The sequence below is a fragment of the Dama dama genome, chromosome 12 (genome assembly GCF_033118175.1).
Source record: "Dama dama isolate Ldn47 chromosome 12, ASM3311817v1, whole genome shotgun sequence".
Taxonomy (NCBI): Eukaryota; Metazoa; Chordata; class Mammalia; order Artiodactyla; family Cervidae; genus Dama; species Dama dama.
This window is the reverse complement of record NC_083692.1, coordinates 63,471,003-63,611,184: the sequence shown is the minus strand read 5'-3', so window position 1 is coordinate 63,611,184 and position 140,182 is coordinate 63,471,003. Positions and strand designations below refer to the sequence as shown.

The window sequence follows — 140,182 nt, the reverse complement described above, 5'->3', positions numbered from 1 at the left end:
TTTCAGATTCCACATTGAATTAATCTGTAAGATTTTGCTATTGGACCAGTTCTGGTGTAGCTTCAAAGAGTAATATCCACAGTTATCTGAAAACACACTCCTTCTTTTTCCAACTATGTATCTGTTTGAGGCCAGAGCTTCTTCATATCTTTGAACAAAAACAACATGTTACAGTAGATTGAATGAAGAAATAGATATGAGAACCCAATTGTCTTCCCTTAAAAAGATTTGCAAAAATGCGAAACATCGCCACACTTTTTGTTTGTTTTGGAAAACCTGTTTTTCATTTATAAATGTTATTTATTTTAACATAGATTGGCAGTTTATTTTAGACAAATTGTTATTTGTAAATTTTACTCAGTTTTAGTTTCTAATACAGTATATATCAACAGATCAACATAAACAGAAAAATTTTGAGTTACCTAAATTTTAAAGAGTATAAAAATATCTTGAGTCCGCAATTTGAGAGCCACTGTCATAGAGGCATTCTTACTGACTTGGGATGGTATTGGCCCAACATATTATTGTGTGGAAAAACCAAGTTGCTAAAACAGTATGATTCTATCTTGGTAAGACAAATGCACCTAGATATTTAATGAATACTAATCACCAAAATATTAATCTTAGTTACCCTGAGTTGCAAAATTGTGGAAATTTTATTTTTCTACTTTGTGTATTTTCTTGTTTTTCTTACAATAAGTGTTTATTACTTGTTTAAAATTTAAATCTACTTCTTTTTTAAGTTAGAAAAATTACTGAATACCCAGCTAGCTAACTAGATAGTAGATATAGACACCCAATCTATCCAGATCACAAATCTCCCTTGCCAATGTCTTCCCTGATCTAACCCATTGTAGTGGGGTCTTTGCCTCTTCTTGGAGGAACTAGTAGCTCTACAGCTTTAATTTGTTAGTTCCTTAAGTGCAGGAACCAAGCTATATACATAGAAATGTCAACTACTATGTTAAAGATTTTGATGCATGTTAAAGTTTAACTCTCGGGATGTCCCTGGTGGTCCAGTGGCTAAGACTCTGTGCTCCCGATGCCAAGGGCCAGGGTTCGGTCCCTGGTCAGGGAACTAGATCCCACATGCCACAAATAAGAGTTTGCATACTGCAATTAAAGATCCTGTGTGCCACAACTAAGACCCAGTGCAGCCAAATAAATAAATATTCAAAAATTATATACACACTCTCAAAAGAATCCTATAATGTTGTTCCTGTTATCACCATTGTACAGTCAAAGAAATTAAAGCTTGAACAAGGGAGATTACTTGTTCAAACCTGAAATTGGTGAGTAACAAAATGTAGATTCAAAACCTAGGTCTGGGGACTTCCTTGGTGGTGCAGTGGGTAAGACTCTGCTTGCCAGTGCAGGGGACATGGGTTCAATCCTTGGTCCGGGAAGATTTCACATACTGAGAAGCAACTAACTAAGCTCATGAGCCACAACTGTAGCCTGCACACCTAGAGCCTGTGCTCCACAACGAGAAGCCACTGCAGAGAAGCCCGCATACCACAGTGAAGAGTAGCCCTGCTCTCCACAACTAGAGAAAGCCCTCACAAAGCAATGAAGATCCAGCACAGCCAAAAAAGAAAAAAAAGAGCCCCAAACCTAGATCTGACTGGCTTCAAAAATTGTAACTTTGAGCACTTCAGTCTCCTACCTCCTATTTAAGAAAGAGACAAAAAGAAGGGAAGAAAGAAAGAGGGCAGAATAAAGAAATGTAAGTCTCTTTTACCACTTTCTATGTTATAAATGTCTTCATTAGGTATCTGGCACACATTTAACATCCTTGTGCATGTATATTAGACATTTTAGAGGGCATAATAAATCACAAGTTATATAAACTTAGATTTATCATTGCCTTTTCTGATCTAGACAAAGGTATGATTTGGCCTAGTTTAGAATAGAATTATGAATTTCTTTGATTCTTATAGAGAAACATACTTCTTTTTTTAAATTAATGTCGGTTCACAGTAACTTTTGTGAGTAAATAAGCTACACAATCATTTTTCAGGTCCCATTTTACTGTTTGAAGTGTTATCAACAACTGATACTTTCTGGATTCTCCAGGATGACATAGTTGGGACAGCCATGCTCAGAATGGTTTTCCTTAGACTCCTCATTTATGGGTTGTACTAGAGGTTTTCAACCCTGGTTACACATTCAGTTCAGTTCAGTCACTCAGTCTTTGCAACCCCATGGACTGCAGGCTTTCCTGTCCATCACCAACTACTAGAGCTTACTCAAACTCATGTCCATTGAGTCAGTGATGCCATCCAACCATCTCATCCTCTGTTGTCCCCTTCTCCTCCTGCCTTCAATCTTGCCCAGCATCAGGGTCTTTTCCAGTGAGTCAGAAATGGTTACACCTTAGGATCTTCCTAATACCGGGCTTCATTCTAGTGATTTTGATTTAATTAGAAAGGGGTGAAACTGGAGTGTTCATTTTTTTAAACCTCTCCCAAGTGATCTTAATGAGCAATCAGGAACCCTAAGTTGATTCCATTATATATGTATGCATTTTTTTTAAACTTTAAACATTTTATTTTGTATTGGGGTATAGTAGATTAACAATGCTGTGGTAGTTGTTTCAGGTGAATAGCAAAGGGACTTAGCCATATATACACACGTATCCATTCTCTTCCAACCCCCCCCCTTCCATCCAGGCTGGCACAACATTGAGCAGAGTTCCATGTGCTATACAATAAGTCTTTGTTGCTTATCCATTTTAAATATAGCAGTGTGTACATGACCTTCCCAAAGTCCCTAACTATCCTTTTCCCCATAAGTTCATTTTATGAGTCTGTGAGTCTGTTTTGTGAGTAAGTTCATTTGTATCATTTTTTTTTAGATTTCAGTTACAAGGGATGTCATATGATATTTCTCCTTCTCTGTATGACTTCATTCAGTATGACACTCTCTAGGTCCATCCATGTTGCTGCAAATGGCATTATTTCATTCTTTTTAATGGCTGAGTAATATTCCATTGTATATATGTACCGCATCTTGTTTACCCATTCTTCTGTTCCCTGCTAGCTCAGAGGTAAAGAATCCTCCAGCAATGCAGGGCGATTCTGTTTTAATGATCTCGTTCTCTGGAATATTTTCTTATATAGAATGATAGTAGCATCTGCATAACTCCTCCTGCCTGATACAAACCCTTGCTATTCCTCATTGAGATTAGGGAAGAGCGGTCTTCCTAGTTGGTCTCCTTACTTCCTCTTTGCTCAAATTTGTATTCTTAAATATAAATTTGATCATGTGACTTACCTCAGTGTATTAGGCAACTGCTCTATAGGCTAAAGTCTAACCCTTAAGCATGACATTCAAAGCCCTTCTCAAACTGGCTTGAAATGATTTTTGCTAGTCTTGCTTCTTTGACACCACTCATCTTAAACTATCGAACTGTGTTTCCCACACACTATACAGTCTCATGCTTTCTGTGGTTTTGCATAGGTTAGCTCTTTGGCCTAGAGCTCCCACTTCCTTCACAACTCTTGCTATAAAGAGATTTTGGTTAATTCTTTAGGGATCAGCTTATATAAGACTCCATCTGAGACGTTTTCTGATTCTGTCATTCTCCAGCAGGCATAATTTTCCCTCTGTGTTTTCATTGCACTTTAAATGGCTCTGTGGCAGCACTTAGCATGTGAGAGTTATCTAGATGCCTGTTGACCCTGCTAGACTGTGAGATTCTTGAGAACAGGAATTCTGTCTCAGCTTTGTATTCATTAGCACACAGTGGCTGCCTGCCACTGTGGATGGTCATATCATGGATGGTCAAAACTTATGGAAAAATCTCAGAAAAGATGAAAATACTACATGATGCAAATTACTATGATTTATAAATAGTTCTTAAAATACAATCTTAAAAATCAACTCATATCCACCGACAGATGAATGGATAAAGAAGTTGTGGTACATATACACAATGAGGTATTACTCAAACATGAAAAGGAACGCATTTGAGTCAGTTCTGATGAAGTAGATGAACCTAAAGCCTATTATACAGAGTGAAGTAAGTCAGAAAGAGAAAGATAAATATCGTTTACTAATGCATATATATGGAATCTAGAAAAATGGTACTGAAGAATTTATTTGCAGGGCAGCAGTGGAGAAACAGACATAGAGAATAGACTTATGGACATGGGGAGAGGGGAGGAGGGGGTGAGATGTATGGAAAGAGTAACATGGGAACTTACATTACCATATGTAAAATAGACAATGGGAATTTGCTGTGTGTCTCAGGAAACTCAAACAGGGGCTCTGTATCAACCTGGAGGGGTGAGATGGGGAGGAGATGGGAGGGAGGTTCAAAAGGGAGGGGATATGTGTATACCTATGACTGATTCATGTTGAGGTTTGACAGAAAACAAAATTCTGTAAAGCAATTATCCTTCAATTAAAAAAAAAGTCAACTCATAGAACATGCTGTGGTCCCACAATAATTTCCAAATCCAGCTTAGAAACTACCACTTATTATATTTATTTCATCATTAAAGGCTTCTTTCTAGGAATCTTAGAGTTTTCAGCCTGAGACCTTCTTAAAATGCAAGTTATTGAGAAGGATGACTTCCTATCAGTTTACCTTTTGATAGGGCTCAGTTTAACTGATGCCTAAAATTCAAGTTCTATGAATGGTGTTAGAGGTTGGGTTTCAAAAGACACTAACTCTGAAGCAGAGATTAGTATACAGGTTTATTAGGGAGATCAACACCTGTAGGAAGGAGAAAGAATGGGAAAGAAACATGATTAGGCTGAGGGAGAAGCTGACCTGCAATGCAATTTGAATGCAGGCCTCAGCCAACTCTCTGGTGATTTCTGAAGCTGAACTCATTCTTCAGAGTCAGGACCAGGGTGAGTAGGCCTTTGTATCTTCACATTGATCAGTCATTAGATGTGGGCAGCCCTGGCAAGAGGAGTTGCCTTGAGCAAGGCAGGCCTCTTCAGCAGAGGCAAATACTCCCTTCCTGCTGAGGCATTGCAGCCAGCAGCACTGCTATCAGTGAGGGAAGTAAGTCCTTTGTTCTTGAAGGGGGATTTGGGTGGCACATCGTGGTGCCAACACAGGAATGGTGAGAAAGCACTGATAAAAGACAGCTAAAAATGCCCAAAGGCAAATCTCACCTTCTTCAGTTTAGCCTATGGCCTTGGGAAACTGTGTGACCATGGAGACTGTGGGAACTCTAAATGCCTGGGATTTGAATCCTGAGTTCACCACTTCCCTGGTGACTTAGTTGGCAAAGAATCTGCCTGCAATATAGGAGACCTGGGTTCAGTCCCTGGGTCAGGTAGATCCCCTGGAGAAGGAAATGGCAGCCCACTCCTGTATTCTTGCCTGGAGAATTCCATGGACAGAGGAGCCTGGTGGGCTATAGTCCACAGGGTCACGAGTCAGACACAAATGAATGACTAACACTTGGCACTTTTCACTCACCACTTCCAGCCTACAAAGAATTAAGCAAGTCTAATAGAGTCTCTGAGCCTCAATTTTCTTACCTATAACTGTGTTGAAAAAAATTTCCCTGTTTAGGTAGTTGCATGAATTAAATAAGAAAACATATATGACACTTTGCCACTATCGAATGCCATACAGATATATCATGTTACAAATGTTTGATTTGTGGATGAATTAAGAAACTAAGTATCTGTTTATCTGTTCAAAAACTAGCAGGTAACAGAGAGGTAGTACAACTCTTATATCGTTTCCTCTTTAGCTCTTGCTCTGTATGCTCCATTGATCCAAGAGGCTTCCAAGATATCTACCTTAAGGTTTTTTTTTTTAATACTATATTTTGATGCAGTAAATTCCTTCCCTAAGAATGCATGTGAATTTGGTAGTATTATCTTGGGCCGGAGGAATTGTAATTGAATTATATGTGAGCTATTTCTGTATTAATGTTTTATAGGGATATAATTTATGGCCTTTATATATGAAGTGCTAAAGATGGGAGCTGATGATCTCAGAACAGAAGGCAGCTTAGGCACTCAGGAGCAGAATGGCAGAGGACAGATACAGAGGAGCTTAAGCTTTTGAGAGATGTGGGAAATGACAAACCCGAGCTGCTGATGACTGAAAGGGCTTGGGCTGTGAACCCATGAGAAAATCCATTAACCTCAAATGTATTGACTCATGTACTCTTTAAAACAGTTTTGAGAAGCAAATTTTGCTATAGTTCTCATTTTAGAGATAACAGTGGGTCAAAGAGGTTATTAGATTTGCCTAGTCAATAAAAAGTGACAGAGCTGACTTCAACACAGATTTCTCTGAGGTTCTTAGCCACAAGACTATATTGCCTGAAAAGTGTGACTTCAGCCTGAAACCAATGGGTACTCCTGGAGAAGAGATTGTGACAAAGGAAGGGCAATAGTGGAAAATAACTCTGTGAATAAAGTAATTACAGAAAGGACAGTGACTTAAAAGACCTGGGTAGGTGGGGTGAATCATGTAGATAAAAAACCAGGGAGACCCAAAAAAGGCTGCACAGGATTTAAATGAATGTGTTATTTTTACCGAAAATTTTCTGAAACTGCTTTATTGTTTCAGTAAGGCTACAACTGAAGGTAGAGGATGAAAAAGATGAGAACACAATAATGTTTCTTTGGGTGGGGGGAGAAAAAGGAAGAGAGGAAGAATTGAGTGAAAGAAGTGGAGATGAGGCATGAAGAAAGCAAGGACTTGTGACCTGCATTGAAGGCAAATGGAGTTGGATAATAGAAGAGTCTAATGACCTTCCGGGCACAAGACAAAATAAGAAGGCAAAAGGAGAAGACAAGAAGGTGAAGTGAGCAGACGAGAGAAAGGAAAAGGGGGATGAATGAAAATTAGTGGAGATAGAGAAGATAAACTCTTAACAAACTCATAAAGACATAAAGTAGGATAGTGGCTATTAGTGGCTCAGGGGTAGGGAGGGAAGAAGGAGGAATTAATGTTTAATGGTTACACATTTTCAGTTTGGAATGCTGAAGAGTTCTGAAGAAGGAAGGAGGTGATGGTTACACAACAAAGTGAATGTATTCAATGCCACTGAATTGTACACTTAAACATTGTCCAGGTGTGAGCTCAGTCACTTAGTCATATCTTACTCTTTGTGTCCCCATGGCCTGTGGCCTGCCAGGCTTCTCTGCCCATGGAATTTTCTAGGCAGGAATACTGGGGTAGGGTGCCACTTCCTACTCCAGGGGTTCTTCCCGACCCAGGGATCGAACCCATGTCTCTTGTGTCTCCTGCATTGGCAGGCATATTCTTTATCACTGGCACCATCTGGAAAGCCCTTAAATATTGTTAAGGTGTGTAAAACAAGGAATGTTACCAACCATTCCAGTTTGACAAGGATTAAGTTGCAACCCACTGCAGTTTCCAACCCTGAAGGGAATTTAAAATGGAGAAAATAGGAAACATTCTGTGCTTTGGATATAAGGACACCTAGATAGTTAAGATGCATCTCTAAGGGAAGCTTTCAATGACCCCAGATTCTTGCATCTTCCCACATTTGGAAAAGCACTAAAATCACTCCCTTGAAATATCTGTTCTTTTTGATTAGCAGTGATCTTTTTATGACTGACTACATGTTTTTCACAGCAAAACATTCACATATATACTGACTACTTCCTTGCTTCTTCACAGCAGTTTCTTAGAGCTATCTGAGATGCTGTCTCTTGGGCTATGATTCTCAGTAATGTCTGTGAACAAAGCTGAAACTTACTGCTCTCAGGTTGTTTGAGTTTTTCAGTCAGCAGATATATAATGTGTTCAAGAGTCCTGGGTTTGATCCCAGGGTGGGAAAGATCCCATAGAGAAGAGAATGGCTACCCATTCCAGTATTCTTGCCTGGGAAATTCCATGGACAGAGGAGCCTAGTGGGCTATAAGTCCATGGGGTCACAAAGAGTTGGACATGACTGAGCAGTTATCACAGGTATTTATCACAATTTTGAAAACAATTAAAAAAATCTTTATAAACACAAACTTCTTTAGATTATACTACTTTAACTCTCTATGGGAATTGAAACCATGCCCCACAGTGACAGGAATAGACTAGTGTAGTTATAAAGGTAGTTGTAGAAGTCCCAGTAGGGGTCTATAGGTAGAGAGGGAAACCTAGGGAACTTCGGGAGACCACTCTAAGTTAATGATAGCTCAGGAAAGGTATTGGAACCTCATGGAGTGAAGCAGGCTTGACTTCACTTGAATCCATAAATAAAAGCATGAGATATATCTCAGGTCATTAGGTGAAAGAAAAAAATGTTACCACCCTTTTACTGATTTGAATCTGCATGATGATAGTCCTAGTTTGACCTCATAGGGTCAGACACCCTCATGCCCAATATGAAGGAGGAGTTAGTGATGTAAACCTGACGTCTATCTGAAGAATGAGGAAGAAGGCAGTCTTTTCCCCTGCCCTGCTTTCCTTTGATTGTAAAATTGTAGTGCTTGCCTGGAAAATCCCATGGGCAGAGGATCCTGGTAGGCTATAGTCCATGTGGTTGCAAAGAGTTGGACACGGCTGAGTGAGTTCACTTTCACTTTAGCTGGATAGAGCCTCTTGCCTGCCCACTTGCATCTCTTACAAGCTTCCTATATTAATAAATCTACTTCTTGCCATCACTTTGCCTCTTGCTAAAGTCCTTCTGCACTGGGAATCAAAGAACATGAGTCTCAGTAAGTCCAGACACGAGGTGAGTGATTCTAATTAAAAGACCATGGGTTCAAGTCCCAGTCTGGGTTTAGACTAGGTTTAGTCCCAGTCAGAGATGCACAGTTTCAACAGAGTTAACAGAAGTGGATAACTAATAAAAATTGTTGAGCTTGTCTTACAGAACAGCAGATGTGGTAACAGTTTGTTAAAACTGCTCTGCTTGTAAATGGCCTTCATTGATTAAAGTCTCTTTCTTGTTAATTGCACCCTCTCCTAGCTTCACACAGCCCAGTTATTTTACAGGAACTTGGAGTTAGCTCTTGCCCAGTGCAAGCTAGCCCTGGACTGGTTAGGTCCATTGACCTTTAAAACTCAGGGTGGGCAAGTATTGGATAAATAGCCTCTTGATATCAGTTCAGTTCAGTTCAGTTGCTCAGTCGTGTCCGACTCTCTGCGACCCCATGAACCACAGCACGCCAGGCCTCCCTGTCCATCACCAACTTCCACAGTCTATCCAAACCCATGTCCATCGAGTCGGTGATGTCATCCAACCATCTCATCCTCTGTCGTCCCCGTCTCCTCCTGCCCTCAATCTTTCCCAGCATCAGGGTCTTTTCAAATGAGTCAGCTCTTCACATGAGGTGGCCAAAGGATTGGAGTTTCAGCTTCAACATCAGTCCTTCCAATGAACACCCAGGACTGATCTCCTGTAGGATGGACCAGTTGGATCTTCTTGCAGTCCAAGGGACTCTCAAGAGTTCTCCAACACCACAGTTCAAAAGCATCAATTCTTCGGTGCTCAGCTTTCTTTACAGTCCAACTCTCACATCCATACATGATCACTGGAAAAACCATAGCCTTGACTAGAAGGACCTTTGTTGGCAAAATAATGTCTCTGCTTTTCAATATGCTGTCTAGGTTGGTCATAACTTTCCTTCCAAGGAGTAAGTGTCTTTTAATTTCATGGCTGCAATCACCATCTGAAGTGATTTTTGGAGCCCAGAATAATAAAGTCAGCCACTGTTTCCACTGTTTCCCCATCTATTCAGATGGCTGGAAAACTCCACCTTCCAGTCATGCAAAGCAGTTCCATTTTCAATATGCAGAAACATGTAACCCAGATGCAGCTGCACAGAATACATATTACCTCACCTTTTCCCCTACCTCCAACCACCTCTCCCCATGCTTGAGACCACCCTGCTAATCCCATAATATCACCACCCCCCCCCCCCCCCCGCCCCCCGCCCGCCTCCGCCTTTGTGAGGCAGATCTGAGACTTGTTCTCCCGTCTCCTCGCCTGGCTGCCTTGTGAACCAACTCTTTCTCAATCTAAACCTCAGAGGCTCAGTGTTTGGCTTACCGTGTGTCAAGCAAATGGATCTCACTGAGTAATAAGATGACTTCAAAGATCAATGACTTAATACAATTTCAGATTTTAAAATAAGGTTAGTTTAAGAAATAGTGATCTGATGATAAATTTTACAACTCATGTTTATGAATCACATAGTTCAACATGAGTATTGTTGACTGTGTATCTTGTATTGTGAAATACCCAAGTGATAAATTTTCCCTTTAGTTCTGGGAAATTTTGTTTTCATGGTGAATTGCTGCTGGCTAACTTTATGAGATTACAAGAAATCTAGCTTTCTCCTTTGGCTATCAGGAACTGAGAACTAACTTTTATACTAATTTGTAGTGATTAGCTGGTCAAATCAGTATGTCTCTGGAGAATTACCATCATTAAATAAATAAATTCCTGTTTCTTGTTAAAATTAATTAATTTTTAAAGAATGAAGCAAAGATGAATACTTTTAAGGATAAAAGGTACACTTCACAGAGAAGATAGACATCATAAGCCATTAGACACCTAACAACAAAGAAACAAAGATACATAAGGCAAAAATCAGAAGAAATGTAAGGGAAAAGAAAAAAATATATAATTGTAGTGAGACACATTAACATTTCTCTGAGAATATTATCAAGTGCAGAAAAAACAAGAATAGAAGCATCTAGAGTGATACCATTAATAATTTAAATATAATAGATTTCTACTTATATTAATCATATTCAACACAAATATATTTAAAATTTTGTATCTTATACGTTGTTATTAGATGTCCCTAGGACATTTAGAAAAACTGGTAAAAAGATAAACATTACTAAATTTTGAAATGTAGAATTCTTTTTTTTGGTGTGTGATTTAGTTACATATACACATATATTTGAAATTATTTTCCATTATAGGTTCTTACAAATATTGATTATAGTTCCCTGTGTTATACAGTAAACCTCTGTTGTTTGTTGCATATCAATTTTTTAAAAATTAGAAATCTAGCAGTCTCTTCATACTGAGTCAAACAAGTGAAGTAAAAATGTCATAAATTTTTGAGTTAGGCAAAATTTCTTAAGTTTGCTAAAATATATATATTATACATATTATATATGTGTATACAAAAGCTTTTCTACTATGATTGATAAAGGCTTAAGAAGGAACATCAAAAAGAAAAAAAAGAAATGGAGAAATTGGAACACATAAACTAAATGAAATGGGAGAACTGAGTATGAAATAGAAAAAGTGAAACAAAGTAGATAAAAGTAAAAATTCTCATATAGTCCAGTTGTTTTTAAACATGGCTGCTCATTAGAAACATATCTGGAGCTCTGGCCAAAAAAAAAAAAAAAAAAAAAAAAAACCTGGACATTACTATTTTTCAAAAAATTCCAAGATAATTTTGATATGCATCTGGATTTGAAAAAGTGATTGCAGGTTTTTCTATTAAATAGTAGTTTTGGTGATAATAGAATTCTATTATGTTTTTGTTGACCAATCATGATACAATGGTATTAAGTGAGTAATCGTTACATAATCACAATTGTAAAATATGTTTATCAGTTTTCACAATCAATAGACAAAACATAAAAGATAATTACAATTGCAAGCATAATGGGAACATGATTAACCTAACCATATAAAATAATCACATACAATTTGGGGGGTCAAGCAGAGTGATGTGGTGAGTGGCAGTGCATATGTGCACATGTTCAGTCTAAGTCAGTCTGTGTCTTATGATGGGCGCATTCAATCTATTTACATTTAAGGTAATATCAATATGTATAATCCTAGTGAAAGTGAAAGTGTTAGTCAATCAGTCGTGTCCGACTGTTTGCGACCCCATGGTCTGTCCATGGAAATTCTCTAGGCAAGAATACTGGAGTGGGTTGCTATTCCCTTCTCCAGACTATCTTTGCCACCCAGTGACTGAACCTGGGTCTCCCTTGCAGGCAGATTCTTTACCATCTGAGCTACCAGGGAAGCCCCCTGGTAATAATTTTATTACTGTTTTCTTAATTGTTTTGGGTTTATTTTCTGTAGTTCGATCTTTTCGTTTTCTTGTTTCCTGCGTAGAGAAGTTCCTTTAGCATTTGTTGTAAAGCTAGTTTGGTAGTGCTGGGTTCTCTTAACTTTTGCTTGTCTGGAAAGCTTTTGATTTCTCCAACAAATATGAAGGTGACTCTTGCTGGGTAGAGTATTCTTGGCTGTAGTTTCTTCCCTTTCATCACTTTAAATATATCATGCCATTCTCTTCTGGCTTGTAGAGTTTCTGCTGAGAAATCCGCTGGTAGCCTGATGGGAGTTTCCTTGTATGTTTTTTGTCATTTTCCCCTTATTGCTTTTAATATTTGATCTCTGTCTTTAATTTTTATCAGTTTGATTTCTATGTGTCTCGGTGTGTCCCTCCTTGGGTTTGTCCTGCTTGGGACTCTCTGTGCTTCCTGGACTTGGTCAACTATTTCCTTCCCCATGTTAGGGAACTTTTCAGCTATTATCTCTTCAGATATTTTTTCGGGTCCTTTCTCTCTCTCTTCTCCTTCTGGGGCCCCTAAAATGTGAATGTTTGTGTGTTTAATGTTGTCCCAGAGGTCTCTTAGGCTGTCTTCATTTCTTTTCATTCTTTTTTCTATATTCTGTTCTGCATCAGTGATTTCCATCATTCTGTCCTCCAGGTCGTTTATTCTTTTTTCTGCCTCAGTTATTCTGCTATTGATTCCTTCTAGTGTATTATTCATCTCTGTTTGTTTGTTCTTTACTTCTTCTAGGTCTTTGGTAAGCATTTCTTGCATCTTCTCAATCTTTGCCTCCATTCTTTTTCCAAGATCCCGAATCATCTTCACTATCTTTATTCTGAATTCTGTTTCTGGAAGGTTGCATATTTCCACCTCATTTAGTTGTTCTTCTGGGGTTTTACCTTGCCCCTTCATCTGGGACATAAATTTCTGCTTTTTCATGCTGATTAACTCTCTGTACTGTGGCTTCCATTTTAGTTGCTGTGGGACTGTGTTTCTTTTTGCTTCTTCTGTCTGCCCTCTGATGGAGGAGGCTAAGAGGCTTGTGTAAACTTCCTGATGGGAGGGACTGGTGGTGCAAAAAACTGGGTCTTGCTCTGGTGGGGAGGGCCTGGCTCAGTGAAGCTTTAATCCAATTGTCTCTGGATTTATTTAATCCAGAGGTTGCACTACAATCCTTGCCTGGTAGTTTTTTTGGCCTGAGGTGACCCAGCCCCCATGGTCGCCATGGTTGGGTTAATGGCAACCTCCAAGAGGGTTTATGCCAAGCATTCCCAGAATGCTGCTGCCAGTGCCCTTGTCCCTGTGGTGAACCTCTGCTGACCCACACCTCCACAGGAGACCCTCCAACACCAGCAGGTAGCTTTGGTTCAGTCTTTTGTGGAGTCACTGCTCCTTTCCTGAGTTTTGGTGGGCGCAAGGTTTTGTTTGTGCCCTCCAAGATTGGAGTCTCTCTTTCCCCAGTCCCGTGGAAGTCTTGTAATCGAATCCCGTGGGCCTTCAAGGTCAGATTCCCTGGGGATTCTTAGTCCCTTTGTTGGATCCCCAGGCTGGGAAGCCTGACATTGGGTTCAGAACCTTCATAACAGTGGAGAACTTCTTTGGTATTATTGCTATCCAGTTTGTGGGTCACCCACTTGGCGGGTATGGGATTTGATTTTATTGTTGTTGTGTCCCTTCTACCATCTTGTTGCAGCTTCTTTGTCTTTGTAGATGGGGGAGCTTTGGTAGGTTCCAGTGTCCTCCTGTTGATGGTAGTTCAACAGTTAGTTGTGATTTTGATGCTCTTGCAGGAGGATATGAGTGCACATCCTTCCACTCCACCATCTCCTAACTCTGTTCACTTTTGTTACTGAACAAATTTCATATTCACTGATGCACAGTGAGGCCAAGTAAATCGAAATATTGGGACTCAGAGCAGAGAAAGGATTTTTGCAGGGTCAAGCAAGGAGAATGGGTGACTCATGCTCAAAACCCCTGAACTCCCTGTTGGTTTGGGGGGAAGAGTTCTTATAGGCAAAATTTGGGATGAGGGCTGTAGGATGTGTGGGTTTCTTCTGATTGGTTGGTGGTGAAGTAACAGGGCAGTATTCCAGGAATCTTGAGCTCCCATCTGAATTTACCATCCTCCACCAGGGTGGGAGCCTTAGTTCCTAAAGAGGAACTCAAAGGTATTGTTATGTATATATTTCTTCATGAGGAACCACGACCTTGGAACTCAGGGGAAGTCAAGGAGGCTGAATGGAGCCTGTTTCCTAAAACAAGAAACAGACACAGGAGGCTATTGTACCCCAGAGGGCCCCATAAGGTCCTGCTCTGTTTCACTTCAAACACCTTGAGTGAAGCAGCTTCACTCAGTGTAATTCAGTACCTGAAATTCAAACTGCTGGCCTTTGTAACTTTAAACCATGTTTCTCTGCCCAAAATGTCCGTTCCTATCCATCACATAACTTCTTGTTGTATTCCATTTCTTGAAAATGATTTTCATATCCTTGAGGTCTTGTTGTTGTTGTTCAATCACCCAGTCGTGTCTGACTCTTTGCAACCCCATAGACTGTAAAACCTCTCCAAATGCATTTTTTTATTAGCTACATTGCCTGTATTTTAAATCAGATTATCTGAATCATGTCTTCTAAATTTGCTCTAAAGATGCCTATCTAGATGTTTTTCAGTAGAGCAGTGTTGTGAGTGTGTGGATGCTCAGTCATGTCTGACTCTTTGCAACCCCATGGACTGTAGCCCACCAGGCTCCTCTGTGCATGAGGTTTTCCAGGCAAAGAAAACCTGGAAGGGTTTTCATTTCCTACTAAACCCTTTCCTAAAAGGGTTACCATTTCCTACTCCAGGAGATCTTCCCTATCTAGGGATCAAACCCACGTCTCCTGTCTCCTGCATTGGCAGGCAGATTTTTACCACTGCACCACTTGGGAATCCCCTAAATTCTGTTAGTTAAAAGCCACACAGTCTATGGTATTCTGTTATAGCAGCTTGAATGGACTAAGACGTCCATGTTGTGTATGTGTATGCTCAGTTGTGTTCAACTCTTTGAGACCCCCATGGACTGTAGCCTGCCAGGCTTCTCTGTCCATGGGATTCTCCAGGCAAGAATAATGGAGTGGATTACTGTTTCCTTCTCCAGGGCATTTTCCTGACACAGGGATTGAACCTGCATCTCCTCTGTCTCCTGCATTGCAGGTTGATTCTTTACCACTGGGTACAGTGTTAGACAAAATCAGAAACTTTATTCATATATGTCTTAACACATACAGTATAGCCCTAGTTTTTTTTCATCACTAAAGTTCCAAATTTTAGCACTAACTTTTAACTGTATTCTTTAACTGTGTTCTTCCTTCAAATATCCAACTGAAACTGCGTAACTCAGATTGGGACTTGAACCCACATTCTTATGACTGAGATCACACTGATGATCTGAGTCCTGGTCTTAGGACTTAATGAAACTCAGCTTCTTGATGTCTCATGGCAGAAATAATTCAGTGAGAGACAAAGTAATAGGTAGAAATTGCTAGGCAGTCAGTGTAGGACTCTGAGACCTCATTCTTGTTTTCAATAAACATCTTGCTCCATTAACCTAAAGCTATACCCTTTGTCCCAAATTCCTGGAATGTGTCCTTGGTCTGATAAATTATCAGGACTCAGATCCAGGTAAAGGCAGTAATTAACTTCTATCCCATATACCTGAGGGAAAAACAACTAGTGATCATTAATCTTTAGCCCATATATCTGGTCCGTTGTAAAATGGCTGAAAGTGAAAGTGAACGTCACTCAGTCATGTCTGACTCTTTGCGACCCTATGGAGTATGCAGTCCATGGAATTCTCCAGGCCAGAATACTGGACTGGGTAGCCTTTCCCTTCTCCAGGGGATATTCCCAACCCAGGGATCAAACCCAGGTCTGCCACATTGCAGGCGGATTCTTTACCAGCTGAGCTACAAGAGAAGTCCAAGAATATTGGAGTGGGCAGCCTATTCCTTCTCCAGATGATCTTCCTGACCCAGGAATCAAACTGGGGTCTCCTGCATTGCAGGTGGATTCTTTACCAACTGAGCTATCAGGGAAGCCTATAAAATGGCTAGGGGGCGTAAAAAAGAGAGGCAACTAAATACGAGGATCAGGAGAAGCCATAAAGATGTTAAGCTAAACATTGTGACCTTTAAACTGATTGGTTAAAAATGATGTATTTTAAGCACAGGAGCCAACCAAAAATGTACAGATTAATACTGGTAAGGATATAAACTGCTGTAAATCTCACCTTTTGGGGTCTCTTTACCTGCCCTCAGTGTCTGTGCCGAGAGCTTTGTACTTTCCTTCTCTTTAATAAATCCTATTTGCTTACTACTGTGAGTGTTTGTGTGTTCGTGAAGTTCATTCTTTGGCTCCATGAATAAGAACTTGGATTCCTGTTTCAGTAGGTAAGAAATGGATTTATTTAGAGAGAAACACACTCCACAGACAGAATATAGGCCATCATAGAAGGCAAGGGCAGCACCAGGATATGGGGTTGCCAACTTTTATAGGGACAGGTAATTTCATAGATTAGTGAGTGGGAGGAGTATTCTAGCTATTTGGTTGAAGGGATGGGGATTTCCAGGAATTGGGCCACCACCTACTTTTTGATCTTTATAGTCAGCCTTAGTCATTGTGCCTGTGGGTGTGTCACTTAGCTTGTTGATGTGTTACGTTGAGCATATACTGAGGTTCAAGGTCTAGCAGAAGTTGACTCATTTGCCATCTTGGACCTCAGTTCAGTACAGTCACTCAGTCGTCTCTGACTCTTTTCGACCCCATGGACTGCAGCACGTCAGGCTTCGCTGTCCACCACCAACTCCCAGAGCTTACTCAAACTCATGTCCATAGAGTCAGTAACGCCATCCAACCATCTCATCCTCTATTGTCCCCTTCTCCTCATGCCTTCAATCTTTCCCAACATCAGGGTCTTTTCCATTCAGTCAGTTCTTCACATCAGGTGGCCAAAGTATTAGAGTTTCAGCTTCAGCATCAGTTCTTCCAATGAATATTCAGGACTAATTTCCTTTAGGATAGACTGGTTGGATCTCCTCGCAGTCCAAGGGACTCTCAAGAGTCTTCTCCAACACCACAGTTCAAAAGCATTAATTCTTCAGTGCTCAGCTTTATTTATAGTCCAACACTCATGAAAAGACCCTGATGCTGGGAAAGATTGAAGACGGGAGCAAGTGGGGATGACAGAAGATGAGATGGTTGGATAGCATCACCAACTCAATGGACATGAGTTTGAGTAAATCCTGGGAGTTGGTGATGGACAGGAAGGCCTAGCGTGCTGCGGTCCATGGGGTCGCAAAGAGCTGGACACAACTGAGTGACTGAACTGGACTGAACTGAACTCTCACATCCACACATGACTACTGGAAAAACCAAAGCTTTGACTAGATGGACCTTTGTTGGCAAAGTAATATCTCTGCTTTTTAATATGCTGTCTAGGTTGGTCATAGCTTTTCTTTCAAGGAGCAAGTGTCTTTTGATTTCATGCCTGCAGTCACCATGTGCAGTAATTTTGGAGCCCCCCCAAAATAAATTCTGTCACTGTTTCCACTGTTTCCCCATCTATTTGCCATGCACTGATGGGACCAGATGCCATGATCTTAGTTTTCTGAATGTTGAGCTTTAAGCCAATTTTTGCACTCTCCTCCTTCACTTTCATCAAGAGGCTAGTTCTTTGCTTTCTGTCAAAAAGGTGGTGTATTCTGCATATCTGAGGTTATTGATATTTCTCCCAGCAGTCTTGATTCCAGCTTATGTTTCCTCCTGTCCAGCATTTCTCATGATGTACTCTGCATATAAGTTAAATAAGCAGGGTGACAATATACAGCTTTGATGTACTCCTTTCCCAATTTGGAACCAGTCTGTTGTTCCATGTCCAGTTCTAACAGTTACTTCTTGTCCTGCATACAGATTTCTCAGGAGGCAGATCAGGTGGTTTGGTATTCCCATCTCTTTAAGAATTTCCCACAGTTTGCTGTGATCCACACAGTCAAAGGCTTTGGCGTAATCAACAAAGCAGAAATGGATGTTTTTCTGGAACTCTCTTGCTTTTTCAATGATCCAACGGATGTTGGCAATTTGATCTCTGGTTCCTCTGCCTTTTCTAAATCCAGTTTGAACATCTGGAATTTCATGGTTCAAGTACTATTGAAGCTTGGCTTGGAGAATTTTGAGCATTACTTTGCTGACATGTGAGATGAGTGCAATTGTGTGGTAGTTTGAGCATTCTTTGTCTTTGCCTTTCTTAGGGATTGGAATGAAAACTGACCTTTTCCAGTCCTGTGGCCACTGCTGAGTTTTCCACATTTGCTGGCATGTTGAGTGCAGCACTTTAACAGCATCTTTTAGGATCTCCTAAAAGATCTTGGATCTAGTTGTTTCTTATCAGTTTATGTCATGTCTTGTGGCTATGTCAATACTTGTAAAGTTTGTTTCTGCCACATCCCTCTTGTTTCACAATCAGTCAAATTGTGTAGTTTCTATCTTTACAGTCCTTCATTTCTAATCTCAGTGTCCCACTCTTTTTACATCAGGGCTTTGTAATTACCCACTACCTGGATGTCTTGGTCCCTTCCCCAGTGACTCAGCAGTAAAGAATTTGCCTGCAATGAGGTAGACACAGGAGACACAGTTTCCATCTCTGGGTTGGGAAGATCTCTGGGAGGAGGAAATGGCAACTCATTCCAGTATTCTTGCCTGGAAAATCCAATGGACAGAGGAGCCTGGCCAACTACAGTCCATGGAGTCAAAAAAGAGTTGGACATGACTTTGCACACACACACACACACACACACACACACACACACACACGCACGCACACACGCACACACCACAGATGTCTTTGTCCATTCAGGCTGCTATAACAGTATCACAGACTGAGTCGTTTTTAACTAACAAATTTATTTCTCACTGTTCTGTAGGGTGGAAATTTAAGATCAGGGTGCCAGCTTGGTCATGTTCTGGTGAAGACAGTCTTCCAGGTTGCAGACTGCTGACTTATTGCTGTGTCCTTAAACTTGGGTGGCCACAGTCTGCAGTGGCTTGAAGCAGGACTTTGGTTCCTCAGCAGGAATTGAAGTCAGGGTATGGCAGTGAGATCCCTGAATCCTCACCACTAGACCAGCAGAACCAGTGGCCAGTAACAAAGCCTTGGCCAGTAGGCTTTGTAGAAATGAATTTCCACAAAGAGATGGAAAGTAGTGAAGCAAAGTAATGTGTTTAGAGAGGAAAGAGTACATTTGGATAGACACACGTGAGTGGTCTCAAAGAGAGAGTCATGCCCTCCTGGTAGTTTGAATCACTTATATGGGGCATTTCTTCCCAGTTTCCTCTGGCCAATCATCTTGCTTTATCTGGGTTTGAGTCCATATTTGGTTTACCTCAGGGTCCTCCCATGTGTGGAGTTTCCCTGGTGGTTCAGTAGTAAAGAATCCACCTCCACTGTCAGAGATGGTTCAATCCCAGGGTTTGGAAGTTCCCCTGGAGAAGGAAATGGCAACCCACTCCAGTCTTCCTGCCTAGGAATCCCACACACAGAGGAGCCTGGTGAGCTACAGTCCATGGGGTTGTAAAAGAGTGAGACACTGCTTGGCGCCTAAGCAACAATGCCTAGCCCATAAGAAGTATTTTTAATTGTATTAAACGAAAGGCACACCACTGTTGTGGAGCATTATATAATCAAGCGCACATGAAATCAGGTTTAAGAAAAAAATTTTCTCACGAAGTATATGGATGAAATCTATAGGAAACTTACAGCGACGTTGTTGATAATCAGAAGGGACCAGAGGAAGCCACCTGCCACATTTGCACAACGATTTAAAAAGCGTCCTCATATAAACTTTGGTTCTCACAACAACCCTGCAAAGTACGCTCTAGAGGTATTATTAACTCTGGTTTACAAGGAAACCCACCACCTAGGTCAAGCGTGATTGACTAAGGCGGAGCCGGGACGCTCTCCTCCGCCTCCCTGACCTAGGATCCTTCCCTGCCGCGCCTAGGCAGCCGCGAGCGGCGCTGGGGGACTCGGTTTCCTTTTCTTCCCCTGTATCATATTTGCAACCCCATCCTGAAGCCCGCCAGCAGGTGCACGTCCAGGCGCAGGTGCGGGCGGCGGCCGACCAGCCCGGCGCCCTAGGCCGCGCGACCATAGAGTCCGGAAGTGCAGCCCCAGCTGTTCCCTGCGGGCGCCGCTCGGTCCCAGCCCCGGCCACGCACACGAGGGCCGCGCTCCGGCGGGCTGAATGGCCGCAGGGCTGGCCGTCAGGGTGGTCGCCGGACTGGCGGCCGCGGCCTTGGCGGCAGTGTTCTTGGAACACTACGGCCTGGCCGGCCGGTCTTCACCACTGCCCCAGCCCCGCAGTCCCCGGCGCCCGCACCCTGCGCCGGGCCCCGGAGCCGGCAACATCTTCTGGGGTCTGCAGGTGACGCATAGGGCGCCCAGGCTGGGGTGGTGGTGGTGGGGCGCATGGGGTTTCAGGGCGGGCACCAAGCGGCATGAGACGCCAGCAGGGTCCACGCGGGCGCGACCCGCTCCTGTCCCGGCCCAGTCTCTGCGCTGGGGGCGGAGTGGTGGTGCTGCTGCTGCTCGAGCTTGGTCCTCCCCTGGGGGATCGTGAGTGCTCTGAGTCTTTGCCTTTTTCTTCCGCCGGAGAGAGCCCCTGGGTCGTCTCGGTCTGTGCTGCCTCTTCCTGACGCAGATCTCTCTGTTCAATACCCGCTTTCTGCAGATATCCGACATTCACCTGAGCAGGTTTCGCGATCCAGGCAGAGCTGTAGACTTAGAGACGTTCTGTTCTGAAACTGTTGACATCATTCAACCAGCTCTCGTCCTAGCAACAGGTAGGGACGATTGCGTGCTGTCCTGTTGTCCTGTGGTTCCAATGGTAGAATGCAACCAGTGCTGCGACCTTTTAACTGAGGGACGTTAGGAAAACTCCAGCTGCAGCCTCAGGTGAGCCCTCCTCCTGTAGAGGAGATGGGATATTGTAATTTCCTTTGCCTGTGGATAACTGAGTCAAGATCCGGGCTAAGTGACTTGCCGTAGCAAGGTTTCGTCCTAGCGATAGAAGCAAGGCACGTGATTCTCATGTAAGTGTTCTGTCTGCTCTATCTGTATCTGTTTTGTCCTACTTCTAGATTTGAGAGAGAATTAAGGAAAGCCCTTTAACCAGGAATGAAAAGTTCTCATCCTTCTCCTCGTATTCTTGTTCCTTTCTTTTTTTTTTAATTAAACTTTTCCATTTTCTTTGCAGTATTAATCGATCTTATACCGGCAGTTGTTTGACGGACCCTTTTTTTTTTTTCACCCCTTCCTACTTCTGTGACTTGGTTCCCTGGAGTGTTCAAACCCCAAACCCTTTGCTTCCAACTGTGTTAACGAAGAAGCTAAAGGAGCGTCTATCCTGGCCCTTGGGGAATTCATCTTCCACCCACCTTACAGAAACATTTCTGCCGATATGATGAAGCCCTCATTTTATGGATGATCTCAATTTCAAATGCTTAATTTCCTAGAAATTTTCTATTTCATTTTCCAAGCTACACCTTCCAGATTTTCTTGCTGTAGAATTAATACTTTGTTAGATCACATTTCCTGATTTGGGGTTTGGAAAATTAGGTTGCCATAGATATTAGGCAACTGCCCAAAGTGTTGGCATTTATTGTTAAAGAGTTTTCATTTTATCAGAGTTTCAAGATGCATTTTTACGGCTCTCTTTAAAGGTGTAGTTTTCACAACCCATTTCCAATGTAACAGGAGGTCAACTAGGCACTTATTGACCTATAAGAAACAAAAAATTCATGCTGAGGATCTTGTTTTATTTTTTTTAGGCTGCACTATGTGGCATATGAGATCTTAGGTCTCCAAGCAGGAATGGAACCTGTGCCCCTCCATTGGGAGTGCGGAGTCTTAACCACTGAACTGCCAGGGAAGTCCCAAGACTCTTATTATTATTTTTTCTGAGAATCTTAATGTAGATGACTTGTTTGGATGCAGGTGGATTCATAGCGGTTGTCCTTAAACATGTTGAGTACTTTGAATATCTTTGCTTTTCAGTGTGCGTTAAAAAAAGGTTGAACCCCAGTCCAGCTTTACTTTGCATTGTGATTACCTTCTTTTGTACACCTACAGGAGACCTGACAGATGCCAAAACAAAGGATAATTTGGGATCCATGCAGCAAGAGGTAGAATGGCAAACTTACCAGAGTATTCTGAAGAAGACAAAAGTCATGGAAAAAACCAAGTGGCTTGATATCAAAGGAAATCATGGTAAGAGTGAAGTCCCACTTAGAGTTAAGACTAGATCTTTATAGGAGCCCAGATTCTCCAATTTAAATTGTAAGATTATAAAATGGGACATTGTAACATAAGTTTATATACACTGAAGACCACAACTAAGAAATACAACTGTAATATGTGATTTTAAAACTTCAGATGTCACTATTAGACCTTGAGGGGGAAGTTGGTATGGTTTCTTTCTTCTTTACATGGAAGAAAAGCATATAGCAAAATCCATGGAGGTGGATGTTTAAAAAGATATAATTTTGCTGAGTGAAAGAAGCCAAATCTGTAAGTCTATATACTGTATAATTTCATTTATATTATATTCAAGAAAAGGCAAAACTAGATAGAGAACAGATTGTGGTTGCCAAGGGTTGGAGATAAAGAGGCTGACTACAAAGAGCGATCGTGAAAAAATTTTGGGGGGTGAAGATACTGTTCTGTGTCTTGAGTGTGCTGGTAGATACATGACTGTGTGCTTGTCAATGTCTTTAGAACTGTACATCACAAAGATTGAATTTTGCTATATATATTTAAAAATTTAAGTGACAAGTATATCCACATATGTATAGAGAGAAATGGATAACCCCTTCCCAATTTTTTAGATTGTGATTGTTACGTTAATAAGAAAATGAACTATTTTCCAAGAGTCCTGATGGTAAATTTGTTTCAAAAAGGTTGACTTTCTTATTGGTTATTTAAGTATTTCATTCGTCTGCTTCATTTTACTATTCATTGCTGATGAATACCTATTTATATATTTTTTCAAAAGGTATATTTACAAATTCTATCTGGTGAAATACACAGCTATTAGTTAGATCAGAAAATGCTCTCTATAAAAACAGTTGATCCTTTGCTCACTGCAACTAGAGAAAGCCCATGTGCACAACAAAGAAGACCAGTGCAGCCAAAAGTAATGAACAAATATATCTTAAAAAAAAAAAACAAAAAAACCACAGTTGACCCTTGAACAATGTGGAAGTTAGGGGCACTAACTACCAGGCAGTTGAAAATTCGGGTATAATTTTGCAGTTGGCCCTCTGCATCTACAGATTCAACCAACTAAGGATCTGTAGTACTGTAATATGTATTTTAGAACAAAATTCACATGTAAGTGGATTTACATAGTTCAAATCTGTGTTGTTCAAGTGTCAACTATAGTTCTTACAAATCGGCTAGAAATTATAATTAAAGATATGATTCTGGCTTTCAACTTTCTCTGATATGTTTACATTCCCTTTTTTTTTTCCCCCTGATCTTAATTAGGGGTACTGGTCAAATTCTTTTGGAATAAAAAGCAAATCTGTGTATATTAAAGTTTTCCAAGCCAAACTACTGACGTTATTTTAAGTAACAGATATCAATTGGAGTTTTGTGATTAAATAATTTGGATAGTCTTTTGGAGTTCATAATCATTTAACTTGACTTGTATAGGCATAAATGCTTATGGTATACATATGTGTGTGTATGCATGTATACACACACACACACATATACATACATAAATCTTTATTAAGATTTAACTGTAACAGGGAGTTCCTTGGTGGTCTAATGGTTATGACTCAGTGCTTTCAGTTCTGTGGACTGAGTTCAATCCTTGGTCTGGAAACAGATCATGTAGGTCATGCCATGTGGCAAAAAACCCCCAAGATTTAACTATAACAGAGTTGTTCTCTTAAGCAAGAGGATTATATACATTATAATATTTCTTTTGGCCTAAATTGAATTTATAACTTATTCTCTTAAGTTTATTAGAAATGTAGTGGATTCTTGGAAGTCAAAACTGATAAACAATTTTAGCTATTGCAATCAAGTAATCAAGCTCTATGAAATTCTATTTCCAGATAAGTATTCTATGATGTCCTTACCCTTTTTGCTTACCATTATACAACTTCTTTATTACTGAGTCTTTTTTAAGATTTAGGAAGAGAGGGGCTTTGGCCCTATTATCAGTCATCTGCTGTTTAGAAGTCCTTGACGTGGATCTGTATATCAGCCATGAATCCAGTCCTTCTTGACTTCCAGAGTCACATGATTAAAATAGTAGCAACAGTGGTCCAGTCTTACAATATCAAATTGATTTATTCTCAGTAATGCATAATTCAAAGTACTTATTCTTCAGTATACCAGATGCCTTAAATAAGTTTCCAGATAATCTGAATTCTATTAAGTTATAAAGTTTTAAAAATTAAAATTAAATGCCAGTCTAATTAATTGGCATCTGTCATCTAAAGTGTTATTGAAAGAATTGTCATTTTTCTTCAGTCATTAACATGTTTGCATTTTTCTTTTTAATTTAGATGATGTTTGCTCTTTTCTTTTTAATTAGATGCATTCAACATTCCAAGTCTGGAGAGTGTTGAGAATTATTACAGGTACTGTAATGCACAGAAGATAGACAACAATATAGAGTTTGTGTTACAAAGAGGGTGCAGTCAATTCACTTAATGGGTGATAACATTTTTTAACAGAGAAAAGAACCTCTGGTAATTTAAAAATGGAGCCTTTTAGTTGTTTATCATTATTATTTTGGTGATTCATTTTTGTTTGCTTGCTTAGACCTCCCTTTATTCTTTTCATTTCATATAATTTGATGCTTTTTGTTGGCCAATGGTACTTTTATTATTTTATACAGACTTTTTTTTTTTTTTTGCTGTTGATATACAGCAAAAGTCATTTAGATCAGAGCTTGTCAATCAGAGTACTGTGGACTTTAAGAATACTAAGCTACTGATTCTCTTAGCCTCTGGGGTGGCTGAAGAGCCCAGTTGGTCACTTCTGGGTGCTTTGTCCAATATGTCATACAAATATTTTTAAATTTATGTGCATGAATATGAAAGAGGCAATGAATATGAAAGGATCTTTGAATCACAAAACCAATTTTCTAGTGTCAGTGTATTGGAATTCTTCTTTTGGCTGTAATTTCACTTTTTGTTCCTGTAGCTTTGTTCTACATTGTTTCAGTAGCTTTGTTCTACATTGTCAATTAGTCAAATAGCAAGTATTGAGTCTATCATTAGTTGGATAGTATGACAGAAACAAATATGCCCTCTATCTTCAAGTGAGTCTAGCTAAGGTAGATGAAAATTGTTTAGGAAATGGTTAGAAAAGAACATGAAGGAATGGCTGATGAAATGCTAGATTATTTGTTACACAGCACTATGAGAAATCAGAAAAGGCAGACATCAGCATGGGGTAGACATATAGCAGACTTTATTTTTCATTTTTGATTTTCATTGAGATATAATTGACATATAACATTATGTAAGCTTAAGGTGTGCAGTGTGTTAGTGTGATTCATTTATATATTGCAATACAATTATCACATAAGGTTAGCTAATATCTCTATCATTTCACATAGTTATTGTTTCTTTTTTGTGGAGTAAACTATTAAGATCTGGTCTGTTAACAACTTTGAAGTTTATAATACAGTCTTTTAAAATTATAATTACTACACTGTGCATTAGATCTATTTATCTACTAGTTGCAAGTTAAAAAAGACTTTGTGAAAGTAGTGAAAATTGTGTCCAGTCTTAAAACATGGGTAGCCTTTGGAGGAGTAAGAAATTCTGAGGGGGGTATATTTTAGGCAAAAGGATGAGTATAAACAGAGCTTTAAAAGCTAGAATGAAGTTTTGAGTGCAGTAAGAAAACTGTTACTATCAGAATAAAGGTTCATTTTGAAGGCTGATACAACATTGGATAGAGAGTGTAGAGCCAGTTCATGGTGGTGTCAAGTGATAAGCATAGAAATTTAGATGTGATGGGTAATAATCGTTTATAATCCAGTATAGGTTCCTAAGGAGATTAGCAACATAGGAAAATAGTATTTTATAAAGGGCAGATACATAACAAAATACAGATAGGGATAAAAAGAAAAAGGGAGAGATTGGAGTTGTATAGACCAAGTAGAAAAATCCTGCAGTAGTCTAACCATCATAAGGAAAAGGTTGGAAATGAGTAGAAGACCTGTCTGAACAAGGATCATGGATATGGGGATGGTGACATGAATTTGAGGATGTTAACTGGTAAACAGATAGAGTCACCATAACATGAAAGAGGGGGTTGTCCTCTTTTGTTAAAGTGGGAAAGCAGAAGGACAGAGATGAAAATCTCCCACTTATTAACTGTTTGTATCTTTGATGGTGATTATGGGAATGGGCTTAAGAGATATTTTCAAAGAATTAACAGGATTTAGGGGCTGATTAGTAATTGGGAAAAGTCAAATTATTAATCACTTTAAAGTTTCTTACCTTTATATTTTTGTTTCTAACCATTAAACTTTATCTGGATTTAATAAATGACACTTAGCTAGAGATACAGGCATTATGGAAGTATCATATGAAAGGAAGGAAAAAAAATGGAAGGAAAAAAATCTTGAGGTTAAATTGTGATCTCTAGAATGCCTCAGAGATGCCAAAATCCAGAATTCAAAGACTATTGTATATTTTAACCTCCACTTTCTAATACCTGAATTTTATTTTAGATAGTTGGATTTTAATATGTCAAAAATGTAGGAAAGGAAACAATACATATGAGATTATAAGATCTTGAAGAATAACTGTGGAAAAAAAGGCAGGAAAAATATCAGCACAAATTTTAATGAGGAAAATCCCTGAGATAGAAATTTTAAAAATATCAGGAAGAGAGGTAATAGAACCGATTGACTATTAATTGTAATATCTATGACGGTATATTTATGATATATTTGATAGTTGTTGCTTAAAAATAGCTTCCTGATGGCACATTAAATTTCAGAAATTTATTTGTATTTCTTTCACATGTACTCTTAGGTAAAATATCATATAAGACACTCAGATATTTTCTTATAATGTTCTGACATTTGAATAATAAAGGTCTGCTCCAAATATTGGAGAATGAAATGGCAACCCACTGCAGTATCCTTGCCTAGAGAATCCCATGGACAGAGAGGTCTGGTGGGCTGCTGTCCAAAGGGTCGCACAGAGTCAGACACGGCTGAAGCGACTTAGCATGCATGCATGCATTGGAGAAGGAAATGGCAACCCATTCCAGTATTCTTGCCTGGAGAGTCCCAGGGACAGAAGAGCCTGGTGGGCTGCCGTCTATGGGGTCGCAGAGTGGGGCACAACTGAAGCGACTTAGTAGCAGCAGCAGCAGCAGCAGCTCTAAATATAATCTCTACTTTCTTTCACATTTATTCAGCAAATACTCAATGAGTGCCAAGCCTGTACACTTTGTTACCCATCCTTTCTCCTTGCTCTTCAGTCTCCATCTTATTGGACACCTGAATACTGTTGATACTTAAGGTGATTGGGACTTTCTTTACTGGATGTGGACCCTGTGTATGTTTTCAATATATTTTTCGAAACTGAAAAAAGATTTACTGATTCTGACTGAACATTTTTCTCCTGGCTCAATAACTTCTTCTTTGCAAGGCTTTATTGTGACTTAAGCCTTTGCACTCCTGTTTTAAGAACTCAACACTTTTATATCTCACACACCAAGAATTCTGCTAGGTACTTAGGAGGCCCTCATTACAATATTTTTTGACTTACCAGGTGGTGCTCGTGGTAAAGAACCCGCCTGCCAATGCAGGAGACGTAAGAAATGAGGGTTTGATCCCTGGGTTGGGAAGATCCCCTGGAGAAGGGAATGGCACCCCACTCCAGTATCTTTGCCTGGAGAATCCATGGAGAGAGGAGCATGGCAGGCTACAGTCTGTTGGGTCTCAAAGAGTTAGACACAACTGAAGCCACTTAGCACACATGCACTATAATTTTTAATGATTGATAAGTACCATTTTCTTGGATTCTGATTTATCTCTTTTAAAATGTTTAGTGGACTGCTTAAGTTAGCCACCTACTTTTCTGCTTTGCTTGGTGACCTTGTGCTTGGTTACTAATGAATATGTTTGTCTGTATCTTTCCCTGGTGGCTCAGAGGTTAAAGCGCCTGCCTGCAATGCGGGAGACCTGAGTTTGATCCCTGGGTCGGGAAGATTCCCTGGAGAAAGAAATGGCAACCCACTCCAGTATTCTTGCCTGGAGAATCCCATGGACAGAGGAGCCTGGTGGGCTACAGTCCATGGGGTTGCAACGAGTCGGACACGACTGAGCGACTTCAATTTCACTTTCACTTGGAAACAATAGGAAAAAAAAATTTAATTGTTTTATCCATTGTGGGTCTGGTATCTAGTTTTGTTTATTTCTCTGTCAGATCATGGAAATTTCCTTTATAAAGGGAGTAAAGATATAGTGTGATAGTAGGGTAGGAATTTAAACTCATTCTGTCTTCTTATGATTGCACTAAAGCGTTCTTGTCTTGTATTTTTTTAGGAAGTATTCTGCTGTACGGAGGGATGGCTCTTTTCATTATGTCCACAGTACTCCCTTTGGCAACTATTCTTTCATCTCTTTGGATGCCACCCTTAATCCAGGGCCTAAGAGACCTTTTAATTTCTTTGGAATTTTAGATCAGGTACAGTAAAAATCCCACTTCCCTTTGCAGCTAACCTATTTTATTTTTTTCAGATACACGTGGCTCACTTAAAGTTATCCTAGGTAAACAAATTCTTATCTAGAAATGCTTGAGCAAAGTTCTACTGTGGTTTCAGGTATGGCTGGAAGAAATTATTGACTCCTTCAACCCTATTATTGCTATCCCTGTTCTTGTCCCAAAACCTGGGAAAGGAATAACTCACATTTTATATCATGAAATTAAAAGGTGCTTGCTTCTTGGAAGGAAAACTATGACAAACCTGCTGCTGCTGCTAAGGTGCTTCAGTCGTGTCTGACTCTGTGCGACCCCAGAGATGGCAGCCCACCAGGCTCCCCCATCCCTGGGATTCTCCAGGCAAGAACACTGGAGTGGGTTGCCATTTCCTTCTCCAATGCATGAAAGTGAAAAGTGAAAGGGAAGTTGCTCAGTCGTGTCCGACTCTTAGCAACCCCATGGACTGCAGCCTACCAGGCTCCTCTGTCTATGGGATTTTCCAGGCAAGAGTACTGGAGTGGGTGTCATTGCCTTCTTCAATGACAAACCTAGACAGCATATTAAAAAGCAAAGACATCTCTTTGCTAGCAAAGGTCCACCTAGTCAAAGCTACGATTTTTCCAGTAGTCATGTCATGTATAAATGTAAGAGTTGGATCATAAAGAAGGCTGAGCACAGAAGAATTGATGCTTTTGAATTGTGGTGCTGGAGATGACTCTTGAGAGTCCTTTAGATTGCAGGGAGATAAAACCAGTCAATCCTGAAGGAAATCAACCCTGAATATTCATTGGAAGGACTGATGCAGAAATTGAAGCTTCAGTGTTTTGGCTACCTGATGTGAACAGCCAACTCATTGGAGAAGATGCCAATGCTGAGAAAGATTGAAGGCAAGAGGACTGAAGGCGAGAGGAGAAGTGGGCACCAGAGGTTGATATGGTTACATAGCATCAACGTCTTGATGGAAATGAATTTGAGCGAACTCTGGGAGACAGTGAAGAGTAGAGGAGGCTGGTGGGCTGCAGTCCATGGGGCTGCAAAGAGTTGGACATGACTTAATGACTGAACAACAACAGTAACATTTATTAAATAGGTACTAAGTAGAGCATGCACTTTGCAAGGTGCAGGGCCTACAGCTTTGTTTATAATATGGCATATTCCTATATCCCCACAGTTGCCATTTCTAACTAATGGTCTATGTTTTTGTTTTTTTTTGGTAAGAGCAGGGCAACTGTTGAAGTAAATATGTTTCTTTTAAAGTATCTTTTGTAAGCTTGGTGAAAATTGTTGCTGGGTTGAAACTGTATGGAAAGTCACATCTGAGTACCTCTAATTATGTCTTGGTACAGCAAATGTCAACTCATTAATGATTATGTGCGTGTATGTAAGACATATGTGCCCATATGCAAGGGTGATAAGATCAAGTCCTTGGCCTCTTAGAATATTTGATCTACTGTTGGGCTTAAGGCCTGTGTAGAAATAACTATAATGAAAAGCAGAATTGTTAAATGCTGAAAGATTAAAAGTGGTATGAGGGTTCAAAGGAACTTGAACAAAATATTGTTAAATGCATTGTGTTTATTAGCCATTTTATTAAATGAAAGTGTATTTTGTTGACTATTTACTGAGTGTCTTTAGACAGTCTAGAGTTAATTAGCTTATTATTTTAAAGCCTACCCCTTAGAATAGTGTTTTTTAAGGTATGATTCAATAATCTGCATGAAAAACAGCTATTTTGTAAAATGCAGATTCTCAAACTTTGTCCAAGGCTTACCAAATTAGAAAACCTGAAGGTAGGACCCAGGAATTCATTGCTATAAGCACTTCACAGGTAATATTAATGTATATTTATATATATACAAGTTATTTCAGAAGTTATCTTTATAAGTGATGATTTACATAGAATAAACGCACTCATTTTGAATATTTGAAGGGTTTTGGCAAGTATATGTACATATAACTCACTACAATCAAAAGAGAACATTCCATTACTATATAAAATTCTGTTGTGTTGTTGATCTTCACCTGCGGTTCTGGGGAACAACTGATTGGTTTTCCGTCAGTATAGATTAGTGCTGTTTGTTCTAGAATTTTATATAAATGAAATCATACAGTATGTACTCTTGTGTCTGGCTTCTTTTGCTTAATATATCTCTAAGATTCATCCATATTACTGTGTGTGTGCTTTTTTATTGCTGAGTCGTATTCCATTGTACACATATGGATATACTGCAATTTTTTGATGGTTTCTAATTTTTGTCTATTATGAGTAGAATATTGTGAACATTCTGGTACAAAGCTTCCTTTGAATATATGTACATCTTATTTTATAAGCTTAGTTTTGATATCCTCTTTATTTATTACACTGTGGTGAACAGGGCTGAGAAGATTAGTGGTTCTTCTTTATTTCTACAAAGAAATTTAGAAGTAAAGAAAGAAATTTATGTAATTTAAAGATTATTCTTTATTTCTGTTTCCTTATCTGTCAAATGGGAATAATCCCTGTCCTAGTTAGCACAGACTTATTTTTAGGATCAAATGAATTATAATATATGTTTAAACAGCTTGAAACTTACAGAGGTCCATACAGGTCATTGATTAATAAAGTTTAAGGCTTAGACATAATATACTTATTATAAAACCTCAAGGGAGTTGTATAATCCATTCACATTAGATTTCAGCCTGAGTCCTAGTTAAAGCTCCTCCTATTCTTCTCTGATTTCAGAAACGGATGGAGGAGCTTTTGTTACTGGCCAAGGAAAGCCGTTGGAGCAACCACAGTATTTGGTTTGGACACTATACAACATCCACTGTCCTTTCTCCATCACCAGGACTTCGGTCAATAATGAGGTGAGACAGGCTTCCAAAATCAAGATTGTTTTTAATTCTTTTATGTTTTCTACCTATTTTGCTTCTCTAAAGAGGTATTTTTATTAACTTGGCATCACAAGCTATCATTGTTCATTTATTTCATTTGCTTTTTATTGGTTAGTTCAGCTACAGCTTATTTGTGTGGGCATCTTCATACCCTTGGTGGACTCATGCCTGTTTTGCACACTCGTCACTTCCAGGGCACTTTGGAACTTGAGCTAGGAGACTGGAAGGATAACAGAAGGTAAGGGAACTACCCCACAAAATGCAACTTATACATGCGAGTTTTGCTAAAGCGATAATAGTTTTCTGATCACTACCATGAGTGATCCCAGTTAAGGAAAAACTTGTGATACCTCTCTGTTTTTGAAGGGAAATATGTATCTGGCAGTCTTTATCCTTATGCAGAAACCTTGTTGTAGCAGTTATGTTTGCCATTGCTGTGTTACATCGGAGTTTCAAGTGCATCCTCTAGGAAATAGTTTTCAAACTGTAGTGTACACAAGCTCTTAGAGGAGCTTATGAAAAATAAAGATTACCAGGCCCTTACTCTAGAGATTTTGGCTGTGTTGGTCTGGGTTAGAACACAAGAAACTACGTTTTTTAAAAAGTCTACCAGGTGCTCAAGAGACTATACTTTGAGAAATATTAGGGCTAGAAATATGTCATATCTTTCTCTAAATTTTGTATTTGCCTTTCTAGTTACTGCTGCAATATATTAGTGATTTAAGTTCTTCAAATAGATTAAAGTTGGTTTTTATTAAGGTTAAAGCATTTTAAAAATTATTATTATTAAGCATTTTTAAAAATTGTAGTATAGTTGATGTACACTATTGTATAAGTTACAGGTATACAACAGAGTGATTCACAGTTTTTAGAGGTTATACTCTATTATTATTATAAAATATTGGCCATATTCCCTGTGTTGCACAATATCCCAGTAGCTTACTTTATATGTAATAGTTTGTACCTTTTAACCCCTTGCTTCTATCTTGCTCCTCCTTTCTCCCCTCTCCCCAATGGCAACCGCTAGTTTATTCTCTTTGTCTGTAAGTCTGTTTCTTTTTCATTATATTCCGTAGTTTGTTGTAGTTTTTAGATTCCACATGTAAGTGATCTTGTACGGTATTTGTCTTTCTCTGTCTGATTTATTCACTTAGCATACTACCCTCCAAGTCCATCATTGTTGCAAATAGCAAAATTCCATTCTTTTTTATGGCTGAGTATTATTCTACTGTATATCTACCATATCTTTATCCATTTTTATGTTGATGGACACTTAGGTTGCTTCCATATCTTGGCAGTTGTAAATAATTCTGCCATGAACATTGGGGTGCATGTATCTTTTCAAATTGGATATATACCCAGGAGTGGACGTGCTGGATCATATGGTAGTTCTAGGGTTAAAGTGTTTTGAAGAGAAAACATAACTTATTTATCAAAAGCATATAGTATAGTTGAATATATATTTATTGAGAAGAATGCAGTATATATTTGAGAATAACTATTTAAGTGCAAGTATAAGTGTAAATAACTACCATTGCATTGTTTTCTATCAATTGATGTTTAACTTTGTTAAACCCAGTGCTATGAAGATATTAGATACTCAGTAAATATTTGTTAAGCTGAATGTCATCTTGCTATTTTTAACTACAGTTGACCTTTAAACAACACAGTCTGAATTGTGCAGGTCCCATCACTTCATGGGAAATAGATGGGGAGACAGTGGAAACATTGTCAGACTATTCTTTTGGGCTCCAAAATCACTGCAGATGGTGATTGCAGCCATGAAATTAAAAGATGCTTACTCCTTGGAAGGAAAGTTATGACCAACCTAGATAGCATATTAAAAAGCAGAGACATTACTTTGCCAACAAAGGTCTGTCTAGTCAAGGCTATGGTTTTTCCAGTGGTCATGTATGGATGTGAGATTTGGACTATGAAGAAAGCTGAGCACCGAAGAATTTATGCTTTTGAACTGTGGTGTTGGAGAAGACTCTTGAGGGTCCCTTGGACTGCAAGGAGATTCAACCAGTCCATCCTAAAGGAGATCAGTCCTGGGTGTTCATTGGAAGGACTGATGTTGAAGCTGAAACTCCAATCCTTTGGCCACCTCATGCGAAGAGTTGACTCATTGGAAAAGACCCTGATGCTGGAAAGGATTGGGGGCAGGAGGAGAAGAGGATGACAGAGGATGAGATGGCTGGATGGCATCACCAACTCGATGGACATGTGTTTGAGTAAACTCCGGGAGTTGGTGATGGACAGGGAGGTGTGGCGTGCTGCGGTTCATGGGGTCACAAAGAGTCGGACATGACTGAACGACTGAACTGAACTGAACATGTACTCAGATTTTTTTCACAAAGTACTTACTACAGTACCTCACAATCCGTGGTTAGTTGAATCCATAGAAGCAGAACCGAGGTTATGGGAGTCTGACTGGGAAGTCATACTCAGATTTTCGACTGCTTGAGGGTTGGTGCCCCTAGCCCCTGCATTGTTCAAGGGTCAACTGTACTTCCGTTGGGCTTCCCTCATGGCTCAGCTGGTAAAGAATTCGCCTGTAATGTGAGAGACCTGGGTTCGATCCCTGGCTTGGGAAGATTCCCTGGAGAAGGGAAAGGCTACCCACTCCAGTATTCCTGCCTGGAGAATTCCATGGACTCTGTAGTCTATGGGGTCACAAAGAAATTGGACACGATTGAGCGACTTTCACTTCACTGTTAATTAAAAAGCTGTTTTATATCTTGGAAAGTACTTATTCATTTCAGTTGGCATTTCTAGAAACTGTGTAAGAGTTAAGCTTGCAGCCTCTAATTAGTTGGCAGCTGTAATTACTTTGAACTAAGACCTGCCTGTTCATGATGGTGAGGCTGTGGGCTGGACTAGAATTGCTTTTTACAAGGTAGCCTTCCTAAACCTTGTTCAACTTCTTGATTTCTTATATATGCTACAGTTACAAGTTAAGTCATGTTAATTATGAAACCATTTCCTTTCTTTCACTTCCCACCTGCTCTCCTGTGTTCCACCCTAGGGTTTTATCTAGAGTTTGTCTTACTGAGAGAAACCAACTTTTATCTGCCCTTATAAATATTTAAATTTTATTATGTATTGTTTAGTCACTCAGTCATATCCGACTCTTTGTGACCCCCATAGACTGACTGCAGCACGCCAGGCTTCCCTGTCTTTCACCATCTCCTGGAACTTGCTCAAATTCATGTCTATTGACTCAGTGATGCCATCCAGCTGTCTTGCCCTAATATTATATATTAGCACAATAGAAGAGTTTTTTTTTTTCCAGCTTCACTGTGTTGCCTGTGGGACCCTAGTTTCCCAACTAGGGACTGAACCTCCGCCCTCAGCAAAAGAAAGTGCAGAGTCTTAGCCATTGAACTGCTAGGAAATTCCCTAGAAGAGTTTTTAAAAACAGTTAGTATATTAGTAATAATAGACTAGGCTTTGTTGTGTATGCAAATAAATCTAAAAATATCAGTGGCTTAACCCAACAGATGTTTAGTTTTTTTTTTTTTTTTTTTCATTTTTGTAAACTCATACTGGAAGTATGACTCATAGTATGAGTCGGGGAAACTCGCAGCCACAGGGTCACTCTGGGATTCAGACTTCTTCCATCTTATAATGTGACTATTTCAACACCTCAATTCCAGGGCAGGGAAGAGAGCATGGAGGACTCATACCCACTCTTAAGTACTTTGGACCAGAAGTGTGATATATGTCACTTCTGTTCACAGCCCATTGGCCAGAACTAGTCACATGGTCCCAACCTAATACCAGGGAGACTGGGAAATGCAGGGGAGCGCGTGGAATATTTGGTGAGCACTATTGCTTCTGCCATAGCTAATCATTTTTCTCCTCAGTTTTAAAAGTTAGAAAATACAAAACTTTGCTTACTCTTTAATGAATAATACCTTTCAATGTGCATTTAGAAAATCAAAACCACTTAACTTTTGCTATTTTCTTTGAAATTATAGAAATAAATGTTTTAAAGAAGAATTAAACGTTTCTAATTGTGCTCATTTTAATATTTTATGTAGCATTGTTGACAGGATAAAGAACGTTAGATGTTAGGCTTATGATGAATATTTTAGGTTCAAAATAGTCTTAAAGTATAGAAATCAAATGATTTAATTCAATAAACATTTATTTAAAAATTAAGAGTACATGCTATACACCAGGCATGATTTTAGGACACAGTGAAAATTCATTGTTTCAGTCAGATCCCAGTTGTTGTGACAAATGTCACAAATGACAAAATGTAAAAGTGAAAGGTACAAGGAAAGAAAGAGGAACAATATTATTTACTCTGCATTCCAATAAATAATCTCAGAAAGTATGATTTTATATTTTTACCTTTGTTCTGTTTTTATCCTTCAGTCCCTCTTAAAATATGAAATGACTAAATTACCTCATTGTTCTCTGGTCTCTAGGTACCGGATCTTTGCTTTTGATCATGACCTCTTTAGCTTTGCAGATTTGATCTTTGGCGAGTGGCCTGTGGTTCTTATCACTAATCCTAAGTCACTCCTGTATAGTTCTGCTAAACATGAACCACTAGAAAGACTCCTTCACTCAACACACATCAGGTATGTAGCAATTTTTCAGAATTTACTTTTAGTTTTAAGTTATTGATAGAGAAAAAGTCATTGTGATTACATTCTCATGTGAAAGCTATGAGATGCCCCACTTTAGTTTTATCAACAATCTAAACATTATATACATAGCCTACTGTTTCATTCCCATTCAGTTAAAAAATACATAGTTTTTAAGCTGCTGAAATTAGAAAAAAATTTAGAAACCCACAATCCTACCGTTGTTTCTTTTATTCCAGCTTCTGTATATGCATGTTTTTACATTGCCATAATCATAATGTATCTATTCATTTGTATCCCACTTTAACAAATTTATATCATATATCAGAAATATATATTTAAAATTTTTTCTACATAGCCTTTCAAAAAAGCAAAAACTATATAAACCTTATGGAGTTGAAAATTCATTTGGCATATGAATTTGACAGTATATGTCAATGGAATCTTTTTCTTTTTTAATTTTTTCTGGCTCTGCTGTGCAGCATGGGGGATCCTGGTTCCCCAACCAGGGATTGAACCTATGTCCCTTGTAGTGAAAGCATGGAGTCTTAACCACTGGATGTCCAGGGACGTCCCAACTTATTTTTTTTTTTCCAACTTATTTTTTATTGAAGTATAGTTGAATTACAATGTTGTGTCAATTACTCTTGTATAGCAAAGTGATTCAGTTATATATTTATATACATTCTTTTTCATTTTCTTTTCCATTAGGGTTTATCACAAGATATTGAATATAGTTTCCTGTGCTATACAGTAGGACCTTGTTGTTTCTCTAGTCTATATATACCAGCCCAACCCTCTCCCACTGCCCTCCCCCTTGGCATTCTATCTCTATGTCCCTGATTCTGTTTCTATTTCATAGATAGGTTCATTTGTGTCATGTTTTAGATTCCACGTATAAGTGATGTCATAGAGTATTTGTCTTTCTCTTTCTGACTTACTTCACTTACTATGATAATCTCTAGTTGCATCCATGTTCCTGAAAATGGCATTATTTTGTTCTTCTTTATGGCTGGGTAGTATTAAATAGAATCTTAATGAAACATTACCGTTCCTTTTGGAAAGAGACTTATAACCTTTTGCAAACGTAAGGGCACTTGTTTTAATATACTTTTCAAAATTTTATTTTGAAAAGTAGCACGACATAACTTTTGGAAAATAGGGTAATGGGATTATATGTGTATTCCTGCCCCATCCCCCACCCCCTAATAGAACTACTGTTAACGTGAGTTTTCTTTTCCAGGCATTCTCTTTCAGGCATGTGTTTACATAGTCATAATCATAGGGTACAGTGTATTCTAATTCCTACCTTTTTCCTGTCAACAGAGAGAATGGATCATAGTACATGTAACTATTTTCCTATCTTCTTGGTGAACTTTTAGATTTTCTTCTAATTTGAGTATGAACATCTGATGCATATAGATTCTTCCTTCATTTGAATGATTGCTTTAGATAGAGTTCTAGAAATGGGATTCTAGCTGAAATAGTTTGAATTCCTTTGTGACTGTTGATAAAGGTTTTCTAACTACTTTAGTTTTTTGCACCTAAAATCGTTACTCTTTTTAAAAAAAATTTGGTAAAATATACATAAAATTTACCATGTTAACCATTTTTAGTGTACAGTACTTTCATATTGTTATACAGCCATCACCACCATTTGTTTTATCTTCCAGAACTGTAATTTTGTACCCATTCAACACTAACTCCCTATTCTCCCTCCCCCCAGCCCCCAGCAGCCATTATTCTACTTTCCGTCTCCATGGACTTGACTACTTTGGGTACCTTATATAGGAGAATCATCTATCTGTCCTTTGGTGACTGGTTTCTTTCATTTAGTGTAATGTCTTCAGCCATTTTTTTTTTTTTTTACAGATTTATTTGTTTATTTTTGGTTGCACAGGGTCTTCATTGCTGCACGGGCTTTCTCTAGTTGCAGCGAGCTGGGGCTACCCTCTAGTTGGTGATGTGCAGGTTTCTCATTACAGTGGCTTCTCTTGTTGCGGAGCACAAGCTCTAGATGCACAGGCTTCAGTAGTTATGGCTTACAAGGTCTAGAGCACGGGCTTAGTAGTTGTGTACAGGCTTAGTTGCTCTGAGGCATGAGGAATGTTCCCAGACCAGGGTTTGAACCCATGTCCCCTGCATTGGGAGGCAGATTCTTATCCACTGTGCCACCAAGGAATTACGTCTTCACCAATTGTGGCGCATGTGTCAGAATCTTCTTCCTTTTTAAGGCTAAATATTATTTCATTGCACGTATATACCATATTTTGCTTATCCATTCATCTGTTGAGGTGGCTTAGTTGGCAAAGAGTCTGCCAGCAATGCAGGAGACCTAGGTTCGACCCCTGGATCGGGAAGATCCCCTGGAGAAGGAAATGGCAACCCACTCCAGTATTCTTGCCCAGAGAGTCCCAAGGACAGAGGGGCCTGGTGGGCTATAGCCCATGGGGTTGTGAAAGAGTTGGACATGACTGAGCAACTAAACCTACCAGCCTATTCATTTGTTGATAGACACTTTTGCTTCCACCTTTTCACTATTGTGAATAATGCTATGAACATGTGTATAAATATATGTGTTCCAGTCACTGCTTTCAGTTCTTTTGGGTATATATTCAGAAGTGGAATTGCTGGATCATATGGTAATTCTATGTTTAATTTTTTGAGAAACTGCCATACTGTTTTCAATAGTGGCTGTGTCATTTCACATTCTCACCAGCAGTGTACAAGGAACCTGATTATTTTATAAAGCAGGTACTAATTTATAATGTTACCAAGAAATAGTAGTGCAAATTTCACAGAACTCTTATCATTATTGGATACTGTACTTTTAAAAATATTTCCTTATTATTCTGGAAAAAAGGGTACCAAGCTGTTTTAATTTATTTCTTTTGATTACTAGGTAAGTGGAACATATATCTCTCAGTTATGTTTCTTGATAGGAGCTGGATATCAGATTTAGATTTAGAATAGTTTCTAATTTCTCACCTTTTCAGGTTTGCTGAGTTTTACAACTCCAGAAGCCACCGTTTAAAAAGAAATCAGATCATATGAATAGTGTCGTATGAACAGTTGCAGAGTGTAATGGTCTATTTTACAGTTGCCCTTCGGTATCTCCGGGAGATTGGTTCCAGGATCCCCTGCAAATACCAGAGTCTTCAGATGCTCAAGTCTCTTATGTAACGTGGTGTAGTATTTGCCTATAACCTATACTTCAAATCTTACCTAGATTACCTGTGGGCTTTTCTGGTGGCTCAGTGGTAAAGAATCTGCCTGCAATGCTGGAGATGTGTGTTCGATCCTTGGGTTGGGAAGATCACCTGGAGAAGGAAATAGCAACCTACTCCAGTATTCTTGCTTGGGGAATCCCATGGACAGAGGATCTGCTGGGCTATATTCCATGGGGTTGCAAAAGAGTTGGATACAACTTAGTGACTGAATAACAACAGATTACTTAATACCTAATACAATTTAACTTCTGTGTAAATAGTTGCTGGTGCATGGCAAATACAAGTTTTGTGAAATTTTTCTTTTTTGAATATTTTCAATCCATGGTTGGTTGAATCCACAGGTTCCACATCTCAGGAACCTGAAGATCAACTGATGGAAGGTTTACTGTACTCACATCTTTTCAGGTTATAACAGGGTTATTCTTCTTTAATAGAAACAATGGCAAATACCTAAAACCATGCATTTATGCTTTCATTTTAGAGTCTTGGCCTTTTCCTTATCCTCCATTACTTCAGTTGCAGTTAAGATTGATGGAGTTCATTTAGGGCAAGCTAGTCATTTGTCTGGTCCTATTTTCATACTAAAGTGGAACCCAAGAAACTACAGTAATAAGACACATAACATAGAAGTAATTGTTCAGGTAAGTTAGTAATTTTCAACTCGGTATGTAAATGATTAGTAACCACATTGAACTTTGATTTTTTTTTTTTGTCAGTTGATTAAGATGAAACTAAGTAAAAAATTTTGAATACACTGGATTTAATATGTTCTGAACATAGACACTCAGGAGCAATTCTGCTGTTAGACTGAACATTGGGCAGAGAACATGAGTGTGCAACTACCAACTACAGTTCCTTCTTTTTTAATCCCAGGGAATCACTCTTTTGCTCTCTTCCAACTTTGGCCAGAATTTCCCCAATATACCTAAAGATAATAGAATAAGTCAGAAAACATGTATTTATGTGTCCACACCTTTGATTGCTATCTCCAAGTATAGGAAAATTGTGTTTACTATTTTGAAAGCCTAGGATAGAGAATTTTCAAGGCATCAAAGAGATTTTTTTGTTTGGGGAGTGGGCACTGAAAGTGTATGCAGTGACTGCCTGCCTATCCCTTTTCTGATTCAGCTTGTGGGGCATTTAATTCAGCAGACCTGCCAGAGTAGAAAGTGATCATCATTACCAAAATAGAACAGTTTTATCAATACACTGAAATACGTTAGGTGATAGACTGTGCTAAAAAATTAGTTTCTGGAAAAAAAGCCTGTCCATCTCTACCACACTATGGTTTGATGACAGTTTTAAGCTAATCTTTTAATGTTAAGTCTTAGTTTGAAGGTTGCCAAGTAATCCTTCAGAAAACACATGTAATTATTGTCATCTTTTTTATATGTGTGTCACAGAGAAGGATTTTGAGCAGGAAGGAGTTATTTACTGAGCTTCTTCTAAGGAGATGCCAGACACTTAGAATTTTTTTTTTTTTTTTACCAAATACATGTAACAATCTTCCATGATTTAAGTTTTATCCCTGGTTCATAGATGAGGAAACAGGAGAAGGCACTTTGCAGTGCAACCCATCTGCTTAGAAGGAAGAAGAAACTCATGGGTAGGATGTGGAAGGAGGGGATGCTCTCCTTAATGTCTTTCATATTAGAACTTGGCTTATTTTAAAACAACTTGAAGATATAAGTACATGTAGAATAAATTGTCTCCTATCTTTACAGTCACGGGGAACAAGTGAGAGCAACCATAGGAGACCTGCTCCTTATAGGAAGGTGGAACACCCAAATCTTTGGATTGCTTGTTTTTTAAGGAAGAAACCATAGTTCACATTCCTCAAAACATTTCTGCCTGCTTAGTTGAATCCTTAGTAAAAATGTGAAATAACATATATTTTTATATGTTTCATATTTCTCACGTTTTTGAGATGTAATGTATATTTAAAACCCCATATATTTAAGAGTACAGTTTGGTGAGTTTTGACTTTCTTACACATCCTTGAAACCATTACTACAAAAATCAATACCATCTGTCTCCCTCAAAAGTCTTCTTATACCCTTTTGCAACTGCTTTCCTTCCACCCCCATTTAAGGCAACCACTGATCTGTTTTCTGTCTACATGAATATAATTCCAAGAAATTAGTCTACTGTATACTAAAATAGGGAACCTAGTCCCCTTATTCATCAATGAGAAAATTGTGTTCTTTTAAATACAGTTTACCATAGATAAATCTGAGAGAAAAATTCATGGGAGAAGACACTGATTTATTTTATCTATGCATGATTTATTGATTATCTGTACATTTCCAGGCAACCTAGTAATGTAGAACCTAGAAACTTTCAATCAGTTCTCAATGTGGTTCCTGAAGTAGTAGCGTCAGCATCACCTGGAAACTCATTAGAAGTCCCATCCCAAACCTGTGAATCAGAAACTCGGGAGATGGAAGCTAACCCTATGTTTTGACAATCCCTCCAGGTGATTCTGATGTGCACTAAAGTTCGAGAACCAGAATGTAAGATTATTGTGCCTGCTTTGCTAATTTAAAGAGTAAACTCTAGAAATCTCTGTATCTCAAGGAGAATCTCTGCATTAAAATAAAAACTTAAAAAAAAACCCAAGAATATGTAATTCAGAGTAAGCACATTTGAGAAATAAAAGTTTGATAAACACCAGTGCAAGTTCTTTTTGCTATTTTATAGCTTTTCATGATAGGTAATTTTTAAAATAAATGAAAGAGATAATACTATAATGAATTCCCAACTTTAATGAATCGCCCAACTTTAAAGATTATCAACTCATGAACAGTCTTGTTTCATCTATACCCCATCTACTTCTCCCTGTACCACAATGTTATTTCATCTGTGTAAATATTAATATGACACTATGTATCACTAAAAGATAACTATTTAAAAAAAGTAATGATAATACCATATCACACCTGAAAAATTAACACTTATACCTTAATTTCAAACTATCCAGCTAATGTTCCAGTTTTCCCATTTTGTCATTTATATTGCATTTGGTTGGTTCATATCAGAATTCAGGCAAAGCTCAAATATTGCATTTAGCTGATTTGTCTTTTCAGTTTCATAATCTATAGGTTCCCTTTCCATCCTCCTTCTTTTTTTCCCCTCGCAATTTGTTTGCTTTGGAAACTGGACCTTTTATCCTGTAGTGTTTCTGTATTCTGGATTTTTGGTGTTTGTATCCATGTGGTATTATGTAGTATGATTTTCCACCCCCTCTAGTTTCTATAACTGGTAGTTAGATTTTAAGGTTTGATCATATTTGAGTCTCTGTTTTTTGGCAGGAATACTTCCTTTGGTGTTTTATGCTTTTATCAGAAGCCTATAGTATCTGGTTGTCTCTCTTTTAAAAATATTAAAATTGATCAGTGTATGTAGATATTGTTGACCCTACACAGTGGTGTGCTGGTAAATGTTTAACCACTAACTTGGGGCATGTCTGAAGGGAGGAACTTGATTTATACCAATTTCCATACTATAAATATTCCTCCTGTAGCTGGTTTTAAGCTACCAACACACTAGCTGGTCTGCAAAGTTCCTGAACATGTAGCAACTGGCCCTTGTCAGACAAGCCAGTGCCAGCGCAATGCTGGCGTATCCTCCATTCATTATGAAGTACCCGACCAGCTTTTCACTGTGGGAATTCTAGCATGTACTGAGAGTCTGAGACTAGATACATTATTTCATTGGAGTTATAAACTGGTGATATTCAAATTGCCACTCTTATTTATATAAGTATTAATTAGAAGAGTCCCATAAAGAAAAAATCTGCCTCACCTATTTGATACCCAGATACAGAGTTCATACAGGAAAGGCAGGATAAAGTCTTAATTCATCCTCCACCTTCCCTTTTCTAAACCTGTTTTCAGAATGAGTTCTCTACCATCTGCTAAAGGTAACCAAATGAGTCTTTTAGTATCATTATGAATTAATAGTTTAAAAAACATGGTATGTTTCACTCCATTGCATTTATTCTTTTTGATGCTCAGTTGTCCCATCTTTGGATAGTAGGAGCCTCTCTAAGTTGGCCACTAAGTCCTCTGATACAATCCTAATAGTCCTTGTTAAGTTTTCTTGCTTTCTGGTACAAAGATGTTCCAAGCCCTTGTGCATTTCTTACTCAAGAATTGGAATCAGCTGCTTCTCTAAAGAGCATTGGTTTCTTGTAGTGGGGAATTTTATTTTGAGACCAAAATCTGGGCACTAGCTCAGCTAGCTCATTACTGTTTTTAGGTCTTTTCAATAAACAAAGGGAAATACAGATTTTTTTTTTTTTAAAGATTACTTTGTGATACACACTGATATTTCCAATTCAAATCTGGAATCACAAAGTTTAAAAGAAGTTTTATTTAAAATGCTCATATGTTCACCTGAAACTACCACACATTGTTAATCAGCTATGCCCCAGTACAAAAGAAAAAGTTTAAAGTTTAAAAAAAATAAGTACAAAGATACTCTGAAAAAAAATCAAGTTCTCATAGGAAGACTCAAAAATAAGTGAAAAAAGGTGTCACTTATTCTGAGATAACTGACGAAAATTATTGGAAACTTAATATTGGAACATTGTACATATTTGTACATGAGGGTTGCTTCCCTATTGTGCTTATTACTAGGATTCTGCTGGAAGAAGTAAGAGTGTTCAGCACATATTTTCAGCTCGAGAGGATATTCATCTCAGATTTGATCTCCTGGCATCATTTATTCTCCTTACTGACCATTGTACTGTGGTGAGTAAATTCAACTTAGTATTATACATGTTTTTACTAGATTTGGGAGGTCTGTCATAAATAATATATTCATGTGATGAGAAAGCAGAACTTTATCAAATTAAAAGTTTAGTTGTTTGTCTAGAAGAATACAATGACTTTAAATTGATTTGAATTAAAAGAAGAGGAGACATGGACATGTAGTACCTGTTCTGGAACCTGGTTCTAAGTAATGACATAAAACAAGGATAACTAAGGGAATTATAGGAACTGTGCTAAATTAGGATATTTCAAAAATAATATTTCTTTCTACATAAATAATACATGCTTAATATAGAAAAATTAGAAAATTTAGAAATAAAGTATAATGAACCCCACATCATTCTTTTATCACACTAACTATTATAACCATTGTATTTCTCATTACAATACTATTTGTTTATTTTTCTCTTATTTACATTTGGATATAAGTTTTTACTATAAAATGGTAATATACTTTTCATTCTCTTTTTCCATTTGATTTTTTCTACTGAGAAATTTGTTTTGATGATTTTCTTACATCAAATTTGTGTTATAAATGATGCTTATTGGCTGTATTATATTGTCATAGATATACCTTAATTTATTTGACCATTTCCCTATTGTTGAGCATTGTTTCCAATTTTTCCCTCCACTGTAAAAATATTGCTTGTTTCTGCATTTATTAGTTTTTTTGGAAATTTCTGGAAATGAATTGTTGGATCAAAGAATGGACACATTCTACATGCTTCATTTATTTATTATATAATTTATATAATTATACAGATTTTAGAATTATTTATTATATTCATTGTTTTTGGTTTGTTCTCCCTCATGAAAAGATAAGACCCATGAGGGCAAGAATGTCTTTTTGGTATGCCTAACACAAGTAGACCCTCAAATAAGTATTTCTTGAATGAATAAATATATTTTTTTGTTTTTTAGTTTTTAATATACACTGTCAAACTGTCTTTCAGAGAAGCTTTGGCAATTTACAGTCTAGTTTCCTCAGATCTCCCTCTCCTGGGTATTAACATAAAATGCACTACAATGTTGAGAAGAAAATTTAAACCCCCTTCATTCACCTTCCAAAGATAGCTTAATATCCTCTTATATCCTCACAGACTTAATGTGCATTACTTATTATTTTAATTTACTTTTATTACTTGTGTGATTGAACTTAATATGCCTAATGGACATTTGCATCTCATTTTTACAAATCATTTATTTTTCTTTTGGGGAATTTTAATAGTCACCTAGATCAGGTTTTGAAAACTTTGGTGTACTTATGAATCACCTGGAAATGTGAATAAGACGCTGATTCTGATTAGTAGAGTTGAAATGGGGCCTGAGATTCTGCATTCCTAAGAGGCTCAAGGTGATTCCAGAGATGACGTGGGGCCCATACTTGGAAAACAAGAACCTAGATTACATGTCTCTTTACTATGAATTAATCTTCAAGTGAGTGATTTCCTGGTGGAGAAAGCATAAGGAAATGCAGTCTCTGTTTATTCAGCTTGTAGTGTACTGCATACTGGGTTTTTTTTTTTTTTTTCATTTTTATACTTTAAAAAAAACTTTTTATTTTATATTGGAGTATAGTTGATTAACAGTGTTGTGATAGTTTCAGGAGTACAGCAAAGTGATTCAGTTATACATTTACATGTATCTATTCTTTTTCAAATTCTTTTTCCATTTAGGTTGTTACATAATATTGAGCAGAGTTCCCTGTGCTATACAGTAGGTCTTTGTTGATTATCCACTTTAAATATAGCAGTATGTACATGTCCATCCCAAACTACCTAACTAACTATCCCTTCCCGCCTTCTGCCCTCCCCCTGTAAGTTTGTAACACTCTTATAAGACTTTAAATAAAACAGTACAAATTATACTTAACCTAGTACACTGAAAGTGGACTATTTTAATTTGATTTTATGTAACTGTTATGAAATTATTTAGTTTCAATGTTGGTCCAGGTATCCAAATCTTAAAAGACAAATGCTGAGGCACCTATAATTATCTTCTTTGCTGCATCAGATTTTCAAGTCTCTTTGACTGTATATTTTTCTTATATAGTCACTTGTCCTAATGATGTCATTTCCATTTGTGTTAATGGGGCTGTTTATAAACACTGAAGATGTATCCATATGTCTGTCTCACGTTAATTTCTCTTGGTCTGCAGGCCCGGGTCACATTTGTGATGATTGTGCTGATGCAGCTCATCGTTCTCATTATTTTTCGGTATCAAGCATATCCAGAGCATAAAGGTTAGTCACCATGGGTTCCTTTTATTCTTAGAAGACCTTACTTTCATGCATCCCATAATCTCCTGACTAAGTAAATATCAGTGCAGACTGTCTTTGCCTGAACTCTGTGAGGTGCTTCCTTCAAACTATCGTGCTCACTTCAAACCCCCTTTTCCGCACCATATTCTCCAACCATTCCAGGTCATAATGAACTGTTGTGTCTCTGAATCCCAAGAGTCCTTCCTAAGGATTAACTCTGTATTTAACCAGCCAATCACCTTGTTTACATCACAACTTCAAATGTATATATTTTCTCCTCAATCAGACTCAAGTTCCTCAATATAGGAGCTCTTGTTTAGTACTTCTTTTCTGTTTTCTACAGCACCCAGCACTGAGTTTGTGCATTACAGACAATAAATATTGATACTTGTTGAAATAAATGTTCCTTATTCCTTCCTGACTTGGATGAAATCCCAGGAACTGATTGTGGGGAAGGGGAGGACTGTAGTAAAGTTTAAACTGTAAGATGATTAACTGCATAGGTAGTATACATATCCTACTGAATGTTTTCCTGCTTATATATATTTTTAAAAATTCTGTGAAAAAGTTCAAAAAGCATTATTGCACAAAATGCAAATAAATAAATATTTGAGGGAGACCTCAGCCTCATGTGGGACTACCAGTATTTTTGTATAGTTATTTAACATTCATAACGTATTTTTACTTATATCATCTTACTTAATCTTACAACAGTCCTGTGAGGTAGGTATTATTGTCTCCCATTTAAAGACTAGAAAACTGAGGACTGCAGAGTTAATGTAGGTTATCTAGTGTCTTATAGCCAATAAAAGTCTGACTCCAGGTCAGTTCTTTTCTGTAAACAACACTTCTCAATCTGACTACACCTTAGAATGCCCTGGGGAACTTTTAAAATCACAGTGTCTACACAGAACTTTCAGTACTTACACAGAATGTCTGTGGGTAGGACCTAAGCATCAGTAGATGTTTTGAAGCTCCATAGATGATTCCAGTGTGTGGTAGGGCTGAGAAGCACGGACGGCACTGTCCAAAGCAGTATCTCTCAGTCCTGCTGCCTAGAATCCCCTGGGTTGCTGCCTCAACTCCCCTCTTTCCCAGGCCAACTAAATCAGAATCTCTGGAGAGTGAGACTTGGGCACGAGTATTTTCTAAAAGTTCCCCCAGGTTATTCTAATGTACGGCCAAAGTAGAGAATCATTGCTTAAAATTTATAGTGTAGCTGCCTCTAAGGCTAAAGAATGATATATTTAAAATAAATGAATAATGATAATGGATGGACACGTGGATCAGTACTTTGAGAAGTACCAACTAGAATGAGCGATGAATGAGTAGTAGTTCCCTGAGCTATATCGTTGTTGTTTCTCAGTCACTCACTCATGTCTGACTCTCTGCAACCCTATGGATTGCAGCACGCCAGGCTTCCCTCTCCATCACCAACTCCTGGAGCTTGCTCAAGCTCATGTCCATTGAGTCGGTGAGGCCATCCAACCATCTCATCCTCTGTTGTCCCCTTCTCCTCCTGCCTTCAATCTTTCCCAGCATCAGGGTCTTTTCCAGTGAGTTAGCTCTTCCCAATTTGGAACCAAAACTGCTATGCAGTAGATCCTTGTTGATTATCTGTCTTAAACTTAGTGTGTTGGAATAGGAAATGGCAACCCAGTCTGGTGTTCTTGCCTTGAAAATTCCCTGAATGGAAGAGCCTGGTGGGCTGCAGTCTGTGGGGTCGCAGAGTCAGACATGGCTGAGCATGCACGCATGCACACATTTAGGTTGCTTCCATGTCTTAGCTATTATAAATAGTGCTGCAGTGCACTCAGAACACTGGGTGACCTTTGACATACTTTGATATAACTTTTGGAAGTTTGTACATTCGGATACTAAGTCTCATGGAAAACAAAGACTTGATCATTTTTTGAGCATAGAATATTTGTGTGTGTGTGTGTGTGTGTGTGTGTGTGTATGTGTCTTGCGACTACACCATTGCTTTGAACTTCCTACCCTCTGTAATTCTAAGTGAAATGGGTTACCAGCATTCCTGCCAACTTCTGATTTAAAGTAATGTCATCCATATTACAAATGATTTGCTGAAGATGTAGTAGATAGCCATTGGAAGTCTTCTAGAAAATATTTTAAAGAACCTGAACTTTGAATGTGTTTACTGGAGTTTTCCAATTTATTCTGTTTAGGACCGCTGGGATTTATAAATTTGATGTCATTTTCCCTTCATGTCTTGAGCAAACTGAATATCTCCTACTATTCTGTGTTGTTGCTGACCCTGTATACAGTGCTGGGTAAGTCATTGAGGAAACCTGAGATTGTGGAGAATTCTGCCAAAGAATGTATTGAGAATTTTAACGTTAGCCATTTAGGTTCTGGAGAGCACAGTGACTGGCACGTGGCCTCTTCCTTTCCTGGGGCACGAGCTTGGGGGATACAGTAGTCCTTTCCTAACTTAAAGGACATTTAATCAACACCCGGTTAACTTAAGGGTGCTGAGAGGACCATGATGATTAGTATTTGTGTAGAACCATAATAGAAGATAGAAGTTCAGCTTAAATGTCATCTCCTCAGAGCAACCTTTGATCACGTTAAAGCTTTGTCCTCTATTTCACCATACTTTATTTCTCTCATTACTTTGTCAGAATTTATGATTACCTTCTGTGTATGTCATCTCTCCCCTCATTAGACTATGGATTGATGTCTTATCTATCTTGTTCCTCTCTATGCTCAGCAGTAAGCACAATGCCTAGTATGTAGTTGAATGACTCTTCACTACCATGTGACTCCTAAAAACTCAGCTCAAAAGAGAGAGAAAGTGAGATAAGCAGTGAGTTCAGGCATCTGAGCTCTTCTCATATTAATTATTATACTCAATACTGACAAAATCACTTTAGTCATTTATGGAAACAGAAAGCCCCGTGAGTCTCTTTTTAGAGCTTTTTATGAATGTTCCTTTAGGAGTTAATATATCTTTAGTCTATATTTTATACTTCTAGTCCATCTTTGGACTTTTATTTCCTCATTAGTTACTCCCACCAGAGAACAGAAAGTAGTTAAATAAAAATATGACTCTTTACAGTTTTGTATAACAAGCTATGGCAGATTCCCCTTCAGAGGTTGGTTTCCTTGTTAGAAGATGGGTTGAGGCTGTTTCAGACACTTGTTTTCCACTAGGACCAAAGCAAGTGATTTGCTTCCTGACTATAAAGGGAAACATTAGAAGAGGAGAAGTTGTTCCATTTTTAAAGGTTGAAACTTAAACTAAGATTTATCTAATGGAGTATGTATAATATATATCTGAGAAAATTGCCTGTGACTTTTTAAAGTTGAACTCTACTCTTACCAGCAAATGTTAGTATTGCATTTTGAGAAAGGAAATCTGACTGTCCCTTAATCACTGTTGACAATATAGTAGTTCCAGAAACCTGCACATTGAGAAGGAGCAGTAAATAATAACAGAGTAGAGAAAAGTCATTCTGGCATTGCAGATGAAAAATTAAAATAAAGAAGTGAGTTAAGCTATGAACATGTTAACCCTGAGTATGTAGTTGATGTACAAAGTAAGGATTGTGGGGCAGCAAGAAAAGGTTAAAATGCATTCATTAATATTAATAAGAAAGATAAGAAGTACCTTTAAGAATGATTAAAGTGGTTGAAGTCTTACTGCTTAAAGGAGTAAATTTCAGTTATCTGGAAAATTAAGTATGGTGTCTATGGAGTACCTCTTTGCTTCTTAAAGGAAAGTTAATGCATTACTGCAATAGAATCTTCTAAAATTTGTGAATGTACTCCAGTCTGTTTCTGGAATCTATTCCAGATATAGCACTTAGGCAATTTTATAATCTAGAGAAATAGGGTGCAAAAGAGCAAATAATTGGTTACCTGGGATATTGGGTACAACACAGAGATTAACAGAGAAGAAAAGCTATGCAAATAAATGCTTATAGATGACTAGTCTTATATTTCTTCATTAGTCCTAAAATGTATCTTGTGTGTGTAATCAGAGTCATAGTTATATAAATTCCTTTCCTGTCCATTGCCTCTTTCAGGCCCATGGTTTGCTGGTGAAATCATTAAAGGCAAATTGGGCTGCTGCTTTTCCTTTGGAATCTTTGTTGATGGACATTTCCTACAAGGCAGTATAACATTTATAGTTGGAATTCTCCAGGTAAGAATTCAGAAATACAATTTAAGAACATCTTGGTCCTGCTGGATTAATTGCATAACAATTATAAATTAAATCCAAAATCCCAAATTAAATACCACAGATCATGTGTCCTAACTTACCGGCAGGGGAGTCTTTAGTATTTGGTGTTTATTTGTTTTTATAGTGCTTTCCAAGCTCTTTCTTCCACCACTCTTGTAAGCATCTAAAATACATTTTTGGCAGGAAGGTTTATAAGAGGTAAGAGAGGTTTTGGTTGGTTGGTTGTTTCACTGTGCTTTTTCATCTACAAACAGTGAAAGAAGAGACTTATGGTAGAATAAATGATAGACTTCTGAGTAAACCAAAATTGGTTATGATAATGAAGAAGGAAACTATTTCAGAGGGAGGAAAGGGAAAATAGACACACAAGAAAAGTGGATCAGTTACCTAGTGGAAGCTTTCTAGCTATGTCTTAGCAGTTCACTTGTTTATGAAAACACTGATACATTAGGTTTGCATTTGGATTGAGATTTCTTTAGAACAAACACAAATAAAAGACCCAGACCTGTAGCAAATCTCTGTAAACAGGTTTGAAAACTGTTTACCTAACAATTTATTTATTGATTGTTCTCACCTAATGGGGGGCTAATGGATCAAAAATCTGAGGTGATGATCTGAAGTTTTATAAGAGATCCAAAAACATTGTTCAAAATGAGTTCACAGCCTCATAAGAGGACAGTAAAGCATGATCTGCAGGGTTATAGACAGACAAGTAGGGAAGATCTCTGCCTAGCGAACACTGACCACAAGCCAGAATATTTTGTTTAGCAGCATTTCATATGTGACGAGATCCAGGTCTAGTTCAGTTTTCTATTATGTAGATGGAGGCTGTCTCTCAGGAGCATCCTTCAGTTCAGTTCAGTCACTCAGTCATGTCTAACTCTTTGCAACCCCATGGACTGCAGCACGCCAGGCTTCCCTGTCCATTGCCAACTCCTGGAGCTTGCTCAAACTCATGTCCATCGAATCGGTGATGCCATCCATCTCATCCTCTATCGTCCCTTTCTCCTCCTGCCTTCAGTGTTTCCCAACATCAGGGTCTTTTCCAGTGAGTCAGCTCTTTACCATCAGGCGGCCAAAGTGTTGGAGCTTCAGCTTTCACATCAGTATTTCCAATGAATATTCAGGACTGATTTCCTTTAGGATTGACTGGTTTAATCTCCTTGCAGTCCAAGGGACTCTCAAGAGTCTTCTCCAACACCACAGTTCAAAAGCATCAATTCTTTGGTGCTCAGCTTTCTTTATAGTCCAACTCTAACATACATATACATGACTACTAGAAAAACCATAGCTTTGACAGGAGCATCCTTATTCCAACTAACCTTTACCAAAAGGTGGGTTTACAATCATATTTTAATAAATAGTATAACAAGAATGGACTTTATGTATCATCTAGGCCCATAGCTCATAAATCTATTATATCTTTGACCTAGACTTCTCTGCACCTCATGTGCCTGTATATACAACTGGCATTTCACATCTTCCTTAGATATCTCACAGGAATCTCAACATACCTCTAACAGGACCTTTCATTTGTATCCCCAAACCTGTTTCTCCCCAGTTCTTCGCAGTTTAAATAAATTATCTAGGATGCATCTTAAGTTCTTCCCCTTCCCTCACACTTTTTATCTAGTTCATCAGCAAGTAGCACTGTGCGTGTCTTGAATCCACCACTTTTCTCTGTCACTGTTACCACCACTCTTACCTAATCATATTTCTTTATTAAAAAAAAAAATTATTTGGCTGTGTCAGGCCCTAATTGCAGCATGCAAGATCTTTGTTGCATCATGAGGGATCTCTCTTTGCAGCACTAGGGCTCTCTAGTTGTTGTGCTTGGGCTCTGGAGCATATGTACTCAGTAGTTGCGGTGCGTGGGCCTAGTTGCTCCATGGCATATGGGATCTTAGCTCCCCAACCAGGGATCAAACCCACATCTCCTGCATTGCAAGGTGGATTCTTGCAGTGAATCAGGGGGACCAGGGAAGTACCTAATAATTATTTCTTGCCTGGGCTACTGCAGTAACCCCCTAACTGGTTCCCGTTGTTGCTATTGTCTCCCTATTGTCAGTTAAAACTCTTAAAGCAGATCAGTGACATGATCTGGGTCCTGCTGACTGCCCCAAATTCCACCTACCTTATCATGCTCCAGGCCAACAGGAGGGTAATGGAAGATGGGCCCATCTCTGGGCTTTTCATTTGTTCTTCTGCCTGGAATGCTCTTCCACTGACTCATTTCTGTCCTTCAGACCTCAGAGAGCCCATCTCCCGTTGCTCTGTAACCAGCTATTTTCTTCATTGAAATTATCACCATCTGTAATTATCTTCCCCCTCCTCTTTTTTGGGGGGTGGGTTTCCTCTTCTCTGTAGTAGAATGTAAGCTGTCTGAAGCATCTTTTCTGACTTGTTCATCAGTGTGTCCCTTGCCTAGAGCCTTGCTCAGTGCCTGCCACATAATGAGTGCTCAATAATTATTTGGTGAATGAAAACTCATACTGTAGTTATGGTTGGATTATAAATCTTAAATCTTCTAGTTTGTATTCCAGTATTCATTATGTTACTTCAATTACAAATGCAAAGTAAAGAAAAAATATTGATATCCAAGTTCCCCCCTCACTCTGCCAAAAAAAAAAAAAAAAAAAAAAGAGTACTGTATGTGTGTGTGTGTGTGTGTGTTTGTACATAGACATATATATTCATTTCTACCTTAGACATTTGAGGGCTTCAACAGAAATGAAATGACACTTGCCTTTAAGATGAACAAAAGGATGCAAGCAAATAAACAACTAATGACACAAGTGTAATTAAGGCATAAAGGATCAGTTAACCTCCAAGAGAGAAAGCAATGTATTTCTAGGAGCCACCAATAATGTGCTAGTGAGACCTGACCCGACCAGGGCTTAATAAGCTAATGGTTCCGTTCTGTTCTTTCCAGCTGGTGTTTTTTAACATCCCCTTGATGGTTTACCTGTGTTGGATTTTGCTGCAGCGGTGCTTTGGCCACAGCTTCAGGTCTCATCTCCGTCAAGGAAAATACTTGAAAATTATACCTGTTCACCTACTTATGTTACTGCTATACATCTGGCATATTTATTCCTGCTACTTTCTTCATATGACATATGGCACTCTAGCTTTATTACTCTCTCCTTTACGGACCTGGTTGACACTGGCAACACCTGTTCTCATTCGTTGTGTTTGGTCGCTGAACTCTGCTGAGCTTGGAGCCTTCATGGTTCGGCTAAAGAGCCACTTGAGCTCCTGAAGTCTGTATGTCCTCATCCACCTCTGTAGCCCAGGCCTCTGCCTCAGCAGCAGGCGGAAAGCCAGTATTGACGGGCAAACTTCAGGGAGCTGCTGTTCCTTGGACACCTGGGAGTTGGGGGGTTACCTACTACTGATTCTTGCAGAATGGACTGCAGAAAGTTCTCTATATAATGCCATGATTCCTTCCTTCCCCAAGAAGATAAAGGGTTGATTTACTTTTATGAAGAGAAAGCCTTTATCTAGGAGATCCACAGGGCAGGGGCTGGTGGATATGGGAGTCTCTGAGGCCCACTCAGTGTGTTTTCTAGTTACCTCATGTAAAGTACCTAGCACAGTGTCTGGAACTTGGCAGCCTGTAAGGAGGCCACTTTAGGGACAGGGAACGTGCAAACTTGGACCTGCCCCTGACTACCCTTGATTAGTTCCTAGTCCCTCTTTTCAACAGGATTATGGGCTCTCTGCTTCCTCAGTCGGGGTGTTTTCAACTAATCAAATACCAATAAATGAATGATGAATAAGAAATAACTCGATCTGGGTCTTGCCTGTGTCGCTAGGAGCGAGAGTGAGGCGGGGCTTTTGAGAGCGGAAGGGGCGTGGCTGGGCGTCCGAGGCGCGGCAGGTTGTTGCCGGAAGCGAACCTGCGGCCTGGAAGAGGAGCTGAGACGGCAGTGCGGCTCCGGAAGCTGCTGCGGGGGCTTACTCTGCTGGCTCCTAACGCGGTGCTGAGATGGAGAGCGCAGCTGTAACTGCAGCCCCAGACCCCACCCTGGATCCGCCTCTGGAGCAGCTTCGGCACCTAGCCGGGGAGCTGCGGGAGCTGCTTCCCGGAGTGCGGGGTGAGCTGACGTAGTGGGGACGGGCGACCGCAGGGGCGGGCTTGGGTGGAAAGGGGCCAGGCCTCGGTGGCGGCGGCGGGTCCGGGCAGAGGAGGTGGGGCCGGGAGGTCGTTCCGCTTACCTGTGCTCTTTGGTTTGTCGCCGCCCGGCCCACACCCCGCACCCGCTAGTCGGCGAAGCCCAGGAAACCACCAAGGAGTTTGATCGGGAGGCCTTTTGGAGAAGACTCAGTGAGTGCCTCTCCTATTGGAGACTGCTGTCTCTCCTCTCTTCCCTACTCCTTTCCTTCCCGCTTCGCCCCGCCCCAGCCTCTGCGGGGACACTCCTCCTTACCTATCCTTGGTACCTCCGAGATTGAAATATAAAACACTGATTTTTGGAGGTGTTTTTGAGACGTCTCAGCGGGCAGGGGTGGAGAGGGAACGCATTATCTTCAAAGTCCGTGCAGCCGTTGCAGCCTTGTCCTTTTGGCACTAACATATTGGCCTTGCCACCTGCTCTGTCACCCCACCCAGATGAGGCAGCTGTGACAGTGTCAAGGGAAGCCACGACTCTGACCGTAGCCTTCTCTCGACTTCCACTGCCATCTCCACAGGTGGGCGTCACTTTTCTAGAATTCTTGTGCTGCTTCAGTATTCCTTCGGAAGCCTCTCATTTTCTTTTACACTCAAATCTGGGGATTTAATTTCCTCGTCTGTCGAGTAAGATGAAGGTTCTCACACCACAGGATTGTTCTGAAGATCAAATTGTCGAATGCAGTAGTTGTCATGGGGTAGATGGCTCTTCTAAATATTGGTTCATTCTGAAGTTCATCCTGGTTATTTCCTTTTTGACATTTTTTTCAAGTACTTTCTATTTGCTAAGTGTTTTCACATACATGATCCCTTTCTGACAGATGAACAGGCAGGCTCAGAGGCTCAGGTTAAGGTAGATAAGTAGTGGAGCTAGGTATTAAATTAGGTTCTCTCTGATGTTTGAGCTCCATCTTTTCTATTATACTACATAATACTCTTTTGTACAGAATTATGTTTGTACTTAATAATGTAGACAGTATAAGTTTCAAAAGATATCAAAGTTAAATGTGCTAAAAAGTTTATATCTCCTGTCTCTGGTACCTTTTGTATTATTCCATGTATATGCTATGCATATCCACACTTAAGTGCATATGGTTTCTTCTTTTTACACAAGTGATAAAAGTTTCTGTTGAGAAATCAGCTGGTAACCTTATGGGAGTTCTCTTGTATGTTATCTGTCACTTTTCCCTTGTTGCTTTTAATATTTTATCTTTGTCTTTAATTTTTGTCAGTTTGATTACTCTGTACATGATCAGGACAGTGGTTTTTTCATTCGTAGATGAAAAATTAGAATATGGCTTTATATGAATTATATTTGAATCACAATTGCTTTCATAGGATCTCAGCACATTAATTCTGCCAAAGAATGGGTTTGTTTTGTTTTTTTTTTAATTCCAGTCCTTACAACGTGGTATTTTAACAAAATTATATGTTTGGATGTTGAAACAATGTCAAATTGACATAAAAGTTTCTAAGTATTCTCAATCGTTGTACCTATCCATCTCAGATTGGTAACAGATCATTTATGGACTGGCACCAATCTGTAGATCATATTTTGCGTAGCACTGGCTTGGAATTTAGCAGAGCAGTGAGGGCAAGGAAGATAAGGGAAAGCCAGTGATTGCCTAGAAGGAAAATAGTCAACATTGAGCATTGTAAAGTCCATGCTAATTTCCTTTAGGTATACTGAGATTCTGTTAGAGACAGACAGACAGAGACAGACATAGAGGCAGAGAGATAGACAATTGGTTAATGGTCTGAGATAGAGCTGACAACTTTTCTGTAAAGGGCCAGATAGTAAACATTTTAGGCTTTGCGGTCCAGCTATTCCACTCTGCCTCTGTAGTGCGAATACTATTATAGACAATATGTAAACACATGAGTGTGGCTGTGTCCCAGAAACATTTTATTTGCAAAAACTGGCAGTGAGCCTGATTGGGCCCTTGGGCTCTAGTTTACCAACTCCTGGTCTAAGATATGGTGAATATCTCAAAGCTAATCACAGATATCTTGGGATATAGAGTATCAGGGATGTTTTTACTACAGTTTCTTCATGTCTTACTGAGTTTCTGCTCAGTATCTGGTATCCAGCTAACTCCTCCCTGGTATGTGATGAGAACAGCACAGGGCCTGGTGCATAATAGGACTTCAGAAAATGTTTGATGATGCCGTACAGATGTCTGCTCTTTTCCCCTGTAGATGGCTTGACCACATCGATCTAATCCATTTCTTTTTCTCTTTCTGAAATTGGTTTATCATCTCATAGGAAACCCAGAGGTTCTGTGAACAAGTGCATGCTGCCATCAAGGCAATTATTGCAGTGTACTCTTTGTTTCCCAAGGATCAGGGTAAGCCACTCCATACACATAAGTGTTCAGTTTATGGGGTAGATCTTTGCTAATGTAACAGCTAATGTCCTGAGAATTTTACCTTTTCCTCAATTTGAGCATGTAATGTAACTTTGTCCCATTAAGTGCAGTCAAAGGTAGTTATATAAGTGACCTCCATAAGTAAGCCTTTGTGCTAAAGTTCAGATACTGTGTTCTCATGTCCCCTGCCTTACCTGACTCTTAACGTTTTTAATTTTCATTGGCTTCTCTGTCTCCTAACACATTATAATCACCACAGATACTGCTTGGTTATCAGTGCCATCCCCAGGCTCCTCCTCCTCATCACATGCTGTTTCTGAGCTCCCTTATAGGTTGAGTGGCCCCCTGCTCTGCCTGTATATTCGTGTCTTGATTATTATCAGGTTACAATTATAAATGAATAAATGTCTCATGGATCTTCAGGGTTACTCATGTGGTTTAAACTTGAAGTGTTTTATCCACAAATGTCAAGAAATCACTATTGTAAAAAATATTTATTATTTTATTTATTTGGCTGTGCCAGGTCTTAGTTGCAGCAGGCATGCTCTTCAGTCTTTGTTATGGCATGCAGGGTCTTTAGTTGCAGCATGTGAACTCTAAATTGTGGCATGTAGGATCTAGCTACCTGACCAGAGGTTGAACCCTGGCCCCTGTGTTGGCAGTGTAGAGTCTTAGCCACTGGACCACCAGGAAAGTCCCAAGAAACTACTTTTTAATGAATGAATACATGCTGTCATGGAATGATTTTGTTTCAGATCTCTTTTGGATAATACCACTAAGGAATGGTGGGAGGAGCAAGCAAATGACATGGGGATATACATAAGACCTGGGTTTTGTGTTGGCACTCCAGTTAAAGCATGTGGGTGCACATTACCTCAAATTCTGTAGAGCTTAGATTCTCGGGAAGACTTTCCAGACTTCTGGAAAGACGAATAGGCTGCTTAGTCTTTGGGTCTGGCCACAGGCATCACCCTGCGAAAGCTGGTGCGGAGCGCCACTCTGGACATCGTGGATGACATGGCTCAGCTTGTGGAAGCACTTTACATCAATCCAGCCCAGAGGTAGTGATGCCACAGCTGGAGTTATTGGGTAATGGGGTTCTTTGCTTCTGGGAGGGGGGGAAAAGTCATTTTAACAGCATAGTTACTGATAACTGAGATTAATGACCAGCAGGAAGGACTTTTGTAGGAGACAGGAACCCAGGTTATTGATATATCTTTATTGATTCCTTTCAGCAGCCCTGAGAACCTGATTTCCTACAACAGTGTCTGGGATGCGTGCCAACGTGTACCTCAGATCCCAAAAGGTGGGTGAGAGTGGAAAGTAGACATTGACCCTGCTGGCCAAAGCTGACAGACACATCTAGATGCCAGTTTTGTAGTATGTATGTATTGTGAAATAGGTCTAGTTTATCACCAACATGAAAAGATAGGTATTAATTCTTTTTGTCAGTCTTTTTAGTTCACATAACTTCTAAACTCAAACAACCTCTGGCTGTGGCTCTGTCTCTTGTTGAACAGATGTGGTTTTCTCTTCTGGTCCTGCCCCAGGGGCAGTATTTTGGGGACACTGAAGCAGTTATGGGGTAGAGCCTGCTAGGCCAAGAGCAGTGGTCATCCAAGGGTACCTTGCTGAGAAACATCATGTGAGCATTGTATTTCTTCCTATGGTGAATGACAGAAAGCTTTTTAGCCCCCCTGCCTGGGCACCCAGAGGATGTATATAAGAAGAATTTTACATTCAACTGCCGCCCTTGTTTACTGTCTTTGGCACTCTCTTCAGATGAGAACGCTGTTGCTTTTTGCAGACTTAAGAGAATTGTCGGGATTCTCCATTAACTGTAGTGCTTCTGATTCTTCACTCATAGATAACAAAGCTGCAGCCCTTTCAGTGCTGACAAAGAGTGTGGATCTTGTGAAGGATGCACATGAGGAGATGGAGCAGGTGAGAGGACCTCTTTCTTTGATGGTCATTGGAAGGCCACTCTATGTCTAGTAGATGAGGATTGGTTATAAAGAGAGAAGATGTGTTAAGTGTGGACCACATGGGTCCCCCCTCACTCCCATCCTCCATCACCCATCTTCCCCCGCCCCGTGTGGGGGTGTGATTTGTACCATTCCTCTCTGTGCCATTGCTGCACTAGGAGAGTTAGAACAGCATGTGTGAGATGATTCAGCTCTGTAGCCATTTAGGGAAATAGCTGGCTGAAGTTTGGGGACAACTCAGACATGATGCTAAAAGTATTAATACTTTTTTTTTTCCTGGCATTCACATATATCATCTTGTATCTTAGGCTGTGGAAGAATGTGACCCTTACTGTGGCCTCTTGAATGACATTGAGGAGGACAGCTCTGACAACCATGTTGGTGAGGAGGATATATTGGGATGTCCAAACAATCGGGATTCATATTGGTCAGAGGAAGACCAGGAGCTCATAATCCCATGCCTTGCACTGGCGAGAGCATCCAAAGCCTGCCTGAAGAAAATCCGGCTCTCAGTGGCAGAGAACGGAAAGAAGGATCAGGTGGCCCAGCTGGATGACATTGTGGACATTTCTGATGAGATCAGCCCTAGGTAAGCGTGACCTCCACTCAAAACATCCAGGCAGCAGCATTCTGATCTCAACTTATGCTGTCGCCTGAAGGTTTTTCCCCATCTTTTTGTTTTGAAAGTTTTCAAACCTGTAGGAAGGGTTAAAAAGTATTGTAGTGAGTACCTGTACTTCCATCTAGGTTCACCTGTTGTTCACTTTTTTTTTCTGTATTGGTTTATTTCTCTGTAATTAGATGTGCCTTTTTAAAAACTGAAATAGATGTGCTATTTTTATCCCTGAACCATTTGTGAGTAAGTTGCAGACATCAGTGATGTTTTCCCCTGAATATTTCAGCATGTATTTCCTAAGAACAAACAGTTTTACTCTTAGTATTACATTTAAGAAATTTACATTGAATATGTGTTTGTGTGTGTTAGTTGCTTAGTCGCCTCCGACTCTTTGCAACCCTGTGGACTATAGCCTGCCAGGCTTCTCTGTCCATGGAATTCTCCAGGCAAGAATACTGGAGTGGGTTGCCATTCCCTGACGATAAAGATTATACTGAATATAATAATATTATCTAATATTCAGATTTCCCCAGTTGTCTCCAAAACATCTATAGCTTTTTTGTTTGTTTGTTTAATTCAGGGTTCTGTCAAGGGGTCATACTGCATTTGGTTGTCTTCTCTTTTGGTATCTTGTAACTAAAATAGTCCCTGTCCTTTTTTAGCTTTTTTTATCATTGACATTTAAAAATTTTTTTTTTATTTTCTTGACATTTTTAAAGAGTCCAAGTCAGTTGCATTGTAGAATATCCAGCAATCTGGATTCCTGTGATTGTTTTCTCATAATTATATTCAGGTTAAACATTTTTTGGCAAGAATATCACTTAGTTGAGTGTTTCATGCTTTTCATTGCATCATATTGGAGAGGCACATGGTATTAGTTTGTCCTGTTTCTGGTGGTACAGCACTAGCTTGATTGCTTGATTAAAGTGGTGCCTACTTTAGTGGCATTCAGGGATGAACCCTGCCTATATCAGTTATTAAACTTATGGTTTCAGATCCTAACATTTTAAACTGAATTAATAATGTCCCATCCTACTGGCCAAGGGAGTTCCCCTCCACCCTCAACTTCTTAGTAAAACAGGGTATGTATGTGTTCCATCAATACCAGTTGAATTGGTTATTTATTGGTTGCCCAGTTTAAGGAACTGATGCATTTCTGGGAATTATTTCCTCACTCATTGCATCCTTAGTTGTGTCCTGGAGACCACCTAGCTGAGCTTTGTTCCTTCTTGGTTAATGGTTATTTTTTCTTTCTCCCTTCAGTGTGGATGATTTGGCTCTGAGCATATACCCACCTGTGTGCCCTCTGACTGTGCGAATCAGCGTAAGTACTGGCTTTGAGGGAATAGCTGCAGACCTAATTGGTAGAATTTCAGTAATCACTGATATTTCCTTAAACTGTGGGGAATATGTTTATTTGTTACACTTGGATGCAAGTACAATGTGTTTGTGCTTGATAAATATTTGTTGAATTTGAATCTGATAGCAATGAGCTCCGATAGTACTCTCTCTTCCATAACCACTTGGGTAATCATTTAGAAAAACCCAAAGACCTTAGAGGGGATTCCTAGGTGGTGCTAGCGGTAAAGAACGCACCTGCCAATGCAGGAGACGTAAGAGACATGGTTTGATCCCTGGGTCAGGAAGATTCTTTGGAGGAGGGCATGGCAACCCACTCCATTATTCTTGCCTGGAGAATCCTGTGGATGGAGAAGCCTGGCAGGCTACAGTTTATAGGTTCGCAAAGAGTCAGACACAGCTGAAGGGACTTAGCATGCATGCACCCAAAGACCTTAGAAAACCATGCCTTGAGAGAAAGTGTTAATTATTACAGTGCTTTAGGATTCTTTCAATGTGAAGTTACAAGTTTCTAATTTCCAGTATTTTCCAGAAAATTTCCAGAAAATTTCTAATTTTCCAGGCCAAAATAGGTGTTTAGAAACATACTCTATTCTAATATCGACATATTATGTGATTTAACTATGAGTGGTCATGAAGGGTTAAGCTCTTTATAAAAATCTGATTTTATTGTTTTCTTTGAAGTCCTAGGTCCTGTGCTAAGAGTTCTGTTCTCTTTTTTTTCTTTTAATAAACTTTAAGTTATTATGTCTCATTTTATTGGAAAGAGAAGTAAAATTGCAGATAGCTTATATTTTACCATCAGATGTATCAGTCCTAATAATATTTGGTAAATTAGATAGTGGAAATTATTAATAGAGTCATCAAATGTATCTTCACAATGTGGAAACACCTTGGAGTAGAATTAGGATCCTTTTGGACATTAACTTTTTTTTTCACATTCACTTTTAAAAAATTGACTTCTGAAGAAATAAACATCCTTAGTAATACGCCATGTCAGTTACCCTAAAAGCAGTTTTAAGGAATGCATGGTATATTGGTAGCATACATACATCTTTATGTTATCTTGTTATTGGTATTCTTAAAATTTTAAGTTTTTTAAAAAAAAACCCAGTTGTTTCTGCTGTATATATCTGGAACTATCAGCAGTTAGGACAAGTTTAGGTTATATTTTTCCTTTTTTTTGTTTTCTTTAAAATTTAAATATAAAAAACTTATAAATATGCTATGGCAGCAGTATTAATAAGATTTTGCTAGATAGAAAAGAGTCCATGATCCTGCCACCTAATCAACATTTTTGTTTTTGACTGTTTCCTCCAAGGTTTTTTTTAAAATGACTTCTTATTACTTGAGTATTAAAATACTATAATATTTTAACTCTCCTCCTTCCTTTTTTCTCACTTTCACTTTTTAAAAATTGACTTCTTGTCCCAGCTGCTGATAGTTCAGGATATATAGCAGAAACAACTGTTTTTTTTTTTTTTTTACTTACAGAATTTTAAGAATACCAGTGACAAAATAACATGAGGATATATGAATGCTACCAATGTACCATGCATTTCTTAAAATTGTTTCTAGGGTAACTGACATGACGAATTGCTAAAGATGTTTATTTCTTAAGAAGTCAGTTTTTAAAAAGTGAATGTAAAAAAAAAGGGGAGGAAGAGAGCTAAAGTATTAAATATTCTAACACTCAAGTAAAATATTTTAGCTCTCCCCACCCCCCCCCCACCCCCCCCCCCCACTTTTTTCCTCCTTTCTGTGTTTTACCTCCTTTCCTTTTTTTTCCGCTAAATATTTGTTTTATTTGTTTGGCTGTGCTGAGTTTTAGCTGTGCCCCGAAGTATCTTGGGTCTTTGTTGTGGCATACAGGATCTTTTAGTTGTGGCCTGTGGGGTCTACTTCCCTGACCAGAGATTGAACCCAGGCCGCCTGCACTGGGAGCTCAGAGTCCCAGCCACTGGACCTCCAGGGAAGTCTTCTCTACTTTCCTTTTTGTGGCAGGGCTCAGGGTGAGTAACTTCTCTTGTTTCTTTTTTTTTCTAGTCTGCAAAACTTGTATCTGTTTTAAAGAAGGCACTTGAAATAACAAAGTGAGTATGAAGACTTATCCCCAAGTAGCTTTTGGAGAATAAGCCTGTACAGCCATTCTTAACTTCCAAATCCCCATTTCAAAGAGTAGAAAGTGAGTGTAGTGTTTTCTTTCAGCTTTGCTTATGGAGCAGCTGAGTTTCTGCAGAGAAACTTGCCCTCTTTTATTGTAGTTTTCCCTATGCTCCCTTTTGAGGATAGGTCTTTTCCTTGACAGTATAATAAATTTAACTTCTCTTTTTCCCATTGCATTCACAGAGCAAGTCATGTGACCCCACAGCCAGAAGATAGTTGGATTCCTTTACTTATTAATGCTGTTGATCATTGCATGAATAGAATCAAAGAACTCACTCAGAATGAAGTTGAATCATGAATTTTCAGACTCATTTGAACTCTTTTTCTTATTGTCATAGCTGAGCTCTGATGTCTGCTTTTAGAATGGAGCTGGGATGCTTTCTGGATTGGGAGTTCCTGTCTATACTTATTAAGAGACACAATTACCAAAGTTTGGTGATTAGGCCAAACTGGCAATTATTTATAAACCATATGAGTATGATATATTTTTCTGTGCTAGATGCAAAAGGCAATTACATGAGTTTTTGTTATTCAGTTGCCTCTCAGAGATCCCTGGGGAAGCTGCCTTATTCCCTATTCAATAAAATGTGTCATTGTCAAAGATATATTTTAGCATGTTACTAAATATATAGTAGTAACTATATTCAACTATAGTTGAATATAGTTCTTCTTACCAGCAAGTTCTTTTGAATGTTATTCCAGTTTGTTCCATTACTCTATTGGTATTGAAGGGCTTCCTCAATGGCTCAGCAGTGAAGAATCTGCCTGCAATGCAGGAGACAAGGTTCAGTCCCTGGGTTGGGAAGATCTACTGGAGAAGGAAATGGCAACCCACTCCAATATTCTTGCCTGAAAAATCCCGTGGACAGAGGAGCCTCACAACTGAGCACACACGAGAGAGTTCTGTTGGTATTGAGCTTGTGAAAATTTTTAAGTGTGTTAGTTGCTCAGTCACGTCTGACTCTTTGCAACCCCGTAGACTATAGCCTGCCAGGCTCCTCTGTCTTAGCGATTTTCTAGGCAAGAGTACTGGAGTGGTTTGCCATTTCCTTTTCCAGGGGATCTTCCCAACCCAGAGATCAAACCTGAGTCTCTTATTTCTCCTGCATTGCCAGGGAGTTTCTTTACTAGTGCCACCTGGGAAGCTGGAAAATTAATAAAGTGAAACCTTATTTAAAATGGAGTTGAGAGGCCAGAAGGAGGAGCTCTCACACAGTGTTACTCTAGGTAAATAACAGGAAGGATTGTCAATTATAGATAGGAATGTACACCTATAGATAGGTGTACATTTTATCTCCTACAGGAAATAGACCCTAGCTACTAAGCTAATGAGAGCCCCTCACCCTGAACTCTCGCTTTCCTCCATGAAATTTTGTTCAAAACAACTGCTCCCAACTTCCTCCTTTTCCCTCCTTTGTTTGTGGAACTTGGCTGTGGCTTTTACTGTAGCTGGTTTGACCTTAATTGCAGTTGTTTGTTGTTCCCAAATAAACCTGTTTTGCTGGTAAAATAACTGGCTGTTTCATTTTTTAGGTCAACAAGCTCAGTTGTTAGGTTTGTTCACTGTATTGAACAGACTTATTTTCCTTATACATATTTACATTGTTCTCTGTTTTGTATTGCCTGTCCCCAAATTTAAGTACAAAATTTTTATAAATCAAAAAATTTTGAATGTATAAGAGAGCTTATATAATATTAAGGGCCTCTTCAGTTAATTCTTTTGCACAACCATCACCAGTTAATTATCTTTTTGCATCAGTCTGGAAGATCACGTATTGGAAAGCAAGGTAAACCTGGAAAGTAACATCTTAGGAAGCAGGGTATACAGTGCTATACCTGACTAGGCCTTATGCATGTCCTGCAGGTCTCCACTCTTCTATTGGTGGTCCTTTGTCTTGTATAGATGTACTCCATCACATCTGCCCATCTGACATCCCCATGGTCTCTTTAGGTGCAATCAGCAACAGTAGCTGTCCTTTTTTTTATTCCCACCACCCCTTCTTTTTTGTTATGTTCACTAATTTGTTATAGTTTTTAGATTCCACATATCAGTGATATCATACAGTATTTATCTTTCTCTGACTTTTTTCACTTAGCATAGTACCCTGCAAGTCTAGCAGCCAGTCTTTTGAGAGAATGCTGTGTACTTGAGACTGAAATTCTTTGAGTCAAAAGTTTTAATTTACTTTAATAAAGTGCCATTCTGTACTTGTTAACAAGTATTACAAAGAAAAGGAACTAAAACCGAGAGTATCAAAGCAACAAAATAGAAACAATGAAAAAAAATTTAACTTTGTACAAAGAGTCCAGTTTTTTTGGTAGGTCCTATTTTCTTTATACTTAATAATTGTGTATTTTTCTACTGGACCAAATTCATGTTAACATCACACTTAATTGTGGAATATTTAACATTTTCATATTTAAAAATTTTCATATTTAGTATTATGAAAGCATAATATTTAACTCTAATAAGGACTTATCCATAGCTGAATATTGAAGACCATTCTCCACTCAGGTCTTATGCTGTGTATTTTATAACTTTCTTTAGTCATCTTTGGATCTTTAAGGATAATGGTCAGGGATAGCATTGATCAATATAATCTTAGGATTGTCTAAAAATCATATTTTTAGTTAATGTTGTCCCATTTCATCAGAAATACAAGAGTGCTTTAAATATTAGGTTATTTTCCTTACCTATAAATGAATGTATGTATTAGGGAATAGTAAATGGTTATGAAAAACCCTGAACTCAAAAAAAAAAATCTTAATTTACTTATCTGAATACCTTTATAAAGGCTTTTTAAAAAATTTCTCGAGCCCAGTAGTTTCTATTTTAAGACAGCTAGTCTTCATAGATGCCTTGAGCTGGGGTGACAGAAATGAATGTTTTTTCTGTTGATTTCTGAGAGTATAAGTTTTTTTGAAGTGGGGAATCTAGTTTTGTTCTTGGTCCTCTCCTGCTCAGCCTGAGCAGAGAATCATTTGTCTGATAAGCAAAGTTTCTCTTCCCAGCATGCTTGGTTTTAGATTGTAGATTCAGGAGGTGGTTGGGGAAAGTGATGCTGGAGCTGGAAGTTTAAGCTGGAGGTTCACGGGCTACCACCATGACAGTTCTGAAGTTGGTTAGGTTCTGGAACATGTTGCAGTCCATTTCCACGGTGAGCCTCTGGCACCCCACCTTCATTGGCATGAACTCAACTTGGGTGCGCAAAGTGTTTTTGGGCTGCACCGAATTCACTCTGAAATAGAAGAAAAGGTAAGTCCTAGTTCTGTTGCAGGGCCATTCCTTTGCTGGTCCCAGTGAATCTGATCCTTACCTGCTTACAGAGGTGGACCCTGAAGAAATAAACTTGTAAGTACCTAGCTGTTAAAACAGAGGAGGTTTGAAGGGGGTGGAAGGCAGGAGCCTCCATGGTGAGCAGCTGTATGGTTGAGAAGAGAAATATCCTATGCTAAGGGCTTCCAGGTTGCATCTGTTGTTTCATCACCTGTGACTTCAGTCTGGTCCCATTCTTGGTAATAGTAGGCTTGTGAAAACTATGGTTTTAGAAGCCTCATTGCTAACTGCAGTGGGTGTAGTGGGCATACTAGATGTCAGGATGCCAGCAGGTGGCGTTTGGAGCCCTATCAGCAGCTTTCTTGTCTACCTTTGGACCTTCTTATGGTGACTGAGCAAATGGTACAGATTTCTTTTGAGAAGATTTGCCTTACAGTTTATCTGGGAGACCACATAAGTCTGGTTAAATGCTGGCAGTCCTTCCTCTCAACTATGACCAAGAGTGACTGAGTTTCTTGAGGCTGAGGTGGTGGCTCAACAACCACACAACCTGTCAGGGACCTCGGGGTTGTAGGAATAGGCATCGTGAACTCTAAACTGTATGTGCGTGTTTAGTGGAGGATGCTGTGGACCTCATGAGAGAAGGAGCAATAATTAACAAAGATACTTGCAACATCTAAAGCCAACAAGGCGCGGATAACCTAGATTATATAGGGTTTGTGTGTATGAATATGTGTGTGTATATATATATATACACCCACAGATCAACAAGGAAAAAAGGAACAGCAAAAGAAAAGTTGGCAAAGTTAAGAAACTATAGAGGAGGAAATGGAAAAGGCTAATAAACATATGCTGCGATTCATGGGGTCGCAAAGAGTCGGACACAACTGAGCGACTGAACTGAATAAACATATGAAGAGTTGCAAATTAAAACAATGATGAGATGTTACCTTATTCCTGTTAGACCAGATTAACACAGAAAACTGGGTATTGCCAAGAGTGGAGGAATGGTAGGAATATAGAAGCTGTCAAGTACTGCTGGAGGGAACTGCAGCCATTCTGCAAACCAATCTGATAGCATGTGGTCAAACCAGGTCTTATCCTGTGTCTCAGCAACTCCATTCCTGTGCCTTTATCCCTCACACATGAATTTTCAAGCAGGTATATAAGGGGATATGTGTATTTGTGGTGTCTGAGTGTTGGAGGCACTGTGGAGTGGTGTGGTAGGAAGCAGGGGTATACATTATGGAGTGATTTGTAGCAGAAGCAGTGGACTTGACGTGGATGAGTGAAAAACAGTTCTAAGTGAAATGAATTAGACATAACATAACGTTTATATAGTTTAAAAATACAGGCTCATGATACTAAGACAAGGATATGAAGAGTGGTGGTGGGAATGGGAGTAGGGAATAGGAGTAAAAGGGAATGTGTATATAAAATTCTGTATTGTGTTGTCACTAGTTGAATGCAGCTCTTTCCTGTGATGTTCCCTAACCCCCTCACCTGTGCTCATCAGTAATACCCAGGCCCTCTCTGCATGACCAGGGCCTCAACCAGAGTCAGGTGCCCAAGGGGCACAGAGCCTCCCTCTGTCCTGTACCCCTGTAAGCATTGGTGGCCCCAGGGTGAGAGAGGCCCTGATCTTTTAGTTCAGCTCTGGCCAGTACTTGCTCTGTCTTCATGGCCACAGCAAACAGTGTCATCAGTCTTGGGTTCCTGCCATTCTTTACCATTTGAGCCACCAGGGAAGCCCAGGTTCTTGCCTTTCTGACAGGTTGAGATACTTCTGTGGGATGAGAAGCTTGTGGTCTCTTACCTGTAGCTCTTCTCTCTGTAAATGAGCCCCCTTCCAAAGATGGAGATCACACAGTCTTCCAAGGGAACATCGAGGGGGTTATGGATGCTGACCACGACCATCAGGGGCTGATGTTGCTCTGCTGTCTCTGGCATCTGTGGGGGATCCCAAGAGCATGGAGCTGTAGTCACTCCTTCCCCTCCTAGCTACCCTCCCTGAACCCTTTCTTGGTTATTCTCCTATCTTTACCATCCTCACCTAAACTCAACAGCTGACTTCCCTACCCCTCTACTTGATCTTCTGTATTTACTTTCACCTTTGATCCATCACTGACAACACTGATGGTGCCCTTCCTTCACTTGGAAACCTTGGAAGGTTTCCCATTGTCTTCAGAATTCAGCTTTGGTTGGCCTTCAGAGCCCTCCACGATCTAACCCCAATCTATCCCAGGCTCATCTGTTCTACCCCTGACTACACCCTAGCCTCTGGGCAGTTTCCCAGCCCCAGCATAGCCCTCAGGCTCCCTTCCTTTGGGCCTCTTTTCTCAGTCTTGCGTCTGCAATGGCCTTCTCCCTCCTCTGCACTGAAAGCTAACCTATTGTTCAAAGCCTGACACAAATGCCACCTCCTCCATGAAGTTTTCCCAAACCCCCAGCCAAAAATAGGCCTCTTTACTTCACTTGTGCCAGAGTGACTTTGTTCCTCTGAAAACTCTGACATAGACCACACATTATGTCACCCTTGCACAACTGTGACCCCCTCCAGGGCAGAGACCAAGTCACATTCATTTTGTTCTGGGTACACATGTGGAAAGAGGACTGGACTAAGAGCCCTAAGCCTCTAAGACATCCCATATTTATGATTTGTAGGCATGATGCTTTTCTCATCTGAATAATGGGAAGAGATCACCTCCCAGGGCTGTGGTATTAAAAGAAGTAAAATGTGAAAATACATTGGTACTGTATAAAGTGCTAAATAACCATAGGCTGTTATTATCCTTGTAAATTTGGAGGCAGCCACTGAAAGACTCCGATTTTAGAAAGCTTTACTTAAAGTGGAAAGATTTAAATCTTGGTGTCATATATAAGAAATCATCTCTTTCAAGAGGAGCTCTCAACCCAGCATTTCCTGATAGTTTCTTTAGCACAGCAGCACGGTCACCTGCTCTGAAGCTTGAGGGGCTCTGTTCTTTCTGAAACGGTGACCTGAATAGCAGCAAACACAGCAATTTGGGGAAAGACTGGTGCCTACCTCGATGACAAGGTGTGGTCTGCAAATGGCGATGTCTTGCTGGGCGAAGCAGGTAAGGCTGGAGTGCGTTGCCATGGCAGTGAGTCTGAGGAAGCTATTCTCTGGCAGGCTTTGTTCAAAACTGTAGTTGAATGGGATTTTCTTATCTGAAACATGTAACAGGTGGAGTCAGTGCCCAGGAGTACAAGCAGTAGTTTCATGCTTGTCTCCCAGGAGACATGACTCCCAGGAGGCCTCACTGAAGCCAGAAAGATGCCTCATTCCTCATAGCAGTTTCAGAATGCACTCACTCAAGAACCCACCCTAAAGGACTTCCCTGGTGGTCCTGTGGTTAGGACTCTGTGGTCTCAAGGTAGGGGGTCCAGGTTCAACCCCCAGTCAGGAAACAAGTTCCCACATGCCACAACCAGGAGCCTGAATGCTGCAACTAAGACGAGGGGCAGCCAAAATAAAAACAAACAACCCACCCAAGACCAACATCACCATCATGAGCACAACACCTTTGGTAGACCACCTCCACAGGGCTCTGGAAAGGGCCCTGTGAGCTGCAAGTGGAGCCTCAGTCTCCTTGTCTAGTAATAACACGTACCTGGTGGGATGGCTTCTGGTCACAAGACAGTTGTTAAGTGTTGGCTTCAGACCCAGTCATGGCTGAATATATGCTTGCTTGCTCCCCTCCCCTTCTCTGCTGCTGTTCTTTTCCGTTTGCAAAGAAAATGAAGCCACCCTTCCCTCCTCACCACTGCCTCCAGGGTGAGGCCCCCTCTGTGCCCAGGTCCTGCCCCCTGCTTTTCAAATCAGTGCTCCATCCCAACCCCACCACTGCTTAGCTGTGTAACTGTGGGCAGTTTATTTCACTTTCTGTGTCTTAGTCTCCTCATCTGTAAAGTGGGGATGATAATGGTTCCTGCCTCATAAGGTCATTATGAGGATAAATGAGATAATACATACAAAACACTTGACATCATGTTTGCCCAAAATTAAGTGCTCAATAAATGTGAGCTATAATTATTCTAGTCATGTCTCATTTCCTCAAAGGTTGCACCGTCGAGTATAACCCATCTCTCCTGAGGCTTTGTCTTTTTCATTAATTCTTCTTCAGCATTTAAGCACATTCTGCTCTCTCTCTATCATCTTAAAAGAAAACAAAGAACACCTTTCCTCTCCCGAGTGTCCCTATCTGCCACCCACCCTCTTTTCTTTTTCCATCCATTCTTCCAGGAAGGACTGCATACCTTGTCTCACCTCCTCAGCTCTCAGCAGCTTAAGCCCCAGGGAACCTACTGCTTCTCCAACCAGACCCTCTGTCAGTAGAGGCTTTCCAGCCTTGACCTCTCAGCCTCTCCAGTGGCCATGCTGGGCTCCCCTTTCTTCTCTTTGACTTAGTCTCTCACTCTGCTGTCTCTCTGTCTGGTGCCTACACGCTGGTGCTGCCTGGGTTTCCTCCTCACCCTCTCATTTTCTCTCAGTCCTTCCCCCTCTTCCCTCCCCCATCCAGGACTTTATCTCGAATACCAGCTTTAGATTTCCAGCTGCCTACTGGCCATCACAGCTCAGATGTCTTCTGGGATTTCAAACCCAACATGCAACAAACAGAATGCATCATCTTTCTCCCCAAACCTGTGCTTTCCCATTGGCCCTACTTTAGAGGCTCACCCAAACTGGAAGCACCCTCTAGCCACATACACAAGTTCAATCTAGCCCACTTCTATAATATGACTTCATTTGAAAAGTTCTGCTAGTTTACTTTGTCCTTCAATTTTTCAAAACCTTGCAACTTCTAATCTGTGGTTGTTGGATACACATTAGATACACATTAGAATCACATGGGAAGCTTTAAAAATTCCCAATGCCAAGCCACACCCCAAGTCAATTATAGCAGACTCTGACCGAGAGACCCAGGAATCAATATATTTAAAGTTCTCCAGGTGATTCAACATACAGACAAGGTTGAGGTACATGACTCTAATTTGACCCCTTCCATTCCATTCTACCAAAAGTTCCTTTTCAAAAATGAATTTCTAATCCTATTGACTCCTTTGGTTAAAACCTTTTACCAGCTCCCCATTGCCCAGAGAATAAAACCCAAATTCTTGAGCAGCATTGACAAGCCACTTCAAGATCTGGCCCAGTCTGGCTCTCATGCAACTCCCCTCTTCCACTCAGCCCGCTCTTGGAAAGGGAACAGGGTGGAGAGACTGGAGGCAGGGGGACCAGTCAGGAGGTTGCTGCAACCATGTAAACAAGCTCTATTCCACTGATTCTCTTGCCTGCACATTGGAGTCACCCAAGGACTTAACAATATTTTTGATGTTTGGGTCAAACTGTAGAGTTTCTGACTTAATTGGTCTGGGGTGCAGGCTGAGCATCAAACTTCCCCCAGGTGGTTCTTATGTGCAGCAAAGTTGGAGAACTTTGCCATGAGAACTAGAGCAGAACTAGCTGCTCTAGTCCAGGGAATTTCAACCCTAGAATAACACAGGGAGCTCTGAAAAAATTCTAGTGCCTGGATCCAGCTCCAGATCAATTACATAAGAATCTCAAGGAGGAGGAAGAACCCTGGCATATGTCCCTTTTGCCTGGAAAGCCCATGACTCCCTTCTCTGTCTGACACTGCCTTACTCATCCTTCAAGACCCAGGGCAGCCTGATTTACCTGGGGGCAGGCTGCTCTGTCTGGGAGAGATGCTAATCCACCATTGTACTGTGTTTACCTTGTCAAACACTTCTTACATGGCTCCATAGTCTGTTTACTCAAACAACTACAATCAGAATTGCGGGTTTTGTTTTTTCTGTGTGAAGCTCAGTAAAGATGTATTGAATGAGAGAGCGAGCGAGCGAACGAGCACGTCAGGAACTAGAAACCATGCCTGCAAATCTGCAGGGGTTGCTGTGTGGCTGCTGCCTGCTCAGAGCGGGAGCTGGGTGTGTAGAGTGTTGGGAAGGGGCCGCAGAGAGGTACCTGAGCCGGCACTGAGCGTGAAGACAAACTTCTTCCTCCAGAGCTTGGCAGCAAGGATGCCGTTGTAGTACACTGCCTGCAGCCCGATCGCCAGCTGCACTTCCTTCTCCTGGTCACTGGGGTTTAACAAGTTCACAGAGAACTCTACGTTCTCTCCCAGGACTATGGAACTCGGTGCTTTCATTAGGAGATATAGAAGATCATCAGTCTCACAACAAGGAGGATAGATGTCATCATCTTTCTTGTGTTTCATTCTGTATTTCTGGACTTTCTCCAGCACCATTTTTTCTTGAGAAGATCCTGAAGAATGGAATAAACAAAGCAGGCCTCTTACCCAACAGGTATAGACCCTTCTAATAAAAGCTCAGGATTAAGGTTCATTGACCCACTACTGCTCAAATTTGCCAAGGCCACAAGAGCTTTGCAAACCTCTCCTGCCACATGTAGCTAAAAAAACTCACCACAGATACAGTGTCTCTCTTCCAAGTCACTCAAGGGTCAAGTTCTTCAAGTACTATGAATTTGCCCCTTGAATGGTGGGAGAGCTAGTTTTTGTACAAGTTGCAGTAACTTGTATTTTCCAAAGTGAAGGAGTTTGGACTTATTCCAAGGGAAATGGAGGCCATGAAATATTCTGGAGCAGGAATATTCTGTAACATAAATATATTTGTGTCCTGGGAAGTTCATTCTGGAAACCATAAGTTAGAGATGGAATAACGATGAGGAGACTGGAGGCAGGGGTCCAATTAGGAGGCTACTATAATACTGTAGTCAGACATGACTGAGTGACTTCTCTTTCACTTTTCACTTTCATGCATTGGAGAAGGAAATGGCAACCCACTCCAGTGTTCTTGCCTGGAGAATCCCAGGGACGGTGGAGCCTAGTGGGCTGCCGCCTATGGGGTCGCACAGAGTCGGACACGACTGAAGTGACTTAGCAGCAGCAGCAGCAGCAGCAGCATAATACTGTAGAAGAGAGATGGTGAGGCCCTGGGTGACCTGTAGGCAATGGGGAAGGAGATGAGGAGATGGGTGTGAGGGTACCATCGGGAGGCTCAAGAACAGAGCAGGCTTTCTTGTTTGGACAAATGGGTGGACAGTACAGCACTGTGCTCTAATAACTACTATGGAGGGGAATTCAGAGGGAGGTTGGGGAGTGTGGGAGGACAGCAGGAGAGAGAGAATACTTCCCAGCAGCTGGGCTTGTTTTTTGTTTTGTCTTTGGCCATGCCACTTGTGACATGTGAGATCTTAGCTTCCCAACCAGGGATTAACCCCCTGCAGTAGAAGTGCAGAGTCTTAACTACTGGACCATCAGGGAAGTCACCTGGGCTTGGTATTAAGTATTTTGTTCTATAGCAGTGGTTCTCAGCTGGGGACAGTTTTGCCCCCAGGGGACATCTGGAAATGTCAGGAGACATTTTCTGGTTGTCACAACTGGGGGTGGTGGTTGAGGAGGGGCTGGCATCTAGAGGATAGAGACCAGGAAGGCTTCTGAATGTCCCAGGTTGCACAGCCTCCCAGATAGCAAAGATATCTGGTCCAAAACGTGAATAAAGTCAAACAGGGTTGAGAAGTCCTGTTTTATGTGATGGGGAATGGCCTGCACGTCTCCCTGGCCTGCATGTGTCTGGCCCATTCCTTTCCCTCTGTTGCTGTCTGGGGCCCTCCTCAGCCTGGTGCGTGCATGCTAAATTGCTTCAGTCGTGTCCAACTCTTTGCAACCCCACAGACTGTAGCCGCTCAGTCTGTCCATGGAATTTTTGGGCAAGAAAACAAGGGGGTTGCCATTTCCTACTCCAGGGGATCTTCCTGACCCAGGGATCGAACTGGCATCTCCTGCATTGGTGGGCAGATTCTTTACCTCTGAGCCACCTGGGAGGCCCCCCACTGCCTGGTACCTTCAGGATACTTGTAGTTCTGTGTGATATCCTCACGGCGGTCACAGTCCACATTCTTGGTGCTGATATTGTTGCCAAAATACTTAGTGTTGCTGTCAGTCAACTCCAGTGTCCTGTCTTCACGGCACTTCCAGACCACACATGAGGCATTTATTGAGGCAAAAATGTCTGATACTGCAGGGGTCAGCCACACGATCCCCTCCTTGACCGCTCTGACTGGGACCAGATCACAGGCCTCCAGGACTGAGGGAGAGAAATGTCAATGAGTGAGAGGAATCATACCCAGACCTTGGCTTCAGTCAGAGCAGCAAAACCTCTATCCTCATGCCCTGTTGCCCCTCCGCTGGAATCAAGGTCAGAGGTGGGCACCAGGCAGGGCTTCTGAGAGGGCACAGCTGAGGTGAGGCTCACTTTTAGTGACAAAACTTTTTGGTTATGGTCTATGGCAGATGCCCTCTCAGAAGTTGGACAAGACCTCAGAGTTACAGAATACATGGGAGTTCCTAAGCCAGCTTGACCACAGACATGACAGGAGTAGGTGGCCTTTGTTGAGCACTTCCTACGTGCCTGGCCCTGTGACTGTTCTGTTCCTGGGGGGGCCTTGGGCCAGCATCCCACTGCTCATTATCAGTCCTGCCACTGCTTCTGTTTTAGGGGCTGCAGACCGGCTATGGACCACCTGCTGCGCCTGTTTCCTCTCCAAGAGATTCCTTGGACTCTTGCAGCTCTGTGTAACCTGGTGGTCCTAGGCCCACCCCAGGCTGTACCTTCACCTCCTTTAAGAGCACTTGGGTATAGAACCTGCCATCCGTCATAACCCTCAGGCAGAGCAGGCCGGGCCATCCAGCACTCCGTGGAAGTCTGGAAGATCCTGAAGCAAAGAGAACAGTATAAGTTGGGAAAAGTCCTGAAGCAGTCCTAGAGATGACAGAGCTGATACTAAGTGGATGGGAGGACGCTGTGTAAGAGTGGTTCCAACACTCCCAGGAAGGGGCGTGTGTCTCACATTCACCCTGACCGTCAGAGTCCTGCCTTCCAGAGTCTTGAAGGCCTATTCAAAGCAGGGCTGCTTGGGGTGGGGGGCTCCCATGGATGACAGCCTGCGGGTTTGGAGCCCTTTGAGGTCTGGGACTTCATCCATCCCCTTTGGGCTTCTCACCAGGCTCTGCCTCTGTTGCCTTCTCCATTCTGAAGCCCCTCCTCGTTGTAGTACTCGCCTACCAGCAGGCCCCCGCCGGTGCCCTGGGCAGAGGTGAACGTGGTGACGACACGGGCAGGGATTCCCAGGCCTCGCAGCACTGCATGGAAGCGGGCAGAGGGTCAGGGCACCAGGGAGGCCTGGGACGCATGGGTTGGGATCTGTGGCTAGCATTCTCAGTGTCTCCTCTGGACACTAGGCACTTTCATGGTCTTAAATGCCAGGTGACATTGTGGAAAGAGAAGGGTCACAGGAACTGACACCCGCCCGACCTAGGTGAAGGCCAAGTAATGAGCAACAGACAAGGGACACAGCAGGTGGAGTACACAGCAGGGGGAGGCTTCAGCAGAGCGCTGGGACTGGCTTTTTTGGGGCAGAGGCAGGGAGGAGCTGTGGGGAGTTTGGGAGCAGAGCTTGCCAGCTTGGCCTAACTTTGCTGAATCTGGGAGAAGGAGCAAAAGCTGGTTGAGAGGAGTGGCTGGGGAAAAGCCATCTTGGCCAGATGGTGCATGGGAAGCAGTCACAGGTGTGGTGGAGGTGGGGGAATGCTGCGGAGTGGAGGCAGTGGCTGCTTTTGGAGATGTCATGGGGCAGGGGGTACCAGGCAACCCAAGAAGCAAGGCAGACACTGTGTGGTAGCCAAGGTAACTTGCCTGGGTGTGGCAGGCAAGTCCGCTCTGTACCTGTGCAAGCAACAGCTGCCAACACCCAGGCCTGGCCCTCGTACACGGGTCTCCCATGACCAGTGACCCACTGTCGCAGGATGGGCACACTGCCCCGGCGCTTGTTCAGCAAGGCCCTTTCCTCCGTAGTCTGGATCTTTGCAGTGGGCAGGACAGACTTCTTCTTAAGAACATGCAGCTGTTTGGGGAAATGTGTGGATGTTTATGGGGGTGGGTAGGGAGGGCTCGGGGAAGGCAATGGCACCCCACTCCAGTACTCTTGCCTGGAAAATCCCATGGACGGAGGAGCCTGGTGGGCTGCAGTCCATGGGGTCACTAAGAGTCGGACATGACTGAACGACTTCACTTTCACTTTTCCCTTTCATGCATTGGAGAAGGAAATGGCAACCCACTCCAGTGTTCCTGTCTGGAGAATCCCAGGGATGGGGGAGCCTGGAGGGCTGCCGTCTGTGGGGTCGCACAGAGTCGGACACGACTGAAGCGACTTAGCAGCAGCAGCAGGGATGGTTCGGGTTTCTCAGTTGGCGCTAGTGGTAAAGATCCCACCTGCCAATGCAGGAGATGAAAGAGACATGTGTTCAATCCCTGGGTGGGGAAGATCCCCCGGAGGAGGGCATGGAAACCCACTCCAGTATTCTTGCCTGGAGAATCCCACGGATAGAGGAGCTTGGTGGGCTATAGTCCATAGGGTCGCAAAGAGCCGGACACAACTGAAATGACTCAGCAAGGGCTCTCACAGCTCTCCAGGCATGGTGAACAGACCACCTGTATGGAAATCACCTGGAACTTGTTAAACCTGCATGTTCCTGGGCTCCACCCTCACCCACTGGGATGGTGTCTGGGAAGCCTCCTTTTTAACAAGTCCTTCAGAAGCAGGGGTTCATGAACCATGAAAGTGAAAGTGTTAGTTGCTCAGTCATTTCCGACTCTTGTGACCCCACGGGCTGTAGCCCACCAGGCTTCTTTGTCCATGGGATTCTCCATGCAAGAATACTGGAGTGGGTTGTCATTCCCTTCTCCAGGGGATCTTCCTGACCCAGGGGTTGAAACGTGGATCGAACCCAGGTCTCCCCCACTGCAGGCAGATTCTTGACCGTCTGAGCCACCAGGGAAGCCCATAGTGGCAAATGAAACTCAGGACATGATAGCAGCAGGAGGGCTGCCCCTCGGTGGGGGCTTTCACTGTTCCTTGGTCTGCCTGGCCCTGATTTTTTCGAGCGTTTGCACCTGGGACCTTGAGGCCCACATTTTCTTCTCCTCGCAGGCTAGCCCTGTCCCTCACCGCCTCCTCAGAGGAGAGGATTGAGCCACTTGAGGAAGTAGAGAACACATTACTCCTGCGAGAGAACTTTTTAAGGACAATAGGAAAGGACCATGCCACCTTCATGGGAATAATTTAGAAATGAAAACAAGTTCCTTTGACTGCCTTATCGCCAAACCACGGGTAAGATGGAACTGACCTTAGGTTCCCAGGGACCTAAGCCCTGTGCCAGGGCTGGGGGTGAGGAGGCAGGGAGAGGGAGGTCTCAAGGAAATCCAGGTCAGTTTTAGTCCTTGCTGGCTTGGGACCTGAGGGAGGACACCTTCCTGTCATTTCTCTCCCCGCTGGATGCTACTGTCTGCCCCTCCTCACTCAGACCCTTCTCCAGGGACTGTCCCCTGCACTCTGGGAGGAGGGGACCATTCGTGAGTAAAAAACTTCTGGGGCCCTAGATGGGGGCAGAGGACTGCTGTCTCATCTCCTCCCCCTCCCCACCGCGTCGTCACTCACCAAGGCGCCTAAGACTCGGGCCACATACACGGGGTTGCCCCACTTCTCCACCTGATTGTCCACGGTCAGTAAGCTCAAGCCAAGGTCGATGACATCCTCCTCGAGCTGTAAGGACCACACAGGCCACCCATGATGGAGGGTGTGCGGGTCAGCCTCTCCTTCCACAAGTCAACCCCGCCCCCTTTTCCTTTCCTTTCCTTTCCTTTCCTTGACTCCCTGCTGTGTTCCTGAGGAAGTTCTGGCTTTTCCCTCTGCCCTAGGGCCCGCTCGTCCCAGTGCCTGGCATCTCAGCCTTTTGCCTCTTCTGTTGTCTGGCTGCTGATAGTGTGGGCTTTTGAGCACCAGAGCTCTGTGGAGTCCTTTCATTTCTGCAGTTTTTCATATAACTTGCTCCCACAGCTCCTAACAGGGCTATCCTTGTGTGGGGGTGGATAAAATGGAGCAGAAGTGAGGAGCGAGGGAGACACATGGCCACTTAGGCTACAGATCTCAGCAACGTGGTTGGGGCTCTAGGAGAGATGCCAACCCAGGGAGCACAGTGGAGAGTCAGTCTGCCTCTGGGGGCTGGGAAAACTTTCAGAAGGCCTTAAAAGATGGGCAGGCATTTTCCAGGTGGTAAGTGAGGGAAGGTATTCCTGGCAGAGGGAACATTCAGCCTGCACAATCAAGGGATGACCAGGAGCTGAAGCATGGAGCGGGTGGGGGCTCTTGGGGAGAGGAAAGCACTGGCCTGACTGTGAAGAGTCTTGTGTGTCAAGTCAGGGGATTTGGTTTCTATCCTGTAGATGGTGAGGTTTAACAGAGGCTTCATCTGCATGGTCTTTAGGAAAATAACTCTGGTGGTTGAGGAGGATGGTCTAGTGTGGCCCTGAGGGGACCGAGGTACCACGTGGCTGCACTTGCATGAAGAAATGGCCTCGTGACCAGAGGCTTTGGACTGGCCCAATCTGTTTGACTTGAGCACTGAAAGTTATGGGGTGATCGCTGTCTCCCTACCTTTCCTGGAGGCCCCCGTACCTGGCCAAAGTCCCAGGGCTCATCCTGGATGCAGTCAGCCGTGCCCAGGAAGATGAGGCCATTCTGGTTCAGCAAGTACTCCCTGCGCTGAGCTTCATTCCCCAGGAATACAGCATCCTCTGGAGAGAAGCAGGCAGGGATGAGGGATGCTAGGCATGCCGTCCATCTCCAGGCCTTTGCCCTCCCTGCTTAGGTGAGATTCTGCTGCAGGCCTTCCCTTCAACTCCAGGCCTGGTAGAGACTGTGAAGGAAACCCCTGTTTTCATCCCACACTGGGACCAGGCCTCCTCTCTGGTGAGAGTGGGGAAGGGGATGAGAGTCCCTGGGTCAGCCACAGTGGCTTTCATGGTCAGCCAGCAGACAGGAACAAGCCAACCTTAAAAGGCCTACTGGTTCCCAAAGAAACCTGCTCCTGAACCAAGAGCATTTGGCAACAGGTCAGGGGGCTTCCCAGGGGGCCTGCTATGTCTCTCTGATAAGTTCAACCAGAAAAAAAAGTATTTCAGAAAAACCAAACAAGTTGACTGATGTGAACAGAAGGAAAGACAAACAGGGGCAGAGGGAGAATGGGGCTGTGTGTGAAGGAGCAGTGGGAGCCACTTGGCGTGTCCAAGGGGGTCTAGGACTCCTTTGGTCTCTTCCTGCTGCCTCTCCTACTATCTTCATCAAAGGGTTTCCTGGGGGTCATGAAGGGGGTTGGGGTTTGAAGGAGGCTCTAGAAAGCTGGGAGCAGCTGGGGGACCTATTCTACTTGTCAAATGTCTCTCTCTGCCTGTTGCCAGGGGCGAAGTAGGGGGTGGTTGGACTGGTTCCTGGAGACTAGAATGAGAAGATTTCCAAACCATCTTCCCAGGCATCCAACTAGGATGAGGGTACTCAAAGTAACAGAAGGCTGGGATATTAGATATCAGGAAGCCCTGAAAAACCTTGGACAGAAAATCACAGAATCATGTGCCCAAGGAGCCCCAGGCCCCTGCCCCTCCATCCTGAGTACTATCTGCGAAGTCAGCTGAACATTGCCTCTTTGGAAATTGCTTCAAACCAAGGAGTTTGGCTCTGCAGGCTTTGGGAAGTACATTATCAGAGCAGAGGTAGCACCCTTCTTCTCAGCTTGGGTGCATCCCCTCCTGTCTTTATAAAGCTCCCTGCTTATGAATAGGACTTTGACTTTCACTATTGCTGCTACTGCTAAGTCATTTCAGTTGTGTCTGATTCTGTGCGACCCCATAGACGGCAGCGCATCAGGCTCCTCTGTCCCTGGGATTCTCCAGGCAAGAATACTGAAGTGGGTTGCCATTTCCTTCTCTAATGCATGAAAGTGAAAAATGAAAGTGAAGTCGTTCAGTCATGTCCGACTCTTAGCGACCCCATGGACTGTAGCCTACCAGGCTCCTCCGTCCATGGGATTTTCCAGGCAAGAGTACTGGAGTGGGGTGCCATTGCCTTCTCCAGACTTTCACTACAGGGTATAAAATTTCCTTTTGAATCCAGAAGAGCCCCATCTTCAAGTATGGTAAGATGAGACTGAGTCCCAGATAATCTCTGAAAGTCTCTAACTCACCTCCCAGATGGGCAGTGCCAATACTTCACCCCTGGCCAGACAGACACCTCACCCCTATTGAGAGGTCTTCCCTCACTGGTCCTGACAAGCCAGGTATGGAGGCAGGAACCCTGGCATAGAGTCAAGACTGTGAGCTCCCTCTGAACCAAGGCCTGTTCCAGAACTGTATTTCTGCATCTTTGCTCAGGTAGTCAGGACCTAGCTCTGGATGTGCGCTCAGTCAATGAGGCAGGTATAGTAAAGCCTCAGTTTTGAAGGGAAATGGCTTGAGGGTCTTTCTGGCAGTACGCACAGAGCCATGGGCTCTTGTTCAGCTGAAAGGGCCTTGAATCCATACTCACCCACATGGGGCAAGGGCCCCTCAATGGATACTAGTTCCCCTCCATTGTTCCACCTGCCAACCCCCTTGGAGCAGGAACGAAGGGCCTGGACTGAGGACAGACAGGGCTATCTGAAGGAGGGGGCCACTCGAGGACTGCAGGCTGGGCAAGAGAAATGGAGACAGGGAGTTACTGGGACTCAGGTGCTGTATAGGAAGGCCATCAGGCCCTGGGATCCAGGGGCTTCAGGGGAGATTTCTTCTACTTCCCCTTGTTACCAGCCGTGCCTCATAAGGAGGCCCCCTTTGGGCTGGCAGTGAACTTGTGAAAGGAAAAGGCTTGTCTGGGGTAGCAAGGATGGGCAAACAGGAAGAAACTGTTTTCCAGTCCCCTCGATAACTGTTCAGGTAGCCCAAAGATTTAAGGTGGGGGATGGCGGATTCAAAAAGGAACACAGACTCAGTATTCAGAATGGGAAGGAAGAGATGTTCTCTTGACTTTTGTTTGGGACATGTCAACCATGTCTGATGACTTTTCTAGACTAAATAGTGCTGACAGCTAGGGCTGAGCTTTGCCAGAGGTGGCAACTGGCTGGGCCTCAGGAGGCCACCTGTCCCCAGGAAAGTCCATCCAGAGGCTACTGAGCTAGGGAGACTGGTTGCTAATTTGCTGCTCTAGGTGGGTATTTGGATGGGTCATGGTGGAGAGAGAGAGTCTATAGTAAGGACAGAACTCACAAGTAGAAAGAAGCAAGAAGGAAGATTTACTGTGAAGCTGAAACTGAAACTTTGGGTCCCTCACCAACAACAGAAACTGCCTTCAAGTCAGGGAGGGGCCTAAGCAATTCAAAATTCGATCTTCTTTTTCTTAAAGAGGATCCCCCAAATTATTTAAAAACTCAGACCCCGCAAAACCTGGATTCACCCTGGAGACAGACTATGGGAGCCCAGGGAGGGATCAGAGAAACCTGTCCCACAGGCCCCCTCTTTTCCTGAAGTGCTCTCCAGCTCTCGGCCCCTAGCCTGTTATCACAGAGGGCAGTGCTTCCAGGGTCACCTCAGTGAGTCTCAGCTCCTGTGACTAAGTAGCTTGAGCCAGGACCAGACTGGCCCCTGCTCTCAGTGGGAAGCTCTGGGCTTCTTCCATCAGGTGACACCACATCAGGACCCAGGGTCTGAGAGGCCGTTCATCCAGAGACCAGTTTCCATAGTGGCTAAGTACCTGTGCTGCTCTAGACGGAGCTGTCCCCTGGGGCCCCAGCTCCAGGGCCTTGAGTCTTGTGCAGCACAGGCTGACCCAGACCAACTCACCTCGATTCCAGGGGTTAAAGAGCAGTGTGAACTGGCCCAGGCATTGCTTCCTGCCTGAGACCTGCAGCAGGAGTGAGTAGTGGCCAATGATAGCATCTGTGGGTGTGGTCACAGAGATAGTCCAGGACTGGTCATCTCTCTCCTCCACCCTTGCACTCCACCACTTCCGGTCCCCCAGACTGGAAACTGAGAATGTGGCTTGGGTCCCATTGGCCTCGGAAGGCTGCTTTCCTGTGGTCATACAGAGATGAATTGGTCATTTGGACCCCTTGGCCACAACTCAGAGTAACAAAATGAAGTATCACAAAACGGAAGTAAGTGAAAATTAGATTTGGAGGAGAATGAAAGCCACCCATCAAGGAATGGGGGTCAGAAAAGGGTGAGGGGAGAGCACAGGTCCTTAGCGCCCATGGACATCTAGAAAAGGTTCATAGTGTATAACATGGGTGTCATCATATCTCCTTCACTGGACAGATGAGAGGTCTTAATGAGATATTGTAGGTAAAGCCCTTGGCTCAAAATCTGACATGTAGTACAGATTCAGCAAGTAGTAGAAATTAAATGTTATATTTAGCCTAGATTAAATCCCATTCAGGCTTTTCTACAAAACTGATATATATGCAACAGAAAAACTCCTTAGTGATATTGCAGCTAAGCAACTTCTGAATTATGATAAATGCTACTTACTATGCATATTATCAGGCTTCCCTGGTAGCTTAGCTGGTAAAGAATCTGCCTGCAATGCAGGAGACCCCAATTTGATTTCTGGGTTGGGAAGATCCACTGGAGAAGGGATAGGTTAGCCACTCCAGTATTCTTGGGTGGCTCAGATGGTAAAGAATCCGCTTGCAATATGGGAGACCTGCTTTTGATCCCTGGGTTGGGAAGATCCCCTGGAGAAGGGAATGGCTACCCACTCCAGTATTCTGGCCTGTAGAATTCCATGGACAGAGGAACCTGGCAGGTTACAGTCCATTGGATCACAAAGAGTCAGACATGAATTAGTGACTTTCACTTTCACTTGCTTGCATATTATCTCATCCTCACAGGATTTCTTGAGGCCCAGGTGCAGTGCGAGCTGGTTGCCCCTTGGTTCCCTAAGGTGGGGCTGGAGAAAGAATCCCCTAGTCCTATTGCCAAAGGAGTTGAGGTCAGTCCCACTCACCGGTTTGTGCAATGAGGGCTACCTTCTTCAGGGCACGCAGAAATGTGAGGACTGGAGCCTGAAAGTGCAAACTGATGGTGAAGGGCTGCCCCCTCCTCACGATGAGCCGTTGGGAGCTGATGTCATTGGTGTGGTGCTCTGCATTGTTCCTCGCTGCCTGGAAGTCGCAGCTCTTGATCCCCAGGCCTGTTGTGGAAAGAATGAAATCCTGGAGACTAGGTAAATGTGACAACATCAGTAAAAGCAGAGACCCTGAAGGCAGAGATGCAGGGTTCAAATCCTTGTCTCAACTTACTAGCTGTGCTGTCTCAAGCAAGTCGCTTAATCATTCATCCTCAGTTTCCTCTTCCTCAGAATAACCATCCCTCCTTGCAGGGTTGTGAAAAGCAAATGAGGTAGTGTACATAATATTCTCAGCCCCATGTCAGACACATAGTAAGTCCCTGTTACTATTATTAATAAGAACAATGCTTGTTCTCATTGTTGACCTCCTTTTCTGGTCCCAATTCAAAAGCAATGAATGAAATCCAGAATTTTGCTCACTCCTACTCATTCTTGTCTAAGAACACAGTGATCATTTTTAGAGCCAATTTTGAAGTCACTGAGTCCAATTCTGAGAAGAGTGAGGCACAGAGAGCAGCTCACTCCAGATTGCAGTGGCTTTCACCTAAAGGCTCATAAAAGCCACAGTACCATGCAGCCCAGAAAAATGCTACAAAGGGGGCCTGTGAATATTAAGACATTCTCCCAGGCAATTCTCACTTTATAACAAAAATGTGTAAATATGCTAACAGAGGCTGAACTTTCTGCATCCTCTGTTTTTGCCTGCTTCCCTGCTTGGGGTCTACCTCTGTCCCTTTTAGCTGGATTCCCTGACTGCACTGTGCTCTGCTGTACTAAGTTGCTCAGTCATGTCTGACTGTTTGTGACCCTGTGGACTGGGGTCCGTGGGGATTCTCTAGGCAAGAATAAAATAGTGGATTGGTATGGTCTCCTCCAGGGGATCTTCCCAAGCCAGGGATCAAACCTGGGTCTCCGGCATTCAGGTGGATTCTTCACCATCAAGGGAAGCCCTTGAATACTGAAGTGGGTAGCCTATCCCTTCTCCAGGGGAACTTCCTTACCCAGGAATTGAACCTGGGTCTCCTGCAATGCAGTCGGATTCTTTATCAGCTGATAAAGAATGCCTCCCTTCTCTCCCACTTAGCTTTGAGGCTACGACACTCTCATGCTTTCCCAGGTTGTCTACCAGATGGACCACAACCCAGTGAAAATAGTTGTGTTAGGATGATGCTGGGATAAGAGTATAAAGCTGTTTAACCACCATCACCACCTTACCACCATCATCACAACTATGACCAATTTACCACCAACAACCCAGTCGATTGTCACTTCATAGCCACACCCCCAGCACCACACCACCATTGCACCCATCACCACTTCCCACCATAACCCACCCCTATCATCTCCACTGCTGTCAGCACCAACCACTACCTTCCCCACCAGGGTCACACAAACACTACCTCCCCTACCACCAGCACCAGTGACCAGCTCACACACTTTAGCTCCTCCATCATCAGCACTCTCTGTTTACTATTCCCCCAACATAGCCCTACAACCACCACCTCCACCACTATTAGCATCCCCTAACACCTGCAACCATCATTGCTCATCATCACCTCCGCTACCGTCCTGCTTATTTTAATGAAAGCATAATGATAGAGAAGCTACTGAGAGCCCAGTAAGCCCTGTGGAGAGCTGGCTTGGCTCACCTTGACCCATGGCTGCAGGCTGCTCTTATCCGCCTGGCTACTGGAAATGCCGTTGCTCTGAGCTCCCTCTCTGAATCTGTCTTCCAGACAGAAAATGATGATGGGCACTTTTGTTGGCTTAAGAATCTGTAAAGAGTGGCATTTCCTTCTACTCCACCTAAGTGCTTCCGCACATGTTTGTCTTTCCTGCTCCCTCCCCTCTGGTATCTCTTGGACCAGCTGCTGGAGGTCCCCGTGCTCGTTTATCTCTTGTACCAGGAGGCCCAGAAAGGGGTATATCTGGCAGGCTCGAGGGGGAAGTGAATTATGGGGGGAATCTGCCAGTTGGAGAAGCCCAGATAAGTGTCTAAGCCTCTAGCTTCTGGGGCCTCAAGAGACCCTCAGAGATATTAGCTGGATGATACTGGAAGACTCTGGAAAGAGGTCCATATACAATTTCAGATTCAAGCCCTAAACATGTCTTGGGCTTTAAGTTGTTAGACTCACGGACCTTTCTGCTAATATAAAGAGAGAGCATGTGTGTCTGGGATTCATTTGTGTGAAAGAGATTAGCGGGTAGAATTGGTTGGTGAAAAATAAATGTCCAAAGAGCAGAAGCAAGAACTGTGGTTCTTTCTAGCCTGCTGGGTCTGGCACACTCGATCAGAGGAGGTTTGGCACCCTGTCGTTTTTCCTATTACTACTTGTTTTGTCAACAAGGAGACAACACGGGAGGATCTCCTACTTGGTTCTCTTGGCCTCCCAGGTTTTATCTGGGACTGTGTCACTAGAGGCTCGCTCAGACACAGCTGGCCTGGCCTGCACACACATGGCATGTCTATAGAAGGATATAGAAGAAACTACAAGAACCGTTGTTTGACTGTGGGGAGGGGAGCTTAGAAATGGATAGAGGAATGTGATTTTTCTGCTGTTTACTGGTTTATACTTTTCAAACTTTGAACCATTACTCATGAAGAATCTCATTATGCAAAGAAGGAAGCTATTGTTCTCACTCTTACCAAAAAAGATTCTTCATGAGAAATGAAGAGGGAATTTTTCTTATTATTTGAAGATGGTATAATTTTTACCTGAAAAATATAAATATACTGAAAAATGATTATAGGAGACAAGATGATTTAGTGAGATTATCTTAAGTTTAATGCATTCCCAGTAAAAATACTAGCAAGTTTTTCCTCTGAAACTGAACAAGCTGATTCTAAGGTTCAAAAGTAAATTTCTAAAAGATCTAAAATATGATCTAAAAAGAGTTAAAGTTTAATGATCTAAAAAATCTCTCATTAGAAATGTAGTATGGCCAGGCTTCCTAGGTACTAAAATATATTATGACAGTACTGTAATTAAAAAGTAGGTAGACCAAATTGTATGTATTAAATATATACTAAATGTGGCAAATAAGTAGTAAAGATAAGAATTCATTAGTAAATGGTTTGGGGATAATGGCTTCCCAAAATAAAGTTTGTTTGTGACTTTACACAATGTGCTCCAATAAATTCCAGATGGATCAAAACTCTAAATGTAAAAAATTAAATCCTAAAAGCACTAGAAGAAAAGATGAGACTTATTTTTGAGTCAGCATGGAGAAGGCCTTTAAAGATATTGCACAAACTCCAGAAGCCATAAAGAAAAGATTGATAAATTTGATCCCAGAACAATTTTTATGTGGGAAAACTTATAGACAAACTTAGAAGATATACAACAAGTTGGGGAAAATCTTTGAAACTCATATCACAAAGGGTTACTTTCCTTAATGTAAAACATTCTCGCAAATTAAATAATAAAAGGACAACAAATCAATAGAAACATAGATGAAGGATACAATGGGTAATTCACAGAAAAGGAAGTTCAAATGTTTCTTAAGTATGTGAAAAGATGTCAAGCCTCATTTAATACAAGTACAAAATAAAACTGCCCTGGGATATATATTTTTTTACCTATTAAGTTGGCAAAGATAAAATAGTTTCATAACTCTCTGAGTTAGTGACGGTTTGGGGAAATAGTTGCTCTCTCAGTATGCTGGTAGGAGTGTAAATTGGCGCATCTTTATAGAGGGAAATTAAGTAGTATCTACCAAAACTTTACATGTTTATACTTTTGAATTAGCCATTCCACTTCTAGATGTTTTATCATGCAAATAACCAAATGTGTAAAATGAAATTTAGAGAAGTATATCCATTGCATTGGAAGTTATAATACCAAAATCTTGGAAACTACCTAAATGTCCACAGATAAGGCACTGGATAGATAAATTACGGGACATGAATTTAATAGAATACTATACAAGCATGAAAAAGAATGAAGTAGCTCTGTATAAATTGATATGGAACAATCTCCAAGCTACACTGTTAATAAGCAAGGTATGAATAAGCAGTGTGAACAGTATGCTACCTCTGTAGAAAGGGGTGTATGTGTGTGTGGCAAATATATATCACTTTGCTTGTACTTATATAGACTATTTCTGAAAAGTTATTGCTTCTAATAACTATTAAGTTATTGATTTTATAGGAAAATTCAATGCCTGGGAGTAAGGAAGGCTTTTTTCTTTATACTCTATAGTATCTTTGTACCACAGAAATATATTATATATTAATATTTCAAAAAAATAACAAAAGCTTACAACAATAAGAAAAGCAGACGGGAAGACCTTTCACCATTGTGAGCCCACTACCTGGGAGGGCAACAGCAGAGTCATGGGCTGGCTCCATTTTTGGGATTCCACTTCTGGCACTAGCAAAAAGAATCTTCTCTTTCCTCATACTATTCCCACGGAGTTTTACAAATACCACTCTCTGGCAGTGTTTCAGGTTGGGCCACTTAAAAAATATTTTAAAAAATTTATTTGCACTGGGTCTTAGTTGTGGCATGTGGGATTTTCGATCTTCATTGCAACATGTAGGATTTTTTTTTTTTTTTTTAAGTTGTAGCATGTGGGATCTAGTTCCCAGGCCAGGGATCTAACCTAGGTCTCCTGCATTGGGAATTTGGAGTTTTAGCCACCGGACCACCATTTGGAGGTGGGCCACTTTTGGAGGAGCTTGTGGTGAGACAGATACTGCTCTATTTTGGTGGAGCTGGGAAAAGGAGAGTGGGAAATGTGAGGATGGAGGGAGGGAGGAGTGATCATAAAGGTCCATTCTGCTTCCTCCTGCACCCACACCTTTCAATGCCCCATCCTCTGGCAGAAAAACAAACCTCCAGCTGGTGTGTACCCAAGAAGGGTTCACTAATTCATGTGTGACACAAATATTTATTGAGCACTATTGTGATTCCGGAACTATCTTAGGCACTGATAATACAGTAATAAATTAGCTGGGCATGTTCTTGCCAGCAAGGAGCTTATATTCCAGCTGGGGCAAACAGACAGTAATAAATGCATACACCATTAGTTATTTATTTGCTGTTGTGACAAGGGCTATAAAGGAGAAGTTTTGAGTTCTAGGACCTGGATGTGGAGGTCAGAGAAACCTTCCTGAGAAAGTGATACTTAAGTTCAGAAATTGGAAGGATAAATAAGAGTGAGCTAGGCAATGGGACAAGGGGAAGGGTGGGAGGAGGGACAACAGCGTGTGCAAAGGCCCTAAGGGAGTGAGCAATTAAAAGAATGCCATGAAACGAGCACAGGTTATAATTGGAAAAAGTAAGGGAGAAGGGCTCCTCTTGCAGAATTGAGTTAAGGATTTTTAATTTCATCCTCAGATCACTGGAGAGCTATTGAATGGCATAACAATCAGATTTGCACTTTAAAAACTCCACACTGACTCAATAGTGAGAATAAATTATTTGGGGGGGGGCAAAAGTGGAAGAGAGAGGACCAATAAGGAACAACTGTGATGATTCAAGGGAGAGGTGATGGTGGCCTGATCAGGGGAGTGTTGGTGAGATTAGAGGTGGACAGATTTGACAGAAATGTAGGTGGTTAAATTAGAAAGATATGCTAATAGACAGGATATGGATGGCAAAGAAGAAAAGATATTCAACATGAACCAGGTTCAAATAAATTATGCTGGTCCATTGCTTTACAAAGCACTTTCACACATTTCATCTCATATGATCTCAATCTTGTAAACTCAGTAAGGGGGATCATTATTCCAATTTTATTGGTGAGAAAACAGGTTCAGGGAGTAAACATGTTTATTTTAATGAATGAATTAATGGATAAATCGATTACCATACTGCCTTTTTCAGAAATAATTTGACGGCTAACATCACGTTTCAGAAGAGCATATATTAAAACAGTGCAAAAGATGAAAGATGGTTAGAGATGGAGACAAAACAAAGATGAGGCTAAAAATGCACATCAAACCTACCTGCACACACACTGTCCACACGCTAGAACTTCATCCCTAAGCCTCCCAGGATCTGAGGCTTTCCCAAGGCCTCAGAGTTTATGATAAAGATTGAATTTCACTAGGGTTTTCCAGCTCAGACCCTATACATTTGAGTTCATATTAGTCTGCAATCCAAACCACCACTGAGAAGGAGGGTCCCTGTATTCAATCTTAAAAAGAAAACTCTTAAGGACTTCAACTTCTAAACATAGCAGGATAGCTTGATACCATTGTCCCTGTTGAAAAAAACTAGAAATCTGAACAAAATATCTCAAATTTCTGTCTGTGTGTGAGGCAGCAAAGATTTGAGGGACCTTGGGGAGAAGAGAGGCACAGAGAGGTAAGCCTGACAGATACCACTTTTCCTTTTGGGACATTTGCTGATCCACAATTGGCAGACGACAGCCTGAGGATCTGCTAAGATCTCTGGGAGTCTTACAGGGCTGAAGGATAAAAACTAGAGTTCCAAGACCATCAAGGATGAAGGACCCCAATAAACATTCTAGGTTTTCAGTGGGGAACCCTGAAGAGCTGTACCCCAGGAATAAAGGCAAAGACTTTACAAAGACTGAAGCCTGACTTTGATTGTTTTTACACTCTCATTGAAAGAAAATTTTTATTTCTGCTGACATTGTATCAGGTGCTGGCTTGTTTCACATAGCATAATGCCTTCAAGTTTCATCCATGTTGTAATATGTGAGAGAATCTTTCCTTTCTAAAGGCTGCATAGCATTCCACTGTATGTATGTACCACATTTTGATTATTCATTCATCTGTATAGACACTTAGGTCCACTCCACCTCTTGGCTATTGTAAATAGTGCTATGAACGTAAGTGTGCAAAAATCCCTTCAAAACCTTGCTTTTAATTCTTTTGGATATATACCCAGAGGTGGGATTGCTGGATCATGTGGTAGTTCTATTTTAATTTTTTAGTGGACTACCACACTGTTTTCTGAAATGATTGCATTTTACAATGCCTCCAACAATGCATGTGTTCTAACTTCTCCACATTCCCATCAATACTATTTTCTATTTTCCATATTAGCCATCCTAATAGGTGTGAGGTAACAGTTTCTCTTTTCTCTCTTCTTCTGCTTTTTTTTTTTTTGCCGAGCCAGGGGTCATGTGGGATCTTAGTTCCCTAACCAGGGATCCAACCTTGCCCCCTGCAGTGGAAGCTTGGACTCTTAACCATGGGACTGTCATTTTTCTCGTTCTGACTGTACAGAAGTTCACTCTCATGAGGAAAGGATTCCTGCTTTGTGATCCCTGTATGTGTAGGGTTGCCTCAGAACACTGCACTCTGCTTTCTTTCAGGATGCGGGGTAAAGAAAACTTCTAAGTTAAAGATATCTATCCCCAGATAGTCATGGATAAGCCATTTTATTAAAATTAGAAAGGCTTATTCCCTCCCCATCCTGGCAGCCCTGTGTCCCCCTCTGGCTGTTTCAGGGCTTTGCTCTGGGTGCTCTGCACCCAGGTCTGGCTGGGTGCCTCTCAGGAACCCTAAGGCTCAAGGCCCTCCTTCTTGCTGACCAGGTGGTGGGCTGAGGTGGACACCTCCAGGCCCCCCTGGTCCTACCCCCCGCCTCCCCCTCGAGTTTAAGCCATTATTGTCATAGGGTTTCTTTCACGTGTGGCTGACTGGTCAATTTCTTGTCATAGAGTTAAAATGTGCACAGGAGGACAGACAGATATAGCATGTTTGCAACCCTGAATTGACCCTAGGTCCGAGGGCCTTGGGGACGGGGACAGAGGAGTAATAGGGGCTGGTGGGTTTTCGTGTGGGGGTGACAGTCTGAAGGCAGCCATGTTGGTGGGGGGTCGGGGTGGGGAGACTTTCACCAGAAGGAGGGGAAGAATCCCTTTTAATCACTCCTTGATTTCCAGGCAGTGGGCCTTCTCTTTTCTCAGCGGCAGTTTCTGGGGTCAGACCCTGTGAGGACAGAGTGGGTGCTGTCGGGCGTGGTCAGCAGTCCTAGAGGTGGGTGCTGTGACGTCCTCATTTTGCAGAAGAGGATCCTGAGGCCTAGGGAGTTTCAGCTAGAAAATGGTGGAGACTTTCCAGGTCGATCCTGAGATGCACCTGTGGGGGGATCCAAACGAAGGTTGAGGGCTGGAATGGAGCCGGCCTGTTCCCCTCAGCTTCCCCACAAGCTATTTTCTATGGTCTGACAGCCGGGTCCTAGCAACGCTGCGGGAGTCCACCCAGCAGGCCGGCATGCGGCTGACGCGGGGCTCACGTTCTGGCAGGGTTTCCAGCAGACCTCCTAGTGTCACTGAAAGCCCTCCCAGCGAAGGCCTGGTGCCCAGCAGTCACTTTAATGCAGAAAAAAGAGCATGTTCTTTGAGGCAGCTAAACTTCTAAAATCTGAGGTGGAACCAGGCCGGGGGGGGCGGTGGTGCTCAGGCCAGGCCACCAAAGGTCTCTGGCATCAGCTGGCCCGGCCAGTCTTGCAAGGGCAGGACCCAGACCTCAGTCTCAATGCCATCTTGTCTCAGCACCTCAAGGCCGCCCAGTCTGCTTCGGGCCCTGGACATGGCAAGTCAGTGTCCCCCACCCACCCTGGCCGTGCCCAGAGCTGGAATCCTAACTGAGGGGATGGGCCCCCTTCACAGGGCTGAGAACGAAAGTATGTGTGAGTCTCCCCAGTGAGGACCCCAGCCCCCAAAACCGAGTGGCCCTTCCAGAAGCATCAAAGGCACAGGGGACCAGGTGTGACTCGCGCGGCCCATGCTGGGATGCCGCACTCTAAGCCTCAAGCCCTGGGTTTGAGACTGGAGGATTGGATCCCCGAGCATGAACTGCAGCTGAGCTATGATTCAGCCCGAGCTTCAGCATGGACTTCCAGGAATAATTCCAGAATAATCCATGGTGAAACCAGGCCCAGATTCATTCTACTGAAGCCAGTTTCCCCAGCCTGGGCATAAGGGTGCAGGGACTCTGCCCAATGAGGTAATGTTTCAGTGTGGTTGTTTTTTTTTTTTTTTTTACATTGTTTTAGGATTTTATTATCTTTTTTTTATCCTATTTTTAAATTGAAGTATAGTTGATTTACAATGTCGTGTTAGTTTCTGGTGTATAGCGAAGTGGCTCAGTTATATATGTTTTTCCTGTGAGGAATACTATTGGTAAGAAGCAGATACTGAATTCTTGAAATCCTTGTTGCTTCTGTAATGCATTACTGGGCTATTTTGAATGAACAATAATGAGATAGATCAAGACAGTTATGTGGAATTCTCAGCCATTTTACCATGAAATGTTTGTGGACATACAGTCAACCCTATATATAATGTAGCAATTGATTGTGAATATGGAACTTCAAAATGACCTAGGTCAGTTATGAACACAATCAACATGAAATTCAATATATAAAATTTCAACTTTATGTATTGCTTCAAATATTAACTTGACAAAAATATTTACCACAAGATAAGTTAAGTATTGTGTTACTAATTCATTTAAAATGATTAAAATAGAAGATGTTTTTGGAATGCAGAATAAAAACTGTTTTCAAACAGTAGTATTTATGTTTGTTAAAGACTACACAGTGTTATAGGATGAATATCCCTTATATGGCAAAAAATATCAGTACAGTAAGAAAGAAAAAACAAAGACTTTGTTAACTGTAATGACAAATACATTTTACTCCCTGATGTTGCTTTTATATTTTTGCTTTTGGATCTTGATTGTTTTGAATCTGAATTTGCAATATTTGTGTGTGTATAGGTAATCTCATATATCATTCTTGGGAGTTTGTTTCTATTACTAAACTCTATTGTATAGAATTCTAATTATAAAACAACTAAATATAACAAAACCAATCAAACAAAATCAAATCAAATAATAATAACAGTAACAACAACAACAAAGACACAAACAGACCTCCCAGGCCCCTCAAATGGGATAACTGAACATAATTTAAAAACCCTTTGGAGAAGTTACCTGTTAAATCAGGGTAAGGGATGATTCAGAGTTGTTCTTTTTTGTGACACTGTGTGGATATGAGTGGCCTTAAATAGAAACTTTTGTTTCAGATATGCAGTCTGTTATTATGGGGAAGAAAGCAAGAGAGTGAGAAAAAAAAAGGGAACATCAGGACAAGATATCAAAGAACAGCTATTGTCCATTTGCCAGGAGCCAAGATAACAGAATCTCTGATGCTCTACTACTATCAATATTTTTGTGGTGGTATGACAGGCACAGATTGCACACACATTAGAGATGTTCAACAATTTTTTAAGTAAAATGTAATATTCATCAAAGTGATCTTTCAATAGCTTAATGTCTTCCCATCACATTCTTGGTTATAGGAGATTGGGCAAAATTGAGTTGCTGGGGAAGCTGTTTCTTTTCATATCTACACTGATTTTCCCAGTAACTAAACTCATGTAACTAGGAGGATTGTCTTAAGACAACCCTAATTTGGTTTCTTTGGTTACCTTGTATTTATATTTTACAGATAGAGTAAACATGAAAAGCTTTCCTGATTTTGATCCCGAATTTTGAGTATTATATTTAGTTAATTGTTAGGTTCAGATATGGAAATCAGATTTGCAATGGGAGAACAGGGGAAAGTAGAGTATTGGCCCTGTTCTCGACAGTTATTACCACTGATTTGGATGGTTATGGAAGATGATAACTAGTGGTTAGCAGAGACCTGTGACCAGAGCAGATATTAATGAGGTCTTTGTAACATTATGCAGAATTATAGGTGAGGTCAAAAGGGATTGGGAGGATGTATATTTTTTAATTTTAATTTTTTAAGGACTTCATCTGTTTTGAACAAGCTCTAAATATCTTGAGGCAGTAGAGAAGCAGTGATGTAGATGGAACAATCAGATGGACTGTGTTTGAGTCTTGGCTTTGTTTTTACATTTCTGAGACTCCATTTCTTATTTGAAAAATAAAGATGAATAATATTGTCTACAGTACCAAAATGTAGTCTGAATTAAATATTATGATGTATATGTGGGTGCTTTTGTAAAATTGCTAAGAGCTATGAAAATGGTATTTAATAGTATTTCCACCCATCCTCTCCTCTCTCATGCATTTCTTTCTCCGATTTATGTCAGTTCTAGATAGTGTGATGACTGCATTTGGGGATAAAAAGGTGAGACTAAAATGAAATCGATTTATTCTTCTCTGTGGGAAGTTCTGTATGCTTCCCTTAGTGTTTCCATTTCCTTCAGATTTAGAGTTAGTGTAGATGAAAAATGTGTGGATGAGAAAATGAATTTTTTAATGAAGATGCTGTTTGAATAACTTTATACATACAGACTGAAAATGTAGCAAATGATCAGTTTTATGAATTTGTCATTTAAGCATATATGCATACAACATATATAATATATATCATCTAAAAGAGGAGAGAAAGACAAAAGGTTAAGTAATGAGCAGAAATGGCAGTGAAGGCAACTGCTCTACCTGTTCCTAGATTAATATTCAGGGCAGTTTGGCACCGATGGGGTTGGCCTTTTTAGGGTGTATGAGCAAGAAACAGCAGAACAGGAATGAACGAGGAAACTGTTTCACATATACATTGGTCAGTGTTCCTTGTCAGCTGTCCTATTGGGCACATGACTGCCAGCCTTTTATCTAGTGCTTGCAGACAGCTTATCATAATTTGCAGCTTTTTGCTTTAAGGTATCTTCCCCCACATCCCTAAGCTGCATGTGTTCCACCAGATAAAACCTCCTTAACAAACTTTATGATGGACAGATCCAGTATTGCCCATACTAACAAGAAATACCATTTTATACTTACATATTCTGTACATAGGGGCTTCCCTGGTGGCTCAGTGGTAAACAATCCACCTGCCAATGTAGGAGACATGGGTTTGATTCCTGTGTCGGAAAAAGCCTGGGGAGAAGGAAATGGCAACCCACTCTAGTATTCTTACCTGGGAAATCCCATAGACAGAGAAGCTTGGTGGGCTACAGTTCATGGGGTTGCAAAGAGTCGGACAGGAGTTAGTGACTAAACAACAACAAGTTCTGTACATAGATATATAACTTCTATGTTTACATATTTTGTACATAGACACACATAAAGTCTTCATCACTCATAGACATATACCTTTATTTACAGATATGGGAAAATGACAAACATTACAGGAGGAAATGGTGAGGGAGAGTGAACCCAACATATAATTCTGGAGTTCTCTCCAGACCCTTCTATGAGACAAGGCAATTTGAACTGTTATATTAATAATTGACAGTGTTCTGATATAAAGAAGTGTGGAAGATCAGATGATCTCCTCTACTTGTTTGCTGAAATTTTTGTCACTATGGCTAGGTGTCAAATGGTGGATTTTCTTTGCTCATCCCATTCCCTGTTGTAGATTAGATAGTGAAAGTGAAAGTCACTCAGTTGTGTCTGACTCTTTGTGACCCCATGGACTATAAAGTTCATGGAATTCTCTAGGCCAGAATACTGGAGTGGGTAGCCTCTCCCTTCTTCAAAGGATCTTCCCAACCCAGGAATCGAACCAGGGTCTCCTGCATTCCAGGTGGATTCTTTACTAACTGAGAGTATTTTTCAAATATTTGACTTGTGATTCATAGAAAGAATTTTATATCATGACCCAATATGTGTAAGCCTGAATACAAATACATAATGTAATTTTATTTATTTTTAAAAAGTTTTATTTATTTTTGGCTGCACTGAGTTTTACTCGCTGCACATGAGTTTTCCCTCGTTGCATTGAGCAAGGACTACTTTCTAGTCATAGTGTGCAGGCTTCTCATTTGTGGTGGCTTCTCTTGTTGCAGAGCATGGGCTTTAGGGTGTGCGGGGTTCAATAGTTGAGGCACACAGGCTTAGTTGGCACACCAGGTTAGTTGGCACATGGACTTAGTTGCCCCATGGCATGTGGAATCTTCCCCAAATCAGGAAATGGAGAGAACCAGCCTGCATTGGCAGGCAGACTCTCAATCACTGGACCCCTGGTGAAGTTCTATCACATAATTTAAAAAATGATTTTCATGATCCACTAAATAGTTACAAAGCAGTTTTAAAAACCTTTATTAATGGAGAAGGAAATGGCAACCCACTCCAGTACTGTTGCCTGGAGAATCCCACGACAGAGCAGCCTGGCAGGCACGACTGAGCACACGAAGCACACAGCATGATTATATCCGGCCCCCCTCACTGCTCTGGGATAGTTCCCCCCCCGCAAAAAACAACAACAACAACAACAACAAAAAAACCTTTATTAATTGACAACTGGTGAGCTGAGACCTTGGGGCTCATTTTCTTATGATCAGTTATGTTTTCTTCTGAAAGCAAGGCAAAGGTCAGGATGGCAAAGACTGATTTCCTTCTTTATCTATACATTTAAGATTTCTGAGACTTCTTGTGGGATCAAGGAGTCTCATTGGTCTCATCATAGCCCATTTGAAGATAAAAGAATAAGATAAAGCCGTTGAGCCAGATAGGTTTATAAACCTCTTGGAGAAAGGGCAGTAAGCTTTCTTTCCTAACAGAACTGCCTCTTCTCCTCCTCCCCTCTCCATGTTACATGGATGTTGGTGTTATATTGAAAGAAGGGGTCATTTTCTCTTTATAAGGGAAAAACTTAATAAAGTTATTCTAATGTAGGGAGTTAGAAGATCTTCATGAAAGCTTCTCTCTGTGTCTGTGTTAGACTATATTAGATTTCCATGGTATGAAGTGTGCTATGTTGCCAATAAAATCTCAGATTTTGCCAGATTCAGTTCAGTTCAGTCACTCAGTCATGTCTGACACTTTGCGACCCCATGGACTGCAGCATGCCAGACTTCCCTGTCCACCACCAACTCCCGGAACTTACTCAAACTCGTGTCCATCAAATTGGTGATGCCATCCAACTATATCATCCTCTGTCATCCCCTTCTCATCCTGCTTTCAATCTTTCCCAGCATCAGGGTCTTTTCCAATGAGTCAATTCTTCGCATCAGGTGGCTAAAGTATTGGAGTTTCAGCTTCAGCATCAGTCCTTCCAATGAATGTTCAGGACTGATTTCCTTTAGGATGGACTGGTTGGATCTCCTTGCTGTCCAGGGGACTCTCAAGAGTCTTCTCTAACACCACAGTTCAAAAGCATCCATTCTTCAGCACTCAGCTTTCTTTATAGTCCAACTCTCTCTAGACATCTGAAGTTTTGTTACATGACTAGGGTCAAGTCAGGTCATGGCAAATTCAGATATAGAACCAGTGTTTCAGCTCACTTAACTCCAGGATCCCTTTGATGACATTGTATTCCTTCATGTTGGTAAAATGCTGGACCAGGAGCATAATATGATGCCTCAGAGAGTCATAGTCTGTGCCATTTTTATTCTGGGTGCTCCATTTCACCCCCAAATCAGGTCTCAAGTGTGAAGCAGACATCCTCTGGACATAATCTTATTTTTATACTCCAAAAGTTGCATTTGCATCACATTATTCTACAAAAACAAGCATTTAGAATGCAAAATAGCCATGAGATGATGATGGTTTTTTAAATAAATGAGCTGGCTTAATAGATAAGGCATACACTCCAACAGTACAGATGATACATCTCTGTAATCATTCTGCATTGTTTCAGCTGGCTGTGAGAGAACTGCCAAAGAAACTGGAAGAATTAGGTTTCATGAATCATTCATTAGATTCAGTTTAGCTGTCTTGTTATTTATAGTGCTTCAGGTTAGTCTGTGGTGCTGCCTATTTGCCTTAATAAGTATGGGCATAATGACTTGGCAGTGTATCTGTTTGCATTAGTGTGTGTTATTGTTTATTGAGATAAAGCCCAAGGGATTTTCAGAAATGTGCCTCTTTAAAAATAGTCATTGCTGAAAAATATTGCATTTCATACTTTGGGGCCTAAAAACTTTTACTATATGAAATATTTTATCCTTTAATGAATATGATTAATACAGAGCTGTATTCATATTTAGGATTTCATTGTTTATTGTTTGGCTAATGCATGGTGAGATTGTAGAAATCTTTCTAAGCCTGGTTTATCTTGGAATTTAAAAATGTATCTAAAGAGGCAAGCTAAACTAGTTAGATTGTAGTTGGTTTGTGTACCACTACTCTGCTCTTTGAATTCCAATGATGGGTATTTATTTTAGGGAAAAAAGTTTACTTTGTAATTATAGCAATTATTTAGCAAATATTTACATAGCAATTACTTCTCAAATTATTTGTTAGATAAAGTTTATATACATATATTTTGTGTTCAAGGAGTAAAATGTATCTGATGGGCCAATTCTGAAGAATGCAGTTTATTACATATAGGCATGAAGAGAGATAATTTTGGCTTATATTTTAGATAGTTCCTTTAGACTCTATTAATAATTGCATATTAAAGGAATAAAGAAGACTGGGAGAGAAGGAAAAGGTATTTATATGGAAGAGCAAGAAATAATAAATCATTAATAATGCTCAGAAAATATTTCTAATAATTCCTCTACTATCAGATTTGATTGACCTTTTAATAAAGCAACTTAAATATCCATATCTCTGTACAATAATGGTTGGGGGATTCATCTGAATTTCTTTAGCCACACAGTTTTCCCATCTCTTTCAGATGTAAAGCACCATGCTTCTCTTTAATCACACCTGCCATTTTTGATCATCAAGCTGTGATTAGACCACAGTACAGGCAACTTTATCTTAATTTGAAGTGTGATCCAATGTTGCTTTGTGAGACTTTGCCAACAGGTACTTCTGTAGCTCATCTTATTTTGGAGAAAATTCACAGGTTGGTTACATGAAATAATTTGTGATCTTTGACATCTCAATGCTATTGAGAAATCCTTCTATATTTCCCTAGTCACCTCTTTCCTATTCTCCACAGCAGTTACATAAAATTTCCTTGTTCTTTTCAAACTTTAAACTTCTCTACCTCCTTCATCACTCTTAACAGATAACCTCATTTTCTTCTTATCAGAGAAAACTGAGAATACCGGAGGCATGCTTTCTCATTCCCTGTCACTGACCAACAGCTTGATCTTATATAGCCATCCTTTTATTTCCTTCTGTGACGTGAAAGAGGCATCCTTTCTCCTATATGAAGCTGATCATTTCCTTAGGAAACACTTCTGCCTCTTCAGACATCTTGCATATCAATGCTCTCTTCTTTTATATTTTAAGCCTCTCCTGTTTAATACTATAACCTTCTCTATTAGTTATACATTAGTTTTCTATTGTTGTAACAGTTTACCAGCTTAAAACAACATACATTTTTTTAGAACTTTCTTTTTTTTTTAATATTTATTTTTGTATCCATTCAGCCAGTCCATGTCTTTTGGTTGGAGCATTTAATCCATTTACATTTGAAGTAATTATTGATATATGTGTTCCTATTGCCATTTTCTTAATTGTTTGGGGTTGATTTTGTAGATCTTTTTTCTTCTGTTGTATTTCTTGACTATGTAAGTCCCTTTAACATTTATTGTAAGACTGGTTTGGTGTTACTGAATTCTCTTAACTTTTGCTTGTCTGAAGAGCTTTTTATTTCTCCATCAATTTTGAATGAGATCGTTGCTGAGTAGAGTAATCTTGGTTCTGGAGTTTTCCCTTTTCAGTACTTTAAATATATCCTGCCATTCCCTTCCGGCCTGCAGAGTTTCTGCTGAAAGATCAGCTCTTAAGAGTATGGGGTTTCCCTTGTATGTTACTTGTTGCTTCTCCCGCGCTGTTTTTAATATTCTTTCTTTGTATTTAGTCTTTGTTAGTTTGATTAGTATGTGTCTTGGCGTGTTTCTCCATCGATTTACCCTGTATGGGACTCTTTGTGCCTCTTGATTGACTATTTCCTTTCCATGTTGGGGAAATTTCCAACTATAACCTCTTCACAAATTTTCTCATTCCCTTTCTTTTTCTTTTCTTCTTCTGGGACTGCTATAATTCGAATGTTGGTGCATTTGATGTTGTCCCAGAGGTCTCTGAGACTCTCCTGTTCTTTTTATTCTTTTTACTTTATTCTGCTCTTCAGAAGTTATTTCCACCATTTTATCTTCCAGCTCACTGATTCGTTCAGCTTCGGATATTCTGCTATTGATTCCTTCTAGAGTATTTTTAAGTTCTGTAATGTACATTTATTCTTTAATTCTTCTAGGTCTTTGTTAATTGATTCTTGCACTTTCTCCATTTTGTTTTCAAGATTTTTGATCATCTTTACTATCATTATTATGAATTCTTTTTCAGGTAGTTTGCTTATTTCTTCTTCATTTATTTTGACTTTTGTGTTTCTAGTTTGTTCCTTCATTTGTGCAGTATTTCTCTGCCTTTTCATTATTTTTTTAAAAAACTTATTGTGTTTGAGGTCTCCTTTTCCCAGGCTTCAAGGGAAGTTGAATTCTTTCCTTGAAAAAGGTTGAATTCTTTCTTCCTTATGGTTTCTGCCTTCCTGAGGTTGGTCCAGTGGTTTGTGTAAGCTTCCTATAGAGTGAGATTTGTTCTGAGTTTTTGTTTGTTTGTTTTTCCTCTATGGTCAACTCTGAGTGAAGTGGTAATCCTGTCTGCTGATGATTTGGTTTGTATTTTTGTTTTGTTTGTTCTTTAGATGAGGCGTCCTGCACAGGGTGCTACTGGTGGTTGGGTGATGCCAGGTCTTGTATTCAAGTGGTTTCCTTTGTGTGAGTTCTCACTATTTTATACTCCCTAGGGTTAGTTCTCTGGTAGTCCAGGGTCTTGGAGTCAGTGCTCTCACTCCAAAGGCTCAGGGCTTGATCTATGTCTGAAGCAAGGTCCTAGAGCAACTCATTACCATGTGCAGCAGACACAGCAGGACATGGCCTCTTTTTAAAAAATATTTATTTTTATTTATTTATTTGGCTGTACCTGGTCTTCATTGCAGCATGTGGGATCTTTTTAGTTGCAGCTTGTGAACTCTTAGTTGCAGCATGTGGGATCAGGTCCCCTGCATTGGGAGTGTGGAGTCTTAGTCACTGGACTACCAGGGAAATCCCACAACATACATTTATTATCACATAGCTATTGTGGGTTAGGAATCTGGGAGTGGCTAAACTTCATGATTTTTGGCTCAGAATCTCTCATGTGATTGCAATCAAGATGTTGGCCTCAGTTGGCCTCATCTGAAAGTTTAATTGACTGGAAAATCTATTCTAAGATGGCTTACATACATGGCTATTAGCTGAAGGTGTCTGTTCCTTGCTAGTTGTAAGAAGGATGAGTGTTCCTTGCCACATGGACCTCTGCATAGGGCTGCTTGAGAGTCCTCAAAACATGATATATGGCTTACTCCAGAGCTAGAGATTCAGGAGAGCAAGGCAAAGTCACCGTGTTTTTTCTCATTTAGTTACAGGAGTTGCACACCATTATTTCCACACTGTTCAGGAAGCCGTTACTTGCTATTCAGTGTGAGTGTGTAAGACATTACATGACTATCAGGAGGCAGGGATTATTTGCATCATCTTGGTGGTTGGCCACCATACCTTTCCATAAGCCTTCAAACACATTCAATTTTCCCCCAATTTAAATAAACAAAGAACAAAAAACTAACCAAACAATCATATCCAGTAAAATCTCTCTGTAATGTACAACTTCTTCTGATCTTGCCTTTTTTCTCCTGTTTTTCCTCTTTATATTTGAAACTCTTGAAAAACTCTTGTCTACATTTCTTGCTGCTGTTCCTTCACTTGAATTCACTTCTCATACTTTGATTCACTTCTCAGTCTCTTGCCAGATAGCATACTTTTATTTCATAAAACTACTCTTGTCAAGGTCCTGACTTCCTTGTTGCTGAATCCAATGGACACTTTTCAGTTCTTTTTATTTTTACTTGACCTATCAGTAACATTTGACACTGTTGACCCATTGTCACACTCACTCCTTTTGGAAAAATCTCTCTTCCCCATTGCTCTGATACATCACTCTCTCATTTTTTATCCAGTTTCTCTGTCTTGCTCCTTTTCCGTCTCCTTTAACCAATCGTTACCATTTTTTTTAAAAGATAATCCTCAAAGTTTTGTGATACATCTTTTCTCATTCTACACATCCTCTGGGTTGCTATTCAGCACTGTCATAGCTTTAAGAATTACCTATATGTTGCTGACTCTCAAACCTTTATTTCCAGGCTACAATGCTCTTTTAACTCAAACCCAACAACAACATTATCTCTATTTGTTTATTCTATAGTTGTTGTTTAGTCGCTAAGTTGTGTCTCATTCTTTTGTGACCCTATGAACTGTAGCCTGCCGTGCTCCTCTGTCCATGGGATTCTCCAGGCAAGAATACTGGAGTAGGTTACCGTTTCCTTCTCCAGGGGAGCTTCCTGACAGAGGGATAGAACTCACATCTCCTGCATTGGCAGGCAGGTTTTTTTTTTACCACTGAGTCAGCAGGTATGTCCCACTATACAGTTCAAGATCTTCCTTCCAACTTTCTAACCCATTATGTTTCTAATCTCTGTACATGGCACCATTATCAACCAGTTGGTGAATTTAGAAAGGTCAGCACCATTATCACCCCTTTCTCTCTCTCTTACCTCCATCATCTCTACAACTAGCAAATTATGATTCTAATTTTTTTTTTTTTCTGTGCCATGCAACTAAGCCCATGCACCAAAACTACTGGCCCACACTACAGAGCGCTTGAGCTGCAACTACTGAGCCCATGCACCACAACTGCTGAAGCCCCAGGGCCTTAGAGCCTGTGCTCCACAGTGAGAAGCCACTGCAATGAGAAGCCTGTGCACTGCAATGAAGAGTAGCCCCCACTTGCCACAACTAGAGAAAGCCCTCACAGCAATGAGGACTCAGCATAGTCAAAAATAAAAATAAATAAATTACAAAAGGAGAAAGATAAAAACTTAAAAAACAAAAACAAAAAACAACCAAATCCTAATGGTGTCCCTAGTGCTGATGAATTAGTTTACTTCTGGAGGACTTCTTTTTCCTCTAATATGCAGATCAGAGTATGCTCCTTTTCCCTCAGGCTTACTGCAGTTCCAACTTGGATTTCTAAGTGGAAGAAGGTATAGGTGGAGAGAGGTATAGGTGGGGAGAGTACTTCTTCCTAAGTAAGTTAAATATTTGGGCTCTATTTCATGTTCCCAGAATCAGGGAAGTTAAGACACTCCTCAAAGATACCTACACTTACTATAACTCAAAGATTACTTTGGATTATTGATATAAATTCAACTCAGAGCAAGATTCTTCCTCCTTTGGGACATAGTGAGTGGGCACTCAGTACTTTAGAACTTACAGTTTTCTGTTTACTACTTTTCTTTGAATAAACTATTGATAGCTTTGGATTCGTGCACACACCAAATTAAACACACGTCTTTGTGGGACTTCATGTAGAGGATGCTGCTTATTGCAGAGGACAATAGTCTTAATAATATGTTTACTGAAAATGCAGGAGTGAATTTCTTGTGTTTGTTTCCTGCTTTTTCATAAAAGCCAGAGGGTTAATACAAAGAGTAACTCAATAGGAGTGATTCTAAGACACCACTTTATATAACTCCACAGGTTGCTATTCAAATAAACTATCAAATGTGTGGGAGCAGAGTGGAGGGAGGGAGTGTGCCTTTCACACGGTGGAATTCTAAGTGCCTAGTGCTCCTGGAGAAGGCAATGGCACCCCACTCCAGTACTCTTGCCTGCAAAACCCCATGGATGGAGGAGCCTGGTAGGCTGCAGTCCATGGGGTCGCTGAGTTGGACACGACTAAGTGACTTCAGTATCACTTTTCACTTTCACGCATTGGAGAAGGAAATGGCAACCCACTCCAGTGTTCTTGCCTGGAGAATCCCAGGGACGGGGGAGCCTGGTGGGCTGCCGTCTATTGGGTCTCACAGAGTCGGACACAACTGAAGTGACTTAGCAGCAGCAGCAGCAATGCTCCTGGAGTTTTCAGATATGAGTGGCCTCAGGCAAATCCTTGAAGGACTAAAGTAGTATGGTCCACATATGTAGACTTTTGGAGGTTCAACTTGAGTCCTCTTTTCATTTTTATAGTAATATGAAACTGTTTTCCTCTTAGATTTTTTTTTTTAATAGTTTAGGGCATGTAAAGGAAAAGGTAGATTTCTTGCTCCCAGGGCTCTTTGTCTTAAATTTGCTTTCTATTAAAGATTGAAGGCAGGACCACATGGCATGAAAACAGATAAGAAGGTGACACATAGCTAACATTCTGTTTTGGAAGTTCAGGAGTCTCCTCAGTGCCCTGGGTTGAAAGGAAGGCTGGACTGTTTTCATAATTATTCATTACTTCATTCAACACATATTTACTCATTAACTTTACATATGGTATAAAGAATGCAACGTATATGCTCTTTATTCTCATGGAGTTGTTAATTTAGTGTGGGCTTGTTGTTCAGTCACTAAGTTGTGTCCAATTCTTTGTGACCCCATGAACTGCAGCATGCCAGGTTTCCCTGACCTTTACTATCTCCCTGAGTTTGCTCATATTCATGTCCATTGAATCGGTGATGCTATCTAACCATCTCATTGTTACCCCCTTCTACTTTTGCCTTTAATTTTTCCCAGTATCAGGATCTTTTCCATGAATCAGCTCTTCGAATAAGGTGGCCAAAGGATTGGAGCTTCAGCATCAGTCCTTCCAAAGAATATTCAGGGTTGATTTCCTTTAGAATTGACTGTTTTGATGTCCTTGCAGTCCAGGGTTCTCTCAAGAGTCTTCTCCAGCACCACAATTCAAAAGCATCAATTCTTTGGTACTCAGCCTTCTTTAGGGTCCAACTCTCACATTCATACATGACTACTGAGAAAAACCATAGCTTTGACTATACGGATCTTTGTTGGTGAAGTGATGTTTCTGCTTCTTAATATGCTGTCTAGGTTTGTCACAGTTTTCCTTCCAAGGAGCAAGCATCTGTTAATTTCATGATTACAGTCACCATCCACAGTGATTTTGGAGCCAAAGAAAATAAAATCTGTCACTGCTTCCACTTTTCCCCCTTCTATTTACCATTAAGTGATGGGACTGGATGCCATGATCTTAGTTTTTTGAATATTGAGTTTTAAGCCATCTTTTTTACTCTCATCTTTCACCTTCATCAAGAGGCTCTTTAGTTTCCTTTCACTTTCTGCCATTAGAGAGGTATCATCTGCAGATCTGAGGTTGTTGATATTTCTTCTGGCAATCTTGATTCCAGTTTGTGATTCATCCAGACTGGCATTTCCCATGATGTAATTTGCATAGAAGTTAAATAAACAGGGTGACAATATACAGTCTTGTATGACTTTCCCAGTTTTGAAACAGTCCATTGTTCCATGTTGGTTTTTAATAGTTGCTTCTTGACCTGCATACAGCCCTCTCAGGAGACAGGTAAGGCAGTGTGGTAGTCCCATCTTTTTAAGAATTTTCCACAGTTTGTTGTGATTCACACAGTCAAAGGCTTTAGTGTAGCCAGTGAAGCAGACATAGATGCTTTGCTGGAATTTCCTTACTTTCACTGTGATCCAATGAATGCTGGCAATTTGATCTCCCCTTCCTCTACCTCATCAAACCCCAGCTTGTACATCTGGAAGGTCTCAGTTCACATATTGCGGAAGCCTCGCTTGAAGGATTTTTGAACATAATCTTACTAGCACATGAAATGAGCACAGCTGTCTGGTAGTTTAACATTCTTTGGAACTGCCCTTCTTTGAGACTGGGATGAAAATTAAGAGCTAGAAGCAAGTAAATGGGCAATTAATGAAGTGTGAGGGCATGGAAACCCACTCTAGTTTTCTTGGAGAATCCCCATGGACAGAGGAGCCCGGCAGGCTACAGTCCATGGGGTCGCAAAGAGTCGGACACGACTGAGCGACGAAGCCCGGCACAATGAAGTGTGAGAAATGCAGTTATGCTGAGGGTTCCCTTCCAGGATGCTGACTTCTCATTATATCCTTATGTGGCAGAGAGCAGAGAGAGGTGGCTGGCTCTCTGATAACTCTTTAAGAGCACTAATCCTTTTCTTTTTTTTTTTTTTCAGTGGGTTTTGTCATACATTGATATGAATCAGCCATGGATTTACACGTCTTCCCCATCCCAATCCCCACTCCCACCTCCCTCTCCACCCGATTCCTCTCGAAACATCCCACCCTCGCCTTCTCCCACAGAGTTCAAAAGTCTGTTCTGTATTTCTGTGTCTCTTTTTCTGTTTTGCATATAGGGTTATCGTTACCATCTTTCTAAATTCCATATATATGTGTTAGTATGCTGTAATGTTCTTTATCTTTCTGGCTTACTTCACTCTGTATAATGGGCTCCAGTTTCATCCATCTCATTAGAACTGATTCAAATGAATTCTTTTTAATGGCTGAGTAATATTCCATGGTGTATATGTACCACAGCTTCCTTATCCATTCATCTGCTGATGGGCATCTAGGTTGCTTCCATGTCCTGGCTATTATAAACAGTGCTGCGATGAACATTGGGGTGCACGTGTCTCTTTCAGATCTGGTTTCCTCAGTGTGTATGCCCAGAAGTGGGATTGCTGGGTCATATGGCAGTTCTATTTCCAGTTTTTTAAGAAATCTCCACACTGTTTTCCATAGCGGCTGTACTAGTTTGCATTCCCACCAACAGTGTAAGAAGGTTCCCTTTTCTCCACACCCTCTCCAGCATTTATTGCTTGTAGACTTTTGGATAGCAGCCATCCTGACTGGCGTGTAATGGTACCTCATTGTGGTTTTGATTTGCATTTCTCTAATAATGAGTGATGTTGAGCATCTTTTCATGTGTTTGTTAGCCATCTGTATGTCTTCTTTGGAGAAATGTCTGTTTAGTTCTTTGCCCCATTTTTTGATTGGGTCATTTATTTTTCTGGAATTGAGCTGCAGGAGTTGCTTGTATATTTTTGAGATTAATCCTTTGTCTGTTTCTTCATTTGCTATTATTTTCTCCCATTCTGAAGGCTGTCTTTTCACCTTACTTATAGTTTCCTTTGTAGTGCAAAAGCTTTTAAGTTTCATTAGGTCCCATTTGTTTAGTTTTGCTTTTATTTCCAATATTCTGGGAGGTGGGTCATAGAGGATCTTGCTGTGATTTATGTCGGAGAGTGTTTTGCCTATGTTCTCCTCTAGGAGTTTTATAGTTTCTGGTCTTACATTTAGATCTTTAATCCATTTTGAGTTTATTTTTGTGTATGGTGTTAGAAAGTGTTCTAGTTTCATTCTTCTACAAGTGGTTGACCAGTTTTCCCAGCACCACTTGTTAAAGAGGTTGTCTTTTTTCCATTGTATATCCTTGCCTCCTTTGTCAAAGATAAGGTGTCCATAGGTTCGTGGATTTATCTCTGGGCTTTCTATTCTGTTCCATTGATCTATATTTCTGTCTTTGTGCCAGTACCATACTGTCTTGATGACTGTGGCTTTGTAGTAGAGTCTGAAGTCAGGCAGGTTGATTCCTCCAGTTCTATTCTTCTTTCTCAAGATTACTTTGGCTATTCGAGGTTTTTTGTATTTCCATACAAATTGTGAAAGTCTTTGGTCTAGTTCTGTGAAAAATACCGTTGGTAGCTTGATAGGGATTGCATTGAATCTATAGACTGCTTTGGGTAGAATAGCCATTTTGACAATATTGATTCTTCCAATCCATGAGCATGGTATGTTTCTCCATCTGTTTGTGTCCTCTTTGATTTCTTTCATCAGTGTTTTATAGTTTTCTATGTATAGGTCCTTTGTTTCTTTAGGTAGATATACTCCTAAGTATTTTATTCTTTTTGTTGCAATGGTGAATGGTATTGTTTCCTTAATTTCTCTGTCTGTTTTTTCATTGTTAGTATATAGGAATGCAAGGGATTTCTGTGTGTTAATTTTATATCCTGCAACTTTACTATATTCATTGATTAGCTCTAGTAATTTTCTGGTAGAGTCTTTAGGGTTTTCTATGTAGAGGATCATGTCATCTGCAAACAGTGAGAGTTTCACTTCTTCTTTTCCTATCTGGATTCCTTTTACTTCTTTTTCTGAAGAGCACTAATCCTTTTCATGAGGGCTCTACTCTTATGACCTCACCTAATATCATTATATTGCAGAATAAGATTTCAACACATGCATTCTGAGAGAATAAAAGTATTAAACTCATAACAAATACTCTAGATATAAGATAAAGTGGAAGAAGCTACCAGACATAGATTTGGAGGAATGGTAGTATTGAAGACTTCCTAGAGAATGTGACATTCAAGCTGAGAGATGTAGGATGATTAGGAATTAGTAAAACAAAGAAGCCCCTTCATGGATCACAGCCTTGTGGTGGTGAAGTGGCTTGCATAACACAATGAGGCTATGAGCCATGTGTGCAGGGCCACCCAAGATGGACGGGTCATAGTGAAGCGTTCTAGCAACATGTGGTCCACTGGAGAAGTAAATGGCAAACCACTTTGGTATTATTGCCTGGAGAACCCTATGAACCATATGAAAAGGCAAAAAAATATGACACCAGAAGATAAGCCCACCAGGTCAAGTGCCCAGTATGCTACTGGGGAAGAACAGAGGGCAATTACTAATAGCTCCAGTAAGAATGAAGCGACTGGGCCAAAGCATGAACAATGCTCAGCTGGATGTGTCTGGTGGTGAAAGTAAAGTCCGATGTTGTAAAGAACAGTATCGTATAGGAACCTGGAATATTAGGTCCATGAATCAAGGTAAATTGGACATGGTCAAGAAGGAGATGGCAAGATTGAACATTGACATCTTAGGAATTAGTGAACTAAAATGGATGGGAATGGTCAAATTTAATTCAGATGACCATTATATCTATTACAGTGGGCAAGAATCTCTTAGAAGAAATGCATTCGTTATTTAAAATCCTAAATATGATCCTGTTAAAGTGCTTCACTCAGTATGTCAGCAAACTTGGAAAACTCAGCAGTGGCTACAACACTAGAAAAGGTCAGTTTTCATTCCAACCCCAAAGAAGGGCAATGCCAAAGAATGTTCAGGCTATCAGACTATTGCACTTGTTTCACATGCTAGCAAGGTTATGCTCAAAAATCCTTCAAGCTAGGCTTCAGCAGTATGTGAACTGAGAACTTCCAGATGTACAAGCTGGGTTTCAAAGAGATAGAGGAAGCAGAGATCAAATTGCCAACATTCACTGGATCATGGAGAAAACAAGAGAATTCCGGAAAAACATCTATTTCTGCTTTATTCACTACACTAAGGCCTTTGACTGTGTGAATCACAACAAACTGTGGAAAATTCTTAAAAAGATGGGACTACCGCACTACCTTACCTGTCTCCTGAGAAAACTGTATGTAGGTCAAGAAGCAGCAATTAAAAACCAACATGGAACAATGGACTGTTTCAAAACTGGGAAAGTCATATGACAAGACTGTATATTGTCACCCTGTTTGTTTAACTTCTTTGCAAATTACATCATGGGAAATGCCAGTTTGGATGAATCACAAGCTGGAATCAAGATTGCCAGAAGAAATATCAACAACCTCAGATCTGCAGATGATACCACTCTAATGTCAGAAAGTGAAAAGGAACTGAAGAGTCTGTTAATGAAGGTGAAAAGTAAAGTGAAAGTAAAGTGAAGATGTTCAGTCATGTCTAACTCTTTGTGACCCCATGTACTGCAGACTGCCAGGCTTCTCTGTCCCTAGGATTTTCCAGGTAAGAATACTGGAAAAAAAAAAAAAAGAATACTGGAGTGGGTTGCTATCTCCTTCTCCAGGAGTTTTTCCCAACCTTGGGATTGAATCCAAGTCTCCTGTACTGCAGGCAGACTCTTTACCATCTGTAAAAACAAAACTAAAAACAGCAAAAAAGGAGAACAAGATGGTGGAGGAGTAGATGGACATGGAGTAGATACACTCCACAGATACATCAGGAATACATCTTCAGACATAGAAGTGCATGCAGAACATCAGCTGAGAGCGGGGAGGAGTACCTGACCAGAGGAAAAGAATATATAGAGCCATGCAAAACTCGGTAGGATGAAGGAACTAGGGGTAAAAACCCGAGTGTTATTAGGACTGGACCTGCCCTCAGCCAGTGAGGAAACTGAAGCAGGGGTCCGATCTCCACATCGGGGCAATCCTCTGAGTCAGAGGAGAAACATTTAAGGCTGAGAGTAAAACAGTGGATCTGTGGCAGCCCAAATGGAATGAGAATCAGACAGTCCTTGCTGAAGCCATATATACCCTAGACAGGGACTCAAGTCTCCTGGAAGGTGCAGTGGCTGGGAGCTGAAGTTTAGGGATTGCAGAACAATCCCAGGGTGAGGGCTGCTGTTCACTATGGAGAGGCCGATCAAGGGGAGGTGAGGGAGAAGATTGTGGTGGGAAGTGCCTTTGGGGGAAAGCTGGACAGCCAGGGAAGCAAGGTAATACTGCTGAGTCATGCATAGGGGGTGGAGCCATCACCATAGCCTCTCTCTTTCTCCCCCCACATGCCAGCATTTGCAGCCAAACAATAGAGAGCCTGGTCCATCAAACACCTGAGGCACTGAATTACAGAGCAGGACCCCACCCCGAGTGCTCCTTTAAGTGCCTGATGTGCCAATCTACAGAGTAAGACCCCAGCCAGGGGGGCCCCTCTATGTGCCTGAACAGGCAGAGCTAAGGAGAAAGACTGGCCAAAGAGGCCTTCTGATCGTCAGCTATAAGAGGCTCGAAAAAAGACTCATAGGGCCATAACTCCTGCCGCGGAGGCAGTCTGTGTCCCTGCACACTTGGCACCGCCAGGGTCCCCACAAGCCAAGCAGCTGCACCACCTCCATGCTCAACTCTCACTGGGGCAGAGCTGCCACCGGCAGAGAATGTCTTGCATCTATGCGCACAGGTTTGTTTCCGTAGTGTCTGACTTTTTGCAACCCTGTAGACTGTGGCCTGCCATGCTCCTCTGTCAGAGAAGTGGTTCTCCAGGCAAGAATACTGGAGCATATTGGCCAATATTGGTTGCCATACCTTCTAGAGCACTATATTTCCTGCTGCCCTAGCTGCCAACTCCCCTGAGTACCTGGTGCTGCCAAAACTACTGCAACACAAGCAGCTGCACCACCTCCACACCTGGCCCTCACAGGGGCAAACCCAAGTCCTCCAGGGCAGCCTCAGAAGCAAACCCCAGTGGATGACCCACAGGCAGAGGTGGAAATAAAACCACAATTGAAAGCCAAGGGCAGTATGGCTAAGGAAGAAGACCCAAAACCTTCCCATCAACTGTACAAACTGCAGATTAAATCCACATGATCAACTAGGCAGACTCTGTGTCTATGGAATATATAAAAGATCACTGAGAGCTCCAACAAAAGAAAACGCACTAGTTCTGATAGCTGTGGACATTGGAGACAAGATCATGTAGGAGTAGGACCAGATTAGAATCTGAGCTGCCCCACAGCAGGTCCAGAGATCAACACAATGTTGGAGGGCATTCTAGGGAGGTGAGGTGGACTTTAAGTCCCAGCGAGGGAAAGGACTCTGATAGCAGTGACTCAACAAAACCATTTATTATTCTTATGTTTTGACTTGTTCTGTAGATTCTTTTGGATTTTCTTCTCCCCCCTTGTCCCTCCTCTGCTATATTTGTTGATTTTATTGGCACTATGAAATTTAATTAAGTTTTTGAGCTTTTTAATTTTTTTTTCTGTCACATTTTTTATTGTTATTAACCTCTGCCTCTACATTGGTCTTTTGCAGTTCTGTGGAGTTTTCCTATTTTTTTTCTCTTTTTTAATTTTAATTTTTAAAAACTATTATTATTTTTTCTACATCTATTCCTTTGTTTGTCTTTCCTACTGCTCTTTTCCCCTTGCAGTTAATCTTTAATGTATATAAATCTTCTTCACCTACCTCTGTTTAACTTTGTATATTTATACTTTCTTTCCTTTCCTCTCAACATTTTGTTAGTTTTATTTTCATTGCTTTATTCACCAGTTGGCACCTTGCTTTAGTTTTGTTTTCCAGTTTGTGCTTTAGTTAATTTTGTTCTTAACTGGTAAATATAATTTTTGATTTCTTGTTCGCTGGATCGGTCTACTGTACTTTATTTTTGTTGGACTGTTTTCACTTTGGTCATGGGTGTATATGTATATATTCCAGTATTTTGCTTATTATTTGCCTGATTTTGTAACTGTCATTTGTCTGGGATTCATCTTTGGTTTCTCATTTTTGGATATTTGTTTTAATCTCACTTAATGCCATAACAAACCACCTGTGGAATCTTCATTCCTGACCAGAGATCAAGCCCTGAGCCTTTGGAGTGGGAGCACTGACTCTAAGACCCTGGACTACCAGAAAACTAACCCTAGGGAGTATCAAAGAGTGAGCACGCACCCAGAGGAAACCACTTGAATACAAGTCCCAGCATTGCCCAACCACCAGTGGCACCCTGTGCAGGACACCTCATCTAAACAACAGACAAGACAAAAATACAAACCTAAGACAACTGAAAAAAGAAGCAGCAGAAGAAGAACAACAACCCCTCCCCCCCAAATTAGTAGAAGGAAAGAAATCATAAAGATCTGAGCAGAAATAAATGAAAAAGAAATGAAAGAAACAATAGTAAAGATTAATAAAACTAAAAGCTGGTTCTTTGAGAATATAAACAAAATTGACGGGCCTTTAGCCAGACTCATCAAGAAGAAAAGAAGGTTCAAATCAACAAAATTAGAAATGAAAAAGGAGATGTTACAACAGACAATGCAGAAATGCAAAGAATTATAAGAGACTATTATGAAAAACTATATGGCAATAAAATGGATAACCTGGAGGAAATGGACAGATTCTTAGAAAAGTTCAATATTCTATGACTGAACCAGGAAGAATTAGAAATTATGAACAACCCAATTACAAGCACAGAAATTGAAGCTGTGATCAAAAATCTCCCCAAAAAACAAAAGCCCAGGGCCAGATGGCCTTACAGGAGATTTCTATCAATCATTTAGAGAAAAGCTAATGCCTATCCTTCTAAAACTCCTTCAAAAGTTTGCAGAGGAAGGGACACTTCCAAACTCATTCTGCAAGGCCACCATCACCTTGATACCAAAACCAGACAAAAACAACACACAAAAAGAAAACTACAGGCCAATATCACTGATGAACATAGATGCAAAAATCCTCAACAAAATTTTAGCAAACGGAATTCAGCAACACATCATAAAGCTCATACACCATGATCAAGTTGGGTTTATTCCAGGAATGCAAGGATTCTTCAATATATACAAATCAATCAATGTGATACAACATATTAACAAATTGAAAGAGGAAAACCATATTATCATCTCAATAGATGCAGAAAAAGCCTTTGACAAAATTCAGTACCCATTTATGATTAAAAATCTTAAAAAAATGGGCATATAAGGAACCTACCTAAACAGAGTAAAGGCCATATAACACAGCAAACATTATTCTCAAGGGTGAAAAACTGAAAGCATTCCCCCTAAGATCAGGAACAAGACAAGGGTGTCCACTTTCACCACTATTATTCAACATAGTTCTGAAAGTCCTAGCTACAGCAATCAGAGAAGAAAAGAAGTAAAAGGAATCCAGATCAGAAAAGAATAAGGCTCTCACTCTTTGCTGATGACTTGGTACTGTACATAGAAAACCCTAAAGATAATATCAGAAAATTATTAGAGCTAATCAGTGAATTTAGCAAAGTTGCAGGATACAAGATCATTACACAGAAACCACTTGCATTTCTATATACTAACAATAAAAAATCAGAGAGAGAAATTAAGGAATCAATCCCATTCACCATTGCAACAAAAAGAATTAAATATCTAGGAATAAACTTACCTAAGGAGACAAAAGAACTGTACACAGAAAATTATAAGACACTAATGAAAGAAATCAAAGATGACATAAACAGATGGAGAGATATTCCATGTTTGTGGGTAGGAAGAATCAATATTGTAAAAATGATTATACTACCAATGCAATCTACAATTTCAATGTGATGCCTATCAAATTACCAATGGCATTTTTCACAGAACTACAACAAAAACTTTCACAATTCATATGGAAACACAAAAGACCCTGAATAGCCAAAGCAGTTTTGAGAAAGAAGAATGGAGCTGGAGGAATCAACCTTCCTGACTTCAGATTATACTACAAAGTTACAGACATCAAGACGGTATGGTACTGGCACAAAAACAGAAATATATACCAATGGAACAAGATAGAAAGCCCAAAAATAAACCCATGCACTTATGGGTACTTTATTTTTTACAAAGGAGGTAAGAATATACAATGGGGCAAAGACAGACTCTTCAATAAGTGGTGCTGGGAAAACTGGTCAGCTACATGTAAAAGAATGAAATTAGAACAGTTCCTAACACCATACACAAAGATAAACTCAAAATGGATTAAAGACCTAAATGTAAGACCAGAAACTATAAAACTCATAGAGGAACACATAGGCAGAACACTATATGACATAAATCAAAGCAAGATGCTCTATGACTCACCTCTTAGAGTAACAGAAATAAAAGTAAACAAGTGGGACCTGATTAAACTTAAAAGTTTTGGCACAGCAAAGGAAAATATAAGCCAAGTGAAAAGACAACCCTCAGAATGGGAGAAAATAATAGCAAATGATACAGCTGACAAAGGATTAATTTCCTAAATATGCAAGCAGCTAATACAACTCAATAAAAGAAAAACGACCCAATAGAATAGTGGGGAAAAAACCTAAACAGACATTTTTCCAAAGAAGACATACAGATGGCTAACAAACACAAGAAAAGATGCTCAACATCTCTCATTATTAGAGAAATGCAAATCAAAATGACAATGAGATATCACCGTACACTGGTCAGAATGGCCATCATCAAAAAGTCTACAAACAATAAATGCTGGAGAGGGTGTGGAGAAAAGGGAATGCTGTTACACTGTTGGTGGGAATGTAAATTAATTCAGCCACAATGGAAGATGGTATGGTGATTCCTTTAAAAACTAGGAATAAAACCACCATGCTGCTGCTAAGTCGTTTCAGCTGTGTCCGACTCTGTGCAACCCCATAGAGGGCAGCCAACGAGGCTCCCCCGTCCCTGGGATTCTCCAGGCAAGAACACTGGAGTGGGTTGCCATTTCCTTCTCCAATGCGTGAAGTGAAAGTGAAAGTGAATTTGCTCAGTCGTGTCCGACTCTTTGTGACCCCATGGACTGTAGCCCACCAGGCTCCTCCTCCATGGGATTCTCCAGGCAAGAGTACTGGATGAAAGTTAAAAGTGAAAATGAAGTTGCTCAGTCGTGTCCGACTCTTAGCGACCCCATGGACTACTCTGTGGGATTTCCCAGGCAAGTGTACTGGAGTGGGTTGCCATTGCCTTCTCCAAAACCACCATATGACCCAGCCAACCCCACTCCTAGGCATATATCCTGAGGAAACCAAAATTGAAAAAGACACATGTATCCCACTGTTCATTTCAGCACTATTTGCAATAGCTACAACATGGAAGCAACCTAGATGTACATTGACAGATTAATGGATAAAGAAGTTGTGGTACATACACATAATGGAATATTACTCAGCCATAAAAAGGAAGGCATTTGAGTCAGTTCTGATGAGATGGATGAACCTAGAACCTATTATACAGAGTGAAGTGAGTCAGAATGAGAAAGATAAATATTGTATTCTAATGCATATCTACATAATCTAGAAAAATGGTGCTGAAGAATTTATTTACAGGGCAGCAGTGGAGAAACAGACATAGAGAATAGATTTATGCACATGGGGAGAGAGGAGAAGAGGGTGAGATGTGTGGAAAGGGTAACATGGAAACTTACATTACCATATGTAAAATAGACAGACAACCAGAATTTGCTGTATGTCTCAGGAAACTCAATCATGTCTTCCGTATCAATCTAGAGGGGTGGGATGGGGTGGGAGATTGGAGGGAGGCTCAAAAGGGAGGGGATATATGTATACCTATGGCTGGTTCATGTTGAGGTTGGACAGAAAGCAGCAAAATTTTGTAAAGCAATTATCCTTCAATAAAAAACAAAACAAAACAAAAACCCCAAAACCTCTACCACACTAAAACAGAACCAACAACTTATTTTACGTCATGTAAAGCAAAGGACTGACATTAAGATATGTGACAATGCATATAGCCAGCGTGTCTTCTATGGGTAGTTTCAGCAGCAATGGGAAATATGGCACAATTCAGTTCCAGCTTTTAAAATGCAACAGCAAAAAACTCTCTGCCTCCCTACAAGATGCAGGGTGAGGGGATGGTGCTGGGTTGCCATTGGTGAAGCATTCAGTTTGCTACTTTGTGTCACACTTCTCATTCTTTTATTCCCGGTTAATTACTATCTGCATATAATGTAAGGCTGCTAGACCATAAATTAGCAGGTTTCAGGACAGATACCTTAAATGGTTCTTAAGGAGGGTGAACAAAGTGAAAAAGTTGGCTTAAAACTCAGTATTCAAAAAACTAACATCATGGCATCCAGTCCCATCACTTCATGGCAAATAGAAGGGGAAAAAGTAGAAGCAGTGACAGATTTTATTTTGGGGGGGGGGGCACCACAATTACTGGGGATGGTGACTGCAGCCATGAGATTAAAAGACACTTTTTCCTTGGAAAAAAAACTATGACAAACCTAGACAGCATATTAAAAAGCAGATACATCACTTTGCCAACCAAGGTCCATATAGTCAAAGCTATGGTTTTTCCAGTAGTCATGCATGGATGTGACAGTTGGACCCTAAAGAAGGCTGAATACTGAAGAATTGATGCTTTTGAATTGTAGTGCTGAATAAGACTCTTGAGAGTCCTTTGGACTGCAAGGAGATCAAACCAGCCAATCCTAAGGGAAATCAACCCTGAATAATTCATTGGAAGGACTGATGCTGGAGCTCCAATACTTTGGCTATCTGATATGAAAAGCTGACTCATTGGAAAAAACCCTGATGCTGGGAAAGATCGAAGTCAAAAGGAGAAGGGGGCGACAGAGGATGAGACGGCTATATAGCATCACTGACTCAAGGACATGAATTTGAGCAAATTCCAGGAGATAGTGGGCTTCCCAGGTGGCACTAGTGGTAAAGAACCTGCCTGCCAATGTAGGAGATGTAGGAGATGCGGGTTCAGTCCCTGGGTCAGGAAGATCCCCTGGAGAAGGAAATGGCAACCCATTCAAATATTGTTGCCTGGTAAATTCCATGGATAGAGGAGCCTGGAGGGCTATAGTCCATGGGGTTGCAAAGGGTCAGACATGACGGAAGGGACTTAGCATGCAAAGCAGGTATGCACAGGAGATAGTGGACAGAGGAGACTGGCCTGCTATAGTCCACGGGATTGCAGAGTTGAACATGACTTAGTGACTGAACAACAACAAAACAAAGAAATGAATAATGTTCTCGGCAGAACACTCAGGGAGAGATACTGAGTCATTTTCATTGAAAGGAAAAACAGGAGAGTTTTTTATGCTTTGAAGGTGAACTAGTGGAAAAGTCCTGGGGGACAATTGAGTAGAAGTTGATCACTGTGATTAGGCCCTTTTTGTTTACTAATTGGCACTTTTTGAAATTAGGCTACCCTCCCTTAGAGTCTAGGAGATAGATGTACTATCTTTCTTAATGATTGTATTTCAAGTGGTTCTCAGATCATTGAGAAAGACATTCCTGGGTTATAAAACTGGCAAGAGGCTGGGAGAAGATAGCTCAAAGGGGCAGAGAAAAAAAATTTTTTTTCAAGTATCTTACAGTACCCTTAAGAGTATTTAACTTGGCCAGGGACCTAAGTTCAGGAAGGAATCTAAGTTTTCGCCAAGCTAAAGGGAACTTTAGGGTTTTCTTGGTCATATTAAAAGTTGTTAGATTTTAATTGTTGATAATTTTCAGACTAAGTTTTCAGTCTTTAGAGAGCTGGGGTTATTAAGTTTATATGGCAAATTATTTGTATTTCAAGGAAGATTATTTTGAACCTCTGTAGATAGCGAGCTTATGTGGAATAGTCCCCTTTTTGTCTTTAATGATAATATTAAACTCTCTACTGTTTTAGGAGCTACTGTTTTTAGACTGTATGGAAAGTTTTTCTCCCTTCAATTTTATCTTCCATATCACTGCAAAGATTTTTTTTTCCTAAATGAGAAATTTGATGTCAAAGGTTTTCATATGATCCTTTCACTTAAAGTTTAGGGTAAAATCCAAATTCCAGCATGACATACAAGGTTTTTGTTTTTTACATAAACCTTATCTAGTTTTCCAGCCTTTTCTTTCATCTTTTAGTTTCTATTGCCCTTTAGTTTTCAAAAATTCATGCATCTTCCTCAGTCTAAATTGCCCCCATCTCCTCCTTTGTTAAGACAGCTCTTTCTTTTTTTTCCACCTGACATGACTGAAATCTGCCCTGGCACCTGTCAGGTTGTGTTAATTTTCTTTCTCCTTGACTAGACTTTGAGCTCCTTGAAGGCAGGGAAGTTATTTCATCTTTTTTTGGTTGTTAAGTAGAGTGTCTGACATTAATAGACACCTTTGTTGAACAAACAAATGAATGAACAAGGGTAATTAATTCCTCTATGAGCATGGCAGCTGTAATGTGACTGATTTATTGTTAATAAAATAAAGGAATTTTTTGCTGTTTACTGATAATTTTGTAACTTTATTCTTGCTGCTCAAATAAAAAAAAGCACTTAAATACCCATAGTTAGTTAAATTAAAACATTATTCATTGTTTTTCTTGGTTGAATATGGGTTAAGAAAATAAACATATTGGCAAGTCAGTGTGTCTAATTTTGGTAAAAAAAGTGAAAAATGAGGTATCTATAGTTCATGAATTTCTTTTAATAGATAAGCTGTCCTGTGGATAGAAAAACTTTAGAAAGATTAGCGAGTGTCCAATTCAAATGAAGCAATGTGCAGTCTGTTTAGTTAAAAAAAAAACAAAACAGGTGGATTATATGGCATGCTGATGGCTTTGTGTTGATGACACTTCTTTTTACTCAGAAGAAAATAGAAGAGGAAACTACTTATTGAATAAATTTTCTATTTTTATCAACCTCCTCAGTGTCTGTTCTCAGCATGGTACTGATATTTAAAAAACAAAAACAAGAATTAGAGAGCATTAAGGGTAGGTCACCTAAAGTGTCTTAAACATCTGCTGCATTTCTTAGAGGGCACAAAACCTTTAGTGTGCTATTTAAGAGCTCACTTCCAATTATATCTTATGTTTATTTGTGTATTTTCTTGTCTTCTTATATTGACATTTATTTCAGAACGACTTGTCCATTTAATTTGCATTCATGGCATTGGAAAGCTATTTTTGTTCCCCTGAAATTGTTGGTGTGTAAGAAACATTTATCTTTTGTTCTCTAAAGCCTTTACAAAATTCTGGTAGATTTAAGTAAGCATGCTACTTATTAATTTATGAAATAAATATTTTTTGTAGATACAGTTCTTGTGCACTTTGGACTTATAGTAAAAATGAGAAACAGACTTTGGTTTACAGCACAGCCTAGTCATAGTAATGACACAGAATTTCTGAGAATTGAAAATACTTTCACATTTCAATGCATTTGCTAATGCTATTTTTCCGTGGCTAGTTTAGAATACCTTTTCCCCTCCTACTCTGACTAATAAAAACATTTAAGGTTCTAACCAAAGCAGATCTAAGATGTGCAGCTTCTCACCACTTCTTTCTGCACAAGAAGAATGATTAGCTCTTCTTACATTCTCCCCAAACATCTTGTACAAGTCTCTAATACTACTCAATTTTAATTACCATTTCATGTACTCCATTAAATCATGGACACCTTGAGAGCAACTGCCTCTTTCTTTCTTTCTCCCTTTCTCTCTTTTCCTTCTTCATTTCTTTCTTTTCCCTTTCTATTAGTTTTTTTTTTTTTTTTTTGTCTTTAATCACACAGTTTAAAAGTCAGACATAGCATATGGTCGTAGATGACCAGGGCAAGTTCGATGCATGAAGCAGGGAACCCAAAGCCAGTGCTCTGGGGCAACCCAGAGGCATAGAGTGGGGAGGGAGGTGGGTTCAGGATGAGGGGACACATGTATACCCATGGCCGATTCATGTTGTTTTATGGTAAAAACCATCACAATATTGTAAAATAATTATTCTCCAATTAAAGTAAGTAAATTAATTGAAGAAAAGCCCTCTAGTATTTAAAAAAAAGTCAAATAGTGAATCAAGGTTTACATCAAAAAAGAACACACTCCCCTATCTTCTTCTTCCCCAACCGCTTTCATAGGTGAAAAATAATTTAACCATTTTACTTTGATCATTTTATCTGAATAAGCTTACATTATTACTTCATTTTTCAGTTTTAGGCATCATCTATTTACACCCTCCTTTGAAAGATGATAGCTATTTAAATGAAGGATTTAGCTTTTTAAAATATACCCTTGGCGCACACACTCACTAGTGTGTACATATACTTTCATGCACTTCTTTTCCCTCATCATCTCCATAGAGCTCTATAGTAACTATGATTAGTTCAAAATTTGGTACTGTTATGACTTTGTACATGCTATTGAAAGATGAGCCATGTAGTAGACATGATTTCACAACCTTTTGTTTTCCTTGAGGTTAATAATTGTCCTTTTTTGTTTTATTTTCTTTGTGTTTATAAATTTATTCCCTCTAAATATGTTCAAACATATCAGGTATTCCATCTATTTCTTTTTTTTTTTTTTGGCAGAAAGCTTTGTTGTTTCCATTTGGTCCAAGGCTTGGCAGAGGGCTTCCAAGAGTGCTCCAGGTTAAGAAAGAAGCCCCCTAGTGCCTGCAAAGAGAGGCTCCAGGCAGAAGCCTCGACACCAGAGGGGCTCCTCAAAGGCCACTGGGCTTCAGAGGCTCCTAGTTGTGCTTGAGGGTGAGACTTTTGAGAAGATATTCACCCGGCCTAGCCTGTAGAGGTTGGTCAGGTGTTCACATATCTTCCTGATGAATTTTACCTGCTGCTCTAGGAAGCCACTCTCCAGGAAGTCAGAGCTGGGAGTCTGCACACCTAAGGCATGAGATCCAAAAGGGCCTGGGGCAGGTTCTTCTCCATGAGATGGTTGGCTTTCGCACATGAGCTTTAATCCACTCATCTTGAAACAGCTTCTACAAATCCTAGAGGAGGGTGTGGCCTCCACACTGGTTTTGCATTTTCAAGAGACACTCCTTGCTTTTGGGCCTCTCCTTGGCCAGTTTGCTGGAAAAATGACCCATGCCCTGGGTTGGGAAGATCCCCTGGAAAAGGGAACAACTACCTACTCCAGTATTCTGGCCTGGAGAATTCCATGGACAGAGAAGTCCATGGGGGTCACAAAGAGTTGGACACAACTGAGTGACTTTCACTTCACTTCACTCCAGAGCCCCATCGTCGAGGTGGAAACAGAAGCTCAGAGAGAGGTAGGTGCAGGAAGCCTGCAGATGTATGTTGACAGCAGCTTCCATCTTGGTGGAATAATTCTGATTAATCTGCGAGCTCATGGTCGATTGGTTATAAGGAATTAAATTAAAAAAATGGTGTTGGCTGGTCCCCCTGATCCAGGATATGTGAGTGGCTGATTCTGAAGTTTGCAACTGGAAAAAATGTTGGTGGGTGGTCCAAGGCTGGAGCAAAGTGCCGTCCATGGGTCTGTTCTGTCCAAACACAGTTGAAGCAAGAGAGAGATCCACAAGATTAACCAGCACACTGCTATTTCATCTTCTTAAGAAGATACATTCTGTTAACTACAGATTGAGGAGATATTAAATTAGTTTGCTTTGCTTATTTAAAAAAAAAAAAAAAAAAAAAGAAGATGCACACAAAGGGATAAAAATGTACCCCATCTTCACATCTGAAAGTTTCAGTTCTGTTCAGTTTAGTTGCTCCATTGTGTCTGAATCACTGCGACCCCATGGGCTGCAGCACACCAGGCTTCCCTGTCCAACACCAACTCCTGGAGCTTACTCAAACTCATGTCCATGGAGTCAGTGATGCCTTCAACCATCAATTCCTCTGTTGTCCCCTTCTCCTCCTGCCTTCAATCTTTCCCAGCATCAGGGTCTTTTCAAATGAGTCAGTTCTTCACATCAGGTGGCCAAAGTATTGGAGTTTCAGCTTCAGCATCAGTCCTTCCAATGAATGTTCAGGACTGATTTCCTTTAGGATGGACTGGTTGGATCTTCTTGCAGTCCAAGGGACTCTCAAGAGTCTTCTCTAACACCACAATTAAAAACCATCAATTCTTCAGTGGTCAGCTTTCTTTATAGTCCAACTCTCTCATCCATACACGATTACTGGAAAAATCATAGCTTTGACTAGATGGACCTTTGTTGACAAAGTAATGTCTCTGCTTTTTATTGTTTATTTTTTAATTTATTTATTTTTTTCTTATGTCTCTGCTTTTTAATATGCTGTCTAGGTTGGTTATAACTTTTCTTCCAAGGAGCATGCATCTTTTAATTCCATGGCTGCAATCCCCATCTGCAGTGATTTTGGAGCCCCCCAAAATAAAGTTTGCCACTGTTTCCCCATCTATTTGCCATGAAGTGATGGGACTGGATGCCATAATCTTAGTTTTCTGACTGTCGAGTTTTAAGCCAACTTTTTCACTCTCCTCTTTCACTTTCATCAAGAGGCTCTTTAGTTCTTCTTAGCTTTTGCCATAAAGGTGTTTTCATCTATATATCTGAGGTTATTGATATTTCTCTCAGCAATCTTGATTCCAGCTTGTGCTTTCTCCAGCCCAGCATTTCTCATGATGTACTCTGCATATAAGTTAAATAAGCAGGGTGACAATATACCACCTTGACGTACTCCTTTCCTGATTTTGAACCAGTCTGTTGTTCCATGTCCAATTCTAACTGTTGCTTCCTGACCTGCATACAGGTTTCTCAAGAGGCAGGTCAGGTGGCCTGGTATTCCCATCTCTTGAAGAATTTTCCACAGTTTGTTGTGATACACATAGTCAAAGGCTTTGGTGTAGTCAATAAAGCAGAAATAGATGTTTTTCTGGAACTCTCTTGCTTTTTCTATGGTTCAGCAGATGTTGGAAAATTGATCTCTGGTTCCTCTGCCTTTTCTAAATCCAGCTTGAGCATCTGGGAAGTTCACGGTTCACATACTGTTGAAACCTGGCTTGGAGAATTTTGAGCATTACTTTGCTAGCGTGTGAGATGAGTGCAATTGTGCGGTAGTTTGAGCATTCTTTGTCATTGCCTTTCTTTGGGATTGGAATGAAAACTGACTTTTTCCGGTCCTGTGGCCACTGCTGAGTTTTCCAAATTTGCTGGCTTATTGAGTGCAGCACTTTCACAGCATCATCTTTTAGGATTTGAAATAACTCAACTGGAATTCCATCACTTCCACTAGCTTTGTTCATAGTGATGATTTCTAAGGTCCACTTGACTTCACATTCCAGGATGTCTGGCTCTAGGTGAGTGATCACACCATCGTGGTTATCTGGGTAATGAATATCTTTTTTTGTACAGTTCTGTGTATTCTTGCCACCTCTTCTTAATATCTTCTGCTTCTGTTAGGTCCATACCATTTCTGTCCTTTATTGTGCCCATCTTTGCATGAAATGTTCCCTTGTTATCTCTAATTTTCTTGAAGCGATCTCTAGTATTTCCCCTTCTATTGTTTTCCTGTATTTCTTTGTATTGATCACTGAGGAAGGCTTTCTTATTTCTCCCTGCTATTCTTTGGAATTCTGCATTCAAATGGGTATATCTTTCCTTTTCTTCTTTGCCTTTCATGTCTTGTCTTTTCTCAGCTATTTGTAAGGCCTCTTCGGACAACCATTTTGCTTTTTGCATTTTTTTTTTTTCTTGGGGATGGTCTTCAGCACTGCCTCCTGTGCAATGTCATGAACTTCCATCCATAGTTCTTCAGGCACCCTCTTGTCTTTCAGATCTAATCCCTTGACTCTATTTGTCATATCCACTGTAAAATCATAAGGGATTTGATTTAGGTCATACCTGAATGGTCTGCTGGTTTTCCCTACTTTCTTCAATTTAAGTCTGAATTTGGCAATAAGGAGTTCATGATCTGAGCCACATTCAGCTCCCAGTCTCTTTTTTTGCTGACTGTATAGAACTTCTCCCTCTTTGGCTGCAAAGAATATAATCAATCTGATTTTGGTGTTGACCATCTGGTGATGTCCATGTGTAGAGTCTTCTCTTGTGTTGTTGGAAGTGGCTGTGTGCTATGACCAGTGTGTTCTCTTGACAAAAATCTGTTAGGTTCTGACTTGCTTCATTTTGTACTCCAAGCCCATATTTGCCTGTTGCTCCAGGTATCTCTTGACTTCCTAGTTATGCTTTCCAGTCCCCTATAATGAAAAGGACATTTGTTTTTTTTGGTGTTAGTTCTAGAAGATCTTGTAGGTCTTCATAGAATCATTCAATTTCAGCTTCTTCAGCATTACTGGTCAGGACATAGCCTTGGATTACTGTGATATTGAATGGTTTGCTTTGGAAACAAACAGAGATCATTCTGTCATTTTTGAGATTGCATCCAAGTACTGTATTTTGGACTCTTTTGTTGACCAAGATGGCTACTCCATTTCTTCTAAGGGACTCTTGCCCACAGCAGTAGATATAATGGTCATCCATTCCAGTCCATTTTAGTTCACTGATTCCTAAAATGTTGATGTTCACTCCTGCCATTGTCTGTTTGACCACTTCCAATTTTCCTTGATTCATAGACTTAACATTCCAGGTTCCTATGCAATATTGTTCTTTATAGCATCGGACTTTATTTCCATCACCGGTCACATCCACAACTGGATGTTGTTTCTTTTTTTGACTCTGTTGCTTCATTCTTTCTGGAGTTACTTCTCCACTGATCTCCAGTAGCATATTGTGCACCTACCAACCTGATTATTCATCTTTCAGTGTCCTATTTTTTTTGCCTTTTCATACTGTTCATGGGGTTTTCAAGGCAAGAATACTGAAGTGGTTTGCCATTCCCTTCTCCAGTGGACCATATTTTGTCCGAACTCTCCACCATGACCCGTTGGTCTTGGGTGGCCCTACACGGCATGGCTCATAGTTTCATTGAGTTAGACAAGGCTGTGGTCCGTGTGATCAGATTGGTTAGTTTTCTCTGATTGTGGTTTTCATTCTGTCTGCCCTGTGATGGAGAAGGATGAGAGGCTTATGGAAGCTCCTTGATGGGAGAGACTGAATGAGGGGGCAACTAGGTCTTGTTCTGATGGGTGGGGCCATGCTCAGTAAATCTTTAATTCAATTTTCTGTTTATGGTTGGGGCTGTATTCCCTGCCTGTTGTTTGACCTGAGACTAAACTCTCATTGAGGTAATGAAGATAATGGGGACCTCCTTCAAATTGTCCCATGCCCGCACTGCTGCACTCAGAGGCCCCAACTCTGCAGCAGGCCACCGCTGACTCATGGCTCTGCCAGAGACTCCTGGACACTCATGGGCAAGTCTGGGTCAGTCTCTTGTGGAGTCACTGCTCCTTTCTCCTGGGTCCTGGTGACACAAGGTTTTGTTTGTGTCCTCCAAGAAGAGTCTGAGTCCCCAGTCCTGTGTAAGTTCTGGCGGCTCTATGGTGGGGTTAATGGCGACCTTCTCCAAGAGGGCTTATGCCATACTCGGGTCTGCTGCATCCAGAGCCCCTGCCCCTGCCTCCACAAAGTGAAGATGCTCAGTCGTGTCCGACCCTTTGCAACCCCATGGACTGCAGCCTCCCAGGCTCCTCCATCCATGGGATTTTCCAGGTAAGAATACTGGAGTGTGTTGCCATTTCCTTCTCCACCTGCTTCCACAGGAGACACTCAAACACAGTTCTGGCTCAGTCTCTGTGGGGTCTCTGGGTCCTGGTGCGCACAAGGTTTGTTTGAGCCCTCCAAGCGTCTCTGGCGGATATGGGGTTTGATTCTAAACGTGATTTTGCCCCTCCTACCATCTTGCTGGGGCTTCTCCTTTGCCCTTGGATGTGGGTATCTTCTTTTGGTGGGATTCAACATTCTCCTAATGATGGTTGTTCAGCAGCAAGTTATAATTTTGGAGTTCTTGCAGGAGAAGATGAGCACATATCCTTCTACTCCACCATCTTGGAAGATCACTTTTTTTGGGAAAGTTTGGCTGCTGTGTAATTCTAGCAAATAATTTTAGGAGGTAATAAATGTATTATTGGAAATAATTTTTGGCATTGTGCCATTGATCTTTAGCTTCTAGTATGGCACTTGAGACACTTGACTATTCTGATGTTTGATTTTTTAAAAATATGAATCTTCTTCTCTTGGAAGCCTCATAAAAGATGGGTATACATGTAAATCCATGGTTGATTCATATCAATGTATGACAAAACCCACTGGAAAAAAATAATAATAATAATAAAAAAAAAAATTAAAAAAAAAAAAAAAAAAAGATGGGTATATAGTAGTCAGAGGGGATCTTATATTCCATTTCAAAATACAGAGAGGCATGGTGAGATTCTGGAGAGCATATAAGTTAGACAAACTTGGTTCAAATCCAGGCTCTGCCTAGAACTAGTTGAGCAACAGTATGTAAGACACTTTATGTCCCCCAGTCTGTTTCCTCAGTTGAAAATGAGAGGAATGGTGTCTGCTGTGTGGGGTTGAGACAGTATTGGATATAATGAGACCCATAGTAGATATATTACCACTGATCATTCTTATTATTCTTTTGTCTATTAATGTAAAAAGAGAATCAGCAACTGTTCATGCAGGCATTGATATTTTACTGAATTTTGAGTAGTTGCACAGAGATAAATCGTGAAATTTCAACTGTACAGGATTTTGTTTTTGATTTCTAGCAAAGCTTTTTTGCTTTTCTAAGGGGGCTACTTCTCTAAAGTCCTTGGAGTTAAAATTTAAATACATTTGTACATTTCCCTGATAATGAAAGTAAAATATGCCCATTGTAAAATATATAACCATATAGAAGCAGAAGGAACTAGGAGTTTAACTGTTAATTTATATATTTATTCTTAATATATAGGAAGAAAAAAGATGACCAAGGAGGTAAAGACCTGCATATGCATATCATGACTAGGAATTATATATATGCCCTATGGATTAAAGTATAGTTGACTCTTGAAAAACATGGGTTTGAACTATGTGTGTGCATTTATAAGGTGATTTTTTTCAATAATAAACACTGCAGTACTATACAATCTGCGGTTGATTGAATCCACAGAGAACTGGGGATACAGAAGAGCAATGTATATGGAGGGCCTGCTATAAATTATAAACACTGGTAATTTGAAACTCAGGACTTATATTTGGTCAGGTAACAGAATATGTAGTTAAAATAATAAGTGTATTAGGAAGAGGGGAAAGAGTATTACTGCAAGCAATTACAAATACACCCATGACAAAATCCATGGAAAAAAGAGAAGAGAAATAGTATTATAGTAGAATTTTACTACTGATCTGTCACATTGCCAGATAGATGGTGTCTGATTAAATCACAAAAACCATCCATAAAGGCAACCTATGGAAGTGATGGGCATCATCAGCTACTAAAAATATTCTGAACCTCTTATAAGCTGAGAATATCTGACATGTTCTTAACTGCCTTTACTGACAACTTATCTAGCTAATTAATTGATCTACTAATGAGAACTTAGTTCTGACCAACAACAAAAAATTTCTGGTGATAAGTAAGGGAGGATATTTAACTAACAACAATGTAGTCACTTCATAGACACTATATATATATGTGTGTATATATATATATATATATATTTTTTTTTTTTTTTTGCTAAGTCTTCCAGTAATTTTATGAGGTAGGTATTTGAATATTAGCTTTACTGTACAGATGACAAAATTGTGGCTCAGAGAAGTTATAGAACCAATCTCCATGGTCAAGTTATGATATGAATAAAGCATGAGATTATAATCTAGTTCTTTCTCTCTCTAAGCCAATTGTCTGTGACTACATGACTTCAGAGTTAATGATAACCAGTGAGAGGAAGATTGGGGCATGATAAACAGCCTAGATTTTAATAAGTCAGACTTTATAAAGTTGACAGGAAAAAAGTTGCCATAATTACATGGCATGAGTCCCTGAAAAAGAAATGAGATAAAGGTTTAGAATATTATCAAGAAGGCAATTTTTACCACATGATTACAAATGAGGAAGAAGGACCCAAAGAGATCATCAGCACTGATACACTGAAGATTCTCTAATGAGCTCAGATTTTAAAAGTCATGAACAAAAGATAGAAGATCACATGACTGAGGATAAACGTGAGACTGTCTCAGACCTTTAAGAATAGAATTTGAAGGACTGTATTCTCACATAAGTTGAGTCTTGTAAAAACATTTGTGAAGCTAAAAAAACTTTTTAAAAACTTAAGGTGTAAGAAAGTCAAAGAAGTGACATGTCTTTCCCAAGGACTGATCGAAAAGCCAATGGATGAAAAAGTGAAAGAATTCACAAATCTAATTTTGCTTCTATCTTCTCTGTGAGGAAAATAATGTTATAACTGGTAAGGATAGAACAAATATTTGAAGGAGGAATCTAAAGGCCTAAGAAAGTAAAGATATTGTAAGAGGATGCCTACTTGTTTTCAAGTGAGTTAAGTCTCCAAAATGACCTTGAGAGGACTAAGAACTAAATTGCTGTTGGTGTCTTGATGTCTTAGTTCACTAGCGCTAGTTGTTCTTGAGCCAGGAGGACTGACTGGATAAGTTAAAGTGGAGGTATTCCTGCAGAATAAAAATAGAATAGGTTTTATTTTGAGCGAAAGTTGGATAGTTAGTAGATGTAGTCAGAAGCATCAAACAAAAGACTGACAGGAAAAGAATGGAAGGAAGAGAGGACAGGGAAGACATTTGACCTGGTAGTGTTAATGGTCATTGGTGCAAGGTATTGGTCCTGCAAACTACTGCAAGTGTGATAGGTTTATTTTGTGATCTTGGAAGTAGGATGGTGAATGGGATAAGAAACTGACCTTGAAGATCATTAGTAGATGCTGCGATGTACTGAAAATTGTAGACCAGAAGAGAATTAGAAAATGCCTGAAATTGTCAAGGTTCAGTGAGATTAGGATATGAGAGTAATTGTGGGGCTGATTCAAACAATAGTCTAGCATTGTTTTATAGGACTGTTCCTTCTTAACTCAGTGGCGACCTTTAAAAATTTCTCATAGTTTCTCAATTTTCTCAACCTTTAAAAGTTAGCACAGTTTAAAAACTATTGATATTTGAAATTTACCATTTTGCAGTGTTCGTCATTAAAATAAATAATTTCATAAACAAAAACTCTTTCAAAAACATTGGAAATCTCAAAGATCTTAAATAGAATTTCCATATCTCAAATGTAAGCAACTTCAGTCTAAAGACTGTATTAGAAGAAAAAAAATTTGCAAAAATATTTCAGTGATATTGTTAAATAAAGACATCAAAGTGATGTCTTTCTTTCCCTGATTTCAGAGAGCCCTATGATATAAATTCCTGGATTGTCATAATGAGTTTCAAATACAGCAAGATGAGCTTGGATAATATAATTTCTCTAGCTCTTACTTTTCTTATCTTTACAGTGAGAGTTGTAGACTTGATGAATTCTGTCTTTCTCTGTCTCTCTCTGTGTATCTCTCTTTTTAGCCATCACATCCTGTTGTTTTCTTTGGTAGTTCAGAAATCAAGGTCATATCAAAATGAATGAAATACAGATAAACTAAATAGGCAAAGAAAGTCTGTTGACCCTGTGGCATCTTAAAATCTGTTGCTGACAATCCAATTCCAGCAATGAGGTGAGGCTGTGAGCCTACAAAGAATGTCAGATCACAAAGAGAGAAACTAGTGCCCAGTGAGAAAAAGGGTGAGGTTCAAAGAGAAGAGATCACATATATAACTGAAGATAAATGAGTCTGATTTATCTCAACTCTTACTAAGTTTAAGAGCTTATTATTTATTTCTTTTCTCTATGAACTACTGCCTTTTCCTTTGTCAGCTAATTTTAATATATAGTATTTTACTACTTGGGTCTTCAACTCATAAGTTTAAATTACTGTATTGCTCTTTAAGGTCTGAAATCTCCATTTCCTTTTCTTTTTTTCACTTTGGCTCCAGCATCCTGGAAATGGTCCCAAGGGCATTTTGTCATCATCATTTAAGTCAAAGCTTTCTGATATAATGATAATAACAAAAATGCCAACTTCTTTCCAGACAAGAGCACAAGAGAACCTCCACCGTACAGTGTGTTCAAGAACTGTGAAGGCGTTAAGGTTTTACCTTGTTTGCAAACTCACAGGTTAGCCTGCACAGTTTTAGCAAAGCTAGCAAAAGGCACAGGTTTCCTGAGTCAGATACAGAGGACATTGTTACAGCATGGCTGTCATCGTGAACTTCGTGTTTGTCTCAGTTCCCCTTACCTCCCAGATCGCACAGGGCTTGCATGGAGATGGGTGTAGATGGATGCTGCATAGACAGTGGTTTGTATCAGAGCTGAGGAGTGTGAGTTTAGAAACCCCAATCTTTTGTAAGGAGCTACTAGCAAACATGCCCAGACTTCGTCCTAGATGGAGACCTCTATTTTATTGGACAGCATGTTTGCTATATAAGCATCCTTGTAAAGGCAGTCCAGAGCAAAAGCTGTCAGTGCCTCTGCTCACAAGAAAAGCAGGAGACCATGGAGAATTGTCTTTCACCACCTAGTTGCACAGAGTCACTGCACACTGAATAAAAGATAATAATGAGAGATAAAAGAAGATAAACACTGGCCTTCAAGTTTTGTCTTAACATCTTTTCCAGTTCTTTTTCTATTTGTACTCTATTACTTATTTTATTTTCTTTATAAAACATATGGTACAGAATATATACATATATGCATGTAATTTTAACTAAAATGGTCATATCTTCAACATTATATTCTGTGATAATTGCATAATGACTCAGTGGAAAAAAGAAAGTAATATTTAGGGGATGAAAGAGTCAAGCAAACAGTATTTATAGTGTTTATTGTTTTATTCCATTTTAAGTTTGGAGCACAGGGTAAAAAAGTCTCAGCAGTAAAAAGTTTTGCTTTTTTACTTTTATTACATCTTTTACCCTTAATTTAAATTAAAAAATTTTCATACTAAAGAGTTCCAAGTAGAAAACATTTTTTGTTTGCAGTTGTACAATTGGCCCTCTATATCTCTGAGTTCTGCCAACCTGGTTGACTCTTTGATTGAGCCAACCGCATATCAAAAGCATTCAGGAAAGAAAAAGAATTTCAGAAAGTTTCAAAAAGCCAAGCTTGAATTTGCAATCCCCCTCCCAGCTAGCAGGCAACTATTTATATAGCATTTACATTACATTTACAACTATTTACATAGCATTTACATTGTATTAGGTATTATAAGTAATCTAGAAATGATATAAAGTGTACAGGAGGTTGTAGGAGGGTTATATGCAAGTACTACATCATTTTATGTAAGAGACTTGAGTGTCCAGAGATTTTGGTGTCCACAAGGGGGGCCTGTAAGCCAATCCTTCACTGATACCGAGGGATACTGAGGGATTAACAAATTACTCTTTATTAAAGGACTGTGGAGGTGTCTTAGTTTATGGAAGAACATTTTGCTAATCCTAGTTCTGGGCAGACTACTCTCAAACCCTTTCTTATCTTTTTCTCTTGTGTGTAATTCAGGCCTAAGTCAAAACACTCTATCCCTGAAATAGAAATGTTAGTAATTTAAAACAATCATGTTTTTATCAACAATTTAGTTTAATTTGCTCAAGACCATTGTAGTTCAGTATATACGGGAAAGTGAACCATCCTGGAAATAACTGAATGTAGAAATCTTCACTGTGCCATATACCTAGACCAAATACCTAATCAGTTCATCTGGTCAGGCCCCATATATACCACATATCTCTATTCCAAGCAGAAATTTAAAAAAACTTGTTTTTGATTTTGATAAGGGAAAGATATATTCCTATTGAAGCAAGTTTTAGAACCTGTGGACACATGTAAACCAATTGGTTTTCAGTGCAATCTCAGAGACTCAGGGAAAAAGATTTGGTGCCTGCATTTTAATACAAAAACATTTACCTAGAAACTTCATTTATGCTTAGAAAACATCAGTAAAATAGAGTTTTCTTAGCTTTAATTCTATTCCTTTCATTTGAAACTTTTGGCATTTATTCAGTGCTTCTTTGGGCCTCTGCATCTCTGGCAGCTTACAGACATTTCTCCTATTTGTATGAGGACACAGTTACTTGAAAAAAGTGAGAAAAGTTTCCTTGCCATTCTCGGCCTCCCTCTTCTTCCATTCCTCCTTCATCAAGGACTGGACCCAGAACCTAGGAATCAGTCCTCAAATAATCTGCCTCAGGTTTCTCTCTAGCCTTCTAATATGAGTGACATCATTTTTCCTGGAATAGTGATTTAACAACCAAAGTGATAACCGTCACCCTTTCCCATGATCAGAAAGAGGAGGGGAAGCGGGAAGCTTCTCATTTTGTCCTCCCTGATGTCCTTGAGATTTGGCACAGTTCTGCCTTCAGTGGGGTTAGCTGTTGCTTTTTCATTCCTGCTGTCAAAATGGTTTGGGCCAGGAGTGCACAGGGTTTGTCTGTTCCCAGCTTCATTACATTTCAGGTTTTCTACACTTGTTATTCTCTAGCTCTCCTGGCTCTTTGCATGATCAAACCTTGCCAAATGATTCCTGGTTCTCTGCCTTCCAAGTCTTTTTTTCCTAGTACCATGGGCAAAGCTTGCAGAAAAACCTAGTGCTTTGGGCACCTGAATGCTGAGTCTTTCTTCTTTTCCTATCCTGGGGAAAACTCTTTTAGTTTCATTATTTGAATACCTCCCCCAAAGTTCCCTTGGAGACCTGAGACCTCCTATCTCCCCACTGCTTCACCCCTGGTGATTTCTCAAATAGATCAAATATAAAATGGCCTATATTGAGCATTATCTTTTTTGGGAAATTCCATCTCTGAGAATATACCAGGCACTGTTCTAGTTCTGCCATCCTCTTCAGCGCAGGGCAGTGAGTTGTGTTACCTGGTACCATATTGAGTGACTCATTTACCCATCCTCCCTTGGGGCATGAAGGACGAACAATCCATACATCTCTCTGCCTCAGGTGTTCTGAATCCTTGTACAGGAGTAAGCCAGACATTTTCCTTCAGGCTAGGATCCCAGATACTTCATGTTTCCTTCTAAGCAGTAGTGCTAACAGGTAGACTAGAAAAAAACACTCTAGTCTCTAACTGTGTGATTTATTACTCACCTTTGGCTTGTCCAAAGTTAGAAGAAGAATCACCAATGGAATTTATAGAGCCTTTGCAAGAACTAGAAAAAGTAACCCTTTCCACTAAGCTGATGCAGGCCTGATGCAGCTGTATCCCTGATTCTCAGCTTGGCAGGTGGATTTCAGCTCCCACACAAGCACTTGGCTATGCATGCCTGGGCAAAGTCCAATTTAAGCTGTAAGACTATAGAGATTCAGTTAATTTTGTGTCACATTATTACAGTAATGACATGATGTAATGTAATGGTAAGTTTATTTTAGAGGCAGAACTCATTTTAATAGTTTTACAAATGAGTCCAGTCTTTTATTTATGGAATCATTAAGAGTCTGAAGTAATCACCTAAATTTTTCAGTTGTACCTCATTGAATTTTATGAAGGAAATAATATGCTTTAGTATATTCACAAATTTGGGATTTATGAAGGTCTCAGGACATATCCTTATGTGAAAAAGGCTTACAGTATTTTCAAAGAATTTGGATGACTCTGTGTTCTTTTTATTTTATTGTAAGGCTACTTTGCATAATAACATAAGTTGGGTCTATTTTAATATGGTTTATGTGAGACATTGCATATCTTCTTTTTCTAAATCAAAAACATTTAGAGAGACTTAATTTGTACATATATGAGGTTAAACCAGTCAGAGAAGCAAAATCATGAAAAATTAAATATGCAGTTAAAAAGCAAAGTCATTACTATAGCAGACACTTTTGTGATAAAATGATGTTTTTACTTATTTTATACAAATATGACAAACCAACATGCTATTCCTTACATCATATAACTGTGCAACGAGGATAATAAATCATAGGGTGTTATAGGTATATGACTTCTGAATATTCTTGGAAAAATTTCCAAAATATATCGGCCAACTAACATAAAACCAAGCTCTTTACTGAAGAAATCTATCGATATACTTGATCATCAGTTTCAAGGAATTAGTGTATATTAAAAACAAAAATAAAGCAATTGACCTTGAGGGTATTTGGTCTCTTTAAACAGTATACATGGTAATAAATGAATAATTAGGGAATTTAATGCAGGTGAGTTGTAAACTAATTTAGCTATGAGTATCAACATCTGAATCACAACTATGGGAAGTGCCTTTTTAAATGAAGCACTTTTTGATAGTTTCAGCTGCCTTTGTAATTCATTATTCTTCACTCTCCATTTTTTTTTAATGTTTAAAAGCAGACTGCATGCTGGGATACCATAAAATTTCACTTTTAATTGGTCTATAATGGTAAGGGTCACATATCAATACCTGTAATATAAGAGCAGTATACCTTGGGAGCTTGGGTTTAATGTTTTACCAGCATAGCATGGGGTAACAGTTAATGTTTTTATTTTAAGTAAAGGATTGAAATTAACTGTTTTTCTAAAAAAATAAGTTAGACTCCAGGCTATACTAATTGATGAAGGGAGAAAAAATGTTTTATTGTGATTAAGAGCTTGAGATGAAGCCAGCCCAAATTAGTTTTTAATAGTAGTTTAGATATATACATAGCAGTGATCAATAATGAGCAGTGATGTAGGAGGAGGCATTTTTCCTGTTCTGACCACTGTGTTGTAGCTGCCACTGTATTCTTAATAACGGGTATGTATTATTAGGGCTTCCCTGGTGGCTCAGAGGGTAAAGTGTCTGCTTGCAATGCGGGAGACCTGGGTTTGATCCCTGGGTCGGGAAGATCCCCTGGAGAAGGAAATTGCACCCCCCTCCAGTACTCTTGCCTGGAAAAATCCCATGGACAGAGAAGCCTGGTGGGCTACAGTCCATGGAGTCACAAAGAGTCGGACACGACTGAGTGACTTCACTTCACTTCACATTATTAGCAGTGGGACACATGACATGGGAAAATGGAGGCAAAGGTTGTGATAGTATAACTTCACTCTAAATATTGAAAGAAGATGTGAGGAAGCATCTGGGGCAATGGTACAAAAGGGTAAAACAATGGAAGAGAAATAAACTGAGATGGCTGGCAGCCTTGGGCTTGCAACAGTGTTTACCATTTCATTTTTATTTTCCTGGAGATGTACAGGATTGCTATTTGCTAGGAGAGGTATTAGTAGCAGGAATTTCCTGCAGTGATTCAAAGGTGAATAAATCTTTTCTTTCCTCTGAGCTATAGTTAGTGCTCTGACTTGTGAGAAGCTGTTGAAATACCTTCTCATCCATCTGCTTTATGGAAGAGATAAGACTTTAAAAAATCAACTTTTAAGGTCTAATATCAGAGATGAGCAATTCTGGAGGCTTTATCTTTTTTGCTTCTAGAATGTAATCAAACCTATCTTAAGAATTCATCAAACCTTAGAAGAAATATTTCTGACAAATTGTCAATATTACTTAAAGTGAGAAGTGGTTATTGTTCCTTGGAAAGAACCTGGAACCTGCATATCAGGAGATACGGATAGTTTTGGGTATGCCTCTTGTTGGTGGATGATGGGCGAGTCATACAGTGCCTCTGAGTCACGTTTTATAACCCCCAAGATATGTGATTGGCTATGTCTCTGGATTTAAAGGTGCTCTATGAGGCTCCAAGATTCTCAAAGGTGCTTCAGTGTCTGCTTTGGAGGCTGAGTGTTAGGGTTTTGGGTGGCTGCCCTCCACTAAGCCTGCTGTTAAACCGGCTTTTCAGTTTTTATCTGTGTTATATATTAAGTAAGCTTCCCTGGCCTGGTGGCTTAGTGGTAAAGGATCTGTATGCTAATGCAGGAGAAGGTGGCTCGATTCCTGGGTTGGGAAGATCCCCCTGGAGAAGAAATAGCAATCCACTCCAGTATTATTGCCTGGAAAATCCCATGGACAGAGGAACTTGGCAGGCTATAGACCATGGGGTTACAAAAGAGTCAGACATGACTTAGTGACTAAGCAACAACATATATTAAGTAATATTAGTTTTGAAAAAATGATAAACTGAAAAAGTTTGAAAACCACTGGACAAAGATTGAAAAGAAAATAAACTGAAAATTCCTGAAATTTTATTTGCTTGGTGAGAAAGGACACTCTCTCTTTTAATTGTACAGCACATATCAGGTACTCCTTATGTATTCATTATATGAATCTAATAGTTGTAATGTGCAAGTGGAAGGAAATGCAAAAGCATAAGGTACCCTTTCTGTGTTATATGCCCAGGCTTCAGTTCTGTATAGCTGGTGATAGCCAGAAGTGAGGAGCAATGTGGACTATGTTTGATGGGCAGCAGCTAATTTTATCAGACTTCTGCCTGTAAATCAGAAATTCAGTTTAGGAACAAGCTGTATTATTATAAAGTCCAGGAAATCTGACAGAAAGACCAGGCAATTTAGAACAGACTAGAAAAGAAACACTTTTAGCTTAATTAGAAAACATAGTCTAAGGAATAAGGTTAGTTTTCAGTTCCTTTCAAATAGGAGTGAATACTCTTTTCCTTTATGCAGTTTATAAACAAAAATTTTCTTGGCATAGGAATATCTCATCTAAGACAACTTATAGACAAAGAGAAGGTTTGCAATTTATTTCTGTATTAAATAATGTGTGTGCGTTACAAACAAGAGAGAAGCAGAAATAATCTTAGCAGATGCTTAAAGGTTTAAGATTAAAGACATGTAAATGTGATTCATGATGAGTGTTCTGTGCAACTGAATGAATATTCCCAAATCACAGCTAGAAAAATTTCAGAGTAAATTGACTTAACTTAGGGTAAATCAATAGTGGTCCCTGAACTGGAGGGGAATAGATGAGCAAGGAAAAAAATTTGTTGACAGGACTCCACTAAGGAAAATAGCTTCCAAGTAACTAATGAGATACTCTACTGCCTAGAGGAATTACCCAGCCTCTAGCAAGGCGAAGTCAGCTTTAGCTGGCAGGAGGTTTGTTTTAAAACTGAAATGAGAAAAAGGACCTGAGCTTATAAATGATGGGAAGATATATCATCAACAGGGGAAAAAAGTCAGGAAATAGCAACTCACTTGTTTCCCCAACACATCTGAGGAGGAAGAAGGAGAGCAATTTAATGTACCCTGGTCAAGCAGTTACTTTCCTTTATCCTTACTAACAGGGCTTGTCAAGATGGTCTGGAAATTGGTTGAAAGTAAGTAATGAATCAGGATAGACATTCCTGAAATGCTTTATTTTCATTCCCTCTGGCTCATTGTTTCTTGCTTGACTTTGATGGGAAGTTTATAGTTGTTTTCATTCTTCACATAGTCATTTCCTGACTTGCCTGGTCATAAGGTTGAACAAACAATTAGGAGGAAGGAGATACAGCCTCTGCTTGTTCTCTCAGTCTTTTCAGTGTATCAGCAGCACTGAATCATGAATGGAAAATCTCTGGTTTTAAGCTTGACTCCCAGATTACCACTGTGACTCTGATATGATATTTATTGCTATATTTGATATAGCCACCACATTCTCCAGATTTAATGAGCTCACTTCTGAACAGATGGTAAACAGGGTAAAAAAGAATAATTTGAGTTTCTCCCAAATAATCCTAATGTAGACAAATTTAATTTTTTGTTGCCTTTATTCTAATGGTTATTGGAAGGAAAAGATAGTTTTTCTGATCCAATTGGTTTACTTAACTTAGTTCTAATGAATAAGAGTACAATGCCACTTACTATAATATTTATGTTCCCTTTGCTTTCATTCTTGTTTTACAACTCAGAAGGTGACTTAGAATTGACTTAAGCACCAGAGCCAAGTTCACTGAAAATTACTAAGATAGCACAATGACCAAGATAACTGTTGAAGGAAAATGCTCAGGGTAGGCATTGCCAATAATGATTAGCAAATTCTGTTTTGATTTTAGTGCTTTCCTCTCCCAGTAGATTGATCTGTCATAGAAAATATCATGGTTGTAATTTCAGGATTAGTCTTCCTAAGACCTATTTAGATTAATAAATTCTTTATTTTCAATATTATTAATGTTTTGCAAGGCCCCTGAAGGGGAGCCATTATTATTGATGTTTTACTATTTATGAATCAATCAGGTTGTTGAAGGAACATATATGGATCTTTAAGGGCCTGATGAAATTGTGAGGGACCCAGAGGAGCAACAATCCAGATTTCAGTAGAAAAGAGAGCTGGTTGAGAAGCTATTGGTTGTTGACTGCTGATGGCTTCCAGCAATACCATGAGAGAGATCTGGTGGGAGTGAGAACAGTGTTGTGGCAGTTATTATATCATGGATTTTTAGGGACTTAATAATAGGACTAAATAATTTTATAGATAGAAAATTGCTTCCTTATATGATTAATGTAAATCAAGACATAAAGTTCAGGTGAGTATAAACTTTGATTTGTCAAGGACTGTTCTCATTTATGGGCTTCCTCGGTGGCTCAGCAGTAAAGAGTCCATCTGCAATACAGAAGACACAGGAGACCTGGATTTGCTCCCTGGAGGGTGGGGGTGGGGTGGGGTGGGGGAAGATACCCTGGAGGAGGGCCCTGCAACCCACTCCAGTATTCTTGCCTGGTGAATCCCATGGACAGAGGGCCTGGTGGGCCACAGTCCACAGGGTTACAAGGAGTATGACGCCACTGAGCATGCACGCAAGTCCTCATTTATGCCTGTTGGCCCGGCTTAATTATTAGTAACACCTGTAATAAGTAACCATCCTCTAAGATGGTACCTAATGGTCCCTGTCTCCAAGTATTCATACTTTCAGTAATCTCCTATTACATTGCACCAGAGCTGGTCTGTCTGACCAGTAGAATTGAGACAACAGTGATAGTATATTACTTCTGAGGTTAGATTCTCTCTCTTTCTCTCTTCCCTTCTCCGTCTCTCTAATCATTCATTCTTGGGGGAGCCTGATGCCTCCTCAGGAACAGTCTTCAGGGAAAGGCTCACGTGAGGAGCTGAAGCTTCCTGCCAACAGCCATTTGGAGCTTTGGAAGCCTGTCCTCCACCCCAGACAAGCCTGTCAGTCAGTTCACTCCGTTGTGTCCAACTCTATTGTGATCCCATGGACTGCAGCACGCAAGGCCTCCTTGTCATCACCAACTCCTGAAGTTTACTCAAACTCATGTCCATTGAGTCGGTGATGCCATCCAACCATCTCATCCTCTGTCGTCCCCTTCTCCTTCCACCTGCAATCTTTCCCAGCATCAGGGTCTTTTCAAATGAGTCAGCTCTTCACATCAGGTGGCCAAAGTATTGGAGTTTCAGCTTCAGCATCAGTCCTTCCAATGTATATTCAGGACTGATTTCTTTTAGGATGGACTGGTTGGATCTCCTTGAAGTCCGAGAGACTCTCAAGAGTCTTCTCCAACACAACAGTTCAAAAGCATCAATTCTTCGGCTCTCAGCTTTCTTTATAGTCCAACTCTTTCATCCATACATGACTACTGGAAAAACCATAGCTTTGACTAGATGGACTTTTATTGGTACAGACATGCCTATATGTGACTATATTCTGGGTCTATATCTTG

General features: G+C 40.5%; 3 protein-coding genes across 10 annotated transcripts; 2 read left to right on the top strand and 1 right to left on the bottom strand.

Annotated features, from left to right (window-relative positions):
• The first annotated feature begins 18,960 nt into the window (after positions 1-18,960).
• On the top strand, positions 18,961-54,712 carry TMEM62 (transmembrane protein 62). 7 transcript variants are annotated; one of them, XM_061157438.1, is made up of 15 exons: positions 18,964-20,448; positions 20,755-20,866; positions 22,155-22,292; positions 24,634-24,679; positions 28,621-28,762; positions 31,500-31,624; positions 31,767-31,889; positions 36,091-36,246; positions 39,964-40,123; positions 44,123-44,236; positions 46,416-46,500; positions 48,705-48,809; positions 50,568-50,686; positions 53,658-53,734; positions 54,541-54,712. In XM_061157438.1, exons 1-15 carry the CDS (start codon positions 20,269-20,271, stop codon positions 54,710-54,712), a joined length of 1,854 nt encoding a protein of 617 aa, XP_061013421.1. In that variant the 5' UTR covers positions 18,964-20,268. The 7 variants fall into 7 exon arrangements, with proteins under 7 accessions (XP_061013426.1, XP_061013421.1, XP_061013420.1 ...); XM_061157437.1 differs by lacking the exon at positions 54,541-54,712 and having other exon boundaries at positions 18,968-20,448; positions 53,658-54,518; XM_061157439.1 differs by lacking the exon at positions 54,541-54,712 and having other exon boundaries at positions 20,363-20,978; positions 53,658-54,517.
• CCNDBP1 (cyclin D1 binding protein 1) lies at positions 54,681-64,904 on the top strand. 2 transcript variants are annotated; one of them, XM_061157445.1, is made up of 11 exons: positions 54,681-54,822; positions 54,993-55,052; positions 55,338-55,417; positions 57,163-57,244; positions 58,230-58,326; positions 58,504-58,571; positions 59,133-59,209; positions 59,559-59,839; positions 61,130-61,190; positions 63,272-63,318; positions 63,575-64,904. In XM_061157445.1, exons 1-11 carry the CDS (start codon positions 54,714-54,716, stop codon positions 63,687-63,689), a joined length of 1,077 nt encoding a protein of 358 aa, XP_061013428.1. In that variant the 5' UTR covers positions 54,681-54,713; the 3' UTR covers positions 63,690-64,904. The 2 variants fall into 2 exon arrangements, with proteins under 2 accessions (XP_061013428.1, XP_061013427.1); XM_061157444.1 differs by having other exon boundaries at positions 58,501-58,571.
• A 667-nt stretch (positions 64,905-65,571) lies between these two features.
• On the bottom strand, positions 65,572-85,383 carry EPB42 (erythrocyte membrane protein band 4.2). The gene is made up of 13 exons (XM_061158407.1): positions 85,374-85,383; positions 83,602-83,787; positions 82,437-82,667; positions 79,246-79,364; positions 78,229-78,333; positions 76,458-76,635; positions 75,736-75,874; positions 75,344-75,447; positions 74,577-74,819; positions 72,676-72,975; positions 69,715-69,860; positions 68,485-68,618; positions 65,572-66,630 (listed from the first exon to the last, which is right to left on the bottom strand). Exons 1-13 carry the CDS (start codon positions 85,381-85,383, stop codon positions 66,468-66,470), a joined length of 2,058 nt encoding a protein of 685 aa, XP_061014390.1. The 3' UTR covers positions 65,572-66,467.
• Positions 85,384-140,182: the final 54,799 nt, after the last annotated feature.

Coding starts and splice junctions, on each gene's coding strand:
- TMEM62 (XM_061157437.1), top strand. CDS start 20,269: ATGGCCGCAGGGCTGGCCGTCAGGGTGGTCGCCGGACTGGCGGCCGCG. Junction 20,867..22,154: donor AGCTCTCGTCCTAGCAACAG/GTAGGGACGATT, acceptor GTACACCTACAG/GAGACCTGACAGATGCCAAA. Junction 44,237..46,415: donor TTACTGACCATTGTACTGTG/GTGAGTAAATTC, acceptor CTTGGTCTGCAG/GCCCGGGTCACATTTGTGAT.
- CCNDBP1 (XM_061157444.1), top strand. CDS start 54,714: ATGGAGAGCGCAGCTGTAACTGCAGCCCCAGACCCCACCCTGGATCCG. Junction 54,823..54,992: donor GCTGCTTCCCGGAGTGCGGG/GTGAGCTGACGT, acceptor CGCACCCGCTAG/TCGGCGAAGCCCAGGAAACC. Junction 55,418..57,162: donor TTCCACTGCCATCTCCACAG/GTGGGCGTCACT, acceptor ATCATCTCATAG/GAAACCCAGAGGTTCTGTGA.
- EPB42 (XM_061158407.1), bottom strand. Junction 79,365..82,436: donor CTTTAACCCCTGGAATCGAG/GTGAGTTGGTCT, acceptor GCTTCTCTCCAG/AGGATGCTGTATTCCTGGGG. Junction 66,631..68,484: donor TACAGAGAGAAGAGCTACAG/GTAAGAGACCAC, acceptor CTTCTATTTCAG/AGTGAATTCGGTGCAGCCCA.